The sequence below is a fragment of the Clarias gariepinus genome, chromosome 10 (genome assembly GCF_024256425.1).
Source record: "Clarias gariepinus isolate MV-2021 ecotype Netherlands chromosome 10, CGAR_prim_01v2, whole genome shotgun sequence".
Taxonomy (NCBI): domain Eukaryota; kingdom Metazoa; phylum Chordata; class Actinopteri; order Siluriformes; family Clariidae; genus Clarias; species Clarias gariepinus.
In genome coordinates, this window is record NC_071109.1 from 4,079,600 (window position 1) to 4,201,495 (window position 121,896).

Here is a 121,896-nt window from a genome sequence, read left to right on the forward strand (position 1 = left end):
CCTGGAGGTTGAAGGCGACAGTGCTAACCACTACACTGCTTGCTACACAAATACTATCGTTGCTTTTTTTTATTATGAATAACCACAGTAAATTCATTCAACAATTCTGTGAAAGCATCATTTTATCACACTAGCTGGGAGCTAAGAGAGATAGAAGTTACATTGCTAAGCATTCGGATTTTACTGTTAAGAAACTATAACGGTTACTTTAATACTAATTGATGAATACAAACCTAAAGCAAATGATCAAAACCCATAAAAATTTATTTAAGATTCGAACATCAGCCTGGTCCCATGTATTTTAAATAAAGACAGCAAAACAATATTTAAATTCTCAACATCAAATATACAAGTGTCAGGGTGGACATTTTTAAGCGTTTTGGGCAGAAAATCTAAGCATATAACTTTATAGAAGGACTTTTATTACAACTTTACACAAAAATTTATTTAATCACACACATGTTAAAATTGTTTATGTCCTCTGTCCTGCATTGTGGTTTTTAAGTGCACACTGCACTGGCGTGTTAAATATGTTCATGTATTTTGTAATGGGTTTGGCACAAGAAGGGCAACAACATACACGATCGAGGTCTTATGGAGGTAATTTTACTTAGGGAAGGAAAGGGTTAAAGGAGGGAGGAAGGGAAAAAGGGAAGGAAAGATGTGAACAGGCAGGTCTGGTAAATTTCTGGCAACCACAGCTGCCAGTTTTTACTGTGAAATTTACGTTTATTTATAAACCGTAAAAAAGCTATTAAAATCCATATAATGAGTGCAATCCCGTACAACCAATAATGTTGCTACTGTATTTTTTATGGTAAATTTCTGGCAACCACAACTGCCAGTTTTTTTTTTACAGTGTGGAGACGAACAGTGAAGACGTGAAACATTCAATAAAGACGGAACAGGAGACAAGACGTAGGGCCAGGAGACAAGATGGGGAACTCGGAGATGAGACGAGGAGCCAGGAGATGAGACGAGGAGCCAGGAGATGAGACGTTACACGGACGTAGAACAAAGCATGATCAGGTAGGTTGCGGGTCTGTTTCCGTGAGTGAGGTCAGATGCTGAGTGTGGAGTAGTGAGGTGTATTTAAGGTGTGGTGGTAATGGGAATCAGGTGTGGGCTCAAAACTCGGTTGATTGGGAACGGAGATTAAGGGTGAAGCCTGGTGTTTCCGTGACAGTGTTGTACAACAATTTACTATTTAAATCTGTTGACAGTTTTCATGTTCATGACCTTCATGATAATCTGTTGTAATAATATATGTAGAAAAGAATGATCGTGATTACACATTACACTCATGCATGCGTGTGTGTGTATGTGTGTGGGTGTGTGTGATTAAGATTAGGCCTTGTTCTCAAGTCACTCTAAACTCTTTTTGTAGATAGATATATTAATAGAAAAAAAGATAAAGAAAGAAATAGAGAAGGAGAGAAAGCGGAAAAAGGAGAATACGAGAGAATTTATGCAGAACAGAAAAATGTTTGATAATACATCATATATACACTGATAAGACAAAACATTACAATCTAAAACATAAAACCAATATTATGTTTTGACCCCTTGGTTCCTTTGGAGGCTGTGGCCTAATAAAAATGTTATAAGCATTTCACTGCATATCGTACTGTGTATGACTGTGTATGTGACAAGTAAAATTTTAATTTTAATTTTGAATTTGTTTTGGAGTGGGGCCTGAGTGGATTGAATTTAATTGTCTTATGCATCTCATGGGTTCTCAATAAAATTGGGATCTGTGGATTTTGAAAGCCGGGTCAGTTGCCTGCTGGGCCCGATGCATGTTGTCCTATAGTGCACTTGCTGTTCTCTCGCCTTTCTGTCATCTATTAATTTTTAAACTGAAAAACATTTATAAAATCCCTTATATATGTATATATAAAAAAAAAATTATAATATATTTAAAGGGAATTCTAATTATCAGATCATTCAATTTGTGGGCTAACGAGATGTTATTGGTCAATTCTTACTTCTTAGTGGCTTAAAGATTACTGTTAGATGACCCTGATCCCTTTTATGATTATCGCCCTGTAGCCCTGACCTCAGTAGTGATGAAGTGCTTTGAGTGACTGGTCAGATACTTCATCATCTCTTTCCTACATGACACACTTGACCCTTTACAGTTTGCTTACCATCCAAAACGCTCTACAGATCACCTGGGCCTGGTTTCTCGATGACACACACGCTTAGCGCGCTAAGAAGACTCTTAAGACATATCTTACGGAAAGTGATTACTTTTTTAAGTGCGTTTCTCAAACTATGCAAATTAAGCATTGCACTAAATTCTTCAAAAAACATTTATTTCAACATGGGTTAACTTATCGATAGCATGCCATAATAGACAAATATTTAAACTTAGTCACTAAACTTTCGCTAATATTTTCATGTAACCTGTAGTGGCGGTGAAATGAACCGGGTATACAATCATAGTTGATTGACAAACAGCTAACAAAATTCTTCGCCAGCTTCAGATACAAGGGGAAGCATGTCATTTGTTGAAGGTTTCGTGCGGTGGCCGTAAATATGGTTCATCATGATTCAGCGCAAGTTTTGGTTTTGTTGTGAGGTTAGAGACTAAGGAGGAAGTTCTTCCCGCAAGCGATACAGTCTCTCAAGCGGAAGACCACACAAAACTAAACCATTTTTGCACATTACACACTTATGGACATTTGTTATTTTTAACTTATTCAGGAAATTCATGGCCACTTATGGCCACTGCACATTCATGCACATTTACACATTTCTATTTATTAATTTTTTGCTCGTTGCACATAAGATACTTTCACATAACACTTTCATGGATATTTGCACCGCCATGGCCCAGCCATTGTCTGCTTGCAACAAGCATATTAAAGTGCGTAATAAACACAACATGTTATAAAACAGAGTCAGAGCCCTGACAATCACTGTTGCTGTTACTGCAAACAGCCCCATTTCACAAAAACAGGTTGTTGGACATGAAAAGAAGTTTTTCAGTGCCTGGTGGCAATCTCAGGATATTCTGTTTGATTTTGCAGATCCAGTGCTTAAAGGCCCACTGGTATAGAAGATGAATTTATAAATGAGTAAATGAATTAATATTTTCAATAAGGCCATGGACTTATCATTAAATGCCACTGTAAATATTTACTGATTTAAAAGATTTTTTTGAAGAATTGTCAGTAATGCATTACATCATACAAATCAGGTATATACTGTGCCACTCTTTTATTACAATGGCCTTCAAATAAAGTGAAATGAACTTTCCACTGCATGGATGAGTACACATCAACCACTTTAGATGAATTGTGTGAGATGTGGTTGGTTAAGACAATATGACACTTTTTTTTTTTTTTTCCATTCAGTATAGCCACTCTTGTGGTGTGTTTTAGGGCGTGCTTAATCCAGACCAGCTATAAAATAGACGAGTTATTTGCTTCAAGCACATTTATAATCTGTAAATAAAAGGAAACTTAACATGACTGGATTCTGGATTTTAATTTTGTTCTTTAGCACAATGTGTAAGTATTATTATTATTATTATTATTATTATTATTATTATTATTATTATTTTTATTATATTTACTGGCTCTTAAGAATGAAAATTTTTATAACAATAATCTCATTTATGACATTTCATATATTTTTTTTTTATCTAATGATTGCATTTATTTTTCTTGATACAGTCCAGTCTGGTAGACGCTGGGTTACTGCACAATCCACAGTACTAGATATTTATCAGCTTGATGAAGTGCTCAGTGTGAATATCGGCAACTCGGCTACTTTGCAGTGTTGTGTTTTTGGTATAAAAGACGAAGAAATTATCTGGTTCAAGCAGCAAAATGGAAAACAGCCTCAGATTATTCTCAGATTCTTTAAAACCGCTCAAACAACATTTTACAATGAATTTCAAAATTCTCAATTCCAAATAAAAAAATTTGGAAACTGCTATAATTTGACCATTTTAAACACTGTGCTGTCCGATGAAGCCAGGTACTACTGTGCACTCGTGTTTGCAGCTGGAACACATTTAAAAATCAAAGGTAGGATTTTGATTAAATATAGTGATGTTGCAACTTTCTTTTTACAGTTTTTATTTATTTAAGTAAAAAAAATGAGTGATGTATTATGATAAATGTTTATACATAGGTGAGCATGTTACTATTGCATCAGAAACATCTAAACCAGCTCTGTGTGATAATTCAGCGGTGTGTGACAAAACACTGCACAGAAACAGCATTAACATGAAGATGCAAGAGAAAGCTGGTAAGAGTACTATTCTGAGTACTATTCTTTCTGTTTGCCTTTATAAAATATCTTTAAATTATAATAAATATTCTTTAGATATTCCTTCATGGGTTTAAGTATATGAATTGACCAGCTCTCTATATGTGCAGTGCTCAGTTTGGGAACGGCTTTGGGCTTTTGTGCACTTCTGATCGTCTGTCTCACTTATGTCATCATACAGAAAACACAATGTGGTGCAAGTAAGTGTTTTGTCATAAAAAAATAGTAATAATCACTTAATAGTTACTTACTAAAGGAAAATAATCTAACAGTTGATTTTTATTTACTCTTACTCTTATTTCAGAAGATTCTTTAAGAACAAGACAGGTACTTACTTTTTACTTCAGAGTGTAATAGTGAATAGTAATTTATCTTATTATTATTATTATTATTAATATTATTATTATTATTATTATTATTCATCTTATTGTTGTTGTTGACATTGAAGTTATTATTATTTTTATTAGTAGTAGTATTTTTGTTGTTATTAATTGTAATACCATTAATAATAATAATAATAATAATAATAATACCAACTACAGTGTTATGCTGAGACCTCTTTGCGTTATGGTTATTCTATACGATATAAACATATTTTTGTGTATTTTAGATTTTATCTATAAATATATATTTGTGAGCTATGATTAATTTTTGAGATAACTGTAGAATCTGTATGATTACGTATAATGACCTGACTTCAGGTTTTATCGTAGTGAAGCAGTATAGCCGCTTGCTTGTAAGTGCAATATTGCTGTTGTATAGCAGTACCATAGGACATTATATATTATTAATATCAGTAATAATAGTGAGTAATACTTATTTAGTTTTTTGCTCTGCTGTGGGAAACACAGAAAACAATTCCACTCACTTTAACTGGTTTGTTTGGTTTTCTTGACTAATTTATCTGTGAAGCATTCTTTCATTATTTTTATTTTCAACTGATGAGCTTTTATGTTTTAAGTCACAATATATGTTCTTAAATGAGCTGTTTGTTTCAGTCACTTATAATGTCACTTTTAGCACTGTAGCAAATCATTCCATGCTAGGATGTTGAAGCGAGTGTATGTCGAAAACAGTAGGATGAAGTGATACACACACACACACACACACACACACACACACGCACACGCACACACATTGGGATGTCGTACCAAAGTTTAACTAAATACATACAGTCTTAGAATGCAACTTGACAGATGAGTGGATCAGCACTAACCACTGTATAATTAATTACATATTGATTAACAGATCATTTACAGCCAATACTGCTTTAATAACTACTGTGCATTGTGTGATCCCCTTCTCAGATAAAATTCCACTCAGTGTTATCTTACAATTATCATATATACAGTACATAAACACTACATAATTATTTTATAATTCAATTCATTTAATATTTTTGTTTGTTTGTTTGTTTTAATTAGGAATGTAATGTTGACAGCTTGACTTATGAAGCTTCACAGTTGTTGAAGAGGAAACCTGGAGGAGGGGATGATTCTGTATACTCTGATGTGATGTATGTGACACTGTAATATAATGGGAATAATCCTGAACTTTGTTTGTTTTTTTGTTTGTTTGTTTTTTTGGTAAAAATGCTGCAGTACTACATGTCTTTTACATCTAAATATGTGAAATTTTATTTAAAATTCTCCTTATTGGTATTATTATTAATATTGTTATTACTATTATAAATGTTACACTTTGATTAGAACCCCTTTTGTAAAGTGCACGCCAAAGATTATCCAAAGATTAAACACACTGCCTGGTCTGTAGCTGTTGCTGATGTCAGAGTGCCTTAACACATCGATGGGAATTTGACATGATTAAAGAAAAAATTGAGAGGGAAAAGAAAAATCCAAATAATTCAGATTGTTTTACTAAAGATTTTAGTTCTGAGTGAACTTACACACTGGAAACCAACAAAATGTAAGAACTATGTAAGGTATTAAATGTTTAACATTGTGTATAATGATCCTGTTTAATGTAGTCTGTAATTTGGAGTTGCTCTTGGTCTCGTTTTTATCACATACCTCTACTGTATATCTTTAAACTTAAATGTTTTGAGATTCTAAAGAAATCAGTATCTTGACCATATTCATATCTGTATATATATAAAAAAAAAAAAATTGTAACCAATTATTTCTGTTATTTGCTATGTTTGGGTACATCTCTTACCTGTGTGACAACTGGTTTTGCTAAAATTGTATTATAACCCTATGGGACCACAGAAGTACATGAGGTCAAAGAGATCAAATGATGCCTAAACAGACCTTATGCCCCCAATCCACTAACCCGAATTAGCTACAGTACTAAACTCTCACAACCTCTCCCGATTTAAAGATTTAAAGGTCTGTTTTAAGTGTTGCGACCCCCCCTCATATTGAGCTGTTAACAAATTCATAAGGACATGGAAACGGCACTACAGCACATTTTGACACAAGCAATAAGGACATGTTATCGACATCCTATCGTTACAACAACCAGGCTTTATGGAATTTAAAGATGTTCTACTGAACTCTAAATAAATGATAATAAAACCGGTAACGACACTACCGTCATAAAGAGAAATTAAAACAATGCTACTGACTATTACGAACTATTACAGAGGTGGAACAATATGATAATGACCTCATTATGCTATGCTATGTTTTTAGTATTTTTTTTTTTTTCTTTCCTTTTTTATCTGAGTATGTTATGACTGATATAAAGCTGCTCACATCGCGCACACTTTCACTTTGCAAAAGGCAGTGTTTATTTAGTGAGTATATATTTTAGTTTAATGAAACTACAGAGGGTACTATTATTAAATTTAAATTTTGTTTGCTTTGCAAAAGTTGCCACTCCTTATTACTAAAATCAAGCTGTTCATGTTGCCTTTTACAAAGTGAAAGTGTGCGCTGATGTGAGCAGCCTTATTTCAGTCATACTTTCGCAACCACATTTCAGCCATTTGTGGTCACAAACAACAAAAAAAGCCTAAAGAGCCTTGTTTGTATGTGTACATTATGTGTGTGTGTGTGTGTGTGTGTGTGTGTGTGTGTGTGAATGAGAACCGTTTACCTGTATGTACATATTATTTCTGGGTTGCTACAACATCATTTCATTAAAAAAAGAAATTGTGAAAAAGAAAAAAAAAAGGATTGGCAAAGCTGGCTCAAAGTAAAGAAAAATAATCTTTGGTAATCCTGTTGTAATTAACACACATTTTCAGCTGTGTGAAAACATCATTCACACCCAATTGCATCTGCTTTAAAACAGTGTGAGGAATGATATAGTATTATCAAACGAGGGAAACACATCAGTAGTTACAGTAACATTTTCCATTGAGTTTAATAATGTAGCACTTTTAATATAAAACACCAGTGGTGTCAAAAGTATTCACATTCATTACTTGAGTAGAAGTATAGATACTAGGGTTTAAAAAGACTTCTTTAGAAGTTGAAGTATCAGCTCAAGCTTTTTACTCAAGTAAAAGTGTAAAACTGGTATATATAAGTTATAAAGTAACGTGAGGGAAATAAGCATTTAGGATAAAAGCATAGGCTGTGCCACGGGACTATATACTGCACTAACACTTAAAAAAAAAAAAAGAAATTGAAATGTGTTGTTGCTTTTTTGTTGTATTTTTTAACAGCCATAGTGATTTGGGATACTGTATATGGCATTTTAAAAAGAATGCATTTTAGTACAATGCAAATACATTAAAGAACCATATATGTGTATTACTGAGCATTAACATGTTTTATGGAGAAGAAGATATGATAACTAGTTGCCTATAAGTATTTTAATGGTGCAAAAAGTCAAACTTCAGAGGCATGTCATCGGTAACCTTTATTGGAATGTAAATGTACATCCAAGCTTAGCTGCAGGAATCTGTGAGGGCAACATACAAGAAAATTAGTGCACCCAGGGCAGGTTTAGTAACAATTACCCTGGTATGGTTGTCTACAATAAACATTAGTGCTGTCAGAATGAAGGATTAATCCAAGTGATTAATCCCCCAAAAAAAGTGTATATATATATATATATATATATATATATATATATATATATATATATATATATACACTTTTTTGGGGGGATTAATCAACGGAAGCTGGCTCGTATTCCAAAACACTCGTAAACCAAATTTAATTTATCCATAGGAAATAATGGAAACTTAAATTATTCGTTCTACAGCCCAAAAAAATAAATACATAAATAAAATTCATACAAAATATAAAGTAAAAATAAAACAAATTAACCTGTATTTTACCTTAAAATTTTTTTAAAAATAAATCCCGACAGATAAGGGTTTTCGTTTGTGCATGCAGGGTGTATGTGTGTAAAATGTGCACACACACACACACATTAACAAATAGACCGTTTTTAAAACCGTTTAAAAATTAGCAAGGAACATTCCTAGTCACACTCACGTGAGCGCATACTAACAGGATCACTGCTGTAAGTAAAACAACAACAACAACAACAAAAACAAATTAAACAGGGGTCCGTTCTTCGTACGTCGCTAACACAGTTAGCTGGATTTGATTGTTGTGGATTTGTCCTGATCTTGGATTGTTTCGTTCTTCGATGCGCTTCTAGCATTTGTTGTCATAGCAACATATCCGTAAGCTTGAACCTGCTCGGGAGCAGGTTTATTTCATGTAAACAGGATTTAGCCTGCGCTCCTGGCGGGTTATGATTGGTTGAAATGGCGAGGTCATGTCTGATTGGTTAAAGAGCATGACTGACTCATGTGGAAAAAGAAAAGTATATGCCCCCTGCCATGGACGCCCGCAAACACACACACACACACACACAGACACACATATTCGCTATCAAATATTATATATGAACATAAATTCATAGGTTTATTGTTATCAAATATGATATTAGTATTATAATAAACCCTAGGCACGAGACAGCAGTCAAGACCATTAATACAAATTCTTGTATAATGTTTATTTTATAACACATTTATTTTTCAGGGGTTTGTCATAAAAATATGCAAATAATATATATATATATATATATATATATATATATATATATATATATATATATATTTTTTTTTATTTTTATAATGATAAATTGGACGAAACTAATTTTATTATAAAATACATATTATTATACAATATAATATACAATATACATAATATTTCTATTTTTTCATGTACAACATATTTATTTTCATATTGCTTATTTTATTTTATTGTCTCATGTAATTTGTAATTTGTAAACCATTTACCTATGAATTTATGTTTTCATTTCAGCACATAACACGTGTTCCAAAAAAAGTTGAGCCGCTCTTTTTCCATTTCGTCAACCAATCGGAGGGGTTGTGATCAGTGTTTCTACTGTCGATGCATATCGCCTTTTAAACCAACGCACGAGCGCGCAATAATCCTAGACAACTCAATCCAGCTCTACTAATCATCAACAACAGGTGAGCTCGAAGAACCGACTTAGCTGGATGGTAATTAGCACGATGATCTCATCTTAGATGTGTCAATTCATCTCGGATGTGTCAAGCGACGTACGAAGAACGGACCCCAGCTCCTCACCTTTGAAAACAATCGCGACAGAGAGAAGTTTGTGTGTTTATTTGGCAACCTGAGAGGAGGGGGTCTGCGGGGGGGGCTCGCTTGCGTTTACGGCATTCTTCTCTCAGGTTGCCAAACAAACACACAAACTCTCTGCCTTACACAGACACAAACACACGCGCACTCAAAAACACTGCAGGCACTAAGACCCAGCAGGGGAGACGATAGGTCTCGGCTTTACAGCTCCCCTTCTCTCAGGTTGCCAAATAAACACACAAACTTCTCTCTGTCTTGATTGTTTTCAAAGGTGAGGAGCTGTTTAATTTGTTTTTTTGTTGTTGTTTTATTTACAGCAGTGATCCTGTTAGTATGCGCTCACGTGAGTGTGACTAGGAATGTTCCTTGCTAATTTTTAAACGGTTTTTAAAATGGTCTCTCCGTTAATGTGTGTGTGTGCGCGCACACGTACAGTGGTTAATCAATCGGAATGTAATCCTACCGTCGCCGCGCTCGGCGGTACCGTTTGGCTTTGTGCGTTTGCTGGCTTTTACCGTTGAGTGGCGCTATATAACTACAGACTGACGCCTCATGCTTTAGTTCATTCTTTGCTGGATTAATGAGACACAGAGTTTTAGAACTGCACGTAGTAGCGGATAAAATCAAGTAAAACATTGTAGTTATACAAATTTATAATCACAGAACTAAAATGACGATACAAATGTAGAATTTAAATTAAATTAAATCTTATTAGGATCAAATTTAAACAAAATAAATGTTAACACAGTGAGCCTTTAAATTTTATCACGTGTAATTAGAAAAGACGCGTGTAGGGTTTTGTGTCGTCTTATATCTTGTGTTCTTTAAATTTATAGTAGATTTGTTAACTAAAATAAATGACCATAAAAATTATAACATTGTCAGGACGTTCTACTGCGTCAGCTGATGTTGGTCATTCAGCCCCGCTTGTGTTTGTGCGTTATTAAAAGAATGAAATGCAGTAGACTCTTATGATCTGTAAACGGATTCGACCCATGTTGCACGGGCGGCACCATAAAGCACGGACACGAGTCGAGGTCTTACGGAAAAGGGTAATTTATTTAGGTAAAATGGGGAAGGAAAGTGTTGAAGGAGGGAGAAAGGAAAGAATGGGATAAAGGTTGTGCATGTGCAGTTCCGGGGGCTGTGCCACACTGGCATGCGGGCACACAGCTGACGATAAGTGTGAGTGGCAGAACTGAGCACGCGGAGGCAGCGCTCCTGCACGCTCCCTCGTGACGGCGCTTTTCCCGCTGTCAATGGCCGGCGCGAGTTCTCGCTGACGCAAAAACCTAATCACACTTTTCCTCTTCGGCAGCGGGGCTGCGAGGGCGGGCACGGTGCGGGAGTGAAGATGCCACGGGAGCTCGCGCAGCTCTTTCTCGCGCTGTCCTCAGCGCGGAGATCAAAGGGCGGAATTCTAGTGTCTTTGTTTAAAGTCCCTGGGCCGCGTCACATCTCCCCACTGACATGCTTTTTTTATATTCTCCATTACATCACGTACTTCCCAGACCTCAGACAAACCTCCGCGCCTTGCTTTTATAATGCGGAGCAAGCCCGAGATCATATTAACGTTAATTATCGCCAGCCGGCACAAATAGGCGGCTCCCGTCCCTTTGCCGCCTATTCAGGGAGCCTACGGAGTGAGCGAGTAGTTATAGTAGATTTGGGCGTACACCCATCACACGCGCACGCCGTGGCAGATCATCATAATTGTCTTTAACTTGTATTTCATAAGGTTTTCCGAGCGGTGGTACAGCGCAACGGGGGTCATTATTTACTATTAAACATTAAACGAATTTACAAAACTTAATGCGTGCGATTAAGCGCTGATTCTACGTAGGAAAGTAAAGAAGAGGATCCTGATGCTCAACATTCCGGAGACCAAACCCCATTTAAATTAAATTAACAAATATTGCATGTAAATAACAATAGCCCACGTTTAAAAAAGCATTTTTATTTAGATTATAAAAAAATAATCCTGCATCTGTTTTAGGTGTTCCAGCTACCACTGTTCTAAAATTCTAATTAAATCAAATCTTATTAGGATGAAATTTAAGCACAATAAATGTTAACACAGTGAGCCTTTTGATTCTATCACTTGTAATTAGAAAAAAAGCGTGTATGGATTTGTGTCATCTTATTTCTTGTGTTCTTTAAATTTATAGTAGATTTATTAACTGAAATAAATTACCATAAAATTAAAACAGTGTTAGGACGTTCTACTGCGTCAGCAGATGTCGGTCTTTCAGCCCCGCTTGTGTTTTTGCGTTATTATAAGAATGAAATGCAGTAGACTGTTATGATTTGTAACGGGTTCGACCCATGTTACTCAAACAACTCAGTTCAGGTGTAAGTAAATGTCTGTGCTGTTTGGGGGAGGGACGTGCTAATGATTTGGTCGGCTCTGCGTGTGTGTGTGTGTGTGTGTGTGTGTGAGAGAGAGAGGGGTGTCGCGGTCGTTTTCAGTGAAACAAAGGCTCAGCTGAAAAATGTTAGGCACATCAGTCACTTAACCCCCAATAAAAGGTATTTGAGTGTCATGATAGTTGTAATATAACAGATGCGCACTGAATACTAAACCTAAACCAGGCACGGAGATTAATGAACCAAGATAGCCCCCATACCCGTTAAAAAAAAAATAAATACCAAAGAATATTATTGTGTATAGACTGATTAAAAACAATGCAATTTATGCTATCATAAGGAAAATAACAAGTTCTTACATTCCAATGATTAAAAAAGGAAACAATGTCAACTTTAGAATCTAGAATCCAGGAGATTAAATTTACACAAATTGAGATCACTGAAAGTCTCCAATAGAGCCTCAGATTCAAGAGGTTTTTAAAGTGGGGAGAAGTGCATTTCAGTTCCTCTGAATGTATAGGTAAGAACAGCCGATTCACACCTGGGGAGGGTGAATAATTTGTATTTGAATGTTGTCTGGCATTGTAAAGCACTATAGTGACACTAAAAGAACAACCCAGGATTAATAGGAATTCTTATACTGCATAAACATTATTTAGCACAAAAAAATTCCTCGCGCTCGGGAAAACTATGCGTGCGGTTGAGCGCTTTTTAGATAGGAAATTAAAACGGAGGGTTTTTATTTAGCCTATTAAAAAATAACCTGCGTCTATTTTTAGGCGTGCCAGCTGCCACTTTTTAGTTTCAATGTTTTCAATACAAAGCTTATAATGCCCACATGACATGACGGAATAAGGCACGGCTGGTGATGATTGGGGTTTGTTGGGTTACAGTGGATTTTACTACACGGTGTGAGTGCAATGGCCATCCGTCTGCTCGCGCTGACTCTGCTCTCCGCGGATGGCCGTACCGCCCCCCTCCCACCTCTCGCTCCTTTGAAGTCCCCGGGGCGCATTCCATTTGCCCTGCTTGCATGCCGCACTTCCGCGTTGTTGCACGCGCGCTGCATACACAGCGCGTAGTAAAATCCACTGTAGCCCAACAAACCCCGAGTATTTTATAGCGCGGGGTGCAAGTCCGGGCAACGATAGCAACGATAGTTCACCAGTCATGTGTAATTCTGCGGTCCCGCTGCTTCGCATGTCTGAAGGGGAGGCCGCCTAACTAGTGAGCGAGGAGCAATATTGATTTGGGCGCACGCCGTGACAGGCTGAAAAAACTGTTTCAGATCAATGTGCAAAAACTATATAATAAAACTATATAAGACTACATGGCCTTTATAAGACTCAACTTTTATTTAAGCGCACTCACAATAACGAAAAAACGTTGTGATTTTGTAAGTGTTGTGATTTTGTAAGTGTTGTAAGCTGCGCTGCTCTGTATTGTTTTTGGTGAACTTGAGCGCGTCAGAAAATGAACGCAAACGTTTTTTTAAATAATCAGAGTCAGTCTGCTTGCTGTTTTCCCGACGCGTTCATAATCATTATTCTACTTCTGCCGGTGCGCTCTGGAAAACTTCATGCATGCGACTGAGCGCTGATTAAAACTATGGAGTAAATTAAAGAGGAGAATCATGATGCCGAGTCGAAGTCCTGAGCCCAAACCTCATTTAAATTAAATTAACAAATATTATAAGTAAAAAAACAATAGCCCACGTTTAGAAACCGTTTATAAATTCTTTCCGACATGAGTTGGCCCGGTGTTATGTGCAGAGCGCCGGGAGATTTCCTGAAGCTCAGAAATGACTGGGCATGTTTTTTAAATAGCCGCTATCTTTAATAACTGATGGAGGTTTTGAGCTGTATACACACGCATTTCTGCCTAAACAACTCTTAAAACTACACCTGTAACACAATAAACAGTAATATTTCAAACATTCTGCAGGCTGATATTTGGAGAAAAGAAAGAATAATGAATAAACCAGTTGTTGGGTCAAAATAACCCAACCAGGTGTTCATTTGTAAACTACATCTCATATAAGCCAACATGAGCAACCCAACAATGTGTTTAAAGTACCTGAAATAATCCAAAACTTAAATAACAATAAACCGATACAGAGATACGCTGTATAACGGTTACTGTTGTATTTACGGCAACGAGCGAAAATGTCACTTTGCGCCACCTGGCGGCCATTTTACGAATGACTTTGAAATGCAACTGATTTATTTTGGCCGCTGACGTTTTTACGCGGCGGTGAGCGCGACGGTAATAACCATTCCAATTGATCAACTACTGTACATCACACACACACACACACACACGCTGTGATGATGTAACGCTCGGTGTTAAAACAAGAAGCGCATGCGTGAAACATGATACTCGGTGCTCGTAAACTAAGACAATGCTCGTTTTTCAAGTCAAAAATTATTAAAAATTGTTGCTCGTCTTGCGAAACACTCGTAAACCGCGTTACTCGTAATCCGAGGTTCCACCGTATATATATATACACTTTTTTATATGTATATATATGTATGTATTTATTTATATATATATATATATATATATATATATATATATATATATATAATTCCTGTTACCCTCCTCGCTGGTGCTTGGTTGTGACCATTGGTTGGCGTTCACCAACCAATAGGGTGTCGGAATGGTGTGTTTAAACTTCTCATCCAACCATAATCAAATTCGATCGATCCAGATGGTGCGATTTATCCGGATGTTTTTTTTTGTTTTTTGAATGACAAGCTGAAATAAAATAGGAGTAACAAGGCTATTTTTAAAATGTAAAGTACAGATAATTTTGTAAAAATGTAAGGAGTAGAAGTAAAAAGTCGGCTGAAAAATAATTACTCCAGTAAAGTATAGATACCCAAAATTTCTACTTAAGTAAGGTAACAAAGTATTTGTACAGTACTTGACACCTCTGTAAAACACTCATAAAACACACAAAGGCTAATAAACATGATAAAATAAAATTGCACGTCTCCCAGCACGTGAGAGAGAAAGAGACAAAGAGAGAGAGAGAGAGAGAGAGAGACTAACAAACACAGATCACAATCACACTTTATATTTGAGATCTTTATTTTTTTAATTTCTTTTCTTCTTTCTTTCTTTCTTTTGTATCAATAATGATTCTTCTTTGACTGCTTTCTTCATTCATTATTATTATTATTATTATTATTATTATTATTATTGCCTTTGACTTTTGGTTTTCTTTTTCAGTACCGTCGTTTTCATCTCAGCGTCGCTTGACTGCACAGTTAAACTCGTGAGCAGTATGAGTGCATCCAGGAGTTGTTATACTGTACATTACACATAATATTGTGTGTGTTTTTTTATGATTTTCTCTTAATGATATAAATAATAATATACAATAAATAATATGAATAGTGATTAACTTTTTGTGTTTGATTAAACTGAATCCAGATATTGTAATTTTCTCTGTCCTGTATGTTGTATGGTGTGTGCACGGTGGGAGCACTGCATGCGTGTGGGCGCAAAGCCCATGCCCTTATTTTTAAAATCTCACTCCAAGCTTTTCTGAAAAGTTGCCAGCTATGCCACACATATTTTGAGAATAAAAATTAAATTGTAAATTTGTCATCAGACTTTATTATGAAATTAACAGGAATTATCAAACCACAGACATTTTAGATTAAAACATTTTTATTGTGCATTGTAATTGTGCACATGTAATATGTCTTTAATTGTGTTTAATCATGAGTATTTTCCTTATCACTTTGTTAAATATCACTTTTTTTTTTTTGTCATTACTTTTATCTACATTTAATACAACAATGTTTGGCTCCCGATTGCTGCCACAGATGAGGAAGTGATCAAAACTGATAAGGACTCCATAAACTCAATAATGACTTGATAACGGTGATTATGGATCAATACTAAGGTGTTAACGAGGTGTTTTTGTTAGGAGGCGGCAGCCAAAATTTTTTAAACCTGCTCTAATTTCCCCCCTGACCATAATGACACTGATGACCAATAGTTAGACAGAGCCTAAAGAAGTCTGTAACCAGCCCTTATACCCCTATCTCACCTATGTGGTTTTGTGCGGTGGCCGTAAGTACAATTAATTCATTTTGCCAACTTCTACTGTCGCTTCATCGGGGGTTACAGCTCTATCGCTGCCCCTCTCACCTCCCTGACACCCTCTAAGACACAATTCTGCTGGAACACGTAGGCAGATAAGGCTTTTGCCGATCTTAAGATGAGGTTTACCTCCACTCCCATTTTCATTAGCCCCGACCCGTCCCGCCAGTTCGGGGTGTAGGTCAATGCCTCCAATACTGGTGTCAAATCGCCATCAAGCACACCGTTCATGACGTCTTTCATTGGTTAGACCAGAAGGGACCACCAAACTCTCGTAATGCCCCGTAAAGGTGTTGAAGGCTGTCTTCTATTCCTCACCCTCCTGGATACGGACGGGGTGATAAGCATTTTGTAGATCCAGTTTCATGAAGGTATCAGCGCCCTGGAGAAGTTAGAAGATGGTGGCCATAAGTGAAAGTGGGTAGCAGTTACTGACGGTGATCTCGTTGAGCCCTCTATAATCAATGCGTAGGGACCTATCTTCTTTCTTCACAAAAAAGAATCCTGCCCCCGCAAGGGAGGAGGACGGATGGATGATTTATGCAGCAAGGGCTTCTGTGATGTATGTGTTCATGATGTCTCTCTCTTGGTTGGTTAAGGAGTATAGTCGACTTTTTGGTAGGGAAGTGCCTGGGAGGAGGTCGATATGGCAGTCATATGGTCGATGTAGTGGGAGTGACATGGCCCAGGTCTTCCTGAAGACCTGCTTGAGATCGTGGTACTCAGTAGGAACATTGGAGATATTTGGGATCTCCTCGGGCTTGGCTGGAGTGGGGCGTGAGTAAAGCGCAGAGTGAAGGCATGACATGGCACAAGAGTGGCTCCAACCCGTGATGACAAACTTGGTCCAGTCAATCCGGGGGCCATGGAGAGCTAACCAGTGGAGAAAGAGAACCAAGGCGTCATGTTATTTATTTATAAAAAAGAGACAAATCTCTTCAGAATGATTGCCTGATGACCTTAGAGTAAGTGGCGGTGTCTCTCCTCCTCGGAGATGAGGGTCCTGCCCAGCTGCATGGGCTCCTCCTGATAGCTCTTAGATGAAGAAGAGGACGGACTGGGTGTCCTGGGAGAAGGAAATCTCCTGGTGGGGGGGTGTCCTCCGGGTCAGTCGTCTAACGAAGATGTAGGTTAATCCTCCCTGCGAGATCCATAAGTTTGTGGAGGTCAGAGGGAAGCTCCCGAAAGATTAGCTCATCCTCGAGTGCCTCCGACAGCTCTTCAAGGAAAACATCCGCTAGGGCTCTGTCATTCCACCCACATATGGCGTAGTAAATGTAATTGCCTGATTTGTAATTTGGCGGAGCAAGTTCCTTGGCGAAGGCGCAGTTGTTTAGTTCCAGCCTCCTTGCCGATGTGAGATCGGTCAAAGATCCAGTGACATCAGCGAGTGTCAGCGGGTGTCTTAATTCTCTAGCGCCTGTCTTATCCTGTCCAACCCTGCTGGATCCATAGTGTGGCCAGATTATTTCTTCAGGGGCATGGCTGTGGGGTTTAAGAGATGGATCCAGATGCAGGCGCAGAAGCAGGGCGTGAGTGGCTTTTGATCAAGCTCAGTAAAGGCGTGGCCGTTAAAGCAGGTGCCCAAGCTCGATGTCGTGAACCTGTCAGTGTTGGAAACGTGCCAAGATCATGGAGCTGGGTCGTAATAGAGGAGGAGAGCGCGCAGGGTCTGGGTCGTGAAATCCTGCAGCCTGACGTTGGTATAATAACCTGACGTTGGTATAATAACCTGACGTTGGTATAATTCCCCTTAATCAGAGGGGAAATCAGCGCCAGATGAGAAACCAGTGTGCAGATAGGGTGGTCCGGGGGCGTGGGAGGTGACATGACAGTGTGGGAAAACAAGCCCGCGTGATGAAGAGCATCACAGCGTCGGAACAGAAATGTCAAGAAGCAGAAACGGTCCCTGATCAGCGTGCGAGCGCTGAGAGCATGACAGTATTATAACAAAAGTAACAGTGTAAAATACTGCATATTTCATGTATAAATGCATTTTATTAAAAAAATGCAAAATTTATTTCATTGCCTTGATCATGGCAATATTAAATATCTAAGTAATTGAACATTTACCTTCTTTTTTACATATTTTAAACATGTCAAATTTGTTTATTTTTAAATGAAAACAACTTTGTTGTCAATGCAAATTATTTATTAATGTGGTCACATAATGATGCATGCCTAAATAAAAGACTTTCCCACTGCAGGTAATACAGCAGGTCATACAAACCAGAGTGCATTGGTTTATATAGGACTCGTCTGCTATTTCAACCAATTCTCATCCAACTATTCAGGCCAGTTTATTTTTAAATATTGTTATTAGTAGGACCTTAAAATAAACTGCAATGAACTTTCCATTGCATGTAAGAGTGCACATTAACCACTTCCACTGAATTGGGCGAGATGTAGTTGGGTAAGACAATATGACATTCTGCTTTTTCCATTCAGCCAATCACATGGTATGTTTTAGGGTGTGGTTAATTCAGGCCAGCTATAAAATAGATGAAGTCCTTGTTTCAGGCACATTCATAACCTGTTAATAAAATATAAAAGGAATCTTAGCATGACTGGATTATGGGTTTTTATTTTTGTTTTTACCACCATCTGTGAGTAAATATTTTTAGTCGTATTTTGTTATATTGAATTGGCTTATAAAGATCATTTGTAAGTGTCAAACTATATATCTGAAAAACATTCTGGAGCTAATTACCACTTTTCATATAATAATAATATTTTTATACCATTCTTATTAATCATTGCATTTATTTTTCTTGATACAGTCCAGTCTGGTAGACGCTGGGTTACTGCACAATCCACAGTACTAGATATTTATCAGCTTGATGAAGTGCTCAGTGTGGATATCGGCAACTCGGCTACTCTGCAGTGTTGTGTTTTTGGTATAAAAGACGAAGAAATTATCTGGTTCAAGCAGCAAAATGGAAAACAGCCTCAGATTATTTTAAGATTCTTTAAAACCGCTCAAACAACATTTTACAATGAATTTCAAAATTCTCAATTCCAAATAAAAAAATTTGGAAACTGCTATAACTTGACCATTTTAAACACTGTGCTGTCCGATGAAGCCAGGTACTACTGTGCACTCGTGTTTGCAGCTGGAACACATTTAAAAATCAAAGGTAGGATTTTTACTAAAATTAGTGATGTGAATGAATAAATGTTAAATGTAAATGTAATGTAATGTTGCAATTTTATTACAGTTTGCATGTAAAATAGTAAAATGATAAGTATTTATTTTAAAAAATGAGTGATGTATAATGATAAATGTTTATACTGTAGGTGAGCATGTTACTATTGCATCAGAAACATCTAAACCATCTAATTCAGTGGTGTGTGACAAAACACTGCACAGAAACAGCAATAACATGAACATGCAAGAGAAAGCTGGTAAGTAGTTATGGAGTAAAGATATTTGAAATGTCTTTAATTCATAATAAATATATTTTTTAGATACTCTTTTTTGTTTTTATAACAGTATCATATCTGTTCGACAGTGCTCATTTTGGGATCTGCTTTGGGCTTCAGTGTCCTTATAATTGTCTGTCTTGCTTTCTTCATCATGTGGAAAAGAATACGTGGTAAAATTATGTGATTTTTTTTTTTATCTGATAAAATTTTTGACTTTTTACAGTTACTTCCTACTAAGTATATTTCTTTTTTTTAACAGGAAATGAGTCTACAGGCGATTTGGCAGGAACAATGCAGGTATATGTACAAAAATTATAGTATTGATTTATAATTTTTAATTTTATTAAATGTTATGTATTAAATTTGATTTGTTTATTTATTTTTACCATCCTTGGTGCGAACATGGATCTTACTACTACATTTACATCTTATTAATTTGAAATGTTAGTACATGCAAATGGTACCTTATTTTGAATCTAAAGTTGGTCATTTTAATTAATATTTGCAGTGAAATTACTTATATGAGATGTTCATTACTTTGAACTTGATTTTCTTCGTATGTTTCTTTATTTCTTTATTTTTTTAGGAAGCTGAAACATTAAATTATGCAGCTTTACAATTCTCCAAAAGAAAAGTCAAAGCTGAGAAAAGAAGAACTGGTGCATTGGATGAATGTGTGTATTCTGATGTTAATAAAACTAAAAAATAAAACAAATTCTTCATGACGCATGGAAAACTTATTCTGCTAAAACGGGAAAAAAATATCAGGTAATAATTTATTTAATATTTTTATCAACTTATAACCCTTAAACCATACACAGCTCAATATGTATTATAGAAATGATAAAGAAAATTTCCCCTTTTTTTATTAACCTCTTTTGATGATACTTTTTTTTTTCAGTTTTTATGGGTAACTAAACTTTCGTGTTTTTGACATTTAACTTTTCAATATATTTTCTGATTATTTTATTTGTTTTCTTTTTCTTTCTTTTTAAAATTTTATCTTTCAGCTATCCTACTGTACAATTAGATTTTTTAAAATTGTGTTACTACATTGTAGTTACTACAAAAGTACATTGTTGCACTTTTTGTGTTATCGTTGTATGATTTTGACTTCTGCAATAAATGTACAAACATTTTCATAAAATGTTTTTTATTTTTATTTTTTTTATTCATAGAATCTTTTTAGATACCAACATGCTGTTAAACATTTGTTTTTTTGTATTAGAGATGCAAAGTGAAAATTAGGACAAATAAGACAACACATGCTGTGTTACACAGATAAGAGCTAAAGTTAACTTCATTTATTGAACATAATTTTTTTAGAGGGTGAAAACAGAGTGGAGTTACTCATTATAAATAAATTAATCAATTCATTTATTAATAAATAATGTGCTTGTGAATCCAAATATAGATTGCTATTTCTATTACAAAGCAGTAAGATACAGTAAGTGAAAAAACTGAACATATGGATGGCCATTTATTGTTCAGTAATATTTAATAGAGTTACATTGATGGTGTATCCTTTTACTGATAGCTGTAAGTGCAGTAAATAATATACAGTGGTCAGGTGCTATAACTGCTTTCGATTCCTAAAGGTCCTTGCATTTATGACTGTTAAATCTTGGGAAAAGACACTGTTAGTGAGTCTGTTGGCGGTGCCACAAATGCTGCTGTACTTTTTATCAGATGCTAGAAAGCAAAAGGTCACTGTGGTCAGGAAGAATAAAGACTTTGGTTTCTCTGCATGCTTTTGTTTTTCAATTCTTGAGGCAGATTCACGGTAAGGGGCTTTGTGACGCACCAGTGAGTCTATAGATGTGGTTGGATGTTTGAATGTTTTGAACTCCATTACATTTGATACAGATTTTAGTGCATTGTTTGTAGTTTATTGCCCAAATCATTCACACAGTTTGAAATAAACATTTCATAAGTTTATAATACAAATTTTAGCAAACTTTTTAAGACTCATGGAACAACTGACTATGCAGTATCAGATATTCAAACTTCATAGATGAGAATTGTGCAGTCATTGGTGGATTTATGTAGATTGCTATGTCACCAAATTTGTTCAAATTTATATTTGTAAAATAAAATATAATCACACCATAATATAATAAAGATTCTCATACTGTATGAGTCCCACAGGATCGTTGCTTACCAAATCCACTAGTTATAGTGTATGAGTGTAAGTGTGAGTAAGTGTTTGTGTGCCCTGGCTTCCCATGACCCTGTACAGGATAAGTTCTATAGAGGCTGACTGAGATGTTAGTGTTGAACTATGTGAGTATATACTGTACTGTACAAGTAAACCACATTTTCCATTGTCACTTTATTTTTGATCAGAATACCATTTTTTTTTAGCCCTAACCCTAAACCCCAACCCTAACCAATCACATGTCATGTTCTGAGGCATGCTCACTACAGACCACTCACAGTGTAAGCATACATTTAAACCAGACGTGAAGGATATTCATTTTCTGTTGATAAATGAGAATCTAACACTGTTGTGTTTCTGAGTAATAAAACATGATAACCCTGTGGATTTGGAGTTTGATCTTCAGCATCTTTTGTAAGTAATTAGATAAGCATTTATTATTTTTAATCCGATTCTTGCTTATTATAATGATTTGTAATTTGTAATTATTTCTACCTAGATTAGATTAAAACCAATAAAATCCCCTTTTATTTAATAATATATAAATTACATTTTTGACTGATTAGTTGTTTTTCCAGGCAATGTCCAAACTGGTAGACGCTGGGTTACTGCACAGTCCTTCAAAGAGTCACCAGTTTATCAGCCTAATAAAGAGCTCATTGTGGATCCCGGAGACTCGGCTACTCTGTGGTGTTGTATTTCTGAAAAAGAAGCTGGAAAACAAATTGCCTGGTTTAAGCAACCCAAAGGAAAAAAACCTCAGATTATAGTAACAATATATAAAACAGCTGGAGAGACATTTCTCAGTGAACCATTTACATCACAGTTACAAATAGGACGATATTTAAACTGTTTTAATATGACCATTTCAAGAATCATTCAGTCTGATGAAGCCATGTACTACTGTGCCCTGATAACACCCAACATTGTGTTTGCAGATGGGACTTATTTAAAAATTAAAGGTAGGGTTTCCACAAAACCTGATTTAGCTATTGGTTTAATATAGAGCTATTTTCCTTATTACAATTATCATCTTTCATCCCGAAGGAACAACACACACTCTTTACACCACAATCTTTATAGGTGAGCATGTCACTATTGCATCAGAGACATCTAAACCAGCTCTAAGTGATCATTCATTAATGTGTGAACCAACACTGCATGGAAACAGCACTAACACACAAGAGAAAACAGGTAAAATGTTGTAATCAGTAATTAATAAATTAATTAATGTTTAAATCCTAATTAATAACCTATATAAAAAAACAGTAATGCAGGTTTTATTTTGTTCAGTATAAATTGATAAATGCACAATAAAAACTCAAGTAGTAACACTTTCAGTGTTCATATAATCCATTCAACACTATGGATATACACGGAATTTTGCTGCATATGTAATAAAATGGTTTCAGGAATATGACTTTTTAAATTTTTATCTGACAGTGCTTGGCTTGGGAATGGCTTTGGGCTTGTGTGCACTTCTGATTTTCTGTCTCACTTATTTCTTACTGAGGAGAAGAATGGATGGTCCTATAGAAACATTTCCAGGGTTAAGGAAGGTAAGTGTGAAATTTAAACAGATACTGTATTTAAACATTAAGTAGTGAAGAGTAAAGAATATAGAAGTAATGATATATATATATATATATATATATATATATATATATATATATATATATATATATATATATATATATTAAATATTAACATTTATCAGGACACTTCTTTAAGTAACCTTTTAATTCATGGTTTATCTATGTGGCAGTGACATTTGATAATCATACCTGTACCAACTTGTTAAAGTGTTAAAGTCACTGCTGTCATTTCTTACTTCTTCTTCTTCTTCTTCTTCTTGTCCTTCTTGTCCATCTTTTTTTGCAGGAATCTCATTTTAACAGCTTGGCTTATAAATCTTTTAAACTCATCAAGTGGAAAGTGCACCGTAGAGGAATAGACGATTTGGTGTACACTAATGTGATGTATGGAAAAGTGTAATAAACCTCGAAAAGTTAAAGACCCAACCACATTATTAATAGAAAAACTGCTGCAATGCCACATGGTTTTTTAGGGTTGAAATATTGTTGTGTTGTCATTATTATTATTATTATTATTATCTCCTAATTGTGTAAATCAATCGCACCTCTATTAACAAGATAAACAAATTAACAATTGCAGTCTTATTTTTCGCATTGTATATACAGTAAACAATTAAAATAACCATAATGGGACCTGGTTTTAAGTTTTTTTTTTTCCTCCCCAAAAAATAAATTACATTCAATAAATAAAATTTTGTAGTAATAAATATAGTATACAAACAGTAAACAACAACCTTATACAGTAACACAATCTTAAAGTTCTTGCCACACAAATGTTTCCTCCTCATGCTTATTAGCTAGACAGGTAGAATTGCATGGATGCTGTGTAGCTGGTGGAGCTTACCATTATCATCACGGAACTGAATTAATTGTGTTCTGCTTATTAAGGTTAATCCAAAAATGCCTGGAAATTATCTTTATCTGTTGTTACATACTGTAACACACAATCTATTCAGCTCAGGTCAAGAAAACCTCATTAAAACTTAACACTGTGAGCTGCATGCTTTTGATGTTGTGCATGCACTTTTGTGAAGGAGAATGTATAATCTGTGTAAAAAGGGAGGTACTGTTAATGTGTCCTTAACAGGAAATAACATAATAGTAGTCAGTAGATGGAGCCAGATCTGTGCTACAGTGATGTACAGTAGAGTAAATCTTTTGACAAGCAAAGGGTTAATAAGTGTAAAAACAGTGTTAATGTAAATTAGACATATTGATATAAAGAGAATTTGGAAGGAAGATGTACCTTTTCTAGTAGGTCCTGGTCAATGGGCTTTGGCTTGTGATTAAGGGATGTTACTGTACTTCAATTTTAAGTAGTACTATGGGGCTATGGGAGAAAAAAAAGTGAGAAAACCACATCTGACAAACAAAATCATTCATATTAGTTAGTGTCCAATATGTACTGTACATTTCACATAATATTTCAAATGATTATTAATATGAAGGTTTCAACACATAGTTGTGTTCTATGATTTTATCTACCTGTCTTGAAAAAGTACACCTGCTCAGGTGAGATAAAAAAAAAGGAAAAAGAAATTCTATCATTGTGGGTGACCTGTAAGATCAAAGCACACTTTCAGTTTTTCTGTCGTAAGCTACAGCTGGACATCAGCTGGATATGCGGTGGGTATGCATTAATACAAACCTCTGACATGCAGTTACATTATTGTCAGAAGTAATAGAAAGTCAATTAACATCTTTCAACCAATCAGATTTGAACATGGAACAGTACCGTGGTACCTACAACTATATTATTATGAGGTATACGGTGTCTACCAGGGAGTAGTTCATTTTTAGTGTATTTCATGATATTATGTATTCATGATAACAGAGTTTTCTTTTGACCTCAATACTCTGTGCTATCAACAAACACATTCCTTAGTATAATCTATGTTCTGAAGGCTCATAATTAAGAACAATTCCCAAACTTCTGTTCTTCTCCACGTTATCTTTTATAAACATTCCAGACCCGATGTAACCACTACTACTGCCCCTTTTTTTTTTTTTTTTGGTGCTTTTTGTGCATGTATGCATAATTATCCTCCAGTCTTCCTTCCTGAACACTGACTTGTGTGTTTCATTGGGGGGGGTTGCCAGGATTCAGGTGGACTACAGGCTGAGCACTGAGTAGACAAAGGGGCGTCTACCATAATAAAAAAAAAAATCCTTTCATATACATCAGTCATGAGTTTCACTTTTCAAGACAACTTCTGGCTGATTCTTAAGTCATTTAAAGTCTCTTTATGTATTATTTAGCATAGTTTTTTAGATAATCCTTTCATTAGAAGCTTTAAACTTACATAATTGGGGTAAAATGTCACAGCTACTGACTGCAGTGTGTGTCAGAGTGAGGCACAATACAAAACAAGCCAGCTGCATCACTTTATACTGTCACATGATCAGTAAAGCAAAACCAGCTGAAATAAATAGGCAGTTGTCAATAATCTAAATGCAGTGGATGGACTTTTATTTTAAGAAAGTTGGTCTCTTCATTTAGTGCAATAGGGTGCTGTCATCAACTACCCAAGTCATACTGAAACTAATAGAGGGGGAGGCTGGGGATGCATTGTTCATACAATAAAACATGAAACATCATAATCTTTGCAAAAAAATAAATAAATAAAAGGTTTGGTGTTAATGACTGTAATATTTACTATAATATTTTACCAATATTTTGGCATTTGTGGTTTGAATCTGAAATGATTTATTTGACGCACCTCCCTCAACAATTACAATTCTCATATCTTTTTTTTCATTACATTACTACTGTATATAGTGTGTAACTTAGCAGAATCGTGAATAAAACCTGAAGGAACTATAAATAAATAACTGACTGTTTGAGTGACATCATGTCTGACAGCAAACATGCCGGTGTGTTTAGTCCAGATTAAAGTGAAGTATGAAGTCTGGCACTATAGAAGAGCGTGGTGACAATATTACACATCAGTATAACTACTATGAGATGACAACAACAACAACAACAACAACAATAATGATGTGGTTTGAGACAAACTTATATAGGTGCACATCCTGTGGAACGTTTGAGGGGTGACAAACTGATTTCTCATTGTGGTTATGTGAAAAGTGACTCAAGCAGTCAAATGAAACTATCAGAGCTGTGGTGTTTCAACACACACACACACACACACACACACACACACTTTACAAATGTTATTTGTAGGGGATTTTGATCTTGGTCAGTACAAGTGTACAAATAAAACAAAGAATACATTTGAGTCACACTTTTTGCAACTTATGACAAATCATTTAGTCAGTTAGTGTCGTTTTTAGTCTTCAGTATCACACTATAGTTTTGCCTTCTCTCTATCTCTCTCTTTCTCTCTGTAGTTTTGCATATGCGTGTGTGGTAGGAAATCAAACTATGAGAGAGAGACAGAGAGAGAGAGAGAGAGAGAGAGAGAGAGAGAGATTTGATTGGTTTGTGATACAAAGTGGTGAGGGAGGAGCCTCAAAAGAGATTTAAATAAAGCTCCACCCGTATCAACACAGACATCATCTAGAACATATCATTTAGAAAAAAAAAATACAAAATGATAAGGTTAAACTGTTATTTTTATATTATACTAATTATATATTTATGCACTTCACCTGTGGACACAATGATAATTATAACACATCAACACTGGAATATAAATACAAAGTGAAAAGGGTATATTAATTTATAATGTATAACTACACATGGTGGATTGTGAACCTTACAAGGTTTGAATTAAACGCCGTTAAAACCGTACTTGACTTCCCTGACATTATATGTGCTTGGTTCACCAAGAGTGTTTAAAAATAAGCTTTTAAAGTCTTTTAGGTTTTTGTCAATGAGATCCTTGAAGAGTTCCTGAATTAATATGCCATTGATTACTGTATATTGATCAAATCTTAATTTTAATCAAACCGGGTTTGTGCGCTAAATGAAAGATTACTGAACATACTGTGTTTCACTAAGCGTCAGTCCAGTTCCTTGGGTACACCCTGGAGGAAAAGTGGAGTTGGGGTGGATAAGAGAAAAGTTGAAGTGCTGCCTCCCATTCTATCGGCACTGCATTTACTGGCTGGGGTTAGGACTATGTGAGGGAATTGAACCCAGACCTTTCACATGGTGGGCATGAAACCTACTATTGAGCCACCACAAGGCTGTCATCTACTGTATTGACCAAAATCTAAAACCACAAGCGACCTCAAATGCTTTCTTAAGTTCACTTTTTTTCTACTGACAGTGCAATCAAGGCACCACAGAAGCTAAACTTCTCTCCTACAAAGAAAACCAAAGAGTCTCAGCTGTAAATCTGTAAAAACTGAATTCCCCTTTAACAGTGTAAAACAAGGTTTCCTGACAGCTTCCATTCTATATCATGGCAATTTATAGCAGAGGTTTATGTTTTAAAAACCGGAGTAGGGACAGTGTTACGGGATGCCAGCATCATGGTATAACACAATCCCTACTCCACTCTTTAAAGCATGATTTAAAGCATTACATTTTTTCCAGAAAACTAAGTCTATCCAAAGGAACTGTGATGCAGGCGACCAAGAAGAACTTGCAAACAATTACGGACAAATAAAGGCACTGGCTGAAAATGATTCCTCAAAATTAAGCCAAAACTTCTTATTCCTCATTGTCGTTGACTATTAAAGATGTGAGGTATTCCAAGTCCTCCAAATAACTCAAGCCACATGTCTTCACCTTTTGAGAGGTTTAACTTCACATAGGTACAACAATGGTAAACTTTCTCTATCTTAAATAATTGAAAATGCCCAACCTGTTGCTAGGCCTGTTGAAATCCAATTTTGATAGTAAGCATCTGAATTTCTGACCTCGTATGAACTGGCCTTGCATTTTAGATTGTGTTTTCTCTAAGCCTTTTGGTCTTTAACCTTGATTATGTACAAAGCAGGACTTTCATAGACCTTTGACCCTGGAGGTGCGAGGCTACAGTCCCAACCACTACACCACTATACTGCCTATATTAATCTTTCCTATTATAGAATTTCTGGGAAAATTTCCTACATTCTTAAGTTAATTAATTTATTTTTAAGTAACTTTACTGTTTTTATTTTGTAATAACCTTTTAAAAATAAGACCATCATGTACTAATTTTCTTAGCACATGTTGGTCTTATTTTAAACAGGTCATATCGGCATGATAGTTATTATTAGACTGCAAAACAGTTTATTTATTTTTGATTCCTAAGTTCATGTAAGATAATTATTTTTTTTTAAATGTGTATTATTACTATAAAGTTATGATATATTAAGTATATTAAGTATTAATAAAAATTCTAAAATGCAGTAGTAATAAAAATGTAACATTAAGTTGTTGTACTGTATATGTATTGTTTATTTTATTTTATTTTATTTTTTATTTTATTTTATTTTTATTTATTTTTATTTATTTTATTTTATTTTATTTATTTTCACATTTATTCATGGGGTGCTAAAATAATTTTGGGAAAAATAAAACTGCACAATGAGTTTCCTTGTCCTTAATTTACTTATACACTGTACAGTACACTGTATCTTGCGTGTAAACACAGGTTATTAGTTATTCCAGTACAAAACAAATTTAAGTTAACTTTTAAGCACTGCAAGGTCAAGCTCCTTCCTACAGATCAGTCACAAGCATTAATACATAGGTACACACACACACACACACACACACACAGAGAACCACAAATTAACTTACACCTACACACGAAGAACCACAACACACCTTTACAGAGCACACAGTGGGAGTTTTTTTAGTACTTTGCACTCTTACACACACAGTAGACAAAAATCAGTCAAACTAAAGTCAAACACAAACACCACTAAACACCATCAAAAAAGTTTAAACAAGTTTTTGTTATACCATTCCTTTTTTTGTTTGTTTGTAATATTTTTGCTAAATAAGAATAAACGTGTGATCTGTTTGTCTACAAATGAGACACTTAGACAATTTGTTGCAGAGAATAAACCTGAATTAGGATGATTATCATATTTACTAAGCATTGATTCATTTCAACTTTTTTAGGAGACTTAGGGAACAAGGCAGGAAACACCCTGGATGGGGTGCCAATCCATCGCACACACACATACACATACACATACACATACACAGACTAGAGGCGGGAATTGAACTTGGATTAGCAAAGCGACAGTGCTAACCACTAAGCCACTGTGCTGCCTTGGCTCATTTTCTATTATTATTAATATTATTATTATTATTATTAGTAGTAGTAGTAGTAGTAATCACCCTTTTCACCTACAGAAAGTGTTTTATATACATGACAGTAGGCACAAAAAGGAAGCAATCCCCCTAAGACCCCCCCCCCCCCCCCGCACCCCACTTATCCATCAATTTCAGGACACCCTGCACCCAAACACTAATGCGAACATAATACACATGAAATAAAACAAAAATAAAAGTAAAAAAAATGTTATACAGTGTGTGTTGGTGTGTTGTTCTACTAAACTACCAGAAGCAGCACAAGGTGCCACAGTCAGGTAGCTCAGTCTGTGATGTCAGAGTTTCATTTCATAACACTTTGGCTCTGAGTGAGATATGATCAGTTTGATCGTCTGACAGTGTAGCAGGAGGAGACATGCATTAGACACCCCTCGGACTGGAGATGTTGATGTTGATGTGGACTACATTGTTGGTTTTTAATAAAATCGGTAAGAATGGATGGACATTTATGTTTTCTGATAATATATAGGTTTAGCCCACAGTATTTTAAGAAATGTAAATATAATCTGTGTTTTTGTTAGATTTATGATAATCTGACTTATTATGTGTAGAATAAGATTGTGAGAATAACATTTCATTCTTTACATCTTGACATTAGATTCTGGACAATGTAATGATATTCACCAGCCGAACCCACTGATCACTGCTGATGTTGGTGAAAACGTGACTCTGCACTGCTTTAGACTGGGGACAGACACAACTGGTTCTATCGTTTGGTTCAAGCAAAAAGTGGGACATGAACCTTGTCTATTTGTTACAGTTGGACGTAAACCCATTTTTGAAAACCAGTTTAGGTCTCAACGATTCAGCATCAAGGAAGAAGAAAGAGGCTACCATTTACATATTGCTCATGTGGAACCATCAGATGAAGCCATGTACTACTGTGGTGTTCAAAGATTTTCCCAAACTTTTGGAAAAGGAACATTTTTGTCAGTTAAAGGTATGAATGTTAACATATACAATATAGAAGTATTAATTCTCAGGAAGCAGGAAGGACATCTCATGTAAAACCTGTGGCAATACTTTGTGGATCGATTGATCCAATGTTGTGGCCCTGAAAAAGAGAAATATAGAAACATAATTATTTTTATTATTTGTAGATCTAATAAAATGTGCGTATTAATTTCTCATTGTATTACAATCTTTAAGTGTCTTTAAATGGTAATTAAGTGCCATATTAGAATTAGTTCTCATTGAATAGTCAGTGGTCTCAGTACTTTTTCAATCTGCTTGTGACCTACAGTATTAAATTACGCTAAACAATGTGATATACTTTAAAGCATTTATTTCTATTCTATTTGTTATACATGTCTAAATATTAAAGCAAAATAAAAGCGTTTACTCTCTCTATCTTACACTAAACAGGTAAAACAGATTTAAGTGTCTCCGTGTTCCAGAGCAGTGTGTTGGACTCGGTTCCTGCAGGAGCGTCAGTGACTCTGCAGTGCTCGGTTCTCTCTGAGAGCAGAGCAGCAGAACTCCAAGTGCTCTGGTTCAGAGCTGCTCCACCACAATCCCATCCTCAAATCATTTACACTCATCACAATAGCAGCCATCAGTGTGAGAGCGGCTCTTCTACACACACCTGTGTGTACAACTTCTCCAAGAACATCCTCAGCCTCAATGATACTGGGACTTACTACTGCGCTGTGGCCGTGTGTGGGAAGATCATTTTTGGGAACGGGACGCAAGTACAATTAGATGTGAATACATTGACTGACCAACATTCATGTAAGAATGAATTAAATGTTGATTTTTTTTTATTATTAAATACTAAATATTTATTGCATATTTATATATTTTCCTACAGTTTCTTTAGTGATCTGCCTTGCTGTAGCTTTGGCACTGTGTGTGGTGATGAACTTTGTTCAACTTATTTTAATTTGTAAAAAACAAGACCTTGATCTACAACACGGTAAATTTCATTAATTTGAAGTAGAAAATAATTTAATTGCATGAAGACACTCAGCACAAGTACAAATTTGGAATCTTCTTTTTTTTTTTTACAGTAATACGTCAACAAGGTTCTATCATACAGGTAACCATTCATCAATGTGTATACACATATTAACAAAAATGAGCACTTATTATCATTTTGTGATTAACTCTTAATCTTTTGTGTTTCTTCAGGACTGTGATGCTGTGGAAATGAACTATGCTTCTATAAATTTCAATAAAAGTGAAAGAGGAAAAAGAGAACAACCTCAAGATAGTGTTTATTCTAAAGTGTTAAACGCTTCTGTTACTTGAATTACTGTTAATCTTTCACTATTAAGTCATATAACAAGTAAAATAAATCTGTAAAAAGCATTTAACAGCATGTAAAATGGATTTTTTTAAAGAAAAAACTAATGAACAATAGAGCTTTAATAATATAATGTGTGGATGTTCTTATTAACCTTACTAGTGAAAGGTTTAATAAACTTTATCATGTGGTGTGGTCTGTTTATTTATAGTGCATAATAAAGATTGTGTTTATTATGTTTTGCCATCAATTTATTAATATGTAACATTTTAATCTAATTTGCATATAGTAATCATGACAGTATTTATACCGGGTGTATCTAAACTCTTTTGATATTTAAATCAGACAGTCGTCCACTTGATCCGGTTAAACATGCTGATGAAAAGGTTTGACCACAACTGACAATCAACAACAATAAATAATAAATAAATAAATAAACACATTTTGAAAGTAGATCACATGTTGGGCGTACATTGTCATGTGCATGCAGTGTGCATGCTCTGCTAGTGCAGTACAAGCCCATGATGTCCAAAAGACAGCGTAAAAGCAGCAGCAATGAAGTTGGTTCTGCTAAGACGCACCAAGCAATAACTATAGAGATAAAAGTGAAAATAACTAAAAGAATAGATTGAGGTGAAAAGATTGCAGACATTGTTGGTTCTTTCACTGATGCTTGATTCTAAAGAACAGTGCAGCAACATTTGTTGGACTTACTAATAAATAGGACTTAGGAATGAGCTTAAGTGTTTGAAATCCACTTAATATCTATCTATCTATCTATCTATCTATCTATATAAATATATATATATATATATATATATATATATATATATATATATATATATATATATATATATATATATGGTTACAGGTTTATAAAATCAAGCACCCGGCATGCAGACAGCATCTACAAACATTCAGTGAATTCCAGCGTTAAATAGGGATAGGATGCCACCTTTGCAATAAGTGTAGTTGTGAAATTTCCTTGCTACTGAATATTCAACTGTTAGTAGTATTCTAACAAAGTGGAAGTGATTGGGAATGACAGAAAATCAAGCATGAAGTGCTAGGCTGTGTATTGCACAGAGTTCATGAACTTTCAATAGTCAATAGCTACAGACCTCCGAACATCATGTGACCTTCAGATTAGCTTAAGAACAGTGTGTAGAGAGCTTCATGAAATGGTTTTCATGGGCAATCATCTCCACCCAAACCTTACATCACCAAGTGCAATTCAAATCATCGGATGCAGTGGTGTAAAGCATGCTGCCACGGCACTCTAACGCACCGGAGACGTGTTCTCTAAACCACTTTAAGAAACACTTATTTAAACCATATCAGAATTTTGTCTCTGTCCATGGTGTTGAATTTTGAAGTAAGATGAGAGGAATGTCACTATGAGATACATCGTTGATCTTAATGTTGGAATGCTGAACGTGCTACCAGGGTAGCAATTTAAAGAATAAAAAGCAACTGTGCCTAACCTGTTGCTAGGTCTGTTGAAATCCAATTTTTGTTGGAAAGTATTACACCCTGAACATTATATCATGGCCTGTTCAGGTTGTGCAGTCAGTAGTCCTCATCCTCATTGGTTTTATGTCATCTTTTGGCATTAGTACAGTATTAGTTTTGGTAATTGATTCAGTTATATAAAGAGGGCCACAGTTGGCAGCCTAGTGCAGTGATTCATTTATTTATATGGTGCAGGTATTTGTGTATGACCTTACCTTGGCTTGTTTCTTCTTTCCTTTTGCTTAGCCATCAGAATTCGTCTATGCCTCTGAATTTCATACCTTGTCTGACCTAGCCTTGTCTTTTAAATCGTGTTTTCCTTAAGACTTTTGGTTTTTTACCTTCTACGTCTCGACCTTGATTATGTACAAAGCAGGACTTGAACCTTCGACCCTGGAGGTGTAGGGCCACAGTCCCAACCACTACACCACCATGCTGCCTTTTGATGTTAATCTTTCCAATTATAGAAATTCTGGGAAATTCCTAGAATTTTAATTTCTTTATTTTTAAGTAAATTTAATATGTTTTTTTCTAAAATTCTCTTAGCACTTGTTGGTCTTTATGGTTTATTTTAAACAGGTCATATCAACCTGTTAGTGATTTCGAACCTGCAAAATAGTTTTAATATAGATAAGATTATTTATTTTTATTAATGTGTATTATTACAATGATGTTATGGTATATTTAGTATTTATGGTATATTATATATTTATAAAAATTTTGAAACACAATGGTAATAAAAATTTAACACTAAACCAAATTAAAGCTAATATAAATCAAGCTTAGACATACTGATCTAAGGAAAAGCAAAGAGGCCTTGACACAATATTAATCATCTTTCATTTCTGGCCATCCTCAATCAAATCACATGAAAAAGATTGGTGTATATTTTACTTATTTATTTAATTATTCATTGAGGCGAAATAATTATTTTGAGAAGAATTAAAATGCACAATGAGTTTCCTGGTGATTAATTTAATTATACACTGTATAATGTGTGTAAACACTGATTTGGCAAGTTGTTTGTTATTCCAGTACAGAACAAATTAAAGTTAACTTTTGATTTAATTTGATCAGACAGAAGCATTGATACACACACACACACGGACGCACGCACGCACACACACACACACACACACACACACACACAGAACCACAAATTAACTTACACCTACACACGAAGAACCACAACACACCTTTACAGAGCACACAGTGGGAGTTTTTTAATACTTTGCACTCTTACACACACTAGACAAAAATCAGTCAAACTAAAGTCAAACACAAACACCACTAATCAAAAAAGGTTAAGCAATTTTTTCTTATACCATTCCTTTTTTTGTTTGTTTGAAATATTTTTGCTAAATAAGATAGAACATGTGATCTGTTTGTCTACAAAGGAGACACTTAGACAATTTGTTGCAGAGAATAAACCTGAATAATATATTTTTACTAAACATTGATTCATTTCAACTTTTTCAGGAGACTTAGGGAACAAGGCAGGAAACACCCTGGGTGAGGTGCCAATCCATCGCAGGGCACACACACACACACATACACAGATTAAAGGCGGGAATTGAACTTGGATTAGCAAAGCGACAGTGCTAACCACTAAGCTGCCTTGACTCATTTTCTATTATTATTATTATTATTATTATTATTAGTAGTAGTAGTAATCACCTTTTTTACCTTCAGTGAGTGTTTTATATAAGTGAATAATAGACACAAAATTGGAGCAATCCCCTAGGAACGCCCCGTCCATTAATTTCAGGACACCCTGCACCCAAACACTAATGCGAACATAATACACATGAAATAAAACAAAAATAAATCACATAAATTTGGAAAAGTTATACTGTACAGTGTGTGTTGTTCTACTAAACTGCCAGAAGCAGCACAAGGTGCCACAGTCAGGTAGCTCAGTCTGTGATGTCAGAGTTTCATTTCATAACACTTTGGCTCTGAGTGAGATATGATCAGTTTGATTGTCTGACAGTGTAGCAGGAGGACACATACATTAGACACCCCTCGGACTGGAGATGTTGATGTTGTTGTGGACTACATTGTTGGTTTTTAATAAAATCGGTAAGAATGGATGGACATTTATGTTTTCTGATAATATATAGGTTTAGCACACAGTATTTTAAGAAATGTAATTATCATTTGTGTTTTTGTTAAATTTATGATAATCTAAGTTATTATGTAAAGAATAAGATTGTGAGAATAACATTTCATTCTTTACATCTTGACATTAGATTCTGGACGATGTAATGATATTCACCAGCCGAACCCACTGATCACTGCTGATGTGGGTGAAAATGTGATTCTGCACTGCTTTAGACTGGGAAATGAAACTGTCGGTTCCATCGTTTGGTACAAGCAAAAAATAGGACATGAACCTTGTCTATTTGTTACAGTTGGACGTAAATCCATTTTTGAAAAGCAGTTTAGGTCTCAACGATTCAGCATCAAGGAAGAAGAAAGAGGCTACCATTTACATATTGCTCATGTGGAACCATCAGATGAAGCCATGTACTACTGTGGTGTTCAAAGATTTTCCCAAACTTTTGGAAAAGGAACATTTTTGTCAGTTAAAGGTATGAATGTTAACATATACAATATAGAAGTATTAATAATCAGGAAGCAGGAAGGACATCTCATGTAAAACCTGTGGCAATACTTTGTGGATCAATTGATCCAATGTTGTGGCCCTGTAAAAAAAAAAAATATATATATATATATATAAACATATAATTATGTGTATATAATTATATTATTATATATTATAATTGAATTATTTTTTACAGTATTTGTAAATCTAATAAAATGTGCGTATAAATTTCTCATTGTCTTACATTTTTTTTAGTGTCTTTAAATGGTAATTAAGTGCCATATTAGAATTAGTTCTCATTGAATAGTCAGTGGTCTCAGTACTATTTCAATCTGCTTGTGACCTACAGAATTAAATTACGCTAAAAATAGGTAAAACAATGTGATATACTTTAAAGCATTTATTTATATTCTATCTGTTATACATGTCTAAATATTAAAGCAAAATAAAAGTGTTTACTCTATATTACACTAAACAGGTAAACCAGATTTAAGTGTCTCCGTGTTCCAGAGCGGTGTGTTGGACTCGGTTCCTGCAGGAGCGTCAGTGACTCTGCAGTGCTCGGTTCTCTCTGAGAGCAGAGCAGCAGAACTCCAAGTGCTCTGGTTCAGAGCTGCTCCACCACAATCCCATCCTCAAATCATTTACACTCATCACAACAGCAGCCATCAGTGTGAGAGCGGCTCTTCTACACACACCTGTGTGTACAACTTCTCCAAGAACATCCTCAGCCTCAGTGATACTGGGACTTACTACTGCGCTGTGGCCACGTGTGGGAAGATCATTTTTGGGAACGGGACACGAGTACAACTGGATGTAAATACATTGACTGACCAACATTTACGTAAGAATGAATTAAATGTTTAAATTTTTTAAAACAAATTTATTAAACACCAAATATTTATAATGTATTTATATATTTTCCTACAGTTTCTTTAGTGATCTGCCTTGCTGTAGCTTTGGCACTGTGTGTGGTGATGAACTTTGTTCAACTTATTTTAAGTTGTAAGAAACAAGAATTTGATCTCCAACATGGTAAATTTCATTAATTTTAAGTAGAATATAATTTAATTGCATGAAGACACTCAGCACAAGTACAAATTTGGAATCTTCTTTTTTTTTTTTACAGTAATACGTCAACAAGGTTCTATCATACAGGTAACAATTCAGCAACGTGTATACACATATTAACAAAAACAAGCACTAATCATTTTGTGATTAACTCTTGTGTATTTCTTCAGGACTGTGATGCTGTGAAAATGAACTATGCTTCTATAAATTTCAATAAAAGTGAAAGAGCAAAAAGAAAACAACCTCAAGATAGTGTTTATTCTGAAGTGTTATACACTTCTGTTACTTAGATTACTGCTAATCTTTCATTATTAAGTCATATAACAAGCAAAACAAAACAAAAAACAAAAAAAGCATTTAGCGTCATGTAAAGTTAATTCTTTCAAAAAGAAAAAAATGAACAATAGAGCTATAATTATATAATCTTATGTGTAAATGTTCCTATTAACCCTATTAGTCAATATTTTAATAAACTTTATCATGTGTGTATCATAATAAAGATTGTGCGTATTATGTTTTGCAGTCAAACTATTGATTTGTACCATTTAACCTAATATGCATATATCAATTATGACAGTATGTATATTGGGTGTATAAAAACTCTTATGATATTTAAATCAGACAGTCTTAGGAACAGTGTGGAGAGAGCTTCATGAAATGGTTTTCATCTCCACCCAAGCCTTACATCACCAAGTGCAATGCAAATCCTCAGATGCAGTGGTGTAAAGCATGCTGTGAGGCGTGTTCTCTGGAGTAATGAATCACACTGTCTGGAAATTTTATAGATTAGCCTGGGGTTGGTAGTTGCGAGAGATAATGGTACTTGTTTGACTGTATTGTGCCAAGTGTAAAGTTTGGTTGTGGGCATTATAATGTGGAGGTTTTCTTTTGGAGTTGGGCTCGGCCCCTTAGTTCCAGTGGGAAAGAAAAAAAAAAAAAAACTCTTATTGCTTCAGCATGCCAAGATATTTTGGAAAATTTCATGCTCCCAACTTTGTGGGAGCAGTTTGGGGATGGCCCCTTTCTGTTCTAACATGACTGCACACCATTGCACAAAGCAAGGTCCATAAAGACTGGGATAAGCAAGTTTGGTGTGGAAGAGCTTGACTGGCCTGCACAGAGTCCTGACCTCAACCTGATTGAATTAGTGATGAATTTTAGATTAATTAGAGTGGAGACTATGAGCCATGCCTTCTTATCAAAGATCAATGTCTAACCTCACAAAACGTCCCATAAACACACTCCAAAACTTTGTGGAAAGCCTTTCCAAAAGCTGTTATAGTTGCAAATATATATAGGGGGGTTGTGGTAATCTGAATTGCGTTTTTTCTTGCAAAAATAAAAAAGGTCTTCCATGCATATTTAGTGTTTATTTTATTTATTATAAATTGATTATTTTTTTAATTCCTTACTCTAAAATTTATCATTTTAATTTTCACATTTTAAGTCAGGTGTGCTGGGATCTGAGAAAATATGTGGGGCTCCAGAAGTAGGGTCAAGAACAATTTATTAAAGCCATATTAGGATTCTGTCGCTGTCCATGGTGTTGAAATTTGAAGTAAGATGGTAGAAATGTCTATGTCAAATTCAAATCAAATTCACATCACAAATTTGTCACATACACAGTCATACACAGTACGATATGCAGTAAAATGCTTACACAACCGCCCGTGACCTAATAAAAAAATAAAAATGTAATAAAATATATATAAAATATTTAACAAAACATAATAACGAGAAATATAAAAATAGAAAAGCATGGACACAAATCATGCTATAAGATGAGATATTATTCAATAAGTAACAGCTGAAAACTTTCACAAACATTATTACAATTAGAAACAAATAATAATAATAATTATTATTATTATTAATAATAATAATAATAATAATAATAATAATAATAATAATAATAATATCATAAGTGTTGATGCTTAATTATAAGTTTAATCTTCTATTAACTTGACAGTTCAGCAGTATCCCTACTACAGGGTTTAGTAAAGTGTTGGACGGTTGGACAAGTAATGTGATGGACATTTCAAGTAAATACATTATTATTATTATTATTATTATTATTATTATTATTATATCATTATTATTGCATTCCTATGTTGTTGGTAAATAATGTATGGGTAACAACAACTGTAAAATTCCTTAAAATGACACAAAAAAAGACTAGTTTCTGGTATTTTGTTTTGTTCTTTAGCACAAATAAGTTAAATTTTTGTTATGCTATTTATTTTCTAGAGGTATAAAATAATGCATGTTATGAGGGGTGTTTCAGCAGCATTAACACACACATGCACGCACGCACGCACACACACACACACACACACACACACACACACACACACACAGAGAGAGAGAGAGAGAGAGAGAGAGAGAGAGAGAGCTTGAAATGTAAAAAAAGGAATGTTTAAAAAAAACAAGTATACAGATGCTATAGAATTTTGTTGAAAGTTTACATTTATCCACTATTACTAATTACATAGAAAAACAAAAATAAAGAAGTTTTACTATTTTTTGTTCGTAGTCTGTTATCTATAATAGAAATCTAAATGAGCACCTTATTAAAAGTTATAAAAAGTCAAGTAACATTTCCCAGTTAATTTATCATTTTATTCTATTTTTTCATACAAAAAGCGAACTGCATATGTATAAATGCTTGAAATATAACAACTTCTAGAATGTTTGTGCACAAATATCTTATGTTCATGTGTTTCACAAGAGCAGGACACATATTTTCATCCCTCCCACATGTTCACCCTCAGGTACTCAACTCTATCATCTTCACTTACTGACCATTTTGTCAGGCCCACCCACATACGATATGTCACTTTACAGGTGTGTGTGTAGAGTTAGTGACTATCATACAGAACTACTTGAACTGCTACACCCCTCTATGTGCACTTTTAACAAACTGCATAACAAACTTAACCTCTCGTTAGACATTTAAGGCACTTAATTAGCATATGGCACTTCAGAATAAACACAATCTTCAGGTTTCTCTTTCTTTCTTGTCCCTCTTTTGCTGTTCTTTTTATTGAAATCTAAAGCAGCATAATTCACCTCAGTTTCATCACGATCCTGTAGAAAATGAACAAACAAATGTTTATTTTATACGTAAACCATGAAAAGAAAAGCTAACACTGTATACTTAATAAATAATGAGAGCATGTAGGTACAATTTCAGATTGATTACCAGATGGGCTGAGTCTTGTTGAGGCTTCACTGGAGAGAGAGAGAGAGAGAGAGAGAGAGAGAAATATAATAATAATTATAATAATAATAATAATAATAATAATAATAATACACCTAAATTTAAATAACCAAGTAGATTTCATCTAAGCAATATAACACTCAGGGTCATGCCGTTGTACTGGATATCAGCACAGCTGTGATGTGGCTGTAGAGGATGGTGACTTACAGTTACACAGTTGGCAGAGTTGCCAATCAAAAGTTAAATAGTCCTAAATTCTTACTTTATGCCATCAAATGGGTAGAAGAATAAACAATAAAGGTGATGGACAGTCCTGAGAAACCTATAAAAATATACTTTATATTTCTACTTATTCCACATTTGAGTATCAGCTAACTTTCTAGTTGCTACAAGATGAATCCCATTTTAGGGTGTACAGTACAATCCCTTGTTCTACACACTAGGTAGAGTGGTTATGCTCTATAGCAGAATTAGTTTTATGCCTCTTGTCCAATCACTTATACAATGATTAATAATAGAAAAAAAATAAGTTGCCAGGCTTCCCTCGTGTAGGCATTCCAGTAAAATTGTTTTAAAACTACACCTTCAATTACATGTTTAGAACTGATGAAAAAAAGCTCCTGAGAACAAATGCTGCCATAATAATGTAAATGTATTAGGACATCTTACAACAATAAACTATTCAGACTTCCTCTAAAAAACTTAATAGTCACAACATGGTTCATAAATTATTGTATGCAGGGAATATCAAATTTTATAAAATCAACTATATATAATATATATATATAGTAATTATGTAATTATTTGTGTATAATGAATATAAGTCATTGGTAAGGACTTATAGTACCACATACATTTATCCTGTGCATGCAAATATCTCTTGCACATAAATCACACAAATTAACTCCAAACATTGCGACAAAGTATACCCTGTGCTCATGAGTTAATAGATAGATAGATAGATAGATAGATAGATAGATAGATAGATAGAAATATATATATATATATATATATATATATATATATATATATATATATTATTTTTACAAATTTTTTATGGGTGAATTCTTTAAAAAATGAAATAGAACTTAAGCACTATATATGACCCAGTCGTAAAAACCCAGGCTGCGTCATGTAGATGTGGAAGCAACGTCAACAAGACCATATATTAAGATTCTCGTAACATTTTTTTAAGTTTATGATGAAAGCAAAAGTCAACTCCAGGGCCCCATATTATACAGTGCAAATTTTTTAATGACATTTTATTATTTTCATTTCACTATGATTTAATTATTAAATATGCATATTTATTCATTATCCAATTCGTGTTTCTTCCTTTTTGCCCATAAAAAGTTTTTTTTCTTTTCTTATTTCTTAAATTAGTTTATTTTAATATTTATTTTTCTATCTCTAATATTTAATAATAATAATAATAATAATAATAATAATAATAATAATAATAATAGTAATAATAATAATAGAGTTAGTTCATTAGTATAAGCAAAATCAGTGCATTACTATAGGAATGTTCAATAAGGGTGTATATGTTGTCAAAATAGCATTGGCCTCTGTTGTTTACAGTCCACATTAAACCATACATTAAAAATGATACAAAATTATAATTAAAAAAATAATCTTAAAAAAAGAAACTATAATGTAGTGTGTTGCATAAATATTAACCCTTTTCATTTTTTTTACCTTTACCCTTAATTAGTAATATTTATTATAAAACATTAATAAAACTTAACTAAAAAAAACTGAATAGTTTAAAAAATATATTTACAGTACAACATCATACACACTCACCTTGGTAACAGTGTCGCATTTTACAAATAATATATGCTTGAGTAAAAATTACGAGCACACACACTGCCAATGCTGCGAGGTAAATCCCATCAGGACCTAAAGATCTCACTGTTAAAAAAAATCATAGGAAAGAATATTTACAGTAACAGTACATTTACAGCTATTAAGTCAGACATAAAATATAATGATCTATGCAATAGAATAATAGGTAATATAATAATAATAATAATAATAATAATAATAATAATAATAATAATAATAATAATAATTAATACCAATAATAATAATAATAATAATAATAATAATAATAATAATAATTAATACCAATAATAATAATAATAATAATAATAATAATAATAATAATAATGAACACAAACCAATGTTTTTAAAGTCCTCTATTTGTACTCGTGTTCCGTTCCCAAAAATGATCTTCCCACACACGGCCACAGCGCAGTAGTAAGTCCCAGTATCATTGAGGCTGAGGATGTTCTTGGAGAAGTTGTATACACAGGTGTGTGTAGAAGAGCCGCTCTCACACTGATGGCTGCTGTTGTGATGAGTGTAAATGATTTGAGGATGGGATTGTGGTGGAGCAGCTCTGAACCAGAGCACTTGGAGTTCTGCTGCTCTGCTCTCAGAGAGAACCGAGCACTGCAGAGTCACTGACGCTCCTGCAGGAACCGAGTCCAACCTGCCTCTCTGTGATACTGACACTTTTACATCTGATTCACCTGTTCAGTTTAACAGAGATAATGAGATCTTAGTAATTCTTTTCTTGTTAAATACATTGGCTTTTAACACATATAATGTGCTGCCAAAAAAGGACCCCTGCTCTGGTAATAGAGCTGCAAATCAGAATTAAAGTAATATACCATTACTTATAGTAATAAACATGTTGCTCTGGAACACTGACACTTTTACCATAAAAATATAAACAGAGAGCTTGGCTATCTTCATAAACTTGTACTACCTTAAAAGCTACCTTTAATACCTTAAATAACATAAGTTAAATAATATAAGCAAAGCATTTTTAAAAAATTGCATAATTATTACATATTGCACATTACTTGTGACCTAATATTGAATATATAATATTACATTCATCAGTTTGATTTTATTTATTTAAAACAATCAGGGCAGGCAAGGTTTTGTTACATTTTAAAGCTATTTTAACTAGTATGAATACATTTTCAGTTTTTTAAACAAAACAGTTAATATAATTCAGGAACTTATTATATATAATATATACTGTAGCACAAATGTCATAATAATATCATAATTTTAAAAATAATTACTGTTTGGAAGATAAATATAGTTGATATGCAATTAAACATTTTCAGCAATTAAATTAACATTTTCAACAAATATAAATTTCGAAACAAACACACATAAGTGAAATCTGTGAACAACATTGTGCAGATTTAATTACCTTCTACATCCAAGAAAGTTCCATTAGATAATGCAAAATTCTCCCAGCTAAATTTTCCACAGTAGTAAAGTCCTCCGTGTTCTTTTCCTACACATGAAATTGTTAGGAAAAAGCTGTTATCAGTCGTCTCCATTATAAATCCTGACGCATTGAGCTCAGGAGAAACTTTGTCACCCTTATGCACTAATCTTTCTCCAACTTTTTGAGGCATTTCTCCAAAGGTTTGTTTGTACCAAACCACACTTTCAGCCTTAGGAATGTCTCCGAATGGGCACTTAAGTGTAACACGTTCTCCAGACTTTACTGAGAGAAACGATAATCTGGTTAAATCCACAGATTGGGCTGGATCTGGAAAATTAATTAAAATATAAATGTATGAGAAAGAGAAATAAACAAAAGATTAAACATATGAAAACATATGAACGTAGGAATAACAATGTCTTACACATTGTAGCAAGAAATAAAAGAATTGTCCACGTTGGACTCATCCTCAGAAGTTAACGGATATTCAGGTCAAACTGTTAAAAAATACGGAAGCACCAAGTATTTTATACCGGGGAATTTTTACCTGATTGGCTGAGTTACACGTTACAAAGCCTCTTTATATTTCCTTTGCATTGACATATTTCTATTTTTGGACTACAGTGCAGTGGAGAAACAAAAGCTACAAAACTTATTCTGGTAGAAGTGTGGGTACTTTACAAAGAACTCTTGTCTTTCATGGTTTCTTTGAACTTAAAAGAGGTGGGTTTTGATCTGAATTATTCAAGTAAAATCACGTACACATAACAAAGGTTTGTCGTGTATATAGGGACAAAATTAGAAAATTATCTAAAAGCTCACAATAAAAAGTTAAATGAAACATTCAATGTTAAAATGTGGAAATTCATTTCATACATAATAAAAAAAATGCAAAGCAATCTACATCTATATGTGTGTGTATACCTGTACAGTATATGCATGTTGTGCTTGTTTTTTGGCTTCCAGAAGTGGAAAGTAGGTTACTTAAGACTTTCTTCATCTCACCATTATACCACAGACACATATCATTATAAAATCTTCCATAGGTGTTCCGTCTGAGATGTGGTTGAGATGTGGTGACTTTAAATTTAGAAATGCTGTAACATGCTGTAACAGTGGTGGCTGGATGTTCAACAAATGTATGTATGTACTGTGTACAGTACTATATATATATATATATATATATATATATATATATATATATATATATAGTACTGTACACAGTATATTTATACTGTTTATATTGATATATTGTGATTATTTATATATAATTCATAGAAGCTATGAGTCATTGATAAAGACTTATCACACACACATTGACCCAAAACATGCAGGCCATGTGTATCCTGTGCTCATGAATTGATTGATGGATGGATGGATGGATGGATGGATGGATGGATAGATAGATAGATAGATAGATAGATAGATAGATAGATAGATAGATAGATATTTTATTTATATATTAGTAATATAATTAATAAGTATATACCCTATTTTTATTTATTTGTATTTATTTTTACTTTTTTCGAAAACCCAGGCTGGGTTAATAAGATTCTCTTAGTAACATTTTTTTAAAGCTTATAATAAAGGAAAAAGTCAACTCCAGGATACTTGATACTACCTGATATTGTAAGTATGTTCTTTTAGGGAATGTTAAGAAAATAATTATCTAATCCACAGTAATACATGGACTCTTCTAATGATTTTACTTGATCTTGATTTTTTACCATGCTTGAAAATGGAATCCTCTATGCCAGTTTTCCCCAACCTTTTTTCCCCATGGATCCCCCCTGCTGGTAGCTAAAAAAAACCTGTCCTAGATTTTGGGTTTCCCTTGTCCCACCAGGGCGGCTCTGGCCTCTCACGTTGTGGCTTTGCAGGGCCTCTTGGGGGTATTCTATGGTGTTTGCCACCTACAGTACAAGAACTGTTATGAAACAAAAACACTGACAAATCTTCAGATAGCTTTTATGACATCATAAAATTTAATCAAAAATGTGTTAAAAGCAACAAAGTAAAAAAAAAAAAAAACAATAACCTAAATAAAGAAATAACACTGGGGGTTCATTTTATGGAGATAATGAAGAAACATTATTCCAATTCATATAAAATCTTAGAAACCAAAGCATTTCTTTTATTTTGTTCCTAATTAATAAACATTACAACTGTAATCACATGAATGTCATTTTGTTTAGATTGGAATGAAATAAACAAACCACCTGTTTATTTCTGAACAAACTTTAAAACAGGAATATATATATATATATATATATATATATATATATATATATATATATATATATATATATAATTGAATTAAAACAAATATGTATTATTTTTTTAAATAATTTAATTAATTGGGAGAGATCTGATGTCAGAGTAAACAGTGTCTTGATGTTGTTCTCTTTTTTCTCTTCTTGTCCTGCTTTTCTTGTCATTAAAATGTAAAGCAGCATAGTTCATCTCTACAGAGGCAGAGGTCTGTGAGAAAGAAAATAAACGTATAAATTATAAATGGAGTTGAACTATAAAAGTAAATCTACATAAAAAAAACAATAAATTATAGCCATTATTTCATACCTGAGTGTTTGTTTTATTTATTGTTCTATTAATGCTTTGTCTCTCTGTTTAAATAAATAAACAAATTAATCAATTAATTAAACATTATCTTTATTTATAATCTTAAAAATTATTCAATATTATTGCAGATGTATTACAAATACTACAAAACTGTAAAATACTTACTTATATGTTTCTCATGATTTCTCCATTTGTAGGAAAAAAAAATGGCTTGAACAGAGATCACAGCCACACACACTCCCAAAGCCACAGTGAGGTAGATCACGGCCGGATCCACTGATTTCTCTACACCACAAAATGTATGGTTTGAAATCGATGTAGGGATTGATGAGCTGTTTAACAGTTAAAGAGTAGTGGAGCTTCAGTACTCGGTAAGTTAAGGGATATAAATTGTCTATGTCTGGCTTAAGAGTCGCTAATGATCATCTATGAATGTTATATCAGTTAACTTATTTGAATAAAAACTGAATTGAGTAAATACCGGCTTAATTTACAACATCACTCCAAACATGTAGTTACTCCTGAAAAACCTTCCACCATTTTCCCCATTTTCAAAGTAAAACCCTTGAAAATATCAAACACTGTTGAATATGAAGCAATATGTAGCTTTAACATATCATTAGAATTTCAGACTCTGGTGGTGTATAGCTTTCTAAATATATAGAATTTTTTATTATAACTAGATATTTTGTAAAATGTATCATCTTTGTTTCTGTTCTCTTTAACCAGAGCCCTGCTGTGGAGGATTTGGGTCAGAGGTGTAACGGCTGGCCTGTCGGAGCTACAGGAGGAGCGTGAATGAGGTGTTGAAGTTGATGTGCTGTAGTCCTCGAGTGTCTGGGTGACTATGCAGCAGCTTTAGGAGTGATGTTTGCTCAGGTCTTTGAATTCTAAAAGGACTGTACGTACACCTATGAAGCCATCCAAATGATTATTATTGGACTCTGAGAGACATGCTCTTCTCAGATTCAATCGTTGAGAAACAAACTTTTGTTGCCATGGTCTTTTTTGCGTCAAAGGTCAAATCATTACTAGTTTTTTAAAATGGTTATGATATTGTAATATAAAAGAATCAGAAAGAGACGGAGAAGCATCTGGTGTTATCCAGGTATTTTATGAACCTTTAAAAATATACGCTTTTAAATAAAATCTTTTAAGATTTGAACTTTTTTTCTTTTATATATACTTTTTTTTTTTTTTTTTAAGTAATGGTTGTGTGTTTTAACTGTTGCTGTATTGTTAGGCCAAATCGTTTTTATAGAAACACATCACTTTGAACCTACTACATTAATGGGCTACAACGGGAGACAACTTACTTTTTTGAGTAAAATAATAATTGGGCTAAGTCAATCCTAAAGAAATGTAACTAATTGAGACCACAACCAATAAAACTTGAGCTTGAGCTGCCTTAAATATATGAATTGAAAGTTGAGTCAACTTTACAGCAATTTAAAATATTAAGTTTGGCCAGCATTTTTATCAAAAAAATTAGTCAACTTAAAAATAAAAAAAGTAAACTTAAAAAAGGCTGTGCAACTTTTTTTAATTGTGTTTTTACATTTGTACCTGACTGTACTCGTGTCCCGTTCCCAAAAATGATCTTCCCACACGCGACCACAGCGCAGTAGTAAGTCCCAGTATCATTGAGGCTGAGGATGTTCTTGGAGAAGTTGTACACACAGGTGTGTGTAGAATCACACTGATGGCTGCTGTTGTGATGAGTGTAAATGATTTGAGGATGGGATTGTGGTGAAGCAGCTCTGAACCAGAGCACTTGGAGTTCTGCTGCTCTGCTCTCAGAGAGAACCGAGCACTGCAGAGTCACTGACGCTCCTGCAGGAACCGAGTTCAACCCGCCGCTCTGGAACATGGAGACACTTAAATCTGGTTTACCTGTTCAATGTAATATAGAGATTATAAGAGCTTGGTGAATTGTGTTTTATATTTTTAAATACACCAATGATGTTCCTATAACAACACGTTTCAGTGTTTTATTAGAGGAAAAAACATACAAGTACAAATATATACAAATATACAGTATGTACTCTGTATCGAGAGGCACTAATTCAGCTCTAGAAACCGAGTCCGATATGGTACTCTAGAAATCTGAAATATAATATTTGTATAGCTATATATATTTTCTAATATGAAAGGAATTGAACATACACCTTACATTAGGTAAACATACTGCTTGCTTGTCTAAACTAATTTCCTCTGTCAGTAGAAACGTGTTAAATAGACGAAACTGGCTTAAAAAAGTGTCTTTTTTTTAATTGGGTTAAAATATTTATAACATGGCAACTATATATATTAATGTTCTTACCTTTCACGGATAAAAATGTTCCTTTTCCAAATGATTTTACAAATTTTACAACACCACAGTAATACATGGCTTCGTCTGATGGTTTCACATTAGCAATTTTTAAATGGCAGCTTCCTTTTACACTCTCGATGCTATATCTTGGTGACTTGAACTCTTCTTCGTAATTAGGCTCATGAACAACTGTGACCATTATACGTGGCTCGTGTCCTATTTTTTGCTTGTACCAAACAATTGGTTCACTTTTTTCTACTTCCAGCCGAAAGCATTGCAAAGTCACGTTTCCCCCAACATCAGTAGTGATCAGTGGATTTGGCTGATTGACATCATTTTGCACTGCAGAATCTGATGATGGGGACATGAAACATGATTAAATATACTAAAATTATATATAATATATCAGAGTAATGAAAAAAAGTATTAAATCAAGCTCCTAGCAAGAAATAATAACTTTATAAACTATCAGTTCAGTTAATAATAACAATGACAATAGTTTAAACTTTTAAAAATGTAAATTTCTTTAGCCTACACACTTACATATTTATAATGTTCTTGTACTTATTACAGCAAACTTCTGTACCTATAATCAGAAAACCATCCACACTTACCCATTTTATTAAAAAGCATCACTGTAATCCACATCAGTGTCATGTGTTGTCTGTGGCTGGTGTACAGCATGTCTGCTCTTAGTATAGATGGTCAAACTGATTGCAACTGTAACTTTGTGTCAAAGATTTATGACATGAAGCTCTGACATCACAGAATTTTCCACATACAATCTAGACAGAATAGCAGCAGCAGATATTGTAACTGACTGTAGCCCCTCCTCACTCTCCCTGGAGCTCTCTTCAAATAGGAATTTAAACTCTTCTTCTCTCTTAAAATGAAATAATACATTTAGTTTATCACTTTTATGCAAAGGTGTATTTTTGTATTTTATAATGAACAGTATTTTAAAAAGATGTCAAAATATCATTTAAAAGCAACTTTCTATCAAATTTGTAATTTTCAATAACAAATACTGTATATACCAAGATATAGGTGGAAGTCATCAGTTAGTCTTTAATTTTAGTTTGAATTTAACAAACTGCCTTGTCAGTTAAATAAAAAAGGTATGCAACCATATCCAAACTTTTTATTGTAAATTTGGCAAGTGCGAACTTTATCTTATAAAGGGTATAAAATACTGTGATATATTAAATGTTTCACTCAATGATACACCAATCAGCCATAATGGTAACACATTAACATTTGCTTATCAATTATATACCAGTAAACTTGTGACAAAATCATGGGCACACAAGGTTTATTTACAGTATGCTTTTGTGGACCAAAGGCCAACCTGTCCGGTCTGAACCCACAGAAGAGTCAGTGCAAGGCAAGGCAAGTTTATTTGTATAGCACATTTCATACACAATGGTAATTCAAAGTGCTTTACATAGAAGAAGAAAATAAACATGAAATGAAATAAAAGATAATAGCAATAAGACATTTTAACAAAAACTTTTAAATTTCATTTAAAATAAAAATAAATGCAGTTTGCAACAAAACTTTAAACTAATTAAAATTTAATTAAAATAAAAATAAAAGACTAAGTAAAACTAATAAAAACATAATTTCAAATAAAAATAAAACAGTTTAAGAAATTAGATAAACATAAGATAGTACAGTCAGTTCGGACGTAGCACAGTGCTCATTGAATAAATGCACAGCTGAACAGATGAGTTTTGAGTCTAGATTTAAATGTGACTAATGTTTTAGCACATCTGATCTCTTCTGGAAGCTGGTTCCAACTGCGGGCAGCATAATGGCTAAAGGCGGATTCCCCTTGTTTTGTGTGAACCCTTGGTATTTTTAACTGACTTGAACCTAACGATCTGAGTGGTCTGTTAGGGTTATATTTAGTGAACATATCTGTAATGTATTTAGGTCCTAGGCCATAAAGTGATTTATAAACAAGTAAAAGTACTTTAAAATCTATCCTAAATGTTACAGGAAGCCAGTGTAAGGACCTGAGGACTGGTGTGATGTGATCAGATTTTCTGGTTCTAGTCAGAATCCTGGCAGCAGCATTCTGGATGAGCTGCAGCTGTCTAATGGTCTTCTTGGGAAGGCCGGTGAGGAGACCATTACAATAATCCACCCTGCTGGTGATAAAGGCATGGACTAGTTTCTCCAAGTCTTGATTTGAGACAAAACATCTAATTCTTGCAATGTTTTTAAGATGATAGTATGCTGATTTAGTTACTGCTTTGACATGACTATATATATCAACCATGTATAAAAAGTAATTTTCCACCAAACTCATTAATTAGCTTTGTCACATTTAAACATCCATCCATCCATCCATCCATCCATCCATCCAATGTCTACACACATTTTCCTGTATAGGTGACCAGGAGTCTAAGTTTGAACACAAGTAGAGTTCAGTACATCCTGCATGGAATGTCAACCCATCACAAGAAACAACCTGGAAATGATCAACTTACATCGCATATTGTTGGACTGTGGGTGAAAAATACCCAGAGGAAACCCACCAAAGTTTATACTGTACATAGAGACCGGAAAAGAGATTGAATCCCCAACCGATGACAGCGCTAACCACTAAGCCACCGTGCTGCCTTGACAAGAACAGCTGCAACTAAAGGTTGCCATTAAGTGGAGATGAGACTTTTTAATCATCATTAAATAATTCTGATGCACTGTACTTTTTTGCAGAAATTAGTGGGCTATAAAGCATTAACTTCTGTAGCTATTTAACCCTTACATAAATGTATAAGTGGCATAGATCCCTGCCGGCAAAACAGAGTATGTCAATGACTGATTAAAAAATAAATAAATAAATACATAACGATAGTAAATAAATAAATAAACTACCTACATATAAGTTATGCCAGTGTGGGTTGATGAGGGAGGCTTAAAACATCAAATTTTGCATTTGGGTTTTTGAATATGTAAAATAGAACCAATGTTGTAATTACTTTTAAAATTTGTAAATTTTACCAGAATATGAGAATGATGTGGCAAAAATATGTTGGCTTGCATAGTTGCAAACTCTACGCATCATATTGCCCAGGTTGTGCTGAAACAAAAAAGTCACTCTATATCGCACAGTCCTGATCCAAATATTATTAAATTATTATTATTAAAACATAAAGGGAAAAAAAGCCTAAAAATGCTTTCGATTTTAAGGACTGTGGTCCTGCCACAGCATCTTAAATCAAGATTCTGTTATACTGCTTTTGTTTCTTTCTTGCCTTTTAGATTTGGGTTTACTCTTATGATTTACATTGTTGCCTCACACTATAGCCCAACTGTGCTTGAGTTTCATATTGGGGTACTGAGCCTGATTCTATCAGTTATGGCAACTCACCCAGGCCCTGCTCATGTGTGACTTCCCAAAAAATTAAGAATGTTGGCACACCAGTAACTTCTGGAAAGATCTATCATTCTTGGTAGGTCTATTATTCCTGACTTGTAAATCTGCCATCCTCTTTCTCAATTCTGCACTGAGCTCCTTAAACCTCCCTATTGTCCTGTGTCAATCTAATGAGTGATGTCGAACAAACCTTTTTACTGTATGTTCACATAAGCTGTAAAAAACATCTTGCAAGGCCTTGGGCTTGCAAATTAAAAGACATTTAGAGGCTTTTAGCACCTCTGAATTAATAATCTTTTTTTAAGTGCATCTGGAAAGTATTCACAGCGCTTCACATTTTTCACATTGTGTTATGTTACAGCCTCATTCCAAAATTTATAATTTTTCTCAAAATTCTACAAACAGTACCCTGTAATTCAACATGCATAAATTTTGTTTATATATATAAAAATTGAGCTCAGGTACATCCTCTTTAAACTAATCATCTTTGAGATGTTTCTACAACTTGATTGGAGTCCACCTGTCATAAATCCAATTAATTGGATATGATTTAGAAAGCCACACACAAATTATGTCTTAGGTCCTACAGTTAACAGTGTCTGTCAGAGCACAAACCAAGCCATGGAATCCAAGAAATTGTCTGTAGACCTCAGAGATAGAATTGTATCGAGGCTCAAATCTGGGGAAGGTTACAGCAAAAATGTATGCAGCATTAAACATTCCGATGAGCACAGTGGCCTGCATCATCTGTAAATGGAAAAAGTTAGGAACCACCCGGATTCTTCCTAGAGCTCGCCGCCTGACCAAAGTGAGCAAACTGGGGAAGAAGAGCCATAGTCAGGAAGGTGACCAAAAACCTGATGGTCTGAGAGAAGAACCTTCCAAAAGAACAACCATCTCTGCAGCACGCTACCAATCAAGGCTGTATGGTAGAGTGGCCAGACATTTTTCTGTACCCTCCCCCAGATCTGTGCCTACTTCTCTGAGTCCTACTGTCTCGGAGGTGAGACCTTATATACAGTAGACAGGTGACAGAAAAGTGAATCAATGTGAATACTTTCCAGATGTACTATATGCATATTTGGACCCTATTTTGATTTCAGAGAACCCAAAATTAATAACTTGTGCCCCAATTTTTTGCTGTTTTCTTTTAATTAATGTACAGAGGACCAAAAAGAGAGATAATTTTTTTCACATCTGCGTCCACATTTCGTTACATACATGTTTTCTTAATTATATTTACAGTAATTATATCCTATATGCTTAGATTTAGTCTAGTTTAATTATTCCTAACAATGTGATGCTTATGTTGAAAAAAAAAATTGAGGCATGCCATTTTGTATATGTTTTATTTCATTCCTTTATATAAAAAAACTTTATTTATTTTTACCTTTTCATATTTTCACACCCCTAAAAAAAATTCTTTATCTCTTTATATCACTTTTTGAGAGCTCTAGTGTTAGTGATTTTGAGACTTCTAGATCATTTATCTTAAATTCAGCATGAATCTTTATTAACAACAATCTATCTACAATACAAAAAAAAACCTGATAAAAAAACTAATGACCTTATATCACAAAGATAAAATCTAAGTTACAGAATTATATTGCACATCAGAATATATAATATCATGAGCTTGGTGTTTCTTTACTCTTGGTGTTTTGGATCTGCGCTCATTGAAACGTAAGGCAGCGTAACTCAGCTCCACGTTGTCACAGTCCTGTAGGGATTAATGGGAAATTATCAGTCTCAATGATTACCAAATAAATGCTAAAATTATTGTTTGTCTGTTTATGGAATCAGGTATTCACATATCTTGAATATTTACCGAATTGCGAATTGTGCCTGTTACAGGATCTGTTTTTAATCCAACTGTAAAGAAGAAAATTTAACAACTCATAAATGGTACATAGCAGAAAATAACTTGTTTTATGGATGTTTTAGATGTTTTAGTTTTGTAATAAACTAAGAAAAAGTAAGAAAATTTTGTTTTTATTTAGTTACAATGTAATTGTTAGAAAAGTGCTGGAGTATAAAAGTAATAAATATTTCATATTTAGAATATGATTTGAGTGGAAACACATTTTAAAGGCAAACTGTTTAAGTTTGTATCTAAATTTGTATATTTACTAAACTAGAACTATTTGCTAATTTGTTGTATATAACAATATAATACTGTAATTAATAAAATGGTGACTAATTGTATATAATGTAAATAATATAATCTTAAAATATCTTATGTAATAATAGTCAAATGCAGTCTTACATCTGTTTCTTCCTTCACAGGTTATGACAAAGATCAAAGCAAAGATCACAACCACACAAACTCCTACAGCTACAGTGAGGCCGATCAATACAGCATCCACTGATCTCTCTGTCACAATAGATATATTAATATTTAATACGAGTTTAGTATTATATTCCTAAAAAGCTTATAGTTTACAAAAATGAAAATAAGGTTAAAAAAGGTTTCATTTGAAAATAGTCAACTCAATACAAGTCAACAGAAAGAGAAGATGAATGAATAACTACTTTGCTTTCTGGCATATCACAAAATAATTATACTTTTTACCCAGTTGTACTTGTGTCCCGTTCCCAAAAATGATCTTCCCACACGCGGCCACAGCGCAGTAGTAAGTCCCAGTATCATTGAGGCTGAGGATGTTCTTGGAGAAGTTGTACACACAGGTGTGTGTAGAAGAGCCGCTCTCACACTGATGGCTGCTGTTGTGATGAGTGTAAATGATTTGAGAATGGGATTGTGGTGGAGCAGCTCTGAACCAGAGCACTTGGAGTTCTGCTGCTCTGCTCTCAGAGAGAACCGAGCACTGCAGAGTCACTGACGCTCCTGCAGGAACCGAATTCGTCACACCGCTCTGGAACACTGAAACTCTTATATCTTCATCACCTGGTCAGTGAAATATAGAGTGTAAGATTTTTTTTTTTTATAACAAATATGGTCTAAAAAACAGATGCTGTCAAAAATAATACACAGTGAGATAGTGGGACTCTAGTAAACTAACACTAATATGTTTATATAGCTTTATTATTATTATTGTTATTATTATTACAGTGATCAAACACACACCTATCCTGTCATATACCATTTTTTCATATGAATGAAATTATTGTGAAAATGCATCTACTACAATGTTTTTTTATTTATTTCATGCAACATTTAACTGTCTGGAAATCTCACACCTATAACTTATTGAAGTAAATGTGGTGTAAATACTTAGAGACAGATAACAATTTAATTCTCAGATTAAAGCCCTAATTTTAAGTTAATTATACAAACATTATGAACAGTTATGGGTTAAGTCTTTAAATTAATTAATATTGATAAAAACATTTTTTTAGATGACGAATATAAGATAGCAGCTAAAAAATAATAAGATTTAAGTTATTTAACTAAAATACTAGTTTATAACATCTCAGGCAACCTCAGGTTTAGGCCATTATGCTTAAGAACAAATAACTATTTACAAATCAATTGAACAGTGTGCAGTTAAAATCTTACCTTTCACTGATAAAAGTGTACCATTTCCAAATGTTGTTAAAAATTGTCTAAATCCACAGTAATACGTGGCTTCGTCTGATGGTTGCACATTAGCTATTTTTAAATGGCAGCTCTGTTTTCCTCTCTCAATGCTGAATCTTGGTGATTTGAACTCATCTCCATAATTGGGTTGTTCATGGACTGTGACCATTACACGAGGCTCACGTCCTGTTTTTTGCTTGTACCAGACAATGACTCCAGAATTATCCTCATGCAGTCTAAAGCAGTGCAGAGTCACATTATCACCAACATCAGCAGTGATCACTGGGTTTGGCTGACTGATATCATCCATCTGTGTAGAATCTGCTGTTCGGAGTTAGAAAACAAACTGTATTCTACTTACTGTATAATACACATATAGTGTTATTAAGTGCCTTTCATAAAAGTTAAAAATGTGGACACTTACCAACTTTATAAAAAAGCACCATGACAATCCACATCATCATCATCATCAGCATCATCAGTCTCAGGTCTTTGTACAGTGGAGCATGTCTCCTCTTGCTAATCTGTCTGATGGTCAAACTGAGCACATCTCCTGTTGTTTCAAAGCTTTATACATGACATCACATGCTATGTTCCATATACAATCTAGACTTCGTTCGTAGCAGTAGATATCTGGCTTTGGTCCCTCCTTTCATCTTTCTGAAATTTTCTTCAGATAAGAATTTAAATTTCAATAAATTAAACAAAATCAATGACACTCCATTTTCATTGCCAGATAATTGTACAATTAATAATTAACCTTTTTTTTTTTTTTTTTTATAACTTGTGACGATTATTCATACATTCAATGCAGCTAATAACCTGTTAATCTTATTAAATATGATACATTTTTATTAAACTTTGTGAATACAAATTTGTTTGATACTTTGGTTTTGTCTCTACACAATAATATTTTTTAATTATATTTTATTAAAACAAGTGACTCTGGAGATTAATATAATGATTAAAGGTCAAATATTTTATTTTGGAGATGTACTGTATATTAAGGTCCTGGTATGGATGATATTTTATTTTTAACATATTTGATATTGAAAAATATTTTTCATTTTATTGTTTTTGATAATAATCAATTTGAAAACTGTTCACAGCAGCAACAAGAGCATTCTGTTTCTAAAATATTAATTTGGTAGACTGTATAATTTAACAAATAAAGAAGAGGTCAAGTTATTGACCTACTGTTTAATTCATGCTCTATAAAATAAATATTGTAATTGTAATAGGAATAGGAATGTATTATAACTAACAATAATGTAAGCTTGTAAATTATTTTAAATTATTAAATGTTTATTAAATTAAATTACATTAAATTATTAAACAAACAAATGGGGGGGGGGGTTAGTGGCATTATTTTTACTATATCATTTTAAAACCTGTGCCAGGTAAAATAAGGCTTTTGCTTTTCTCTAACCCTCATGTTAACTTGCTGTTGCTGTTTATAAAGTTGTGTAGGTGTGTGCAGAGGTGTTTTTGTAAATACAAAAGACCCCCCTCCTTTTTCCAGTTGATCACTTACACTTGTTTCTGGGTCATTGGTGGAAGCTTGGTTCTTCAGCGCTGGCAGCACCAGTAATAAATCTACAGTGACAATAGAAAGTGCATAATTCAAATACATATTTACAAAAACATAAAAAATAAATCACAGCATGATATCATAGCATTGTACAGCAACAAAGCAAACAAAACCCATCATCTCATAAACGTGAAAATACATACATGATGTATTTCAATCGATTCTATTTAAGTGATTTCTTGATTCAACATGTCTGGCAGTAATCAGGTCTTACTGTGGCTAGTAAAAAAATGTGGTCAATCAAAGTTTATTATTATTATTTTTTTATGATTGGGAATTATTTGTTATATAGGTCCAAGCAAGTTTGCACAGCTTTTATTCTACGATAAGTAAAATTCAAATATGTACTTTCCAGTGTTAAAGCATAAGGGAGTTAGTATTATGGTTTGGAGGTAATATTATAGTTTGGCACTATCCAAGACAAGCTTAATGTTAATGATGTCCTGGGAATTTAAAATTATATCAGCAGATTCTACATGAGGATGCCAAGGTAGAATATATTTAAGTGTACTGAAGCCTAACTATAATTGGGCCATACAACTAGACAACAGTTCATCCAATGATGCATCACTAAGGTAAAGCACTTTTGTAGAAGGAATTTCCCCAAATTTCCCAAAAGAATCTGCCATCACCCGGATCCTACAACAGCCATCATGCTAGGCACGCTCCTGCTCTTGAACTGCCGTCGTTGCTGTTAAACTTTCGGCTGCTCCTATCAAGGGGTCGCCACATTCACATAAGAACTTGGCACAGGTTTTATGGCAGATGCCCTTCCTGACACGACCCTCCTATTTTATCCAGACAGGGAATCCAGTAGCTGGAGTTTGGGCATTGGTTGGCAAACCTACCACTGGGCCACCAGTGCTCTGCTTCTGTTCTACAGTCTTGAAAAAAAAAAGACATCAGGTAATAGTGCTGCATAAAGAGGCCTGTAGTGCAGTAGGTTTTTCAATTCATCCTAAAGTTGTTTGGTGGTTCTTCTGTAACAACCCTAATAGATCTCATCAAATGCTGTAACAGCTTCTGATAGTTTAAGGACTGAAATTAACAGTTTTTAACTCAGTGCTCCTTTAGAGAACATTTGGTAATCCAGTCAAAAAACTTAATTTAATGTTAACTAAAATTTGATATTTCGACCAGATAACAGATATAGAAAATATTTATTTACATTAATACTATCTGGATTTGCCCTGCCACTGTTACCTCTGGCTTAAGGTCACTGGTAGCCAATTGGTTAGGTTTTAAGACAACTGATTAGACGGTCTTGGGTTCAAAGCCCAACATCCTAAATTTTTAACAAGGGCCGTAACCACCAACTGCTTAGATGTACAGTATATTCAGTGAAGGTCCCAAGCCTGGAGGTGTGTCGTGTCAGGAAGAGCATCCGGTGTAAAACCCTGTGCCAATAACTTTCAGAGCAGATGTAAATGACCCATGAAAAAAAAAAAAAAAGAATCGGTCATTAATGGCTTGCTCATTATGGATAAATCAGTGTTTGAAATTGCATTTCTATACAGCTACTTTGTGAACAAAGGCATTTTCATTTTGGTGTAGGCTTTGATCTCTAAGTTTCACTGTTTCACTTTACAAAGACATTTTAGAGAATTGTACTTCAAACTTTTTGACAACAGGAAAGAATCACAAATGGGTGTAATGTAAAGTTATTCACAAAGGTGATTCTGCGGCCATTGGGGTGGCCTCTCCAACCTGCATTCAGCACCATTATATTATAAATAAAAGTCACATTTGTCAGCCCTAGGTAGCCCCCTACAGGTTTGGGGCTCCAAGCAGTTGCCTGCTTTGCCTGTTGACAAGCAGCGCCTCTGCTTATGCACATCCAGTTCTTGTAACTACATAGCATAAATTGCTAAAAATGTTTAGTATGCATTTTAGATTATAGAACAATTTAACAGCTATATAATTATTTGTTTTAAAGTCAGTCTTCAAATGTTTAAATGTATTAATATAATCTACATTATGTACAGAGTTAAATAGAGAAGTTAAAATAGCTTGTGAAATAACTTCGTTGCAACTTAGATTAATTTATACTTTTGTAAATGTTGTTTAAAGTATGAATTGTGGTTATGAGCAAATGCAGTATGTCTGTGTCAGTGTAGGTGGAGTGTTATGCAGGCTGTAATGCAGCTCCTCCTTCACCACGGTATAACAATGACCAATCACAGACTCTCTCTCTCTCTCTCTCTCTCTCTCTCTCTCTCTCTCTCTCTCTCTCCCTCTTCACCCCTCATTCATGCAACTCTTTGATGTTAGACTCAAACCGATTTATCATCAGCTACAACACAGGCTGCACGTTTCAAAACTTTATTTATTTATTTATTTATTTATTTTTTATTAAAAACGAGCTTTAATAAATCATAATGATCAAAATACAGAACAGGATAATTAAAGTGAATTTGACTGGGTTTCATATTTGGATATAGCATTTCTCAAAAATGCACCTGAATTAAATGATATAACTTTACCTAAATGCATTATAAATTGCACTGCACTGGACACAGAATACTTAACATTTGGTTTTCCTGCAATCTTTAGCAAATTATTCGTTATATGTGTTACAATAGGTGTGCATACCGTGCATGAGTGTGTGTGTGCATGCCCATGCATACTCGTGGGTGCGTGCATGTGGTTGTTTTTGTTTTATCTCTGTTTGCAGCTCTGAGTGTTTCATCTCTGCAGGCCGCTCTGACCGCCCGAGTCGCTTTTCTCACGAACATCATCAGTTTCTCGCCTCTCAAACTTTCCACAGGATGTGAGGCTATTTTTGTTTGACTCAGGCCACTATTTTTTTGTTTTTGACATGATAAAAAATTAGAAACATCTTCAGTAATTATATAGTTATGTAATATCATAGCATTAACTCCTCTGCTCTAAATCACCAGATTTCATGCTGCATTTTAATCTGGTCTAAACACACAACCACATGTTCTGTTATTTTGTAAGCTGCCAGATAAAATGTTACTTATAGAGTCAGATACTCATCTCTCATTTATCGTGATGATGCTCACAGCAAATTTAACTTGCTTAAAAAAGGCCAATATGCTAAAAATGTGTTTGCATGTGTGTGTGTGGGAGGGATAACATTTGCTTACTTTATTCCTATTAATTGTATTGGTCTGCTCTGCAGTATAAAGCGCTTTGCTCGGGTAAACAGGAAGGTACGACAAGCAGAAACCACAGTGAAAGTTCCACACCGTGCTCAGCTTTAACTCTGCAGATCTGTGCATGCATTCTCTGTCTGCTAAAGAGCAGCAACAGTTAACAAGGGCTGTGAAAACTCATATAGTGCAACTTTTGCTCTTTTGTTTATTATTATTTGTTTATTATTTTTTAAAATTATTATTATTTCCCCTATTTGATTACTTTCCAATTCTGTTTTACCAGCCTGAAGCCCTAATCAGATGCTGTGCTGAGAAACAGTGTAACACATAGGGCGTTCAAGTCAAACCGGGACTTGTGATGAAATTTCTAGTGAATGAAGGAGTAAAAGTAATTAATATTTACAGAAGACTTCAACCACAGTACAGTAATGAGACTCTTAGCAACAATAAAACATTTACTGTACATACAACAAGCTGTACATCTGTCAATGAGGATCCCGGTCAAGGAGGATCTAAAATTGACAGATAACTGGTTGCCAACTTGTGGAGTTATTGTCACATCACCGATACTGGTACTAAGACGTGAAGAACGTACTGGGAAACTTTCTACCTTGATGGTATCCAAGCACTAGTGAAACATTTTGTGTGTCAAAAGATTATGTAGAAGAAATAGATCTACTTTGATAACTGTTCTTTTATTCTGCACAATTATAAGACTGGCTTGACTTGTATTTGACCCTCTTATTTAATACTCCTCTGTTGCCCAACATATCTGTTTATGTGCAGGTAAAATACATCATAAAATCTCTCACTCTTCTGCATATCGGGTTGAGATCCAGAAGTAGCTCAAGTACCCGGGCTGAACCTGATTAGAAGCTTGCGGGCGGAGCTTCTTATAATCCTCTTGACCAGAAGTGTGTCAGTTTTTTTTCTCCAACTGCCCAATCGATGCAGAGCTCAGAGATCAATCTTAAGTTATCTTTATGTCAGTAAACACCTTAAGGTGCCATTTATCAAGTTGTAATATCTGTTCTTGCGACCTTAATAAGAGAGCTGGGCTAATATTATGTTTGTTTATGTAAAAAAAAATGCTGTGATACAAAATAAATAAATAAGTAAATAAATAAATAACCTATCGGATCTGCTGTTCTAGACGAGTAATAAACTACACGAAGGTAACAGTTACTCTGCTTCATCACAGTGTATTACATTGAGCAGCATTTCTTCTTCGAAATTTGTCACGCTTTTTTCACCTTGTTCTATATAGGTACAGGACAAAATGCATTGTCTTATATTGTACATCTGATGGTATGACAGTTCATATTACAGAAACAAAAGTAGAAGTAGAGTTTCCTATGAACTTGTCTTGACATGACTTCAAGCCACAGCACCTCCCTTTAACCACAGACCAAACCTAGAGAAACCCTAAACTATCTGCTAACTTATCCACTACATCATGAGGCCTATGTGGGTAAACTGCAATCACATAGTAATGTATTGTATAAGTTAGTTTTTTTTTTTTGCTTGTTTGTTTGTTTTATCTGTTTGTTTGTTGGCTGTCATCTTTAATAAAGAATTAGTTTAGTAAAAACATATTGTACTGTAAGTGCATTTTTCTTCTTTCACTCTTCTTTTCTATATCTCTTCATCTCTTGCCCTAACACACCACAATACCCCCACCTACTCTAACTGTATTTGTTTTGTGTTTGTTTCAGCCATACCTATAAAAAATATCACAAACCTAAAAGTACAGAAAAGTTGGCCACCAAAAGACAACCTCTTCCTAATTATATGTTCTTTTTAAGCGCTCGCTAGAACTTCCCTTTCAGTACTTGGACATACAGTATGCAAAGCTGTTATTCCATGCATGACCTCTTGCTATTGTTCCTGATTTCTGGTTACTTGGGGTTTCATCTGACTCTTTGTTCATGCTTCACAATCTGAATATGAAGCAAAGTCTTTGGATTGTGTGTATAAAAGCACTTGCAAATAAATCACAACTACCCTGGATTCTGACACAATGCATTAGTAAGGTCAGGCACTGATGTTTGATAAGGAGGCCAGAGATGCTGGCGCTGTTACAACTGTTTAGGGTACTATACTCGAGTTCTTTTACTGAAACCTTGACACACCTTGTCTTCATGGAGCTGGCATTGTGCATAGGGGCACTGTCATGCTGGAACCAGTATGAGTCTCTTAGTTCCAGTAAGGGGAGACAGCATAGAGGGATATTCCTGATGGCCATGCGCTTGTATATTTACCCACCATAGTTTCTTATATCAATTCTAAACCACATGCATGTACTCTAAATAAAAAGACTAAATGCCTGCTACCATTCAAGGTAACTTTTTTTTTAACCTTAAAACTGATTTACTGTTTATTGTGTGTTAATGGGCCACAGTCATTAAATTCACAATTCATGTTGGCTTGTGATTATGATTTTGTTGCTGTCCATGGTGTTGAAAAATAAGCAATAAAGCATGATTTAAATATACTTCCACCAGATGGCAGTGTCCAGCTCTGATAGTACAGTAATTCTTTTTCATCATTTTTTTTTGCCCTCTTTGTATTTGTTTTGTTTTTGTTGTGTTTTTTAATGTTTGCATTTGTTTGTGTCCTTAAAATCTAAATAAATCAAATACTACCACTGATTCATGTTCCAAAATTACCAGTTTTTTTGCCCAAATTGTGTGTGCAAGTATGCCCTGTGATGGATTGGTACCCTGTGCAAGGCATACCCCGTGTCCTGCCTGATGTCTCCTGAGATAGGCCCCAGGTCTCCATCAATTCTGACTGTAGTAAGCGGTACAGAAACATCTTTCATTGCTATTGGCATGTTGTTTCAGTGAAGCTCTCAAACTCTCGTGTTTGGAATTGGTACTTTAACAACTTGATTCTTGAATTGTGATTTGTTTTATTTTTAAATCACCTTAAAAACTTTAAAGAGCTTTAAAGAGCTTTACACTAATACAGAGTACAGTATAAATTAAGTGGTTAAGTTGGGTGAGATGTGGTTGATTGAGAAGCTGTTGCATGGCATGTTTGTTGTGTTTATCTATTTATTCATTTATTTTAATTACAACCAAGCACATGTTACATTCTGGTTGTTTCCAGTACAGACCTCCTATAGTATGAATATAAATTAAAATCATGCTTCAGTCACAACCATATCATGCTAATAAATTAGATATAAACACTGTAAGATTTTTAAGTTAAAAAATTACCAATTTATGGATTTTAATTTTGATCTTCAGCACCATATGTAAGTAATATGAGCAAATAAAAAAAATTAAAATTTTTTTAATTTAACGTATGTAAAAAAAATTAAAATGTATAATCTTATCAATTAAGTCTTCAGTGGTGATGTTAGCTCAACTGCATTTGATAATTACCCAGTATATATTTCATTTAATGAGAAAACACACACACACACACACACACACACACACACACACACACACACAAACACAAATAAAAAACAAAATAATAATAATCTAGTATAACATACATGGAAATTCTTTGCCAAATGCCATAATTGGACTTTAAAAGTCATTTAAAACCACAAATACATAAAGCACAATGCTATTACATGTGTGCCCACCATAGAGAATAAAACATACAACGTGAAAAACTTTTTCAGTGGTGACGGCTTATCTATAAGACCTATATCTATAAGATATATAAATTAATATTTATATTTTATATAATAAAATATGCTTTATTTATCAATTTTATTTTTATTGTATAAAGTTAAAAACTGATCTGGCAAAATAAATAAATTAATAAATAATAATTAGCTTTTGCTTGCATCTTTTCATAAAAATCACTATGGAATCCAAAAAGGGAGAAAAAAAGCTCAGTAGTTAAGGCATTGACTACAGCTTGGAGGCAGCTCCAAGATTTAAAACCCACAACCACCAAGTGGTTGGGCCTTGAACCCTCAACTGCTCAGATGTATAATGAGAAAAAAAAAAAAAAAAAAAACACAAGTTGCCCTGGATAAGGGCATCTACAGTATAATATAATAACACCATAGTGTAAAAGAAAGGATTGATCATTTTTGCTAATAATTTTTTCAGGTTTATTATTTAATTGCTATGGTCATCAAGACAAACCCTCCTCTTCTACATTTAACAAGTGAAAGAGCGACAATAAAACTACAAAAAAAAAAAAAAAGAAACCAGCACAGAGGGTTAAAAACACAGATATGGAAAACATTGTGTAGTTGTAGGTAGATAAGAATACCACTGGTATGTCCATCTTGTATTTTTTTTTTTGTTTTTTTTTTGTGTTCATGTAGCCAATCATATTCTGTGGGCGTGCCGTGTAAGACCACCTATAGTACAAGTATAACGTTCAAAGCATTTATAAAGTAGTTTATAAGGAGATAGAAACACTGTAGAATCTTCAAGAAATAAAAAAAAATGACAATTTTCTGGATTTTATTTTCGATTACTGTGTGTAAGTAATACAAGCAATCATTTTCATTGTGTTTGTTGCTTACATGGAATGATTTATAATTACTACAAAGTCTTAAACTATATAAAGACTTTACCACTAAAAGAAACACAAAGTAAAAAGTAGCTTTAATTTTAGAATGTGGATTTTGAAAAAGGTAGACTTTAACAATATATATATATATATATATATATATATATATATATATATATATATATATATATATATATATATATATATATATAATATATCCAATTAATGTATTTCATATTTTTTAGATACGCTCCACCCTGGTAGACGTTGGGTTAATGTTAATGTGTGATTGAGCTTTGTGACTTCTGAAACCTTGGAAGTGAGAGGTAGGTCAGTAGTTAAGGCATTGACTACAGCTTGGAGGCAGCTCCAAGGTTTAAAACCCACAACCACCAAGTTGCCACTGTTGGGCCTTGAACCCTCAACTGCTCAGATGTATAATGAGATAAAAAAAAAAAATAAAAAAAAAGTTGCCCTGGATAAGGGCATCTATAATATAATAACACCATAGTGTAAAAGAAAGGATTGATCATTTTTGCAAATTATTTTTTCAGGTTTATTATTTAATTGCTACGGTCATCAAGACAAACCCTCCTCTTCTACATTTAACAAGTGAAAGAGCGACAATAAAACTAAAAAAAATACAGAAACCAGCACAGAGGGCTCACATTGTACTAACTATAACTGTATAATCTAGAAGAAAAAACTGGAGTAACAGATTTTCACAAGACAATGTACGTACTGTTCAAGTACAGGGTGATATGAGAACATAATAAACACTGAATTACACTTATGAGACACTTTTTACACCACATTCTTGGGTTACTGAACATAAGGTTGGGGGTTCACACCCCAGCATCACCAAACTGTTTCTGTGGGACCCTTGAACAAGGCTGAATTAAAGGTCTATTCATCTTGAGGTTTAACATAATGCCATAAATGTTATGCTTTGTAGGCCAATATATACCAGCAATACATAAGACAAGTTGAAATAAGGGCAGGGCAGTGCAAATAAACAGCGGTATGCTTGTGTGGGCACATGGGCATAAACCACATTTTCCGTCTTCTGATATCTTCAACACTGATAAAAAACACTGATATGGAAAACACTGTGTAGTTGTAGGGAGATAAGAATACCACTGATATGTCCATCTTGTATTTTTTTTTTGTTTTTTTTTTGTGTTCATGTAGCCAATCATATTCTGGGGGCGTGCCGTGTAAGACCACCTATAGTACAAGTATAAAGTTCAAAGCATTTATAAAGTAGTTTATAAAGAGATAGACACACTGTAGAATCTCCAAGAAATAAAAAAAAAATGACAATTTTCTGGATTTTATTTTCGATCACTGTGTGTAAGTAATACAAGCAATCATTTTCATTGTGTTTGTTGCTTACATGGAATGATACATAAATATGATTTATTTATTAGAATTTATTAGAATTTATTAGAAACTCAATGTAAAAGGTACAGTAGGTTTAATTTTAGAATGTAAATTTCTGAATAAGTTAGAATTTAACAATATTTTTTTAACAATGTTTAACTTGCATTCATTATCCAATTAATGTATTTTATATGTTTAAGATACACTCCACCCTGGTAGACGTTGGGTTACTGCGCAATCTCTCACAGAGCCACCAGTTTATCAGCCTGATGAAGAGCTCACTGTGGATATCGGAGACTCGGCTACTCTGCGGTGTTGTGTTTCTGAAAACCAGATTGGAATAATAGAGCTGTTTAAGCAACCAAACAGGAAAAAACCTCAGATTATACTTACAGTATATAAACCTAATAAAGAAATATTTTACAATGGATTTCAGAAGACTGATTTCCTGATAGAAAAATTTTCAAACTGCTTCAATGTGACCATTTTACACACAGTTCAGACTGATGAAGCCATGTACTACTGCGCACTGCCGAAACCCAACCCTGTGTTTGCAGATGGAACTTATTTAAAAATTAAAGGTAGGATTTTATTATTAAGATGTAGCTCCTCGTTAAATTGAAAATATTTTTCCTCTATTTGCCATTATCAGGTTTAACCTGTAGGAGATCATAGTGTAATACTAACTGTATTTTCAGTAATACAAAGTTGCAGAGTTTAAGTAAGTCATTCATGATAAATGTTTGTAGCTGAGCATGTTACTAATACTACGGCTACAACATCAGAGACATCTGAACCAGCTCTGTATGATCATACAGTGACGTGTAAACCAACACTGCAGCAGAGAAACAGCACAAACATGAACATAAAAGAGAAAACAGGTAAGCTGACTAATAATTACAATTTTAATATTAATTTATTACCCTTAATTTATTAGGCATAAATAATTCATACAATTATAAGTACTGATGTAAATGTAGTGTGGGGAAATAACAGTCTTTAGATTTCTACATTCAACAGTGCTTGTTTTGGGAGCAGCATTGGGATTGTGTGCACTTCTGACTTATTTCATACTGAGGAGCTCATGTAATAAACGTAAGTGTTTTTACGATAGAAATTAATTTCATTTGCATTAGATTAATTAAAGTGACTTAATTGTTGTGTTTTTCTGCATTAATAGTGAACACTTTTAAAGACGATAGTCCTGGATCAAAGCAGGTACATAGACACACACACACACACACACACACACACACACACACAAAAAAAAAAAAAAAAAACACACACACACACAAAGCAGGATCATAATACAGGTATGCTCTGATTAAAGTCTGTTTATGCATCAGCTGATCGTGTGTCTGTCAGTCGTCTCCTTAGTGTTTTAGAATTTAATAAATAGCAGACAAAACCTGACACGCCGAGTGCGACCCGCTTCCCACACTGCACGTACATCTCATGCCTCTTATATAATTATCATTGTTAATTTTTAAGTGTTGTAATGGTATTTTTCTGCCTACTTGTCAGTTAAATGTAACAAAACTAGTGCTCATGAAAGCAGGAGAAAGAAGAGAAAAAGAAACATATCGATAGTGAAGTGAAACAGAATGTTGAACTACAAACTAATTTCAGTGTTTACACTACTGTATCCCACATAGTTAATCCTGTATATAACGTGGTGTTCAGACCAAATCACTTATCGAAGACGTTAGCGACGCATACCTGTAATACTGTAGTCTAGTGATTATATGTAAGCTATATACAGTATAGTGTAGTACAGTGTGCAATCACATCTAAAAACATGTCTTGTGCTGCTGTCTTCATTGATACTCGATGCCTGAAATTCCATTCAGGATCAATAAAGTGTCTATCTATCCATCTATCTTTCTGAATCACTTAATTCGCTTCTGCCAGCCATTGTGTTGCACAGCTTAACATTTGTCTATAGAGCTCAAGCAACAGATAAAAACAATACGATTTACCTTTGCTGAAAAACAGGGCTGCTACATGTCGTGGTTTATTTAAAAGGTAGAAATATAAATCTTCTAAAATAAGGTTATATAGGAGTTTTCAAATTAAATGTTTTCTGTCAAGTTGTTCACTTTTTTAACTATTTGTTTGTTTGTTTGTTTGTTGCTTTGTTTGTTTGTTTAGAAATCTCAGCTGTTCAAGTGGAAAGTTCAAACTGGGGAAATGGACTATTTGGTGTACACTGATGTGATGTTTGTGGAACTGTAATATAATATACGAACTGTTCACATTATTATTATTACTATTATTATTGTTTTGTTTTTTTATAACAGCCCCTCATTGCGCTTTCTGACTCCTTATATGGTAAAACTTCTTATAGTCTGTATCTGGAAAAATATACATCCAAACAGATTACTTTTCTTTAACCAGTAAATATTTCCTATCACCTGTCTGTCTCCGCGTGACTATGACTGATATGTTAATGACTGTTTTTGACTACAAGTTGGGCTTGTATGTGACGCAGCACCTGGCCTAATACTAAAATGATGGTGCTTACTTTGCTGAGAATAAACTTCAGATCTTTAGACGTCATGCCTTTATGTGTGTTTGTGTGTTCGTCTCTCTGGGGTCCGTTCTTCGTACGTCGCTAACTCAGTTAGCTGGATTTGATTGTTGTGGATTTGTCCTGATCTTGGATTGTTTCTTTCTTCGATGCGCTTCTCGCCTTTGTTGTCATAGCAACATATCCGTAAGCTTGAACCTGCTCGGAGGCAGGTTTATTTCATGTAAACAGGATTTAGCCTGCGCTCCTGGCGGGTTATCATTGATTGAAATGGCGAGGTCACATCTGATTGGTTAAAGAACATGACTGACATGGACTGACTCACGTGGGAAAAGAAAAGTATATGCCCCCCTGCCATGGACCCCCATACACACACACACACACACACACACACACACACACACACAATCACTATCAAATATTATATATGAACATAAACTCATAGGTTTATTATTATCAAATATGATATTTCTATTATAATAAACCCTAAGCACAAGACAGCCGTCAAGACCATTAATACTAATTCTTGTATAATGTTTATTTTGCAACACATTTATTTTTCAGGGGTTTGTCATAAAAATATGCAAAGAAATATTTATATATAAATATTAAAAATAAATATTTTATATTGATAAATTGGACGAAACTAATTTTATTATAAAATAAACAATATAAAAGTATACATAATATTTCTATTTTTTCATATACAACATATTTATTTTCATATTGCTTATTTTATTTTATTGTCTCATGTAATTTGAAAACCATTAACCTATGAATTTATGTTCTAATATAATATTTGATAGATTATGTAGGGGGGTCAATACATGGCAGGGGGGCATTTCAGCGCATAACACGTGTTACAAAAAAAAGTTGAGTTGCTCTTTTTCTATTTCGTCAACCAATCGGAGGGGTTGTAATCAGTGTTTCTACTATCGATGCATATCGCCTTTTAAACCAATAATCCTAGACAACTCAATCCAGCTATACTAATCATCATCAATAGGTGTGCTCGAAGAACCGAATTAGCTGGATCGTAATTAGCAGAATGATCTTATCTTAGATGTGTCAGTTTATCTCGGATGTGTCAAGCGACGTTCGAAGAACGGACCCCTGGTGTATCAAGGTGCAGCGGACACAACGGGCAATAACGTTTCTGCTTTTAATTAATTTTAAAACCTAATTCAGACACTCTTCTTTTAAACCTAACACTAGTAAATATTCTGTCTTCTGTAAAAAACACAAACATAAAAAACGTAATATGGTATAAAAAAATTAAAAAATAAAGTGCCTCATATATATATATATATATATATATATATATAGATAGATAGATAGATAGATAGATAGATAGATAGAAATAATTATTGATAGCTTTGAGAGCACTGATAAATCCTTTATCGCATTATTGTTTAGTTTGCATAATCGTACCTCAACACCTGCAGCACAATAGCCCCCCCTCCCAACCCCCTGATCTCTTTAAATTACATTATTACATTTACTTTATATTATTATATTTAATTAAAGAAAAGGGAACAAATCTTTTTTTTTATTGTGGCAGCTGTAAAATGCCTAAAAATATATATATTTTTAAAAGTGTTTATATGTTTACATTTATGTTAATATGTTTATATGACAACCTCAGCAGCAACCTCATTTTTCTCTCTCATCTGTTCCAACCACTCAGCATTCAGCATCACCAGTATCCTAATCACCACCTGATCATCTGTCATCTGCACCTGTGTGCTTTAATGTGCACCTGTGTGCTTTCTACGTTTATCTGTATCAGTCCTTCAGAAAACCTAGAAAACTATTACTCAAGAGATATTAAATATTAAATCTGAAATGTTGAAAATATAAGAAATTCTGGCTCTTTGGAACAAATGTCTTTTTAGTTTTATTTTTTCTCTTTTCTTTTTTTCTTTTCTCTTTTCTTTTACTTTAATCTTTTTTTCTTTTCTTTTAATTTCTTTTTTTCAGTTTTATCTTTTTTTACTTTTATTTTTTAACTTTTCTCTTTTTTTTTCTGATATACCGGAGCAATGCTCCTAAACCTGGTGCTACCTAAATGTCTACACGTCTGTTGCTTTGGGGGCCTCTTTAGACGTGCATCCTATTGTCGTACATTTCCCTGAGTGCCATCATGACGGCGTTGCCCAGCAACTGGGTGGCCGGAGGGTGGCCAGAGCCTGTGGACGAGTTGTCCGTGGGTTTACCTGCTGCAATATCCACAGTGTTACAATTTTCCTGTAGCTGACTGTAGAAACAACTCCTGTGTGCCTGGAGTTTGCATGGTCTCCCAGTGCTTGGTGTGTTTTCAACTGGTACTCCGGTTTCTGCACACAGTCCAAAGGCATGCAGATTATAAATGAGATGCGGCTTATTGACATTTCTAACTTGCCAATTTAGTGGTGTGAGAATGTTTTTATGTTTGTGTGCCCTGAGATGGATTGGCACTCCATGCAGGGTGTACCGTGCCTTAAGTCTCCTGGGATAGGCTCCAGGCCCCCAGCAACCCAGTATACAGGATAAAGTGGTATAGACACAGAGTGAGAGTGTGTTAGTGAGTAAGTGCAAGTATGGGGATATCAGTTTTGTCACATGTAACAAAATGACACCACTTATTGAGAATACACCCTTCTCATCATCAACAAGCTGGAACAAATGCCTTTTATACGAAGTGACCAAGCATATGCTCGATTGCTAGCTGTCTGAAGAGGCCTGGTCCACAGAGTTAGTTGGTAAAAAACATTTCAGATGATATGCAATAACTAGCTCATTTAATGTGATAAGTCCCAAAAGCTGTTACTATACATGTCATTTGCATGGTCATGATTTACAACTAGGACTGCAAGGAGTTTTACAGCAGTTCATACAGGACAATTCAAATTCAAATTTTATTTGTCACATTCACAGTCATACACAGTACGAAATGTAGTGAAATGCTTATACGACTACCATTGACCCTAAAAGAGAATTAAAGTTTACAATAAGAAATAAATATGAATAAAAGAAATACGATAGAAAAATTAAATAGAAAAAATAAATTAAACTAGGAAAAATAGAACTAAAAATAAAAATAGAAATATGATGTACATAAAAATAGAAATATACTGTACAAATTGAAATATACTGTACTGAGAAATCTAGCCATTGACAGTCCAAACTCACCCTATCCATTCAGAGACTGTTGTTTTTTTTTCCCTCAACATCTACCATAGGTCCTTAGCAAGAAAGGTGTCCACCAAGTTTCCACCATGCAGACACTGGGATTGTGCTGGATTGTGTACACGTTCTATAACATGCTGGCAGGTTCCCATGTTATAGAACGTGTACAACATCATACATATCTGGGAGTAGAAGGAGTAGAAGATTGTGCTGCATCTCCTGTGTGTGAATGGATGTGTACTGTATAATCAATTTAAATAAAAAAAATGCAGAAAGTCAAAATTTTTATGCTAATTTAATCCAATTTAATGCAGCATAAGCAAGGTTTTTCACACATAAGCTACATTCAGAGAACAACAAAAAGATTTTAGTGTAGGCACACAGGAGGGAACCTGTAAACCACATTTTCCATTCTACCTTACCATCTTTATAGTTATATCTCAGATCAACAGCAAAACACAATTATGGAAATATGTGGTATGAATGTAGGCAGATCAGAATTTATTACAACCATTCACGTCATAGTGTGGGGCGTGTTCAGTACAGACCAGCTAATGTATAGATATAAATTTTCACTGGGCTTTAACCACTACAGTATCATATTATGCTGAAATACAAACACAGTGGAATTTCTAATAAATGAAAAAATGACTCAATTGTGGATTTTAATTTTGATCTTCGTCACCAACTGTAAGTAACATGATGTGTTCCAACTAAAAAAAAGTTTATATAAGTAAATGAAATATTATTATTACGTTAAACTTCAAACTTTAAAGTCTTTTTAATAGCTCTTTAAAGATTCTCTACTGAATACATTTGCTTTTCCAGATACAGTCCGACCAGATAGACGATGGGTTACTGCACAACCCCTCACAGAGTCACCAGTTAGTCAGCCTGATAAAGAGCTTAGTGTGGATATTGGAGCCTCGGCTACTGTGCAGTGTTGTGTTTCTAAAAAAACATTTCAGATGATATATTTGTTTAAGCAGCCAAACAGGGAAAGGCCTCGGCTTATAGTTAAGGTCTATAAAACTGGAGGAAAAATGCCTAACAATAGATTCCAAAAGTCTCGTTTTCAAATAGAAATATCTGCAAACTGCCTCAATATAATCATTTTAAACATCATTCAGTCTGATGAAGCCATGTACTACTGTGCACTGATGGAACCTCACCTTGTGTTTGGAGATGGAACTTATTTAAAGATTAATGGTAGGATTTTCATTTAAATTGTTTAAAGCTACTGTTTTAATAAATCCTTTTTTTTCTTTATTACAATTAGAATTCAACCTTAAAGCATAAAATAATAAAATGAATATACTAACTATGTTTACTTTAACACCTTCAAGATACAGGATTTTAGTGAATCAAGATAAATATTCATAAGTGAGCATGTTACTGTTTTATCAGAAACATCTAAACCAGTTCTGCGTAATAATTCAGTGGTGTGTAAACCAACTTTAAATGGAAACAGCACTAACATGACCACACAAGAGAAAACAGGTAAGATGTGCTATAATTACAAACTGTTATTATTTTTATTTATACAGCATACTGTATATAATTATCAAATTATGTGTATTTATAAAATGGTAAAATAACAATATAAAAATGACTCGATCTTTACATTCGACAGTGCTCAGTTTGGGAACGGCTTTGGGTTTGTGTGCACTCCTGAGTCTCTGTCTCACTTTTTTCCTACTGATTAGAAGCAAACACGATAAAAGTAAGTGCTTTATAATCAGATATGAATTCATTACTTTTATTTCTATAAAAAATCACTAATATGTTAATTTTTGTGTTAATAGTAAACACTTCTATGATAGGTTCTTCAGGTATCAGGCAGGTATGTGTGCAATAAAATCAACAATGTAGTTTTATATTCAATTATATATTGTCTGAGTAATTTTTTTTTTTTTTTTTCTGTGGGTACAGTACCACTATGTCTGCTTTAGTTATACATGAGTCTTATTAGTACAGTAAATGTCCAACTTGTGTACTTGTATTATTGCTATATTATGAAGTTGTTAATGATAATATTCTAGATATTTGTAGAGACATTTGATTCAGACTTGTGCTTCTTCTATGTAATAAGTGTGTAATGTATGAAACAGTTGCATGTTGTATGGCTATTAATTTAAGTTTGTTTTTGTTTTGTTTTTGGGTTTTTTTAGGAATCTGAAGCGGAATCACTAAATTATGCAGCTCTGAAATTCCCCAAGAGGAAAGTAAATGCTGAAAAAAGGACAACTAGCACACTAACTGAGTGCGTGTACAGTGATGTTAAACGTAAGTGTAAGATGTAACATAAATTGTTGAAAGCATATACTTTAATCAAAAGAATATATATTGATTGTGGGCAAATTATTTATTTATGTCTTTGTTAGTTTCATATTTTGCTTTGAATTGTCTTATAATGCTGACATTTATGAATTTATGAATAATGAAACAAGTAGGCCTATTGTTTTATCAACAAAAATTAAAGAAGAGGTATTTTTGTATGACTTGAGTGTGGCAGCTGTGTTCCACTTTGTACACATTAAAAAAAATGTGTTTGTTGAGTTTTATTAATATTTAATTAAATTATCTTCAATTGGTGCCCACAACTAATATTTAGTATCAAATAATTTTGATATTTTTATATATTTAATATTTTTCTGGCCTCATAAATATTATCACAGGAAATACTGTATAATATCATGCAATTTTTCGACCATCTGATTATAATCTATACTAAACAAATGGAAACTCACACACTCATCTTCTATATTGCTTTATCCTGTATTTAGGGTCGCGGGGACCTGGAGCCCAGGAGACTTAGGGCACGGGGCAGGGTACACCCTTAAAAGGGTGCCAATCCATCTCAGGGCACACACACACTTATTCACACACTATGGGCAGTTTGGGAACACCAGTTAGCCTGATCTGCATGTCTTTGGACTGTGGGAAAAAACCTGAGTACCCGGAGGAAACCCACCAAGCACGGCGAGAACATGCAAACTCCATGCACACAGATACAGGAATTGAGCCTGGCTGGGAATTGAACCCAGACCCTGGAGGCTAAAACCCTTTTGTTCGATCAGGAGAATGTAAATGCATCCCCTCTCACCTGTCTGTCTCCGGGTCTCTCTATGACTAACATGTTAATGACTGGTACTTTTGATGTTTGGGACGTAGCACCGTTTAAATGTGCTCTCTTTGCTGAGAATAAACAGAAATCTTCAGACATCATGCCTGTGTGTGTGTGTGTGTGTGTGTGTGTGTGTGTGTGTCTCCCAGTTGATCGGGCCCGGACCGGTAAGTGCATCAAGGTACAGTGGACACAACAAGCTAAAACTCTTCTTCTCTTAGCTTAAAACTTAGCTCGGACACACTTTTTCTTCATTTAAACCTAACAGTTTCACTTACAGTAATTGCATTGTATCATCACTTAAAATATATACTTAAACCCAAATTAAATTAAAATTTCTGTTGGTTTACAGAGACTTACACTTATGAATTTTACATCCTGGAATTTAAAAATGATGCTACAGTGTCTGTTAGTTGTAGCCCAGTAAGAGCTCCATTCCCTCTTATCCGATGCTAGCAGGCCGAAGAGACTGTGATTTCTATGTACTGGAATTTTGACTTTCCAACCAGTCATTTGAAGCTCATGTAAATATTATTACCAGGATAGCATTCTTTTATCTCGAAAATATTGCTATGATAAGGAATATATTGCCACTAACCAATGGAGAAATATTAGGTAATGCTTTCATCACCTCTAGGTTGGACTATTGTCATGCCTTACATAAACATGCGTAAAAAAGCTTTAGTTAGTCCAGAATGCAGCAGCGAGAGTCCTCACTAGAACCAGGAGATAAAAGCACATAAAACCCTTTTTTTTTTACCTTTTTTATATATATATACAGTGAGTTTTTGTATTTGATCACCCTGTGATTTTGCAAGTTCTCTTACTTAGAAATCATGGAGGGTCAATTTTCAGCCTAAGTGCATTTCCACTGTGAGAGACAGAATCTAAAAAGGAAAATTCGGAAATCACATTGTATGATTTTTTTTTTACAATTTATTTGTGAATTACTCTGTCAAATAATTATTAGATAACTTGCTTATCAGCCAGATTTCTGACCCACAAAGACCTGTTATTTTGCTTTTAAATAGTCCAGCTACACTCTGCTCATGGTTCTAAATTTATTATGACAGTAAATTACAAACATGCAGTTTGCAATTTACTTGCGATTGTATTTTTAAATTGTAACCTATCTGTATCTACAGTATAAGCATATTTAACTACTTCAGCAGTGAATGAGGAATTTGGTCGGTTGGCTTTTAGATAAAGTTCTTATTCAATATAGTATATATTATAGTTATAAATATGATTCTTATTCTCTATATTCTAGTCGAATGTAGTCCTTCAGAGCAAGCACTGTGTCAGAAGATTTTGCGGAATCTCTTCTCACCTTTCATTCACGATAGGTGTGAATTTACAATATCAAACTGTGTGCTCTGTTGGCAAATAATGTAGGGGGTTTATATAAATTAAGAAAAGAGCAGATGTCTCTGCCTATAATATATTTAAAAAAATAAAAATGATTAATGATAGCAATTGAATTAGACTTAATAGTTGGATTTGATACTTTTCTTTTTATTTACTGTATGGACAGTCGTATTATACTTTCTCTATGCTATTTATCTCTATATACAGTATATTCTCTAATTATGACTTAAATAAATCGGCTCACATTGGAGCGCGCTGGCGTGTTGGAAAAGCCAGCGTTTATCTAGCGAGTAGCCTATATATTTATGTTTGTTGTTTTTCTGGGCACACATTTTTATCATCCTTTTAATTAAAATGCTGCCTTTTGTTAACTGAAAGTGCGAGCCGCAGGTTTATACATGCCGATAAATGAATTTTAGATGAATTTAAAAGCATTTTTTTTAGGCGTAAATATTAATTTTTATTTATGGGCAGGTGTATTATGAAGTGAAGACCTGTTGTTCAATTCTTCTCTGCATGGTGTATCTGCACGGAGTGATTGTGTGTGTGTGTGTGCACCGAGAGTTTGTGTGTGTGTTTGTGACGTTATCTTCTCCTTCAACGTGCTTCCAACCAACTATGGCCTCCAAACTCAAAAGCCTACGTGTCATAGCCGATAACTGCTCCTTTGATCTGCTGGTTACAGCGGGGCGCCGACTGCTGATCAGTGTAAAGTAGCCTGAACCAGCCAATCCCTTTCCCCAAAAATGTGTGAATGTCTGCAACAAACACTAACTATTAAAATGTTAAGAATTTGATTAAACACGAATATATAAATTAGATTTTCTTTATACATAATATACATAATATATATATATATATATATATATATATATATATATATATATATATATATATAAACTCATGCTAGGGTACTTTTACTACGCTGAGGTACAATTTAAAGCTATTTGTTCATTTATCTTTTATTTGCTTACTTACTTACTTACTTACTCACTAACTAGCAAATGCTTTAGTAAAGGGCTCTAAAACAACGGCAGTATGAATGAGAATGGAATATTACAGAACGTGCGAGTTGACGCACTTTTAGTATTAATAGCAAAGGCAACCCAACAGAGTGATTAAAGTGTTTACAGAAACCCAGCATTTTTTAGTGTACTACTACAGTACTAATGTATGGAGAAAGCGCAGCTAAGGCCCAGGGATTCTGCGTGCTGTCGCATTGTATTTAGTGAGTAGCATATATTTTTGTGTTTGTTTCATTTTATGTCTGTAGTTTTATTGATAAATCTGCTCATATCTGCGCACGCGTTTATCAGCCTTTTGATCAAAAAGCTGCATGCATAACTCACTTTTACTTTGCGAAAAGCAGTGTTTATTGTTTAGTGTGAATTAAAAGCACATATACACAATAAAACAATAATGTTTTGGGCTAACATATCATACATTTTTGTATTCTTTGTGTGTTACAATAATAATAAGAATAAAAACTATAATAATAAATTCAGAGCACTACTACTACTAATAATAATAATACTGAATGGAGAAAGCACAGTTAAAGAAGTATCATCATTGAAGGAGAAGAAAATGAAGAATAAAAACATATCAGTATTTACACTTTCAGCTTGACACGTTTATGAGCTCCGTCGCTTGCTGTCAATGGCGCCTAAGAGACACAACACATTTTCGGCTAGTCGCAGGATCGCTTTTTTTGAAATGCGCGCTAAGAAGACTCTTAAGATAAATCTTTTGTAAAGTGATTACTTTTCTAAATGTATTTTTCGAAATGTCCCATAGAAGTATTCTTAAGTCGCTGCCTCTTACGTCCGACGTTACAAGGCGCTGTCTACAGTGAAGGTCCTGAATTAGCTGACATCAGTTGCTCAGGAATCGATTTTTGACTCCTTTTGCATGACAGCGTTAAGAAAGACGGCACTTTCTATGCAAATTAAACATTGCACTAAATTCTTCCAATAATGTTTATTCTGACATGGGTTAACTTATCAATAGCATGCCATAGTAGACAAATATATAAATTAAATCACCAAACTGTCGCTAATATTTTCATGTAACCTGTAGTGGCGGTAAAACAAACCGAGTATACAAACATAGTTGATGACAAACAGCTGACAACACTCTTCGCCAGCTTCACAAACAATGTGAAGCATTTCAGTGGTTGGGGTTGTATAGCGCACTTATGGAATGAATACGATGAGATGACAAAGTAGAGGTTTAATACCCATATCTCACCTATGGTTTCGCGCAGGTGCCGTAAGTATGGTTCATCATGATTCAGCGCAAGTTTTTGTCATGTTAAATTTTAATTGTCATCTTACAGCGATACAGTGAGACCATATACATTGTGAAACCGCCTACAGTAGGTGAGATATAGGTTTACTAAGCATTACAATCACTCAAAAAAATAAATGGATGCGTGGTTTAAAACTCCCAAGTTTATTTTCTTATTTAACCAAATCAAATTTCATTATAAAATAGATTGTGTCAAAAGAAAAGTCCATCCAGTCATGAATGATGGCTAATGATCAATGAAACATATTTTAAACAAAAAGCAGCGAGCAGCTGGACATCGGGACATATAGCGTAAGTAAAAAGCATGGGCCGGTCAAGAAGCTCCATAATCTGTTGCCTTGAATGACAAAACTTATTTTTTTAAATAGCCACCTTAGGCAAAATATGAAAAGTTTTGCCTAAAGGAAAAATTTACATAACCCACACGGCTCCGCGGATGACGCTTTTTCAGTTTAGCACAACAACACGTTGTATCGCTCCCAATTGTTTGCCACCTGTTTAATATTAAAAGTGATTGCCAATTTTAATGCATTAGTCACATTATAAAATAGTCTAATTAAAAGTCACTCTATTAGTTCTGATATAAAATAAAATAAAATTCTTAAACAGTATATTCCATAATTAATACGACTTTGATAACGTGCCATAATGTGTTTCCATACACCGCTGATTTATAAAGGCTGCTGCACAGTGGCGGCGACTAGCGTCTTGAGCTGAAACTACACCAAGAATGAGTTATGGTTGGTCCCGACCTTATGTGATTTACCTAAAAGATACTTAGCGTATGAACATTTCGGGAAATGCGCCATAACGTTAAAAGAGAGGTTAAGGTACAACTTAAGAACTACTTAGCGATAAGAAGCTTTCGCGAAACCGGGCCCAGATCTGTATACCCCTATCTCACGTATGCAGTTTCGACGTGCGAAAAAATAGAAGCCTAATCACAGGGCCAAAACTCGCTGTAAATTATGATGAACCGTACTTATGGCCACCGCGTGAAACTGCGTAGGTGAGATAGGGGTATTAGTAGTTAACAGATTATGGGCCAACCTTAACTGAGTGATAATGGTAAAATTATTATCTTGCAAAAGGTCTTGCATATATTTTATTGCTTGTACATTATGTAAATTAAACATATATATGTATATATAGACCTGTAGATGTATGTGAACCTGTAGATGGTCAGAAAATCTAATTTATTTTGCTAATTTAGTTAAAATGCCAAATGCTACATAATCAATGTTGTTTACACATGAGCTAAATTTAGAGAGCAATTAAAATAAACAACAATGTGATGTTAGTGTAGGCACACGTGAGTGAACCACATTTTCCATTCTTTTTTAACAACTTTGTTATTGATGCATATCTCAGGCTAACACCAAAACATAATTATGGAAATATGTGGTGTAGATGTAGGCAGGTCTGAATACCACGTGCTTACTTATCATGTCATTTTTATTACAACCAATCACACTGTATTCTTGGGCGTGTTTAGTACAAACCAGCTAATATATAAATATAAATTTGCACCATGCTTAACCAGATTCATATTGTGTTTAACTGCGAACTAAAATACAAAGTAGGTCTAATGAATGAAAAAATGATTGGATTGTGGATCTTCAACTTAATTTTGATCTTTGTCACCATGTGTAAGTAAGCTGAATAAATTATTCTCATGTTGTATGATGTATTTAGAAAAATTTATAAACATGTACATTCATATTTATATTCAATTCAGTAGTAAAAAATACTTTAGATTTCAAAGTCAATCTTTAATAGCACTTTGTGTATGACCATACTGTACATGAAATATATAAATTCTCTAAATAATGCATTTGCTTTTCCAGATACAGTCCGACCAGATAGACACTGGATTACTGGACAATCCCTCACACCAGTTAGTCAGCCTGATAAAGAGCTCAGTGTGGATATTGGAGGCTTGGCTACTCTGCAGTGTTGTGTTTCTAAAAAACTATTTCAGATGATATATTTGTTTAAGCAGCCAAACAGAGAAAAGCCTCGGCTTATAGTTAAGGTCTTTAAAACTGGAGGAGAAACGTTTTACAATGGATTCCAAAAGTCTCGTTTTCAAATAGAAATATCTGTAAACTGCTTCAATATGACCATTTTAAACATCATTCAGTCTGATGAAGCTACGTACTACTGTGCACTGATGGAACCTCACATTGTGTTTGGAGATGGAACTTATTTAAAAACTAATGGTAGGATTTTGGATGTAATTTATTGGAGCTACTTGTTTAATGAAAGGATTTTTTTATTTATTTATAATGTTATTCAACCTGAAAGCAAATAATAATTAAGTCAAGATGTTTACCTTTGTCTTGCTTACTTTAACACATTCAAGATAAAGAATTTTAGTGAATTATGTTACAAATTTATAAGTGAGCATGTTACTGTTTCATTAGAAACATCTAAACCAGTTCTGCGTAATAATTCAGTGGTGTGTGAACCAACTTTGAATGAAAACAGCACTAACATGACCACACAAGAGAAAACAGGTAAGATGTGCTAAAATTACAAATTGTTATTATTTTTATTCATAAAGCATATGTAATTTGCAAATAATTTGTATTTATAAAATTAAAGGTGAAATAACAGTATAAAAAATGACTATATCTTTACATTCGACAGTGCTCAGTTTGGGAACGGCTTTGAGTTTGTGTGCACTTTTGATTCTCTGTCTCACTTTTTTTCTACTAATTAGAAACAAACATGATAAAAGTAAGTATGTTTTTAATCAGAAAATAATTCAGTACTTTTGTCAGTCAAATTACAAATTTGGTAATTTCACAAAAAATCACTAATATGTTAATTCCTGTATTGGCAGAAAATACTTCTATGGAAAATTCATTAGGGATAAGGGAGGTATGTGTGCAATAAAATAAACAAGATAGTTTTATACACTATAATTTTGTCATGCAAGTAAATGCCCAACATACGTGCAATGCTGCTCTATTCAATAGCCTGTTGAACTGCTTTAGATATAATTTGTAAAGACACTTTGCTTAGACCTGCACTAAATGACAAATTTTTATGTTATGCTTTTTCTGTGTAATAAGCATGTATAAAAATGTATGGTGATTACATGTTGTCTGGATTTTATATTATTTTATTTTTCAGGAATCTAAGGCTGAGACACTGAATTATGCAGCTGTGAAATTCCCCCAAAGAAAAGTAAATGCTGAAAAAAGGACAACTAGCACACTAACCGAGTGCGTGTACAGTGATGTTAAGTGTAAGATGTAATTAAAATTGGTTTGAAAAATTGCTGTTGAGCATTCAGTTCCCTTTATAGAAAGAAAATATATTTGATGCAAGTAAATATTTCTATTTTATTTATTTATTATATGTATCCAATGATGTTAACTTTAGTCGCTCTGAATAAGAGCATCTGCCAAATTCCTAAATGTAATGTATTGTAAATTTATTTATGTCTGTGTTTTAAATTTAGCATTGTAATTGTCTTACCTTGTTGACATTTATGTCCATATAAAAAATTTAAAAAAATTACCGAACATGTGTTTCATTATTAAAATTGAACAAGAGGCTTTTTGTATTATTTTTTGTATGATTTCAGTGTGGCAGCTGTGTTCCACTTTGTACAGATTTTATTTCATTTTATCGAATTGTTTGGAAAAGTGATCCTGGATATAATAATTAAGTGACTTCATTAAATTTTACTTAATTACAGTGCACCATGACACACAAATTTACTGTATACCTTAACCTAAATGACAATGACAGGTGGGGACAAAAACAAAACTGTGCAAGGCTGTGTCATACAAATAATAGCCAAAAAGACTCTGCTGCTGTTAAATCATAAGGTCACAATGCAATGGCTGTTTCAAAGGTGCATCCAGTCCCACTACACTTGCTCATTAAATAAAAAAGGAAAACAAAATGTTAGTGAATTAAAATGATTGAAATGTAGTTACCATGTGGTAGGTGTACATTTCTGGTGGTTCATCGAGACTCACCTATTATTTTTACATCCTTTAAATAAGAGAAGCTGTTGCAATGTCTTTTAGTTGTAGCCCAGTAAGAGTAAAAGCAGTACCTTTTACCTGATGCTAGTAGAAGAGACTGTGATTACTATGTACTGAAATTTAGGTTATTTTGCATGTTTTATTTTTGTTTTGTTTTATTTCTACTGTAAGCAGAAGTTATAAACAATGTTGGGGGGTGTTACTTTTTGAAGTAACTAATTACATTACAAAATCACTGTCAGCTGTACATGTACAGCTTTTAATAAAAGTAACTAGTTTGTGTTATGGTGTGGCTTTTCTTTTCAGTTTTCTTTTCTCTTTCTTCTCTTTTTTTAGTTTTTCTTTTCTCTTTCTTTTCTTTTCTCTTTTGTTTTCTTTTTAGTTTTCTTTTCTCTTTTTCTTTTCTTTTCTCTTTCTTTTCCTATACCAGAGCAACGCTCCACACCCTGGTGCTTTCTAAATGTTCGCACACCTAATGCTTCGTGTTGGGGGCCTATATAGGCATGGATCCAGGTGTCATGCATTCCCCTAATTGCCATCATGGCGGCGTTGCCTAGCAACTGCACATGAGGGTGGCCTGCCTGACTGGAAACCTGTGAAGTAGTTCTCTGTGGGTTTGCCTGTCGCAATACCCGCGACGTTACAGTTTGAGTATTTTCAATTGCAGAAAATGAAAACTCCCTTGTGATTTCTAATGCATGTTGTTTTGATTTTATAATTATTCTACCATCATCACTCTGCGAAGTTTGGCCCATAATATGTTAACTCCTAACAGCAGGAATAACAGAGGGGGGGCGGGTTATCGGGGGCGGGGCTTGTAGGACGACTTTCAAACACACACACACACACACATACTAACGGAATCATTGCTGTCTAGTTAACGGATTACATTTTGGAAAATAAAACTAAATAACTGAGTACTTAAATAGCAGACCTAAGATTAATTGTTACATCAAAAGAGTAATCCAAGTACTCCAATCCAAGTTACATCTGGTTATAACACTGGTTATAAGGAGGTTGGAAATGAATTAGTGATACTATGGATGTGTTTATTGTAGTGTTATAACTGTCCCAGTTAAAAGTTTTGACTAATCAGATTAGAGAATCCCTTCAGAAATCCCTTCATTATTTAAGTCTGTGGTTTAGAAACAATGAAATGTAGCATTCCCACAGTCTATGGAGTTACTCATCATAAAAATCAATGACTGTATTTTCAGAGGCATTGGACATACTGTATGTTAGCTTAAAAAGACTTGTTTATTTAGCGATAAATTGGGAGTAATTAAATAAAAATTTTATTTGTCACTTACACAGTCATACACAGTACAATATGCAGTGAAATGCTTATACGACCTTAAAAAGAGAATTAAAGCTTATAATAAAAAATAAAAAGAAATAAAAGAAATACGATAGAAAATTTTAATTTAACTAGGATAAAAATAGAAATAAAAATAGAAATATGCTGTACATAAAAATAGAAATAAAAATAGAAATATACTGTACAATAGAACATTTAAGAAATTTTGAAATTTGTTGAAAGAAAGATGGTGTGCAAATATGCATAAAAAGGTGTCTTATTAAGGTGACATTATTGAAGTGTCTTTGTGCAATGGTCCAGAATGTAAACTTAAACAGGTAAGTGTAGATGTGAGTGTAGATGTGCGTGGATTTGTCCATAGTGTCCATGGATGTAAAAAAATTGTGTTAGTTCTGCATAGTGGTGTGGTTGAGAGACCTTATCGCCTGCAGGAAGAAGCTCCTCCTCAGTCTCTCTGTGTTGGCATTCAGGGAGCGGAATCGCTTCCCAGACCACAACAGAGTGAACAGTCCATTGTTGGGATGGCTGAGGTCCTTCACGATCTTCCTGGCTTAAGTCCAGCACCACTTGGTGTAGATTGAGTGCAGGTCTGGGAGCTAAGTGCGGATGATGCACTCAGCTGATCGCACCACCCTCTGTAGAGCTCGTCTGTCCTGCATGGTGCTGTTCCTGAACCAGGCCGTGATGTTTCCCGTCAGGATGCTCTTTATGGTGTAGGAGTAGAAATTCCTGAGCACCTTGGAGGGCAGTCTGATTCTCTCAAGCGTCTGAGGTGGTACAGATGCTGCCGGGCCTTTTTTACCATGTTGTTGATGTGACAGTACCACGCCAGGTGCTGCGTGATGTGAAAACCGAGGTATCTGAAGCTGTCCACTCTCTCCACTGGGCTCCTGTTGATGACGGGGGTCTGGTAGTTCCTCTCCTACTTTGTATTGAGGTCCACTATCAGCTCCTTTGTCTTGCTTACGTTCAGGAGGAGATTGTTTTTCTAGCACCAGTTCTCCAGATTTTCAACCTCCTCCAGGTAGGCTGTCTCATCATTGTTCGGGATCAGGCCGACCACGACAGTGTCGTCAGCAAACTTGATGACGGCGGTGGAGTTGATAGTGGCCACGCAGTTACAGGTGTACAAAGAGTACAGCAGGGGGAACAGAACACAACCCTGGGGGGCTCCAGTGCTGAGAGTGAGGGAGGCTGAGACATGTCCACCCATCTTTACTGCCTGTGGTTTGCCAGTTAGGAAGTTGGAGATCCACTGACACATAGATGAGCTGAGTCCCAGGTGCTCCAGCTTGGTGGTGAGTGTGGAGCGAATTATGGTATTTAATGCAGAGCTGTAGTCGATGAAGAGCATTTTAACATAATTCCCTTTCCTAGTGTCCAGGTGAGTGAGTGATGTGTGTAGGAGATGTGAGATTGCATCATCTGTGGATCAGTTTGGGCGGTATGCAAACTGTATTGTGTCGAGTGTGTTCGGTAGTGAAGAAATGATCTGACCAGGCGTTCAAAGCAATTCATCACTACTGAGGTGAGGGCTACAGGGCGATAATCGTTCAGGGAAGCAGGATGGGGTTTCTTTGTGACAGGAACAATGATGGACTCTTTGAAGCATTTAGGGATCACTGACTGAGATGAAGAGATGTTAAATATCTCTGTGAACACAAGTACTAGCTGGTCTGCGCAGGCTCTTAGGATACAACCTGAGATGCCATCTGGTCCTGCTGCTTTTCTGGTGTTCACTCTCCTGAAGGCTCTTCTCACGTCATGCTCGGAGATGATGAACGCGTTTCCGGTGCTTGCAGTGTCTTCCTGTCTGCAGCCGTTAGCGCTGCTAGCATTAGCGCTGCTAGCATTAGCATCGCTAGCGTCTTTATCTACAGCCTCGAAGCGAGCATAGAAAGTGTTCAGCTTATTTGCCAGAGTAACGTTCGTGTTCGTCATAACGGTTGTTGGTGCTTTATAGTCCGTTATTGTCTTTAATTCCTGCCACAGGCTCCTGGAGTCACTCTGTTGGAGCAAGGGGCTATCAAACTCTCACCATAGTCCCTAAACCTTAGAATTGTTATATTGACCTTTTGCCAGGGGCAACTTTTCGAGATAATTTAGTTACCATTTCTGCAGTAACTCTGCACTGATTGCCATGAACATAAGCAGCTAAGAAATTCCAACATACACTGCCTTTAGTGTCAAGTGATTTTGTGTAGTCTCAGAATGAGCATGAACATATGTGCACAATAAGGAATGATTGGGTGATCATCTGTACAGACATGGGACAAAACAAATACCTGGCGGTGCTGTGCAGTTTGGTCAATGTGATATACTCATTCACTTAGAAGGTACTGTGTTATTTATCCCACATGTGGTGTGTTTTAGTGACATTATAATGTACCTTGTGTGTGTGCGTGTGCATGTGTTTTTGTGGGGGTCGTCTTGAAAGATGTACAGTGGAACCTCGGATTACGAGCTTAATTCGTTCCGGAAGTGGGCTCGTATTCCAAAACACTCGTAAACCAAATTTAATTTTCCCATAGGAAATAATGGAAACTTAAATTAATCGTTCTACAGCCCAAAAAAATAAATACATAAATATAATTAATACAAAATATAAAGTAAAAATAAAACAAGTTAACCTGTACTTTACCTTTAAAAAAATTAAAAAATTAAACCCAGACAGATAAGGGTTTTCGTTTGTGCATGCAGAGTGTATGTGTGTAAAATGTGCACGCGCGCACACACACACACACACACACACATTAACGGATAGACCGTTTTTAAAACCATTTAAAAATTAGCAAGGAACATTCCCAGTCACACTCACGCATACTAACAGGATCACTGCTGTAAGTAAAACAACAACAACAAAAAACAAATTAAACAGCTCCTCACCTTTGAAAGCAATCGCGACAGAGAGAAGTTTGTGTGTTTATTTGGCAACCTGAGAGGAGGGGGGATGAAGGGGGGCTCGCTCCCGTTTACGGCCCCCTTCTCTCAGGTTGCCAAACAAACACACAAACTCTCTGCCTTACACAGACACAAACACGCACACGCACACTCAAAAACACTGCAGGCTCTAAGACCCAGCAGGGAAGACGATCGGTCTCGGCTTTACAGCTCCCCTTCTCTCAGGTTGCCAAATAAACACACAAACTCTTCTCTGTCGCGACTGTTTTTAAAGGTGAGGAGCTGTTTAATTTTTGTTGTTGTTGTTGTTGTTGTTGTTTTACTTTACAGTAGTAATCCCGTTAGTATGCACTCACGCAAGTGTGACTAGCGATGTTCCTTGCTAATTTTTAAACGGTTTTAAAAACGGTCTCTCCGTTAATGTGTGTGTGTGTGTGTGCGCGCACACACCTCACACACACACACACACACACAGCGCGTGTGTGTATTCACCCAGCAGGAGAGACAAGAATGTTGTTTTTTTTCGTTGTTAAAACAAGAAGCGCATGCGTGAAACATGATACTCGGTGCTCGTTAACTAAGACAATGCTCGTTTTTCAAGTAAAAAATTATTAACAAATTGTTGCTCGTCTTGCAAAACACTCGTAAACCACGTTACTCGTAATCCGAGGTTCCACTGTACTAAGATTTGTTCTGTTACAGTATCAAATACGTACAGTATATAACAGACTTATGCAACTTTAGAACTTTATATTGTTGTATCATGATGTAAAGTATATAGTTGGAATATAAGTTAATTGCTGCTTTTAAGTTTTTTATTTAATTCAATTCTATTTGTATAGCGCTTTTATCAATGGTCATTGTGGCAGCTTTCCTTACTGTGGCAAGGAAAAACCCCTGAGGTTTGTTCGAAATAGGAAGAAACTTCGAGAGGAACCAGAGTCAACAGAGCGATACCGCATAGCAGGAATTGTTTTGCAGTCATACTATGTATTAGGCAGCTGGAAGTTCAATATAACATTTGATGTTATTAAATAAATATGGAGTCAAGTTCGTTATTGGAGACTCATGTAGAATTTAAAGAAATTCCAGCCTTGAACCTTAAGCAGCTACAGTCAGAAGTCCTCAGAGGACAGCTGTCTTCACCAGCCAAGGCCAGGATCATTTTCATGGTAAAATGGAACCATCCCTGGTCACCACCTCCATGCGACGAGATCTCCAACCAGGAACGGAGCACCAGCATGAGTCAGACAGGTCCAGAGGGCAGAGGGGGTCTGGATCACTGACAGCTCAGCAGTGGCATGTGTAGCTCAACAGAGAGAGAAAGAGAGATAAGGAAAAAAAAAATTGAAAAGAGAAGAAAGGAAGACATAAAAGTCACATAATGTATGAGGTAAATGTATATATAATACAGCGTGCAAGCAGGGACTCTATCCAAACAGGACAAACAATGACAGCATAATTAAACTCCCTGAGATGTAAAGCAACCAGTCACTCCACTGTCAACAAACCTGAGTAATCAATGAGAGTGGGGAAGACAGCATCTAAACATACCAGTTCACCATAATACTGTACGTCCATGAGTTCTCCAGATCTGCTCCTTTACCTAAGGCATTTTAAATGAGAGATTGGAATCTATAATCACACCGCGGTCTTTTACTGTTGTACTTGATAGAACAGAAAGGCCATCCGGAGTTACAGTTTGATCAAAAATCTTACTCATTGCTGCATGTGGTCCTAGTACCAGAACTTCTTTCTTGTCAGGATTAAGCAAAAGAAGTTCATTAACATTCTTGTCTCTTATGCATTCACACATTGCTCAACTTTATTTGAGCTGGCTTTTCCCATCTGGTCATTAACAAAATGAAGAAAACTAATACCATGCTTATGTATTACCCAGAGAAAGCATGTAAAAAAAAAAAAAAAAAAAAGGAGTGGGCCTAAAAGCAAACCATGTAAAACATCTAACTATTTAAATCTGCAAACTGATAACGATCAGTCAAATGGGTTCTGAGCCAAAAGAGGGCCATCCCTTAATTCCTACTACATTTTCCAATTTGTGATGGAGAATACTAAGATCAATGGTGTCAAAAGCTGCACTGAGGTCGATTAACACAAGCATAGTGGCGCAACCCTGATCAGAGGTTAATAGGAGGTCATTTGCTACTTTAACAAGTGCTGTCTCTGTCCTGTGATGAGGCCTAAATCCCGACTAGTCTAGTTCATGGATGCTATGCAAATATGAACATAGCTACTGTGCTACTATCTTCTAGCTGTAAAACATTCAGCATTTCCAGTGACTATCAGGCCATCAACTGTGGCAGCTTCCATGCCGCATACAAGCATGGCCAATGCAAACTTCCAGTGCTTATGGACTCAAATTCTAACTAAGACAAGGAGTGAAAAATTACACTTAGTTATAAATATATCATAGAGACAACAGAGTATATGCATAGTTTTATAGATGTTAACAACCATTAGTGATGCGAGGGTCGGGTATTTTTCTAACCTGCTGGTCCCGCTTTTATGAAATTATTTGGCACGCCCCAGCCCGCCCCGCACCACTGTATCTATTTTTACAACCCGCCCCGCACCCGCGACCATTAAATAGACATATTCGGCATTGTAATTCAAATGAAAACAGCCTTTATTTCAGCCTAAAAATGCTTGGAAACGTCGCCCTGTAAACTGGCAACAACATATGATTATGAATATGAACGATAAATCAGGTCATATTAATAACAAGATAATGATACACATTTTGAATCTGGGCTAAACAGTTTTTTTTTTTATTTTACATTTGTATAGGGCAGGCCTACAGTTTACAGCCTATGTTAAATAACAACTGCCTTTTTTTTTTCATTTATCACACAGAAATGTTCATTTAGCGTTTTTACGTTCGCTGTGCAAAAAAAGAATGCTAAAATTCTGTAATATCTGTGACTTGTCACGTGACGTAACCTTATCAAAGAACTTAATAAAACATGAAAATAGATTTTCCCAAATATTTAATATAGGCTATAGGGAATTGCATGAAACATACATGGATTTTTTATGTAATTTTGTTTTCAACGGTTGACCCGCCCCAACCCGCCCCACAAATAAAGTGACAATTTCTTTACCCGCCCCAACCTGACCCGCGGGGTACCTGCGGGGTCCACGGGTAACCAGACGACCCACGCATCACTACAAGCCATATCTATTGCCGTAATGTGATTGACTCTTGCTTTGGCTTTGGATTACAATTTTTGCTTGACCTTGCCATGTTGTTTGCTTATCTGCTCCTCATATTGCATTATTAGTTTATCCTTGTTTGTTTTGATTGCCTAACTGGGGGTTTTACCTGCTCTTGCTTCCTTTAGTGCTCATGCAGCTAACAGCGAGGTCTTAAATGGGCAACCAGAGTTTATTGCAAGCACTAAAGCCTTTAAAACTATTAACATTAAAATCATCCATGTGGCCGGGGGTAGCTTAGTGGGTACCTTTGCGGGGGTAGCTTTGTGGGGTTTGAACCCCAGGTTCAAACCCCACAACCACCAAGTTGCCACTGTTGTGCCCTTGAGCAAGGCCCTTAACCCTTAACTGCTCAGATGTATAATGAGATAAAAATGTAAGTCGCTCTGGATAAGAGCGTCTGCCAAATGCCTACATGTAAATGTAAATCTAGGCTTTAGGTTCCCCTTGTGCCACCAGGGGGGCTCTGACGTAGCTCCATGTGACCTTTGGGTATGTTCAGTGGTGTCTGACATGGAAACATTAGTGGTGAATCCTACAGGTGCTGTGTTCTGCAGAATGGGGCCTCCATACTTTTGACTTGTTTGTTCATTGCATCCCATGGGTGCTCACTGAATTGGAACTGGAGAGTTTGGAGGCTGGTTCAGCAACTTTGAACTCTGTCATGCCTGGGCATCCATCCCATGCTCTTCTATGTAGTTCACCAGTAAACAATTGATAATCAATGCTATTCAGTTCACTTTATGGTGTTTTTATAGATTTTTTTTTTTTTGCTTGCTTGTTTTTGTTTAATTGTTTAGTTTGTTTCTTTTCTGCTTACTTAAGTTTGAGCATGTAATTCCCTTCTTTGAATTAGTGTTTTAATCAAAACTATAATAGCATTTACAAATAAATGATTATAATACAAATATTTAGCAAAATGTGAGAGATTTTTATTTAGGAATAGTGACATCGCACTGGAGATTAAATAAAAACCAATAGAAATTTGGTTAAATTTAGAGGACAGTATAAAGAAACCATGAGATGTAGACACAGGTAAGTGAACAAATAAACCACATGTTCCATTTTGTCATAAGATCTTTGTCAAAACAGTATATCTCTCTGCAACACTAAAACACAAATATGGAAAAATGTGGTGAAGGTGTAAGCAGAACAGTACACCACGTGATTGGGTCATTTTAAAATTACGACCAATCATGTCATTTTCTGAGGCGTGTCAGGACAGATTGCCTACTGCCTATTGTGCCAGGTTGTAAACGCATTCATACTCTGTTGTTGTTCATATAGGAGACAAACACCTACATTTTATAAGAAATAAAAATGACTGAATTTTGGGTCTTTTGCTTGATCTTCTGCAGCATGTGTAAGTCATTCTTTTTAATTATTTGTATTATGTATAATAATAATAATAATAATAATAATAATATTTTGTCTTTTTCTTGTGTGTGTGTTATGCCTTTTATAGGTCACCCAGTAAAATATTTGGAAATTTTAAAAGCTTATTCATTTATTTAAATGTTTAATATAGTGACATTACCATATATCAGCTAAACGGGCAAAAAAAAAATAATCATGTTTGTTAATATTCTATATTCTTCTGATATTTTATAAAAACCTGTTCAGTATAACAATATGAAAGTACTTAATTACCTTCTGTAATTAATGGATTTGCTTTTCTAGGTATAATCCTACCTGGTAGACACTGGGTTTCTGCACAATCCCTCACAGAATCATCAGTTTATCAGCCTGATGAAGAGCTCAGTGTGGATATCAGAGACCCGGCTACTCTGTATTGTTGTGTTTCTGAAGAACTAAATAACATTATTTCTTGGTTTAAGCAATTAAGAGGAAAAGAACCTCAGATTATTGTCAGAGTATTTAAAAATGGTGGAGAAATATTTTACAATAATTTCCAAAAATCTCGATTCAAAATAGAAAGACATGACAACTGTGTCAATATGACCATTTTAACAACTGTTCAGTCTGATGAAGCCACGTACTACTGCGCAACCAGATCCCCGTATACTGTGTTTGGAGATGGAACTTATTTAAATATTGAAGGTAAGATTTCAAATTAAACTGATTAAGCAACTGTTTTAATGTAGCACTTTTTTGTTGTAATTACAGCATATATATATATAGAGAGAGAGAGAGAGAGAGAGAGAGTTTATCACTGTATATACAGTTTAGTATTTTTATTCTCTAATACTCTGTAAATGTTTTTTGTTTGCTGTTTTTGCTGTAATTTCCTCAAAAACAATATGTAAACATTTTGTAAATAAATGATAACAAATATTTATAGATGAGCGTGCTATCACTCCATCAGAAACATCTAAACCAGCTCTTTATAATAATTCAGTGGTGTGTGAATCAATGCCGCATGGAAACAGCACTAACGTGAACACACAGGAGAAAACAGGTTAGATGTCTCATAATTCAATATTAGATAATTACTCTTACTGAAGAATTTACCACAGGATTTTGTTTGTTCAGTAATTAATCTTGTATCACTGTGTAATGTCTACATGTGACAGTGCTTATTTTGGGAACGGCTTTGGGCTTGTGTGCACTTGTGATATTTTCTCTCACTTATTTCATACTGAGGAAAAGAAAAAATTATAAAAGTAAGTGATTTTAGATGGTTTTGGATTATAATTACTATTTTCACTTCTATCAATAACACTAATAAGTTTATTTCTATTACATTAGCGAATGCTGCAATTAGAGATTCTCCAAGAACCAGGCGGGTATGTGAGCACACACACATGTATTCTGCTTTAGATCGAATGCAATGTGGAGTTTCATTACTAATTGTCCAACTTACAGTATGTATGTAAACCGCTGCTACATTAATACCCATTGTTCATTATTCTTTATGCTCTAGATGTTATTTAACCCAGCATTTTGATGACATGAGCAAAAACCCCATGCTTTCAATTTTGATGCTGCTTTTGCTGTGTATATTTAGTTTGTTCAGTACAATTCTTTATTGTAGGTTTATTTACTTACCAGACATTGTTATTTATTTATTTATTTATTTATTTATTAGGAAAATGGAACTGAAACCATGAACTATGCAGCTTTGCAGTTCTCCAAGAGAAAATCAAAAGATGAAAGAATAAAATCCTCCTCCTTAGAGGAGTGTGTGTACTCTGATGTACAGTACAATATAACACATAATTTATAGCACATTGTCCCGCTACACTGGAACATAAGTAAAAAATAAATGTGTATTAACCCTTAAAATCCAGATCAAGTTTAGCATGTTTTTGTTTTGTTTTTTTTGCCTCACTATAAGTGCACAGGTTAGTACAACCTTTTTTAATTCAATGTATTTTTGTGTAACAAAAAGAAAAAATCAAATTTTCTGATAATATGGGGGTCTAAGTATTAGACAAATACAACCTCAGATGAGCATCAACATATAACTTTTTTTCATTCTGCTATTATTTATTCAACAGAAATTACATGTAAAAAAGTACTGTACATATAAACATATAGACAATACTAAGTCCTTCCCATGATTCAATATGTTGTAGATCCACATTTAGCAGCAATAAAGTAATAATTTCTTATAACTTTAGTCCCTCACATCATTGCTTAAATTCAAGGTTTGGGGGAATTTCTGCACAACTTTCTTAAGGGCCAAAGCATTTCAAATGCGTTGAAGTCTAGTCTTTAACAAGTCCATTACAAGATCATGATTCTTTTTTTTTTTAGCCATTCTAATTCTGAAATTTGCTAGTATGTTTCAGCTCATAGTGCTGTGGCTTAACCCATTTTCAATGACACTTTAATTGTCAGACAGATGGTTTCACATTTGCCTTTAAATACTCTGGTATACAGATGAATTGCAAGGTGCCCTGGCCTTGTGGCTGCAAAAACAAGTCCAGATCTTCACCCCTCTACTGCCATGCTTGACATTGAGTATAAGGTCTTCATGCTGAAATATTTTGTTTGGTTTTTACCAAACATGATGCTGGGCATTAAGGCCAACCAACTCAACTTTGCTCTCATCTGTCCATGGGACATTTTTCCAGAAGTCTTATGATTTGTTCAGATGCAGTTTTGTGGATCTCATTTATGCTTCCATGTTCTTTTTAGATAGGAGCAATTTATCTTGGCAACCCCTGGCAAAACTTTTCCTTTTTATAGAGGTCTGCACACCAGCTTATGATCAAATAATCACAGGCCAATGATTAGCAGCTTTAAACCCCTTATGCTGTGTTCCGGTCAAATCTGACCAATTTAAGTTTCCTTTCTAAAAGTGCAGTAAATTCTATCAATTTCTCAGGAGGTTTAATTACTTTGTTCGCACATGGCATTTGAACATATAATACACATTTGAAATATTATTATAAATATATATTATATTTTTATTTTAAAAATGTGTTTTATGGAACTTTTATACACTCAAGAATTTTTGAGTTATTGGTAAAAAATGACGGTTATTAAAAATAAATAGATAAGACTACAATTAGTGTATAAAACAGAGTTCAAGCACATTTCTACACTCCTTTCTCACACCAACATTACACATGCAGTGGTCTTTGAGCACACACACACACACACACACACATCTTATCCAATCGATAACATAATTTTTACCAAACCTGTTTAAAAAAAAATTGCAACACTGTTTTAATCATACAACTTTCTAGCAGCTCTGAAATAAAACTTTTTTAAGGTCATACTCATAGTTCAACACAGTTCAGCTCATGTGTTTTGGCAGCACGATGGCCAAGAGATATACTGCACAAGAAGCTCTGAAATTATATTAGACACTGACAGTGATCAGGAGAATAGAAGCCAGGTTGACAGTGAAGAGTGTTTAGAGGAAGAAGAGTCAGAGCTTGAGGATAACACAGAGTATAACCCGAGGAGGAAGACTCTGACACTGATGAGGAAGAAATCCCAGCTAAAGTTTCATCCAAAAATGAACCCTAACCCCTCCCTAACCCGGTAAGCCACATGCTGAGTGAATGACATCAAGTCCTGTTTTCAGCTTTTCCTCACAGATTCCATTCTAACCATGAACATGACAAACCTGGAGCGGAGAAGAGTTTATCAAAAAACCTGGAAAGAGGTAGACCTGGTAAATATTAAAGCCTACATAAGTATGTTGATTTTGTGATGCGTCTGCAGATCCCATAACAAATCTGCATCCGGCTTATGGGATGCGGACACTGTTCAGGCAAGCCCGAGACAAGCTAAGAAGTTTGGCAGAAGTGGATGGAGTGCCTGGCACTCATTTACAAACCAGGTCCTGACATCACTGTTAATAAGCATCTCATCAGTTTTAAGGAATGGTGCCCATTTAATCAGTACATGCCAAACTGCATGTGTAGTGTTCCTAAAGAAAAATCAGGAGAAGTGGGGAGGTCCTAGAAATGACCGCAGGGCTACCTTAAAATTGTAAATATGTTCATACAGTGTATGGGTCAACCAATGTAAATGTGGGCTTTTGTTCTCAATAAATAAATTATACTGGTCAGTTTTGACGGGAAACACAAGTTATTTTGTGTCCCAATTTAAAACACCTAACTTGTTTTAAAAAAGTGACTTTGGTAAACATTCCAATGAAGTACTCTGTGATAAATAATATAATAGGTTTTATTTTAGTATTTGTTATAGTCAAAATAATATCTATATAATATTTATTCCCCTAAGAAAGAGCTAAGATTATAAAGGTCTGCAGCACCTATACAGCTAATACAAGTTCAAAACATGTAATGTTCACAAGATTTGAAGTTAATAAAAAGATCTAATGCAACATTATGTGATAATATACAGTGGAACCTGGAATCGCACGCAGAATTTGTTCCGGAAGCTGGCTCGTATATCAAAACACTCCTAAATCAAAGTAAATTTCCATATAAGAAATAAAGGAAAATTAAATAAATAATTTCACAGCCCAGAAAAATAAATACATAAAATGAATGAATACAAAATATAAAGTAAAAAAAATAATAATAATAACCTGAACTTTACCTTTAAAAGAATTAAAAATAAATACAGACAGATAAGTGTTTCCATTTATGCGCACAGGCGCTGTGTATGTGTGTGTGTGTATGTTTGTGTGTGTGTGTGTGTGAAGCTAAAGTAAGAGGAGAGGAGGACCACACCACAAGACCCTCCCCTCTCTCTCTTTTAAGTTCAACACACTCGCACACACACACACACACACACACACACATTAACGTAAACACTGTTTTATCAGGAATAAAACGAGAAACAAGAAATCTCACAGAATCACTGCTGTAAAGTAAAAATTAAAACAAAAAATAACCTGCACTTTACCTTTTAAAAGAATCGCGACAGAGCAGTGTTTCCATTAGAGAGAGTGTGTGTGTGTGTGTGTGTGTGTGTGTGTGTGTGTGTGTGTGTGTGTGTTTGTGTGTGAATAAGAAGGTGAGAGAAGGAGGGTTGTGAATGGGATGGCGAGAGGAGGAGGGGGTGTATATGAAGGGGCTTGGTGTCCCGAGATTGCGTTTATGGGCCTAGTGAAAAGACACCAAAGAACAAAGAACAAACCTTAGAAATGCATTTATTAAGAGCTAGGGGCAGGTTTACTGGTTTAAGACCAGAGGAAAGTGGTTGGGGGTTGGTACTTCAATTGTATTTCTGCACTTCAGTACAGACTACAACAAGACCAAAGGCTTAATACATATAGTATATGTTGATATATAACTAGTACATACAGTAACCTAGATCTGTTATTATTATTATTATTATTATTATTATTATTATTATTATTAGTCCTTTTGTCGTTCTTCTTTTTCTTCTTGTTAATTAAATTGTTCATTTTTCTTATTTTTTATCAGACTGTCAACTATCGTTACAAAATGTGCTACAAATGTTAATATCGCTGTTTATTTAATTACATGATAAGGCTACTACAGCATGTGTAAAGTAATTTTACACATCAGGTTTATATGGTTAAAATATTTTAAAAACCTGCTCATTCTGTGGAAGACGTAAGCTAAAACATCACCAACATCTCCAACTTTCACGAGGCAACAAATAAATAATTAAATTAATAAATAAATGAATAAATGAATCATAGGGGGCATGATGGCTTAGTGGTTAGTATTGCACTTCCAAGGTCTGGGTTTGATTCCTGGCCAGATTTGATTCCCACCTCTTTGTGCATGGAGTTTTCATTTTCTTCCCGTGCTTGGTTGGTTCCCCCTGGGTAACAGGATACAGGGTACAGGATAAAGCAATATAAATAACGAGTGAGTAACTGAATGAATCATAATAATAGGGAAAGGCTGACGTTGCTTTGGTACTGACAATACTTTTTTTTCTGGTTGTTGTATTTAAATTGACAACACAGTGGCTTAGTGGTTAGCACTATCGACTTGCACCTTCAGGGTTGAGGGGTTAATTTCCGTTCTTAGGTATGTGTCCATGGAGTTTGCATGTTTTTTATAAAACAGGGTGGTTTGGTGGGTTTCCTCCAGGTTCTCTGGTTTCCTCGCTCAGTCCAGAAACATGCAGAACAAGCTAATCGGTATTTCCAAATTGGATAATCTTTGTGGTATGTTCTGGTTACCCAGAATGGTGTTAGACTGGACACCAGATGGGTCTTAGGCCTCATTTTTTAAAGCAATGTTCTACACCTTTTTTTTAATTATTAAAAAGTGTACACAATTTTTTTATTGGCCAAACTGAAATAGAAATTTCAACCAGATTTACAAAGGTTTGGCTAGGTGTCCTCTATAGTCATACACACACATATCCTAATGTGAAATAAGTCCACAGAGAGCCTACCACAGCAAACTTTGTGTGTTTTTGTGACAATTTTATCTGCTTTAAGTTTTTTTTTATTTATTTGGTAACTGCTGTATCTTTAAATAGGTTACACATATAAGGTGAGAAAACATCCTGGATAAAATGCCAGACATTTGCAGACCACGACAAACACACATTTAAACACTAATTTAAACTTATTTACTTATTATTACACACAGTAATAACATATATAAACCCATGCATATAACTCTTTTGTGCTGGTCTATATTGGTTACATACTGTACATCATGAACCAGCATAAAACAGATATCCTGACAAATATTCAGATCGATTTTATGAATATCTCAATGTTAACCCAAAAATGTTTAAATAAACAATATGCAATTAAAACCTCTCCAAAAAAATTAAATAATACTAAATGGTCTTCTAATGTATATGATGCTTTTTTTTAAATATCGAATCACTCTTTTAAGCTCAGTTTTCTTTAAATTCTGAATTAATGTATTACTTATACTAATGTTTATAAATATTTATATGTTCTTTCTAAAATAATTAACATTGAAACTGTACACACAGTAATATTACACTGTTTTTGAGATTAAAATGAGATATGCGTGCTACCAGTTTAAACTGTATTCTTAAACATACTTCAAAGTATAATTAAATAATTAAATTTAAATAAAATGTTTGTTAAATACATGTTTAAGACATATAGTTTAAGTAACTGTTAGAGACCGGATGTCGGAGTAAACAGTGTTTTGAGGTTGTTTTCGTTTTTCACTTCTTGTCTTGGTTTTCTTGTCATTAAAATGTAAGGCAGCGTAGTTCAGCTCAGCAGAGTCACAAGTCTATAAAAAAAGAAAAAAAGACTTTAATTTTAATGGAATTAAATTGATAAAATAAAACTATAATTAAAAATAATAAATAAATTATGGCCTTATTTTTATACTTGAGTGTTCGTTTTTTCCATTCTTCTTTTAAAGCTTTGTCTCTCTGGTTAAATAAACAAACACACCAATTAATTAATTAAACATTAACTTTATTAATAAATGACATAATTTTTAATTAATTGTCTGTGACCTTTACTTATATTGTTGCAATTTAGCAACTACATGTTGAATGTATTTTTAATAAATAGTGCAAAGCTGTAAAAACTCACTCAAATGTAGTTCATGGTTTTTCCATTTACAGAAGATAACAACTTGGATAAAAATTACAACCACACACACTGCCAAAGTCAAAGTGAGGTAGATCACTACAGGATCCATAGATCTCTCTGTAGCACAAAATAATAATAATTAAAAAATATCCTCAAATTACAACAATACTATAAAGATTGATTATACTATTTTAATATGAAAGGAATAATAAGTAAAGGAGATTTGAAATGACTGGAATTGGGTTACGAATCCCCATTACTAAACATTATTAGAACTTTTAGTGGAAAAAAGATGGTAGGAAAAAGTAATAATAATAACAACAACAACAACAATAATAATAATAATAATAATAATAATAATAATTATTATTATTATTATTATTATTATTATTACTTAAATATTTTGTATTTTAATTGACTTTTTCTTCATGGTACGGCCATATTCCAGGACTCAAACTGTAAATGAGGAATCCTTTTTACACATATTGGCCACCACATCATGCGCCATTATCAAAGGTCAAGTTGGTTAATTGAAATCCTATAACTTACAATTTTTTTTTCTTCTTTCATTTTGCACAGGCAGTGTTTTATCAGCAACAATTAATTGATTAATTAGTTAGGAAGGGTTTTTCTTGGACAAGTCTGTACTTACCCAGTTGTACTCGTGTTCCGTTCCCTAAAATGATCTTCCCACACGCGGCCACAGCGCAGTAGTAAGTCCCAGTATCATTGAGGCTGAGGATGTTCTTGGAGAAGTTGTACACACAGGTGTGTGTAGAAGAGCCGCTCTCACACTGATGGCTGCTGTTGTGATGAGTGTAAATGATTTGAGGATGGGATTGTGGTGGAGCAGCTCTGAACCAGAGCACTTGGAGTTCTGCTGCTCTGCTCTCAGAGAGAACCGAGCACTGCAGAGTCACTGACGCTCCTGCAGGAACCGAGTCCAATCCGCCACTCTGTGATACTGACACTTTTACATCTCCATCACCTGTTCAATATAATATATACAGTAAGCGATTAACTTTTTAATTGGTTCTTTAAAATTTGAATCTATAATAAATAAAGGCCATAAAACATATTCAGTTATAGAATATTCAGGTTAAGGACTCATAATAATGTTTATATTGTGTTATTTTATTATAAGCGTTAATAAGTGTTTACCGTAATACATCTGAATATGACATGTGCAACAATGTACAATTTCTTACCTTTAAAGAAAAAGTTTGACAGCAGAAAAACAAAAATACCATTTTTAGACATCTATTTTGTTTTCAGGCAAACATGGCTGTCTATAACAAAATATATTTGTTCACCATCATTATTATTTTTTTTACTGGAAGAACGATCATTACAACTGATTTCATTTTTGCATTTGGAAACAATGATACTATGTAATATAACGTGCAATTTATGCAAGTAATATTTATAAAGGGAATTAAGGTTAAAATAGGCAGTTGGTAGAGGATAACATCTTATGCTGGTTTGCAAATAGTATTTAATTCTTAAATCCAATCAGTCAAAAATAATTGCTGTGACAATTATGAGCCATTATGAAATAATTGAAACGATGACATCTTGAATAGAATGAGGTAAAATATATATATATATATATATATATATATATATATATATACAAAAATGAATGAGTTATTAAATTGAAACATTAGACTATTATATCATAGTTTGTTAACATAATAAGAGTAAAACCCTGAGATTTAGGGTTTAGCTATTTTCATTCTAACAAAAATAAAAAAAAACTAATTTGAGTTGATTTAACTAATTTACAATGTACATTTAAATTCTTACCATTCACTGATAAAAATGTCCCATTTCCAAACTTTGTGAGATAATTTCTTCGTACACAGTAATACGTGGCTTCGTCTGATGGTTGCACATTAGCTATTTTTAAATGGCAGCTCTGTTTTCCTCTCTCAGTGCTGAATCTTGGTGATTTGAACTCATCTTCATAATTGGGTTGTTCATGGACTGTGACCATTACACGAGGCTCACGTCCTGCTTTTTGCTTGTACCAAACAACGACTCCAGAATTATCCTTTCGCAGTCTAAAGCAGTGCAGAGTCACATTATCACCAACATCAGCAGTGATCACTGGGTTTGGCTGACTGATATCATTTATCTCCGTGGAATCTGCTGTTTGTTTCAAAATCAGTTACAGAACAAACTTTATTCGACTTATTTGTACATATAATTCACATATATTGTTATTAAGTGCTTTTATTTAGAAACAATTAAAACTGTAGACACTTACCAACATTATAAAAAAACACGACTGTAATCCAAGTCATCATCAGCATCATCAGCGTCGTCAGTCTCAGGTCTTTGTACAGTAGAGCATGTGTCCTCTTGCTAATCTGTCTGATGCACTGATCTCATGTTATGCAAAAGATTTACTGTACACAGGAGGTTCTGACATCACAAGCTATTTTCCATATATGATCTAACTACTTAGTAGCAGTAAATTCCTCACTTTGGTCCCTCCTCTCACTTTTCTAAACATCTTTTTAACCTGTTTCATCCCAAAAAAAGTTTATAAACCTGTGACTAATATTCTAATAAACTCTTAATTAAATTGTTAAATTTCCATTAAACTTTGCAAATACAAATTTATCAAGTCCCTTTAACCTCCTGTAATTGGCACACAATTATATATTAGGAATGTTTTTTTTGAGAAATATTCTCAACAAATGACATCAGTGATTAGCATAATTATGCTTATTAATTAACTTTTATTTTGTATAAGGATAACAAGGATGTAAAATATTGACATGTTTGGTATTATTTTTAAAACATATTTAGTATTGAATAATATTTAATACATATTCATGACAATCTTGTTCATGATCAATAAATGAATATTGTAATTTTTTTATTACCACTTATAATAATATTATATTATATACTATATTGGGGGAGGGGTAAATGACAAAAGCTTTCAGAATTTTTTTATTAAAACCAGGACCAGTAATAGTAATAGAAGGTTTAAATTAATTAAATTCTGATCTGTCCCCCAAACATGTCGGTAGGCGCTGATTAGCACCAGGACTTACTGTACTCTAACCATCATGTTAACTTGGGATGTTTATAAAGTTGTTTTGTGTAGGTGTGTGCAGGGTGTGTTTGTTAACTTTAACACCCCCCTGCTTTTTTTTCCATTAGATCACTTACACTTGTTTCTGGGTCATTGGTGGAAACTTGGTCTTTCAGTGCTTACAGCATCAATAACAAATGTAGTGATGCTAGAAAGCCAATCACACTTATTATATTACAGTGTAGATGTGATCTAAAATTAAATTAGTTCTTCACATTTCTCCAATATTTGTCCACATTTGTGCAATACTCATCATGCTATGCACACTCCTGCTTTTGCTCTACAGTCTTGAAGAAAGGAAAAAAAATACAGTGGATTTAGAAATATTTACAGCGCTTCCCTTTTGCTACATTTTGTTAAACCCGATGGTTACCCTGAAAGTGCTCCAGTGTTCCTTGGATCGAGAGAGGAGAACCTTCAGAAGAACAACCATTTTGTTGCATCCTACTCAAAAAGACTTGAGGCTGTAATTGGTGCCAAGGGTGCTCCAATCTCATGGTCTAAGAGTCCTTCAGGTGTCTTTTGGCAAACTCCAGACAGGCTGTGATGTGCCTTTTACTGAGGAGTGGCTTCCATCAGGCCACTCTACCATAGAGGCTTGATTGGTGGAGTGTTGTAAAGATAGTTGTTCTTTTGGAAGATTCTTCTCTCTCCACAGAAAAATGCTGAAGCTCTTTCAGGGTTTAGCTATTGGGTTCTTGGTCACCTCTCTGACTAAGACCCTTCTTCCCTCATTACTCACTTTGACTGGGGGTCCAGCTCTAGGAAGAATCATTGTGGTTTCAAACTTCTTCTATATCTTGGCTCAGAGGTCTACAGACTTGGATTTCATGGCTTGGTTTGTGCTCTGACATGGTCTGTAAATGGCGGGACCTTATATAGATAAGTGTGTGCCTTTCTAAATCATATCCAATAAACTAAATTTACCACTGGTGGACTCCACTAGAATTGTAGAAACATCTCAAGAATGTATATATGGTGAATAAAAAGTACTGGTTTGCTGTCGGCATTCCATTCATCCTAAAGGAGATCAGCAGACTTAAGATTTTTCACAGTAACCTTTGACTAGATTTCAGCATGTGATATAATGACTTATGACTGCAACCAATCAGAGTTTTAGCCTGAAATTGCCATAAACAGCTGGAACAACGTGGACTAAAATACATTTCCTGTTTTTCAATGGCTCTTTTGATAAGACAACAGGTATGAAAGGTCTTTATTTACATTATTATTATCTGGTATCACCCAAATGAGGATGAGTTCATATTTAGAGTCTGTTTTTTATGGTTTCTTTGCATCAACCCCAGAATTTTTTTCTTGGTACTGTTACCTCTGGCTTGGGGAACTGGGGAGGCCAATGGGTGGGTTTTTAAAGGAAGGTCATGAGTTTACATTTGGCAGATGCTCTTATTCAGAGTGACTTACAATTTTATTTTATTACACATCTGAACAGTTGAGGGTTAAGGGCCTTGCTTAAGGGCCCAACAGTGGCAACCTGGTGGTTGTGGGATTTGATCCTGACATCTTCTGAACCATAGTCCAATGCCTTAACCACTGAGCTAACCCTGGCCCCAGGACCCTGGGTTTAAACCCCAGTACCACAAACCTTGAGCTTGAGCAAGTTTCTTAAAACTACTTACTGTAGATGTATAACCAGCAACTTTTAAATTCTATACTGTGTGATATATATATGAATTGTTACGTCCCGTAGTATTTTCTGGCATTTCGCAGGTATTTTGGTGCAACCGCAATTCCCGTGGGAACCAATGAGGCTGCCCTAGCTGACTATAAGAATCTGGAAGTGATGCAGCCAGCAGCGCGGCTTTTTGTTTCATTTCTATATATATATATATATATATATATATATATATATATATATATATATATATATTAATTTATATGAACTAGATTGTCCCTTCGCCTACGATGATCGGCGGAGGGGACGCTTCTTCAGGACCAGGCTCTGTGGGAGAGCTAACAGGTTTCGATAAGGTTTCAACAGAGATACATGGAATGTGGGATGGATTCTGAACTGTGCTGGTAGTTGTAACCTGTAAGTTACTGGATTGACTTTCTCCAAGACTTTGAAGGGCCCAACATACCTGGGGCTAAGCTTCTTGCAGGGCTGCCGAAGGCGCATATCTCTCTTAGAGAGCCATACTTGTCCCCATGGTTGGAAAATTTGGGCATGGCCCCGCATCTGTTGGCGTTGGTCTTATACCTTCCTACCGCTCTCTGTAGGTAATGATGAGCCTTTTCCCAGACTCTCTCTTGCTTTCTCGAAACCAGAAATCGACTGCGGGGAGATCTGACGGGTCCCCATTCAAGGGAAACAGTGGCGGTTGGGAGCTAAAACACACTGAAAGGGGGTGAGACCTGTTGAGGATTGGCACAGGGAGTTCTGGGCATACTCGGCCCACCCCAGGAACTGGTGCCAGGAGTTCTGGTGATTGTGGCAGAATGTTCGAAGGAAGCGCTTAATTTTCTGAATCTTTCTTTCCGTCTGTCCATTGGTTTGGGGGTGATACCCGGATGATAAACTCACTGTCACTCCCAAGAGCCGAAAGAATACTCGCCACACTCGAGATATAAACTGGCACCCTCGGTCGGAGACAATGTTCTCCGGGATACCAAAGTAATGAAAGACCTGGTTAAATAACAGCTCTGCGGTGGTCATGGCAGTCGGTAAATTTCTGAGTGAAATTAGACGGCATCCCTTGGAGAATCTGTCCACTACCACCAGCACACAGGTATGTCCCTAAAATTCAGGCAGGTCCGTGAGGAAGTCGCTTTCGAGATGTGAGCAGAGCCGTTGAGGAATGGGTAGTGGAGTAATCTTTCCAGTAGGTAGGTGTCGAGGAGTTCTGGACATGGCACATTCTCTACATCCTTGGACATACCTTCTGATGTCTTGTTCCATATTGGGCCACCAGAAACGCTCTCGTAGAAGCGAGAGAGTTTGGTCTATCCCCGGATGCCCGGTGCCTAGTGAGACATGTACGAAGTGGATAAGAGGGTCGCGCTCTTGTTCAGTGATAAACCGGCAGAGTGGTGGACATTCGGACGGAGGTATTGGAGCCGGTTCTGAAAGGAACTAAGCATTTCTCATCAAATGGGATTGACAAATACCTTTGGGGGAGCACTGACACGGGTTCTTCCTTGGATTCGAGGGGAGCATGCAGGTGTGAAAGTGCATCTGCCTTGATGTTTTTAGTCCCTGGTAAATAGGAGATTTTAAAATTAAACCGGGTGAAGAACATGACCCATCTTGCTTGTCTTGGATTTAGCAGTTTTGCTTCTCTTAAATACTGCAGGTTTTTGTGGTCAGTGAGTACCTGAAAGGGTTGGGCGGACCCTTCCAGCCAATGCCTCCATTCCTCTAGTGCCATCTTGATCGCAAGCAATTCTCTGTTTCCGATGTCATAGTTCACCTCTGTTGGACTGAACTTCCGTGAGAAGTATGCACATGGATGGAATACAGGGGGTCCCCGTGTTGCTGAGAGAGAATGGCTCCCACGCCGGTGGTGGACGCGTCAACCTCTACCTGGAACGGAACCTCGGGGTCGGGATGTACAAGGATGGGAGCAGAAATGAACGCTTGTTTCAAGTGCTGGAAAGCGGTGGTAGCTTCATGAGTCCATTTCAAGCCTTTGCATTTTCCGCGAAGAAGGGAGTCAAGTGAGCGGCTTTGATGCTGTAACTCTTAATGAATCTCCTATAGAAGTTGGCAAATCCTAAGAATCGCTGCAACTCCTTTACTGTGGTAGGTTGAGGCCAGGTGTTGATGGTCGCCACTTTCTCCCCATTCATCCTAACTCCATTTTGATCTATGACATAACCGAGGAAGTGTACTGATGGCTGGTGGAACGAACATTTCTCGGCCTTCAGAAACAGGTGAAATTCTTGTAGACAGTGGAGTACCTGTTTTACATGCAGACGGTGCTGTATTTCAGACTTGGAAAAGATCAGAATGTCATCGATATACACGATGACGAACCTCTGCAGGAACTCTCGAAGTACCTCATGCATAAAGTTTTGAAACACTGCAGGGGCATTGACCAGTCCATAGGGGTAGTGGTTCTCCGGGAATTAGGTTGATCGCACAATCCCATGGTCGATGAGGTGGCAGTCGAGTTGCCCTTTTGGGGCAGAAGATGTTTGCGAAAGAGGAATACTGCGGAGGGATACTCACGGATTGTTGTTCCACGGGGCTTTCGATGGAGGTGGTCTGGAGTGACAATGTTTGTGGTTTCACGGGTAGCCTCGGAAAACACTTGGTGGCACACTTTTCTCCCTATTTTAGTACTTCTCCTGTGTTCCATGAGAGGATTGGGTTATGTTGGATCAGCCACGGTCGTCCCAGGACGACATCAGAGGTGGAGTTTTCCAGCAACAACAGCATTATGTCCACCTGATGGAGAAGGCCTAGTTGTAATCTCACGGGCCCCGCAAACAGATGCACTGACCTTTGGGACCAGGGTTCTGTTGTTATGGATTGAATTTGGTAGATCTTTTTGGTCGGGGTGGTCTTGAGTCAAAGGTACCGGCATAATTTCCTGGATATGAAGTTGCCGGCTGACCCAGAGTCGAGGAGGGCTACTGAAACAGTCAGATAACAAGTAGTGAGGGTCACATTGGTAGTAAGCGGTTGTAATTTCCCAATTTGGGTTGCAATCGAACTCACCACAGTGCGCGCTGGACGAATGGGGCACTCGGTTCAGAGATGCCCCGTGCCGCCGCAGTATAGGCAGAGACCCCGGGACAGCCGTCTAGTTCTCTCCGCTGTTGAAATCCTTCCCCTTTCCAGTAGCATTAGTTTTTCTCTGGGTTCTGGAGGTGCCACCCCTCTCTGTAGTTCCGCTCCAGGGATGACAGTGTTCCCGGTGTCTGTTCGAAAGGAGGTGAGCCGTACAGAACTGCGGATTGAGAGTTGGATGAACTTTTCTAACCCCAGGTTGTCATCACAAGTCGCTAACATTTTTTCGTTCTGGTTGATTGGTTTCAGGTGGTTGTGATTAGTATTCTGGTGATAGAGGTCGCTGTGTCTGATTGGTTTCGGAGCCTGGCCTGACTGTGACAACACTGTGGTTCATGGATGAATTTGTGAAAGTTTTTCCAAAGGAAAATAGGAGACTGTTGTTGTAGAGTGGATTGGAGAGAAGAGAGCTGTTCATTTACGATAAAAAAAAAAACAAAAAAATAAAAAACATAAAATGATGTAAAACAGTATGATCTGTTTTATAGCCCATCTGTTTTAACTTAGTTTATTTTAATTTTTATTATTATTCATAAGACAACCTTTCAGTTTTGTAAATATTCTAGTTATAGTGTGTTAAGTCTTACTTTAGGTTAAACTTTTTTAAGAATTAGACCATCCAGCTAAGATAAAAGGTATGTCATTGATTGATAAAATCTGAATTGAGGATATTTTATTTTATTTTATTTTATTTTATTTTATTTTGTTTTATTTATTTATTTATTTATTTTTTGTTTTGTTTCCCCCCTGAGGGATTGCCACCTTATTGTGGTCAGGGGGTTTGCGTGCCTCAGTGACCTTAAGAGCTATACCAACAGGAGCTTAGTCTTCAAGTGGGACACCCAAGTTGGACAGGTCTGAAGGTAGAGGCCTGACAAAGTGCATTCCACTTCTCCAGGCTTTGGACAGAGCTAACAACACAATTCAGCAAGAACAATACTGTTACTATAAGCACAGGGGAAAAAACAGTGCTCTAACATGATGTGTACACATGATGCCCCCTTCACATTTCTGACTGCTGGTCTAGAACCGGCCCTGGAGCTACTTGTTGTACTTATGTTTGGGTAGTTAGTGTAGTTAGCGGGCATCCCACGCCCTGATTTTGTTTTTGTTTTGTTTATAGGTTAAATCGGCGCATAAGTTAGAAAGTGTTTTGTTTTATTTATTATTTTTTTTATTTAAGCTCTGCTTGTGGCTCCCACCATAGAATATGTTATTTAATATTTTGTATATATTTTCTGTAAATATTTTTCTCTACTTATACTATTGGTTTCCACTGTGTGTTTTGGTGCTTTAAATGACTAAAGTTTGCTAAAACTTAGCGCTACTCTTGAGTTGGCCTCATTCTTGTTCATAAGTGACTTCTCAAATAGTGATCAGTGACAGTCTTCAATATATTAACCTTCCTTTTTATTTTTTTTTTCCTCTTATGTCGGCTTCCTATCTCCCACAGACAAGAGCAAACGTAGAAACTAAATAGGAAACCGTAACATATACTGTTTATATATATATATATATATATATATATATATATATATATATATATATATATATATACAGTATATATATACATATACTATATATATATATATATATATATATATATATATATTTTTTTTTTTTTTTTATTTATTTATTTACCCACTTGTTTGTCACTCTATGATATTAAAGACAGATACAGATACAACACAGGCTGCAAGTTTTAAACTTTTTTTTTTCTGGAAATGGGCTTCAATAAATCATAATAAACAGAAATATTTAGCAAAAATACAGTAGTGTTTCTTAAAAATTTACCTAAATCAAGTTATAATAATTAACCGAAATGCATAGTGAATATATGTAAATATGAACACTGCACTGTAAACAGAATACTTAGCATTTATTTTTCTTGCATTATTAACCAATAATATTAGTCTTTATTTTTTAAGTGTGTGTGTGTGTGTGAGAGAGAGAGAGAGAGAGAGAGAGAGAGAGAGTTTGCACATGTCCATGCATATGTATGCATGCATGTGTTTTTTTCTCTGTTTGCAGCTCTGAGTGATTCATCTCTGCAGGACACTCTGACCGCCCAAGTCGCTTTTGTCATAAAAGCCATCAGTTTCTCACCACAAAGTTTCCACAGGATGTGTGACTATTTTTGTTTGTCTCAAGCCATACTTATTTATTTATTTTGACATGCAAAATTAGTAACATCTTCAGACTTTGTATACAGTAGTTGTGTAATAATGTAACTATTCTCTACTATGGCACCAGGCTTCAATCTGCACACTTATGCTTCAAGGTGTCAGATAGAATCTTGTGTATAAAGTCAGTTAATCAGCTTTAGGTTATTCTGATGTTGCTCTGAGCATATTAAAATGTTAAGAAAGTAAAAATGAACATAAAATATGTCAATAACGTTTTGTAACTTAATTCTTTGGTAATTTGTTTGGTTTGCTCTGAAGTATGAAGCTCTCTGTTTGCGTAAACAGGAAGGTACAGTTAGCAGAAACCATGCAGAATGTTTCACACCACTCTCAGCTTCAAGTTTCCAGATCAGTTCAAGGCTAAAAAGCTGCATATGAAAGCAAATTACAAAGCCCACTTGTATATAGCCAAATGCCCCCCCCCCCCCCATAAAAAAAAAAAAAAATTATAATTTCTTCTTGTGGTCTAAAACTCTTCTTTATTGTTGTTTTAAATACTTATTAATAGGAGATCTGGGCTATGATTAATTATATTCGTGTTGAAAATGTATTGTGCTAGATGAATAAACCGTTACAAAATCTGCTTTTTTATGTGTGGAAAAAAACAGGTTGCAGGTCTAAAATAGTTAAACGGGTTGTACACAGTGATGAAGGTAACAGTTACTCTGCTTTATCACTGTGTACAATATTAAGCTGGCTTTCTTCCTCTCTTAAATTTTCATACTGTTTGCACCATGTTGTGGATATGTACAGGACATTGTGCATCCTTCTCCATTCCAGCATTTTAGTCTTTGAGCCCTGACACAACACACTTCCTCTACATAAGTACAGAATAGAGGGCTGCTAAAGGCAAAACCTCAAGTGAATTATATATAGTTTATTATGATCAGTTTTAAAGCTCATGCCTGCAAGTCAAAATCCCTTAGAGGGTGTACTGTTCTTTTTCTTTTTTTCTTTCTTTGTTTCTTTGTTTCCTTTTTCTTTTTTTCCTGTGTTTGTTTCTTTGTTTCTTCCTTTTTTTCCCTTTGTTTAAGCTCACAAATGACTATACTATTTAAGTGGTATGGGCCAAAGTCTTTAATATTACACACTCTATTTTAGCTTGTGGTCACGGTTTTGTTGCTGTCCATGGTATTGAAACTTAGGGTTAAGTAAAAAGGTTTGGTGAGCATAGCAACATTAACCCAGGAACATCAATGAAATGTCAAATCAAAGATGAGATTTGAAAGCAAGATGGCATGTAGACTTAGACTTAGATCAACCCTTGACCCTGGAGGTGCATGACCTACTAAAAAAGTAATGATGATTCCATTTTAACCACTAGGTGGCAGTGTTCAGTTCTGATGTGTAAAAATCTTCTGATACTGTAAAATCTTGGCATACTGTACAAAAAAAGGTCAAATACTACAAAATGATTGCATTTAGTTAAAGTTATACAGGCCAATGTATTTAAAATATTATATATATTAAAAAATATTATATATATTACATTTTATCACAGAAGCTCGGTCTTCAGTCTCTTATTATTTCATATGTTTCAAGTCATTTTAATCAACTTAGTCACTCTCACTTATCGACCTATACCGTTTTATCCTGTATTTAATTAACTTTTAGTTCTCAAGAAAAAAAAAAGATCTCTCTTTGTGGCTGTTGCTGTTTGGGGTGCAATATTCACATATTTTTTCATTTGCCATCCTTTGTGTGGACGTGTTGGAACCAAAGGCAGGAAAGAACTGAGGCAAAGGGTGATTTAGAAACTTTTAACTAAAGCTTAGATGGAATACAAGTGATGGAAAAGATAAGGGTATGCAATAACTGCTGTTAATTGTTTGCGAACAGATTACACAATGAGAACTTGATGTCATGCCACCATTCCAGTTGCTAATCTCCCAATTTGAAATCGGCTCCAAAATCCATTTGGTTAATTTTTTAAGCTTAGTGACCCCACATTAAGACAACGTGCTTAAGAATCGATAGAAACCTGATAAAAGTAGTTATTATGAATTGACACAGAGGCATTATCAGGGCATTAACAAAAAATTAATTCAAAGGAGTCAGCTAAAATTTTTAAACATACAGTACTCCAATTTTTCTCCCGATGCTAACAAACATAACAAAATACCTGAAAGAATTCACACTGATGTTCATACAAAGGTTGTAATGAATTTGTATTGGTGTAGATTTGATAACAAATTTAGCTGAGTGGAAGGTGGCTATCAGCTTTTGGGGAGTAGACTTCAACAAGTTTAACAGTCAGAGAAACTTAACACTGGTTTTCAAAAAGGAATGTACACACGTGGCCATCTTATTGATGAAATATGCTCCGACCCTGTTTGATGAATCTGCTCAAACCTCATCTCAAATTCATCAAACAGGGTCGGAGCATATTTCATCAATAGGATGGCCACTGACCCATGAAATGAAACCTTGACAAAAAAACTATGGAATTACAAGGTGGGTCCAAACTTTTGACTGGTAATGTATAAACATATGAATGTGTTTGCTTTTTAAGATATAGTCCTACCTATTAGATGCTGGGTTATTGCCCAATCCCTCACACCAGTCACCAGTGTGATTCACCAGTTTATCAGCCTGATAAAGACTTCAGTGTGGATACCAAAGACTCAGCTACTCTGCGGTGTTGTGTTTCTGAATGTAAACTAATAATAGTCAATTATTTAAAATGTTGGAAATACATTTTCTATTTTCTTTCTTAAAGTCTATGGGCAGCAGGATTATATGGTGAGGCTGTATCTCTGGGTCAGACTTACCAAATTGTCATGCATGGTTTATCAAGCTACTGTGGTCAGATAATTCAATTCAATTCAATTCAATTTTATTTGTATAGCGCTTTTAGCAATTTTCATTGCCGCAAAGCAGCTTTACATAGTCAAAAAAAAAAAAATTATTTAGGTTTGTATGAAATGTGAATTTGTATGAATCAAAATGGTCAGTTTGTCCCTGGTGAGCAAGCCGAGGGCGACAGTGGCAAGGAAAAACTCCCTGAGATGGTAAGAGGAAGAAACCTTGAGAGGAACCAGACTCAACAGGGAACCCATCCTCATTTGGGTGAAACAAAAAGCAGTAAATGATCTGCATTTATACAGTGTGTAGGGTGGGAGGCAGTTCAGCTATAATAGCTGATGTTAATTGATGTTAATATGGAGTCCAGGTAGTTATTGAAGACCCAGGTAGACTTGTAAGAAGTTCCAGTCATGAACTATCGAACTGTCAAGTCCCCAGAGAAACAGTTGCCAACACCAGTCAAGGCCAGAACCATTTTCTAGGTAGAGAGAATCATTCCCAGACACCAGACGCATCCCAGAGAGACACACGGGGCATCCATGTGACGAGATCTTCAGCCAGAAGCGGGGCACCAGGATGGGTCAGACAGGTCCGGAGGGCAGAGGGAGTCTGGATCACTGGCAGCTCAATAATGAGACCACCAAAGCAACCAAACTGATCAAACACAGCAGTCAAGCCAATAGATCCCTTCTGATTTAATTTCCGATTAAAGAAATGATAAATAAGAAATACTTAAATATTATATATAAAATACTAATATACAGTGCTGGTCATAAGTACGGCAAAAAAGATGTGTTTTTCGGCTTCTAATATTTTTTTTTTTTTTTTTTTTGCAGAAACATAATTTCACACTGATAATTGTAGAAAAATCTAACCTTTAACTTAAATGAATTTAAAAAAATACATGACGAAAAAATTATTGTTTTTTCATAAAATCACCTGGACACAATTTTTGGCACCTCTAACATTCTTTAAAAAATAATTAAAGCATTTTTGTCATTTTTACTGTAGTTTATAAGGTTGATTAGAGTATCTAAAAACCTTTAATTAATACTTCATGACTTCCTGTTTCCCAGTGGTGTAAATATCACATGACACAGAGGCCTATGTCTCTTATCCACTCTTCAACATGGGAAAGATAAAAGAAAACTCCATTCAATTAAGACAGATGTGTGTGGACCTCATCAGTCAGGCAATAGCTACAAGAAATTAGCCCCTCAGCTAAACTTGCCTGTATCTACAGTCAGAGGAATCATTAAGAAGTTTTAAACAACTGGAACAGTGACAAGCAAAGTTTGGACGAGGACCTATCTTATATGCTTATCTTGACACCCCGCACAGTGAGGAGGATGGCAAGAAAAGTAAAAAATTTCTTGCTAAAAAGAAAATCTTGCTGTTAGGGAACTAAATCAAAAAATATGCATCTTGGGGTCACAAAGTCTCCATAACAACCATCAGACGCTATCTACATGCCAACAAGCTGTTTAGGAGGCATGCAAGGAAAAAAAACTTTTCTTACAACTAATTGCAAACATAGATGTTTGGAGTTTGCTGGGACTTCAACTATGACTATGTGCTGTGGTCAGGCCTAAGATAGAGCTTTTTGGCCTCCGAGTGGGGCAGTGATAAAGCGCTCGCCCTATCATCCGGAGATCGCTGGTTCAGGGGGGAGGGGATGAGAGGTACTTGTGCATTAATCACGGCTCTACAGCCAATCAGGGGCGTCTGTGAGCTCACGCACGCGGAAGGAGCGGCTAGCGCTTTCCTCCGAGTGTGTTACTCCGCCCCTAATTGTGCATGAGCAAGCAGTTCGAAAAGATGCGGTCGGCTGACGTCATGCGGTTCGGAGGAAACACGTGATAGTCTTCGGCCCTCCCAGCTGAGTGGTAGTAGAAGCCTTGATGTGGCAGCCCCCAAGTGACGGGGAGGAATTGGCTATGACTAAATTAGGGGAGAAAATTGGAAAAATCCAAAAAAAAAAAAAAAAAGGTTAGAGCTTTTTGGCAACAAACACTGTCTGGGTCTTACGTAAAACAAAAGATGAGTATGCGGAAAAGCACCCCATGCACACTGTGAAGTATGGTGGAGGATCTGTGATGCTGTGGGCCTGTTTCTTTTCCAAAAGTCCTGGGAACCTTTTTAGGGTGCATGGCATCATGAACTCTCTGAAATAAGCATGACATTTTAAATCAAAACCTGATGGCCTCTGTCAGAAAGCTGCAGATGGGTCATCATTGGGTTTTTCAGCAGGATAATGACCCAAAACATGTGGTGAAATCTATACAAAAATGGTTCAGCAGACACAAAATTATGAATAATTGTACTTCAATAAAAGGTTGGATTTTTCTCTCTTCTTGCATTGTGGTTCTATATTGTTTAAATAGAAAATTAATTTATTATCTTAACCAGAGGTGTCAATAATTATGACCAGCACTGTACAATACAGTGCAAAAATGAAATTATTTACTAGTGAAAAACATTTATTCACTCTATCCACAAATATTAGAAATATTTAGGTAAAACTATAGGCCTTAATTACTTTAAGGAATAAGTAAAATAAATAAATAAATAAATAAATAAATACTACTACTACTACTGCTACTACTACTATTATTACTACTAATAATAACAAAAATAATAATATTAATACTGTAATAATAATAATAATAATAATAATAATAATAATTATAATAATAATAATAATAATAAACAATCAAATTGAGAAACTTTTTAAATTTGTTTGCATGTATGTTTGTTTGTTTGTTGAGTTGAAACAAAAATGAAGGCAAAAGTCAAATGTATTACATGCTAAATTGGTCCAAATGCCAAATGGCTACATAAGAAAGGTTTCTTACAAAACTACATTCAGAGAGCGATTAAAATAAGCAATGTGTTGTTAGTGTAGGCACACGTGAGTGAACCCATAAACCACATTTCCATTCTGTCTTTACATCTTTGTCATTATTTTCTCCCACCAAAACACAAATATGGAAATATGTGGTGTAGATGTAGGCAGATCAGAATGCCACGTGTTTACTTATCATGCCTTATTTTTTATTACAAGTAGTTACGTTGTACTCCGGGGCGTGGACTGTACAGACCTCCTAATGTATAAATATAAATTTACACCATGATTCAACCACAACCATATTTTGCAGATAAATGAGATACAATCCTGTAGAACTTTTAATGAATGTAAAATGATCAGATTGTGGATCTTAATTTTGAACTTCATCAACCTGTGTAAGTAATATCTTGTATGTGTTCATTTAATAAGTGTAAATTTAATATTTGGAATATTATCATTCTTTTAAGCTTAACTGTCTTTAATAACACTTTGTGTATGGAAATATTATACATACAATACATGAATTCTCTAATTAATTAATTGCCTTTTTCAGATACATTGCGAACTGATAGACGCTGGGTTACTGCACAATCCCTCACAGAGTCACCAGTTAATCAGCCTGATGAAGAGCTCAGTGTGGATATAGGACACTCGGCTACACTGAGATGTTGTATTTCTAAAGAAAACTTCCGAATGATATATTTGTTTAAGCAACCAAAAAGAGAAAAGCCTCAGCTTATAGTTAAGTTCTTTAAAACTAGTGGAGAAACGTTTTACAATGGATTTCAGGAGTCTCGTTTTCAAATAGTTCGATTTTTAAACTGCTTCAATATGACAATTTTAAACATCATTCACTCTGATGAAGCCATGTACTACTGTGCACTGATGGAATCTCACCTTGTGTTTGGAGATGGAACTTATTTACAAATTATTGGTAGGATCGAGTTTAAATTAACTAAAGCTACTGAAGGGATCTTTTGTTCTTCCTTTTTATTGCCATTAGAATATTCAACTTGAAAGACAAATAAAATAGTGCAATGCTCACTGTTTCCTTTTTCAACAACACTTACAGTAGGTATAAATCTTTAGTGAATCATGGTAAATATTTATAAGACAGCATGTTACTGTTTTATCAGAAACTTCTAAACCAGCTTTGTATAATAATTCAGTAGTGTGTGAACCAGCACTTAATGGAAACAGCACTAACATGAACAAACAAGACAAAACAGGTAAGATGTGTCTTAATTGTAAATTAATTAATTATGACTTATTCATAAACCATCATTTGCTTAAAAATAATTTGTAATAATAAAATTGTAAAATTACAGTAAATCAGAAATGACTATATCTCAACATTTACCAGTGATCAGCTTGGGAACGGCTTTGGGTTTGTGTGCACTTCTGATTCTCTGTCTCACTTTTTACCTGCTGAGCAGAAGCAAACACGATAAAAGTAAGTGCTTTTGTAATCAGATATTAATCAGGTACTTATACTACGATCAAAACCACTAATATGTTAATTTCTGTTTTAATAGTAAATACTTCTATGAAACATTCTCCAGGAATCAGGCCGGTATGTGTAATTTTATATATATATATATATATATATATATATATATATATATATATATATATATATATATATATATATATATATATATAATTATAATTATTATTATCTTTTTAATTTTTATTTTTTTGATACACTAATAAATATTACATGGGCATTTTTTTTTTTGTAAATTCTACTACTACGTCTGTAAATTTTTGGTCATGTATGCATCTCACTAGTAAATGTCCAAATGTAATGTAATGTGATTCATTTATAAGATGTTTATTATAATATTTTAGATATTATTTGTACAGGCAAATTGCATAGACTTGAACGCAATTCCAAGGTTTTCTTTTTTTTTTTATCCAAGGCAGAATTTTTCTTGTGTAATAAGTGTGTAATGTATAAACCAGTTATTAATGTTGCATTGGTAATACTTTAAGGTATTTGTTTTATATTGTTATTTTATCTTTCAGGAATCTGAAGCTGAAACACTAAATTATGCAGCTCTCAAATTCCCCAAGAGGAAAATAAATGCTGAAAAAAGCACATTGAATGACTGTGTGTACAGTGATGTGAAATATACGTGTAAGATATAACTTGTTCAAAGAAAATAGTGACAAATATATTGTTTTGTTATAGAAAGAAAATATATTGATTACAGACTACAAATATTTTTATTGTTAAGATAAATTATTTATTTGTTCATTTTATATTTTGCATTGAAACTGCTGCTGACAGATTATGTCTATGTAAAACAAACAAACAAAAAAAGCTAAGAAGAAAAAGAAGAAGAAGTGAGGAAATAAATGTTTCATCATTAAAATTAAATTAAATTATTATTTTTGTGTGAGTTTTAGTGTGGCAGCTGTGTTGAACAGATTTTGTTTTATTTCATTTTATTTAACTTCTTTCTTGTTTTATTTATGTGGTAGTTAAGTGTTGATTTTTTTCTTGCCTTATAAATCGTATTAAATATAACACGTAAAATAAAATAAATTTGTATACAAAACAAGACAGGCTGTGATATACAGATAATAGCCAAATACTCTGCTGCTGTTAAATTTTAAGGTTACAAAAAAATTTAATGTTTAAAATGTGACTTATTTTTTCTTTTTTTATTTTTTTTACTATTATTCTTTCCTACAAACATTGGCATGTAATAAGTTTCGTACCATTAGTTGTAGACCTGTGAAAGAGGTGTCAAGTCATGTGGCTTATTTGGGAATGGAGTGCTTTAACTTTTCTAAAAGGTGGGGGATGAATTTACCGCCACAAAGACTTAACATTGAGACCAACTTTAAAAGATTCTAGTGCAGGGCAAAAATTTTGTAGAAATAAAAAATGTACCACTAGGCAAGCTGTGTCAGAACATACCACACAAGAGGGTATAACTTGTACCCCTGGGTGTTGAGAGTTGCCCAAATTTGCCCCAGTGACATATTATGGTAAAGGTACTACCTAATGGAACCGGAAGTGCTTACAGTTGCACTTCCTGCTATGGTAACTTCCATAGGAACTTTGAAACTGAACCTATCTGTGGATTCCATTGTGATAGAGACATAATGTAGGCTCATTTGATCTCAGGATCATCGTAAAGCTGACAAGCTATGCCCTAGTAACCACTGTAAAGCAACTGATCCAATAGACTCATTATAAAAAGCCTGGGTTTTGCCATGGCAAGCACCATTCACATTTTCTTCAGAAAATGTACCTGTCAAGTTATTATTATTATTATTATTATTATTATTATTATTCACTTACTTATTGTCTATACTGCTTCATCCTGTATACAGGGTTGCAGGGGCCTGGTGCTTATCCCAGGTGACTTACAGTAGGGTATGAGGCAGGGTACTCCCAGGACAGTATGCCAACACATATGGTATGCACCAAAATATACAGTCATACTGAAAGTCATGCATCTCGACCATGCATGTGAGTTTGTTGACAGCCTCCCACATTCACACCCAGTAGTGAAAAGGAAGTAGAGTTATGCAGTTGCTGTTGGAAATTGGTTTCCCAATGGAGGGAAAAATGTATTCATAGTTGAGTATCATTTCCACTTTTAATGTAATTTTAACCACCCAAAGCCTACTTGTGGGGAATGTTAAAGAGAGTGTGTTCAACTGTGAAAATCCACCAAGATCCCACAAGCTGAATTTGCCCTGTTTTAATATCGAATGTATATTTCTGTATTGTGATATCAAAATATGATTGCTGATTTCAAGTATGCTGAACAACTTTCAACATTTCGTGTGATGACCTAAATAAACAGCCACAGAGTCCACTGCAGGCACTGAAGCCTATATACTATATGTTAAACTGCACCTCAGGGTTTTTTTCTACTTATTTTGATTAATAAAGTTTGCAATATATCAATTAGTCAATTAAAATTACAATCATAATTACAAGTAAATTATTAGGAAAAATGTAGGTGATTTTATTATTAACACAGTGAAACTTGTGTCCACTAGAGGTTCAGTTGACTGGACAACTACAGCCAATGTGTTCAGGGAGACAGGTAGGAGGGTACTTGGTGTATCATCAGGTAAGGGAAAAGTGGACAAGGAAACTTGGTGGTGGAATGAGGAAGTCCAGGAGTATATACAGGGAAAGAGGCTAGCTAAGAAGAAGTGGGACACTGAGAGGACTAAAGAGCATAGACAGGAGTACAGGAAGATGCAGCGTAAGGTGAAGGTAGAGCATATGAGGAATTATATGCTAGGCTAGACAGTAAGGAGGGAGAGGGGGATCTGTACAAGCTGGCGAGGCAGAGAGATAGAGATGGGAAGGATGTGCAGCAGGTTGAAGTGATTAAAGATAGAGATGGAAATGTACTGACAGATGCCAGGAGGGTGATGGGAAGATGGAAGGAGTACTTTAAAAAGTTGATGAATGAGGAAAACGAAAGAGAACAAAGAGTAGAAGAGGTCACTGTTGTGGAGCAGGAAGTAGCAAGTATTAGTAGAAGTAAGGTGAGAAGGGCGTTGAGGAGGATGAAGAGTGGAAAGGCTGTTGGTCCTGATGACATACCTGTGGAGGTATGGAAGTGCTTAGGACAGGTGGCAGTAGAGGTTCTAACTAGTTTGTTTAACAAGATCTTGGAGAGTGAGAGGATTCCAGAGCAATGGAGGAGAAGTGTATTGGTGTCGATTTTTAAGAACAAGGGAGATGTGCAAAGCTGTGGCAATTACAGAGGTATAAAGCTAATGAGCCAGACAATAAAGCTGTGAGAAAGAGTAGTGGAAGCTAGGTTAAGGGCAGAGGTGAGAATTTGTGAGCAGCAATATGGTTTCATGCCTAGAAAGAGTACATCAGATGCAGTATTTGAGGATGCTGATGGAGAAGTACAGAGAAGGTAATAAAGAGTTGCATTGTGTCTTTGATTTAGAGAAGGCGTACGACAGGGTGCCGAGAGAGGAGCTGTAGTGTTGTATAAGGAAGTCTGGAGTGGCAGAGAAGTATGTTAGAGTGGTGCAGGACATGTATGAGAGCTGTAAGACAGTGGTGAGATGTGCTGTAGGTGTGACAGAAGAGTTCAAGGTGGAGGTGGGTCTGCATCAAGGATCAGCTGTAAGCCCCTTTTTGTTTGCTCTGGTGATGGACAGGATGACAGATGAGGTTAGGAGTCTCCATGGACTATGATGTTTGCAGATGACATTGTGCTTTGTAGCGAGAGCAGGGAACAGGTGAAAGAAAATTTGGAGAGGTCGAGGTATGAAGAGGAATGAAGGTTAGCCGCAGTAAGACAGAATACATGTGTGTGAATGAGAAGAACACAAATGGATCGGTGAGGCTACAGGGAGCAGAGGTAAAGAAGATGCAGGACTTTAAGTACTCCACATTATAAAAGCAAAGCGCGGAGTTTAGTCCGAGATCAGGGAAGTACGTGATGTGGTGGAAAATAGGCAGTGGCGGTTCTACACTGAATTGCTCCCCGGGCGAGACTCCCTCCCGGCCCCCCGTTAGCGCCACTTCTAACCAACCAAACCCCCTGTCTGACGTCTGCTCGGTCTTGTTAATTTGTTTTAAAACCCCCAATTCTGCGAATTCCCCCAGCAGCGAAACAGGTTTGATGACTTCACACCTGTTGTAAAGGTGAGATGGGGGATTACAGTAACTGTGGGTGCGCTTCACCTCGGAGCACGCTGTCGTGTTGTATTCAATGAATAGTCTAAACGAAATCATGTTTGCTTCAGCATTGGAAACAATATTGTATTAGGCTTTAATAATTAATAATTAATATTGTATTAGGCTTTAATAATTAAAATAAGTAACTAGTTTACTAGCGTGAGCTACTGCTGCTACTGATTTTATTTCAGCTTACCTGTTCAGTTTTATTGCCATTCCTTTTAAAATATTGTCTTTATAGATTTATATGTTGTTTGTCTTGATGTTCTTTTTTTTCGTTTCTTTGACCCAATATATGTTCAGTGATACTTCAAATAACATGTTTAAATAGCATTGATTTCTGTATTGTGTTATATTTTTATACTAGTAACTGGTGTTAAAAATGTATCTCTACATTAATGAGCCAATGTATTATGGTGTGGGCTGCTGTGGGCCAGGAAGTCCAGGGCCACTTTTTGGTCCCAGTCCGCCCCTGTAATAACGAATGGAGAAAGCGCAGTCAAAGCCCGGGGATTCTGCGTTCCCCGGGGGGCCAGTCGTGAATAGCTGACACTCAGTGACAGCCAATGAAATTGAAGCATTTTTGCCACTTTCCACGTGGTGTGGCGTTGCTTAAATAATAGTATAAAATCGTCCAGACCCTGGTTCGAATCTTAAAGCGCATAAAAACAATAAAACAATACACACCCGCGGGTACATTACAGCCGCGGGTGCGTTACAGTAATAATAATAATAATACTAATAATAATAAATTCGGAGAACTACTACTACTAATAATAATAATTCTGAATGAAAATGAAGAATAAATACATATCAGTTTGAGCTTGACATGTTTATGAGCTCTGTCGCTTGCTGTCAATGGGCGCCTAAGAGACAATATTTTTCGGCTTCAGTAGACACACAATACTTTAGACTGAAACACGACTGCCCCCTACAGGTAATGAAGGGCATTGTCACAGCTTGCCGCGCGCAGCCGCAGCAAGTCGTGGGATCCCTTTTCCGAAAACGTGCGTTTTTAAAGGCCAGATCTGTAGGGTCAACAGTCCAGAGCAATGGTGTGTGCGAAAAGGAGGTGAAGAGGCAGGTACAGGCAGGTTGGAATGGGTGGAGAAAAGTTGCAGGTGTGTTGTGCGTTAAAAGGGTATCAGCAAGAATGAAAGGAAAGGTGTACAGGACAGTGGTGAGACCAGCGATGCTCTACGGCTTAGAGACAGTGGCGCTGAAGAAAAGACAGGAGGCAGAGTTGGAGGTAGCAGAGCTGAAGGTGTTGAGGTTCTCTTTGGGAGTGGCAAGGATGGATAGGATCAAGAATGAGTTCATCAGAGGGACAACCCACATTAGATGTTTTGGAGATAAAGTCAGAGAGGCCAGATTGAGGTGGTTTGGACATGTTCAGAGGAGAGATTGTGAATATATCGGTAGAAGGATGCTGAGGTTGGAACTGCCAGGCAGGAGGCCTAGAGGAAGACCAAAGATTAGTCTTCCTTACACCAGTTAGTTGGTGTGAGAGAAGAGGATGCAGAGGATAGGGTTAGATGGAGGCAGATGATTCGCTGTGTCGACCCCTG

At 35.1% G+C, this 121,896-nt stretch overlaps 11 protein-coding genes and 1 long non-coding RNA gene across 14 annotated transcripts; 8 read left to right on the forward strand and 4 right to left on the reverse strand.

Annotated features, from left to right (window-relative positions):
- Positions 1-3,470: 3,470 nt before the first annotated feature.
- Positions 3,471-5,974, forward strand: LOC128531432 (uncharacterized). Its single transcript, XM_053505265.1, has 6 exons — positions 3,471-3,518; positions 3,684-4,040; positions 4,147-4,263; positions 4,395-4,484; positions 4,589-4,611; positions 5,709-5,974. The coding sequence occupies exons 1-6, from the start codon at positions 3,476-3,478 to the stop codon at positions 5,814-5,816; spliced, it is 738 nt and encodes a 245-aa protein (XP_053361240.1). The 5' UTR covers positions 3,471-3,475; the 3' UTR covers positions 5,817-5,974.
- Positions 5,975-18,884: 12,910 nt separating this feature from the next.
- On the forward strand, positions 18,885-20,552 carry LOC128531431 (uncharacterized). Its single transcript, XM_053505263.1, has 6 exons — positions 18,885-18,934; positions 19,109-19,465; positions 19,626-19,733; positions 19,841-19,924; positions 20,014-20,051; positions 20,341-20,552. The coding sequence occupies exons 1-6, from the start codon at positions 18,892-18,894 to the stop codon at positions 20,461-20,463; spliced, it is 753 nt and encodes a 250-aa protein (XP_053361238.1). The 5' UTR covers positions 18,885-18,891; the 3' UTR covers positions 20,464-20,552.
- Positions 20,553-22,283: 1,731 nt separating this feature from the next.
- LOC128531788 (tyrosine-protein phosphatase non-receptor type substrate 1-like) lies at positions 22,284-23,907 on the forward strand. The gene is made up of 5 exons (XM_053505937.1): positions 22,284-22,326; positions 22,491-22,874; positions 22,996-23,106; positions 23,356-23,471; positions 23,794-23,907. The coding sequence occupies exons 1-5, from the start codon at positions 22,284-22,286 to the stop codon at positions 23,905-23,907; spliced, it is 768 nt and encodes a 255-aa protein (XP_053361912.1).
- Positions 23,908-30,484: 6,577 nt separating this feature from the next.
- LOC128531790 (uncharacterized) lies at positions 30,485-37,474 on the forward strand. The gene is made up of 8 exons (XM_053505938.1): positions 30,485-30,688; positions 31,146-31,439; positions 35,524-35,587; positions 35,758-36,099; positions 36,592-36,957; positions 37,053-37,148; positions 37,243-37,289; positions 37,355-37,474. The coding sequence occupies exons 1-8, from the start codon at positions 30,485-30,487 to the stop codon at positions 37,472-37,474; spliced, it is 1,533 nt and encodes a 510-aa protein (XP_053361913.1).
- A 2,589-nt stretch (positions 37,475-40,063) lies between these two features.
- Positions 40,064-44,127, reverse strand: LOC128531699 (uncharacterized). The gene is made up of 6 exons (XM_053505787.1): positions 44,085-44,127; positions 43,640-43,987; positions 42,588-42,941; positions 42,211-42,318; positions 40,387-40,415; positions 40,064-40,271 (listed from the first exon to the last, which is right to left on the reverse strand). Exons 1-6 carry the CDS (start codon positions 44,125-44,127, stop codon positions 40,146-40,148), a joined length of 1,008 nt encoding a protein of 335 aa, XP_053361762.1. The 3' UTR covers positions 40,064-40,145.
- Positions 44,128-46,175: 2,048 nt separating this feature from the next.
- On the reverse strand, positions 46,176-49,308 carry LOC128531701 (signal-regulatory protein beta-1-like). Its single transcript, XM_053505789.1, has 5 exons — positions 49,169-49,308; positions 48,564-48,905; positions 47,807-48,133; positions 46,406-46,525; positions 46,176-46,284 (listed from the first exon to the last, which is right to left on the reverse strand). The coding sequence occupies exons 1-5, from the start codon at positions 49,236-49,238 to the stop codon at positions 46,235-46,237; spliced, it is 909 nt and encodes a 302-aa protein (XP_053361764.1). The 5' UTR covers positions 49,239-49,308; the 3' UTR covers positions 46,176-46,234.
- Positions 49,309-54,467: 5,159 nt separating this feature from the next.
- LOC128531791 (immunoglobulin kappa light chain-like) lies at positions 54,468-56,041 on the reverse strand. Its single transcript, XM_053505939.1, has 3 exons — positions 55,905-56,041; positions 55,460-55,804; positions 54,468-54,847 (listed from the first exon to the last, which is right to left on the reverse strand). The coding sequence occupies exons 1-3, from the start codon at positions 55,957-55,959 to the stop codon at positions 54,468-54,470; spliced, it is 780 nt and encodes a 259-aa protein (XP_053361914.1). The 5' UTR covers positions 55,960-56,041.
- Positions 56,042-63,415: 7,374 nt separating this feature from the next.
- On the forward strand, positions 63,416-74,958 carry LOC128531706 (uncharacterized; the record flags this gene model as incomplete). The annotated part of the gene is made up of 7 exons (XM_053505794.1): positions 63,416-63,452; positions 66,265-66,645; positions 73,146-73,262; positions 73,396-73,485; positions 73,568-73,605; positions 73,934-74,048; positions 74,549-74,958. Coding segments are annotated over 7 exons (810 nt in total), but the record flags the coding sequence as incomplete, so codon positions are not given.
- A 5,173-nt stretch (positions 74,959-80,131) lies between these two features.
- LOC128531703 (uncharacterized) lies at positions 80,132-81,898 on the forward strand. Its single transcript, XM_053505792.1, has 6 exons — positions 80,132-80,213; positions 80,412-80,800; positions 80,972-81,083; positions 81,217-81,306; positions 81,413-81,456; positions 81,715-81,898. The coding sequence occupies exons 1-6, from the start codon at positions 80,153-80,155 to the stop codon at positions 81,829-81,831; spliced, it is 813 nt and encodes a 270-aa protein (XP_053361767.1). The 5' UTR covers positions 80,132-80,152; the 3' UTR covers positions 81,832-81,898.
- A 9,412-nt stretch (positions 81,899-91,310) lies between these two features.
- Positions 91,311-93,388, forward strand: LOC128531702 (uncharacterized). Of its 2 annotated transcripts, none has more exons than XM_053505790.1 (6): positions 91,311-91,387; positions 91,705-92,085; positions 92,327-92,443; positions 92,559-92,648; positions 92,734-92,771; positions 93,074-93,388. In XM_053505790.1, the coding sequence occupies exons 1-6, from the start codon at positions 91,345-91,347 to the stop codon at positions 93,209-93,211; spliced, it is 807 nt and encodes a 268-aa protein (XP_053361765.1). In that variant the 5' UTR covers positions 91,311-91,344; the 3' UTR covers positions 93,212-93,388. The 2 variants fall into 2 exon arrangements, with proteins under 2 accessions (XP_053361765.1, XP_053361766.1); XM_053505791.1 differs by having other exon boundaries at positions 92,351-92,443.
- A 4,936-nt stretch (positions 93,389-98,324) lies between these two features.
- On the reverse strand, positions 98,325-101,302 carry LOC128531697 (uncharacterized). Of its 2 annotated transcripts, none has more exons than XM_053505783.1 (6): positions 101,211-101,302; positions 100,748-101,092; positions 99,594-99,929; positions 98,942-99,058; positions 98,732-98,775; positions 98,325-98,630 (listed from the first exon to the last, which is right to left on the reverse strand). In XM_053505783.1, the coding sequence occupies exons 1-6, from the start codon at positions 101,257-101,259 to the stop codon at positions 98,499-98,501; spliced, it is 1,023 nt and encodes a 340-aa protein (XP_053361758.1). In that variant the 5' UTR covers positions 101,260-101,302; the 3' UTR covers positions 98,325-98,498. The 2 variants fall into 2 exon arrangements, with proteins under 2 accessions (XP_053361758.1, XP_053361759.1); XM_053505784.1 differs by having other exon boundaries at positions 100,748-101,089; positions 101,211-101,278.
- A 14,674-nt stretch (positions 101,303-115,976) lies between these two features.
- On the forward strand, positions 115,977-116,978 carry LOC128531707 (uncharacterized). Its single transcript, XR_008361214.1, has 3 exons — positions 115,977-116,098; positions 116,181-116,218; positions 116,674-116,978. It is a non-coding gene; the product is annotated as an uncharacterized LOC128531707 (long non-coding RNA).
- The last annotated feature ends 4,918 nt before the right edge of the window (positions 116,979-121,896 follow it).

Coding starts and splice junctions, on each gene's coding strand:
- LOC128531788 (XM_053505937.1), top strand. CDS start 22,284: ATGATAACCCTGTGGATTTGGAGTTTGATCTTCAGCATCTTTT. Junction 22,327..22,490: donor TTTGATCTTCAGCATCTTTT/GTAAGTAATTAG, acceptor TTGTTTTTCCAG/GCAATGTCCAAACTGGTAGA. Junction 23,472..23,793: donor CATTTCCAGGGTTAAGGAAG/GTAAGTGTGAAA, acceptor CTTTTTTTGCAG/GAATCTCATTTTAACAGCTT.
- LOC128531431 (XM_053505263.1), top strand. CDS start 18,892: ATGACTGGATTATGGGTTTTTATTTTTGTTTTTACCACCATCT. Junction 19,466..19,625: donor AACACATTTAAAAATCAAAG/GTAGGATTTTTA, acceptor TTTATACTGTAG/GTGAGCATGTTACTATTGCA. Junction 19,925..20,013: donor CATGTGGAAAAGAATACGTG/GTAAAATTATGT, acceptor TTTTTTTAACAG/GAAATGAGTCTACAGGCGAT.
- LOC128531702 (XM_053505790.1), top strand. CDS start 91,345: ATGACTGAATTTTGGGTCTTTTGCTTGATCTTCTGCAGCATGT. Junction 92,444..92,558: donor GAACACACAGGAGAAAACAG/GTTAGATGTCTC, acceptor TACATGTGACAG/TGCTTATTTTGGGAACGGCT. Junction 92,772..93,073: donor ATTCTCCAAGAACCAGGCGG/GTATGTGAGCAC, acceptor TTTATTTATTAG/GAAAATGGAACTGAAACCAT.
- LOC128531790 (XM_053505938.1), top strand. CDS start 30,485: ATGAACCTTGTCTATTTGTTACAGTTGGACGTAAACCCATTTTTGAAA. Junction 30,689..31,145: donor AACATTTTTGTCAGTTAAAG/GTATGAATGTTA, acceptor TCCGTGTTCCAG/AGCAGTGTGTTGGACTCGGT. Junction 37,290..37,354: donor AGGTAACAATTCAGCAACGT/GTATACACATAT, acceptor GTATTTCTTCAG/GACTGTGATGCTGTGAAAAT.
- LOC128531703 (XM_053505792.1), top strand. CDS start 80,153: ATGAATGAAAAAATGATTGGATTGTGGATCTTCAACTTAATTTTGATC. Junction 81,084..81,216: donor GACCACACAAGAGAAAACAG/GTAAGATGTGCT, acceptor TACATTCGACAG/TGCTCAGTTTGGGAACGGCT. Junction 81,307..81,412: donor TAGAAACAAACATGATAAAA/GTAAGTATGTTT, acceptor CTGTATTGGCAG/AAAATACTTCTATGGAAAAT.
- LOC128531697 (XM_053505783.1), bottom strand. CDS start 101,259: ATGATGCTGATGATGACTTGGATTACAGTCGTGTTTTTTTATAATGTT. Junction 99,930..100,747: donor GACATTTTTATCAGTGAATG/GTAAGAATTTAA, acceptor TATATTGAACAG/GTGATGGAGATGTAAAAGTG. Junction 99,059..99,593: donor CGGAACACGAGTACAACTGG/GTAAGTACAGAC, acceptor TTTGTGCTACAG/AGAGATCTATGGATCCTGTA.
- LOC128531699 (XM_053505787.1), bottom strand. CDS start 44,127: ATGAGTCCAACGTGGACAATTCTTTTATTTCTTGCTACAATGT. Junction 43,988..44,084: donor TTTATTTCTTGCTACAATGT/GTAAGACATTGT, acceptor TTAATTTTCCAG/ATCCAGCCCAATCTGTGGAT. Junction 42,942..43,639: donor AACTTTCTTGGATGTAGAAG/GTAATTAAATCT, acceptor TAAACTGAACAG/GTGAATCAGATGTAAAAGTG.
- LOC128531701 (XM_053505789.1), bottom strand. CDS start 49,238: ATGCTGTACACCAGCCACAGACAACACATGACACTGATGTGGATTACA. Junction 48,906..49,168: donor GATGCTTTTTAATAAAATGG/GTAAGTGTGGAT, acceptor CCCCATCATCAG/ATTCTGCAGTGCAAAATGAT. Junction 46,526..47,806: donor CGGGACACGAGTACAGTCAG/GTACAAATGTAA, acceptor TTTGTGGTGTAG/AGAAATCAGTGGATCCGGCC.
- LOC128531791 (XM_053505939.1), bottom strand. CDS start 55,959: ATGATGCTGATGATGATGATGATGTGGATTGTCATGGTGCTTTTTTAT. Junction 55,805..55,904: donor GGTGCTTTTTTATAAAGTTG/GTAAGTGTCCAC, acceptor AACTCCGAACAG/CAGATTCTACACAGATGGAT. Junction 54,848..55,459: donor TACACTTTTATCAGTGAAAG/GTAAGATTTTAA, acceptor TTCACTGACCAG/GTGATGAAGATATAAGAGTT.
- LOC128531432 (XM_053505265.1), top strand. CDS start 3,476: ATGACTGGATTCTGGATTTTAATTTTGTTCTTTAGCACAATGT. Junction 4,041..4,146: donor AACACATTTAAAAATCAAAG/GTAGGATTTTGA, acceptor GTTTATACATAG/GTGAGCATGTTACTATTGCA. Junction 4,264..4,394: donor GAAGATGCAAGAGAAAGCTG/GTAAGAGTACTA, acceptor CTATATGTGCAG/TGCTCAGTTTGGGAACGGCT.